We start from the raw sequence: 141,808 nt of genomic DNA on the forward strand, positions 1-141,808 counted from the left end.
CAGGGTGAACGTGGAGCTGTGTGAGGCATGCATGATATTCCCAGATGTCTTTTGAGCCGCAGGTCAGCATGGAAGTCTCCTGCAGGTGCCACAGCAGCTACCCCAAGCGATATAAGGGGTGGATGCGGGTCATAAAAAAACTGAATCGGCTGTGTGATTACAAGTACCTGCAATTCTGATAGTAAAGAAGAGGGTTATTCTTATATAAACATGGTAAATGATCAAAACAATAAAGACTTATTGTAGACAATAGTGATACCATGAAAAACAAACTAATCTTCAAGGATATAATGTTAAAGTCAAAACTGTCTTTTGCTGTTAAATTCTTCCTAAATTTTGCGCCCAAAAAAGTATATCTCTTGATTTTTATTGTTGGTTCTTATACAGAGCAAATTGCACTTAAATGAATGTACATGCTGCAAAAACTCACTTTTATACTAAAACGCCACAATCACAAGTGCCCTTAGAAATACAGCAAATGTATTTAAAGTCATTTATTTATTAGGGACTCTGAGGTTTGGGTGGACAAAAAAGTTTTGGCTCAATGCTTGCAAAGGCAATCAAGTCCCATCTAGTCCTTTCTGGTCCAATCTAGCCTCAATTCCCCTAATTACAGCCAAGGACCTATTACAGCCCAGGAAAATGCATTGATACTTATGTTTTTATGTCTATCGAGATATTTTTGAAAGGAAGGTGCAAATGCTCATTTGGGTAACTGATAGGATCTTCTGATTTTGCTCAAGGTTTGGGTGGACATCAACCCTCTTAAATGGCTTGATTTGGTTTCTGCAGGTTGACAGAAACCAAATCAACCCATTTAAGATATACATAATTCTATAAACATAAAAACATAAGTATCAATGCATTTTCCTGGGCTGTAATAGGTCCTTGGCTGTAATTAGGGGAATTGAGGCTAGATTGGACCAGAAAGGACTAGATGGGACTTGATTGCCTTTGCAAGCATTGAGCCAAAACTTTTTTTTGCAGAAACTGTGAGCTGGTTCCTTCCCCTAGATAATCTACAGTTCTTGTCGAGCAGAAATTATTTTACCGAACACACCTGCCAACTGTATCACTGCACAGAAAGAAGTTCACCTGAGCTCGCTAACATTTCAGATCAGCTGATGAGGATACGCTTTATTCTGTGCAGTGATTCGGTTGGCAGTGGTAGAAAGAAAATAGTTCCTACATAAACCTACCTTACAACAAGATCTGTGGAATATATTGAGTAACCCAATCATGATTTCTGTAAAAGAGACACTACTGTTGAGTTTTTCAAATGTGTTTTTGGTACTTTGAGCAGCACAAGCTGACTGCCATCCAGTCCCATTAAGAAGAAGAAAGAAGAAGAAGACGATTACTTTATTAATCCCACAATGGGGAAATTCAACCTCTGCATTTAACCCATCCTTTTTTACACACAAGTGAACACACCATGCAAGGAGCAGTGGGCAGCACATTTCTGTGCCCATTATATTAAAGAGAAGACAGACATCTCTACAGGTGATTTCTACAATATTTACATTTAGTCATTTAGCAGACGCTTTTATCCAAAGCGACTTACAGGAAGAAAAACAACACTCTGTTACTCACAAAACAATCTAAACTGATAAATGGCACTACAGGTAAGATAAAAAATATATTTTATGATCTTGGGACAACTGTACCTTTAAATGATCCTAAATGTCCCTTAATAAATGTCTTAAAAGCCCACACAGTGAAATACAGTAACGTCCCTAAAGGAACAGGCTATTACAGGAGCACCTGGAGGCATCATAGATGAAAGATACTAAGACAGACTTCATAGAGCCTTCCATATCTCTCCATAGGGTTGTTGAGGGATGATTATGGGAGTATTACTGTGTTTTTGCTTCACGGGTTGCGTGCGGAAGGTAAAGCCATCAGCTCTGACCCGAGGCCCTCGCCTACCACCGGGGGGAATCGATTCCCACCCTTAGATCACCGTGGCCGTGTTATCTTAAACTTGAGGCTGTTGCTCTGACATGGAGGAATGTCACCTCTGAGGCTTCGAAACACACACACACACACACACACACATACACACATATAGGTTATACACACACAGAGGCTGATTTGTCACGCCTACCAAACAGGGAAATACATTCCACAAAGAGAGAGAGATCGAGGGGGAAGAGGGCTCCTGCACCTCTGCTCCTGCCCCCTTTGATGTTTGAACATACTGGGATGACCGCTTGTTATCAGTGTGAAGGCATCTGGTTTTCTGGATATAAGTGTGCAATGATAAACTCTTTGATGACTGACACACACACTCTCTGTCGCTCATTAATCACAGTTATATCTCCTTGCTTTGGGCCTGCAGTGATCTAAAAGTCAAAGGTGCAGCCCTGTGTGTGTTTTAATAATACCAAGAGCAGTAAATCTTTATAAAATTGATTTCTCATGCTTTTAAATGGACAGTGGGACATTTTCATTTGTTTGTTTGTTTGTATGTTTGTTTAAGCTAGCAGAGGCCTTCCTGTCTTACCTCTCCGTTTACCTCTTTTAGCTAGCTGACTCCCTCATTTCCATCTCTCTCTGAAGTTTCCCATTACGGGGTAACAAGACCTGGTTTACATTAACCCTCAACACCACAAAAAGACAGGGGGGAAGAGGAAGCACACACACACACACACACACACACACTAGATTTGCGGGTCTGTTTTCCATTAGAGCTAATTATCTGTGTTTCATCTCAACCTGAAGCAGTTAGTGTGTGTGTGTAAGTGTATCTATGCATGTGTGCACTACAGGCTCTTTTTATTTGTGTCCTGCTGCTTTTAACTCATGTATCTCAAATCAAGACAATCATACCTGAGGACATTATCTGAACTGCATTATAATACTGCTTTGCATATAACTGCACCCCACGCTCCACTCCCCAGTGCTAGAATTAACTATGACAACGAATGTGGTGATAAAGAGCACAGTACTAATTTGTTTTGGGCAGAAGTTTAGAGCACATTTAAGTCCTTTTCCCACATCATTCCCAGTAAATTACTCTGATAATCTTCCAGGCACTGTATTTTAATATTCATGCATGCACTGCATTCAGGAACATTCCTGTTCTTACATATTGTTTGTCTATATTATTGTCTTGGGTCTTCTGATTCATTATGCCACCCTCGTGGAATTCATGCTATTTTGTCATACATCACATAATCTCTAACTGCTCCAGACAGCTGCCTACCAATTTCACCCTCCGTGCAGAATGAGATAAGGTCCCTTTTTTCTGACTCTGTCCTGTTCCCAGCCATTCTGAAAAAAATAGCTTCTTTGCAAAGAAAATTACTTTTGTATTGCTTATGAGTTCAAAATCTCACAAAAGCATTTTTGTAATTTTTTCCAATCTTAGTCTTGAGATTGCTTCACTTGCTCCATGTGAAATAGTCATTCACTGGACATTTGTGACTCTTTAAATGCTTGTCCTTGCAATGCTGCTGATTCTATTTCAACACTTTCATACTGGCGTTTCTCCAGTGAAAGTAAAAGTCAGTATATCTCAGCCTGTGCTGCATCAATTTTGACCATTTTTTATCTGTAAATTGTAAGCACAATACTAAATCATTTGCGTACCCCTTTATTGACAAACCTGAATAGTGTTTTTGATGACGAGCTTTTTTGTGCTTCAAACATTGTACTTCTTTCAAATACAATTTAAAAAATAGTTGTGAAGTTATGAGGTGTGATTTAAGAGAACAATGCTGTTCAGGGGCGATGTTAAAGCAAGCAGGAAGCAATAGAGTGACAGAGGAGTGACAGAAAGGAAGTCAGGGCAAAGCAATCCAGTAACATAATGAGCACTCACACACACACACACACACACATTCCCTGAGGACGGTGCCAACTTCACCCATCACTCCCAACCTTTGACCTCCCAAACTGACCCCATCCCCAGACTCCAGCGACCCCCAGCTGGACCACGAGCCACCTCATTCACCACCACAAAGCAGCTACTCAACTTCACAAATGCCTCTCAGAATAGTACAGACAGTTGGACCATAGATCATGGAGAACAGAGTGGGAAGAAAAATGTTTCAAATTGAACGTACAAGTGAGAAAAAGAGGAAGCGAAGGGGGCAGGAAGGAGGGAACAAACTTATACGAATCCTCTGAGCGCTCCTGCCCCGAGGCTGTTTATCTAGCAGATTGAGTTAAGCGCAAGCCTCTTATAACTCTCCACATACCAGACAATATCACAGTGACCCCGTTTTACGAATATAAACATACGCGCTTTATCAAAGACCAGCACGGTTCATTCAAACACATAGGCTCTGTCTCCTAACTTAATTTACCTCGCCTTATACAAAGTTCCTTTATTGGATTTGGGTTTTTCTAATACTGGCTTAAAATAGGGGGACTTTAGGAGGTCTGTTGATGGAGATTGAATAGTTTTTTTGCCATGTTTATCTTATAAAACCACAGTGCTCTCTTATCACGCATGCATCTATCGACTATCAGTATGTGGAAGCCTGAGGTCACGCACAACACACCGGGTGTTATTTCTGCAGAGAGAGGCCATTGTTTGACTGAACACAGGTCCATTCACAATGATGGGAGTGTGGCTGTCAGTGGGGAAATGTATGTTTCCTTGTTGTGTTAATAGTAGAGAGGATTGTCCTGGTTGTCCAGAGAAGCATCTCTCTCTCACACACACACACACACACACACACAGTGTTGCATCATCCAGGATTATATAAAGTTTTCAAGCTTTCTCTTTTGAAAGCAATAACCAGCTCACAGCCGTAGTTTACTGGTGTTCTGCGGCCCCTGTCATGAGCGAGTATGCACACACACACACACACACACACACACACACACACACACACACACAAGGGTAAAGTGAGGGATGACTTGGCAGTAAGAGCAACTCCAGCCTCAGTGTTGGTCTAAGGGGAGCTGTGCTGAGAGAGAAATAGACGTTGAAATCTGCAGCCTTCCCTCTGGTGTTCACTGTGGGGTGGTCTCTCTCTTTCTTTCTCCACCTTCTTTATTTCTCCGTCCTCAGTACTTCTCTCTTTACTTTAAGGTGGTCTGTCTCTGTCTTTTTTCCTCTTTCTTTCTCCTTCTTTCACATCCAAAACTTCTCTCTTTCTCCCCCTTCATTGTATTCGCTCTCCTCTCATTTCCTTCTCTTGTTTTTTCCTTTTTGTTTACCTCCACACAAATACAAACACTCTTGTCTCACTATTTACTTGAATCTGTCAGCCAAAAGTGTGTGTACAGAGCCAGAGAGTGTGAGTGTACTTAAAGAAAGGAGGAAAACCAACCCGAGACAAAGAGAAAGATACCAGGACTGTAAGAAAACAAAGTTTTGCTGATGCAGTGATTACTGTCAGTCTGCATTTTTAAACCTTTGAACCAGTGTGTTTCTTTACTTTATTTTTTTACTTGGCAAAAGGTTTTATTATTGAAATATTATATTTGCTTTTCTGACTGTTGTTTTTCCATCTGTGTCTCCCTTTCTGCTCTCTCAGAAGGTGTCGGTTGTGTGATTTTATAAGCCTGGCGTTTGGTGTCACATGAACTGTTTGCATGTTGTTTTTTCAGCTCCTGTAAAACAGGCCTAAATGCCCCATAATTCTCTTCCCCTGGCTGCTTGGTAATGGTAAGTGCCAACTTTCAACGACTCTCTCTCAAATACACACACAACACACAGACACACACTGAGTCACAGCACACAACTAACAGGAAAAGTGTAAAGTGACACCACCTATTTTAAAAAAGAGGCAAAAGGTCTTGTTGAGACCAAAAGCACTTATAAATGCAAGGAAGGACACATTAACACAGAGGCGGTGGGAGAGGGAAAAGAGTGTGTGTGTGTGTGTGTGTGTGTGTGTGTGTGTGTGTGTGTGTGTGTGTGTGTGTGTTCCTGCAAATGAGTTTTAAGAAATGATAGCATAGTAAAAAACCAGGCGCCAGGATTACAACAGGGCAGAGGAGTGTGTGTGTGTGTATGTGAGAGAGAGAGAGAGAGAGAGAGAGAGAGAGCCTATGCATGTAGGAGAGTTATAAATAGTTAGATCATCTGGAGTACATTAGAGGTAGTGTTTAAGTGAACAGGTCCGCTACCTGCAGCCACAGAAACCTCAGAACAGACACTGCCAAGCCCCAAGCTGGTCACACACACACACACACACGCACACACAGAGAAACAAAGAAACAATCATTAAAGTATTTTAGCAAAATTGGTTCTCAGAAGTGCTGAACAGACAGATAGACAGACAGACAGACAGACAGGCTGGGCATTTGACTTCTCACCATAACACAACCTGCCCATGATAAATCTCCACAGCTTTAAGATAAACAGAGGTTATTAGCGAGCGCACCACAGGGATATCAACTCTGCTATTAAATGCTGGGCCTGACGTTACTTTAAAGGGAGGGGAAACATAATGTCTGAACAAGGTTGTTTTGTTTAGAACTGGTCATACACCACTTCCCAAGGCCACACACATGAACGGCACCTGCATGCGCTAATGCACAAATCCTCACACAAATATGTGGGGAGGATTTTGTACTGAAATAATACAGGTTGCATAGCCCGGAGTGAGCAAAATGCCCACGTGTTGCTATTTAAACCTTTATTAACCAGCATTTTAAATCCTGCTTTAGGAGCTCATCCAACATGAACATGTTACATTCATTACTTGCATTACACTCACTGCTCCTAAATTTAAATATTTAAAGCTAATATTAATTGGTTTTCTTTTATGTCTGAAGAAGTCCGGCTTTCACTATGCTCTTTCCAACTTTGCCACAAATCTGAGGTCCCCAAAATCAGGAGTTGGTGCAGGAAGTGGACCCTCCCCCCATAGCACATTTACACTCACACACACTGAAACCTGAGCCACAGGAAGTGGTCCTGCGCAGCATCATGTCAGGGCAGATTAATTATTCACCATTTGAAAAATGCACCTTTTTCTCCTCTCCTATATTTTCCTCCTCCCTCCTTGTCTTCTTCTCGCCATTTATTGTTTTCATTTCAGGTCCTCCAGAGAGGAACAGTCAAGGAGACAAAAAGCTCTGCTACCTGCGTTATCTCAAAATGAGCTGCGTTCAGACTCAAAATGAGCTGCTGCTGCGGTTGCACAGGCCCCAAAATTCCGGGAAATATTCTCCTGCGGTGTTCCCTGCAGACTTGCGGTATTCCTGCCCACAGTATCCCCAAAACGATTTTGTGGAATTTCCTAAATGGATGAAAAGCAGGTTTATTTGAACTCTTTTTGAAAAGTGAAACATACATCTTCCTTATCTGCCCATGGCTGTATTATTTTACTGTATAAACCCAACTGTGAAAAGGCTGAGGGACAGAATAAAAAGAACAATGTTTTGCTGGTTTTACGAGAATAGAGTGAACAAACAATAAAACCACCCAGTTAACACATAATGTGGGCGATTAACACTGTAAAACCTCCTTCCACTGACCTCACCAGCCAGTTTACAAGTCAAAACAGGATCAAAAATAGATTCTTGTATTTTTAGAATTGTATAAAAGTATATTTGATATATGGATTAATTAATAGAGTTGTGGAAATAGTGTGGAATAGTGGAAGTGTTTACACTTCAAAAATGTGCTTGCCCGACCATAAACTGATGTGTGATGAAATTGAAGCCAGAAAAAAGCTTTTATGTTCTACCTCTTTTCCAACTTTTTACCTTTTCCACCCAAATCAAGATGCATTTTGACAGTGGAAGTAAATCACGTTAAAGCAACTATTTAAAACTTTTATTTTGTGTTCATTTTGGCGACCCCTGTGGACTAAAGTGGTAATGCTTCCATCAGCATGACCACCGCCTCATGTTAGAAAGAGCTTGATCACTGTTCCTATTATTTAAAATGTTTTCTATCAATAATAATGATAACAATAATAAAATAATAATAATAATGATAATAATATTCTATAGAGAAAAATCGACTTACTTTTAACTGGCTAAACTACTACTCACTGCCAAACTTTGTCTGGTCGGGTATTAAGAATAACTTCATAGAAAGAGCAGCGGTGGAATGTAACTAAGGACAATTACTCAAGTACTTTACTTATTTCCACTATGTAACTTTATACTTGCATTTCACTACATTTTGAGGCAAATATTGTACTTTTTACTCCACTACATTTAGCTAGCTTTAGTTTCTTTCAGGTGAATATTTAACATGAAAAACATGATCAGTTGAAAATGATAGCACTTTTATAAATTCAACCACATGAAAGTATGTTAAGTAGTTGAAATGAGCCCTACCTTGACGGCAGTAAAATGATGCTTACATAAATGCATCAATACAAATAATCTAAAAAATAAGTTTCGAATATATAAAACAATCTGAGTGGGGCCATTCTGCATAACAAGTACTTTTGATACTTTAAGTACATTTTGATGCTGATACTTTTGTACTTTTACTTCAGTAAGTTTTGAATGCAGGACTTTTACTTGTAGTGGTGTAATTTCACAGTGTGGTATTAGTACTTTTACTTAAGTAAATCTGAAAACTTCTTCCACCACTAAGACTGAGTCTATCTGTATTCCTTTGAATTAAAGAGCTGAGTGCAAATGTCATTCATAGCTAATAAATTCACTTCCAGGCTAAATATGAACCATTTTAGTAATTTGTGAAATCGTAATTTAGATATTTCAAAATTAAAGTCCCTCGACCTGTTGATACTTGCATTGTGGTCCATTCTGTACTGAGATATGTGGGCTCAGCTATCTGTACTGAAAAGTCATGTGGCTTGTTATTCTATCTTTGTGCAATGTCACACTAAATGTTATTCGCTGAAAAATATGTTCCCCACAAGGACATTAAACTATCCAGCTTATGTTGTGTATGTGTGTCAGCGGTTAGTATGGGACCACAGGGATGTGCACACAGCGCTAGGATGACACAGTGCACCAGGAAGTGTCCACTCTCCTCCTCCTGCCAGGACTTTGACTGTGTGGATTATGTGGAGGTCAGGGGGGGAGAAGGTTGTGTTAAGTGGAGTTTGGAAGAGTAGCGGGCAAACACACTTTCCCCTCAGGCGAGTGGTCAAGGGGACAATTGAGAGCATACAAACACGCACGCACCCACATACCCACAAGCAATAGATTCTGAAGTAAACATCTTGCCCCATTAATACCCACAGTGCCTTTGGCTACTTGGCCCACCCTTGTGACCCTTGTTACCGTGGTGATTAGATATTGGGAGCATTCATCTGCAAACATTTAGCCAGTGTCACCCCTAATCTACCTTCTGTCACCCGGCCACCGCGGGCTCAACAGCAACACACACAAACATACAACTGAGAACACACGTTGTGCTACAACTGACTAATGAATTCGTCTTCTCTCTGCTGCTGCAATCAAGTAAAAAAAACCTTTGAGCGCTGATCTATTTTTATGAGTTAAAATGATACTCTGATACTCTGCCTGAAATATCTTTTGAGTATCAAACTCCCACCCCAAGGTGACTGTAAAAGTTTATAGTTTCCTTCTTGAAAGAAAACAGTGGCTGTGGTCAGGCTGACGTCAGTGCATTCTACTGCAGCAGCATAATCCACCTCTCCATTGTCCATCTGTGTGTTAAAAAGTCATATTTTTAACTTTATCTCTATTTATTTAAATATTTCACACCTGGGTTTACGAAACCCTAAAATGCAATATGCCAGGCTGAAAGTAAGGCTTTTTTTTCTAAAAGGTGATATTTTGGACATGCAAGAAAAAAGATATGTACCTATAGTGCACATTTCCTTCGTCATTAAATTACCATTGGCTGTCACATTCCACCTCCGACCTCTGAACTACGACACGCAGGTCCTCCTCCTCCAGGCCAAACCACCATGGACACCGTGCCTCAGGTCACTCGTTGGCTTAGTAAGCAGAGCAAAATAATGTTTTACGTGTGGAAATGAGTCGTTGACTCCTTAAATGACAAATTTTGAGTTGTTAAGCAACTCACATGATGAATTGACTTCCAACAAATGCAAACAGGTTATTATTATTTTGTTCTTTTGTATGTTTGCACTAAATGCCATCCAAACAAAAAACATGTAACATACAAGTATTCATCCCAACAGTTTCTCTTAAAATGGCCTCATGTGCAAAGTCTTTCTCTTCAGAAGTGATGGAGCAAGTAAGGCATACACACAGGAACTCTGGCCTCCAGTGTGACCATAGCTCACACTGGTGGAAAGGGCAGTACCACAAAAAAGAGAAGAAAATATGGTGTTATAGGCATGACACATCAGAGACACATCGTCTCAGTCAAGAGACACTACCTATTAAAAACCCACTACAAACAAGAACAGACTGAATGCATATACAACCAGCTGTTTAGGGTTCTGCAGACCACAGAGGAGAACTCCCACCTCCACTTTTTTACTGTACTCGACATCCAGAGCAGTAATGTAGCAGTAAACAACTATTCACTATGTAAATATATAGCAAAGTAATGGCGTCTTGACGTGAGAATGAAAAAGGCACGCTCCCTCCCTCGGTTGATGTTTTTAGGTTTGCATGCGGTGGCACAGTTAGCTGCTAGCCACCAACTCAGTCACTGTCATGATGAGAGCCATGTGCAGGCAGTCAATATGCCCTGAATTTTGTGTGCAGCCACAATGAAGCAGGCAAAACCTGTTTTAATCGTCAAATGAGCACCTGACTGTTATTGGACAGATGTAGGAAAAGTGTGTACTTGTCCTTCAATCATTCCCATGTTCATACCAGCTAATTAAGAGACACCATCCGAATACAATGTTAATATTGGCTGTCCTTGTTCTGGGATAAAATTGCACTGAAAATGTAACCTGAATTTGAGGCTCCAGAAGTGTGAGTTACTCAAAATAAAATGTATTTATTTCAAAGTTTCAGTCCTTGTTGAATTGAAGTGGAAAGATAATCACAAAAAGAAGGAATTTTGTACAAAAATACTTTAACTTTGGAAAATAAGAGCTTAATTTCACTGATTTTTACAGACTGGCTTGTTTAAGCTTCAAATATGATTTTGATAACATTTTTGCACAATATTTTTTTTTCCTATTGCTTACATTGGAAACACTTTAGGAAGGGGTCACTTAATAGCCAGTATAAACAAGAGGAATGATTACAGCTTATCATATGGGCACCAAATCATTTCACAAATGGTGAGACTTGAAAAAAGATGAACCTGTCCTTACCTGACCTGTAAAGCAATACTCCATCCAAAATCTGTCTTTTGAGTCTTAAGTATTCTCTTTCTGTGTTTTTAAAATTCCCATATAAACTTCTTAAACCACTCAAAAGCAACTGTGCAACATACTGAACAGTAGAGTACCACTATGCTCCTCTCCTCTGTCGGCTAGTGCGCTTTTAAGGCAAATACTCATCATCATTTCGCCAAAACATGCTTAACACATTGCTTCCAGTGGCGCTTTAGAGCTTTAGTGCTAATTTCACCTTGTAATTTGTTGCCAGGCTCTCAGCCATAGAAATAAATGTTTTACTCTAAACGCCCTTACTACGGTATGTACTGTATGTGGATCCTTGCTGTGCTTTTGTTCTGTAATTTAAAGGGATTGCTGGATGTTTGTGAAACTATGATTGGCACGCACAACATGATTTATATGAGACAGTCCACTAAAGCTTCATTTGAGACCGTTTGTGATGGATTGATAGTGACATCTACTGTTAAAAATGCAACACTGCAGGTGAGGCACTGTGACTGAGGTCTGTGTGGGCGTATGAAAACAGAGCAACTCTGTCTTCAGATACCTTTGAGAAAAGTGCAATTCAGAGGTTTAAAGACATGGCTTGAAATGAATTGTCCATTTTTGTGTTTGCTATTATAGTTTTTAAAGCATGACACATGGTGATGATGCGTACACCTGCACAACAGGGTGATCAACCAGCTACTGTATTGATACCAGCATAAGATAAATTACTTAACCTCAGGCTTGTAACTCATAAAGCTTGCATGGGTATAAAGTCTACTGTTGTAATTGCTTGTGTGTTTCTGTGAGTGTGTGACAGACTGACAGAGAAAGAAGTAGAAAACAAAGGGAGATAGAGTCAAAAGAAACATAAGAGGAGAGAGATCTCCTCTGTGTGCACCTGGGTGTTAGAAGAATGGGCAGCCTGGTGAGTGCGCTCCACTCTCCTGGATGTAGAAGAGCCAAAGACTTTATTTTGCTTCATCCCTGCCGACTGTGTGACCTGACCGAGGCTCTGTCCACCTGGAGAAAGGTACCATGACCTAGAACAACACAGAGATCTTTTGTAACTTATAATCTTTGTCAGTCACTCTGGGACTCTTTGTCTTTGCCTCTTTGTTCCAGACCCCACCTTCCTGCTTTCTCTTTGCCAGGCAGTGTAAGGTATAGCTCAGGTTAATGAAGGTGCCACTGGGGCAATAAATTATGCATTATCACTAGGTTTGCAGGTAGCCACTGGTCAACCATGTGACCAGACTGCACCCTGGTCCTTCTCGTTCAGTCTTATAATAATGCGCTTTGATTAATGTCAAGAAGCTTTTTTTTTTTTGGAAAGACTAATCATCATAGATGCATAAATCTTTTTTTTTTTTAACATTATGTTAAATTTGACTGCAAGTTAGATTAGTGATCAAACCTATCTTGGTGTAAATTATTAGGTCCCTGAATTTTTCACTTTGATAAACCTGAGTAACAGATGTCAGAAAATGTGAAATATTATAATTGTAATTGGCTCATTCAGTCATGATTGTCACTGCATTTGTGCCCCCCAGCTCCCACCCTGCTTATTCTGTGCTTAATAAAGGGGTTATTAAGCACAGAATAAGCAGCACATGTAGTAATGCAGACAAGACAATACAGATGTTGTGGGCTGTGTTTCTCTTGAGCAAAATATAATTTCAGACAAAGCCGTCAATGCAGCTGCAATATATACTTTGGAAAAATGTCTTTAACCTTCATAAGCATAAAGTATTAACATCCAGGTAGAATGGATTCAAGATTTCAGTGATAAGTATGTCATGATATAATTATTTTGTGGAGGTATTCAGCCAAATTGTTCTACCAATCAACCCCTTTTATATGTTTACAGCAAAGAATGTTTCACTGTAGTAAATCTGAATAAGATATATCGTAAATTGTTAAAATGTTGCTGTATTTGGGTCACTCAGTCGTGATTATCGCTGCATTTGTGTCCGTCAATCAGTGACGGGTGTGTTTCTGCGTCATCGCCTCTCAGCCAATCGCGTGGCGACGTCCAGAAACGGGGCACCCGAGACGTAAACCTTGCAAACATGGCGACGCTCCGAAGAGAGTACGGAGATTGGAAATACGACCGTTTTTAACCGAGAAAATCACCTCCTCTTCGCATGTTACAATGTGGTGGGGTTAGCCAGGGCCACCGCACGCACAGCCTTTTAGACGATGTTTGCAGAGGTAAGTCAGTGCCGGTATTATAGACGCATGTATCATTAGCTGCCGTAGTTTGTTTTCCAGTTAATAGACTCGGCTTGTTAGCATGTAGCAGCTAGCGCCTTGGCGTTAGCCCCGCAGGTAAACACACTGAGAGGACTGCACACAGCGGCTCTGCTTCCACAAAGGTTGTCTGCTATATAAGTGGCCGTCAGCCCGGGATTACACAGTTAACGCCGAGTTAATACGATGAGCTTAGGATATCCTCACTGTCAACACCGTGCTGGAATTAGCTCGACACAGGCAATGTCGATAGTAAGTTATGCGTTTAGATTATGAGTAACGTCCCTCAACAACGAATTTCTACATCACAACATACACAGGTGAGCTGGGCGTTAGCTGTGTGGACGGATAGAGAGACTAAATCCTAAAAAGTTGGTTACCTACTTGAATGAACCTACATTTGTATACTTATGCTTGCCGAACTGTTTTCTCTGTGATTAGCTAACAGTTATGTTGGTAACAAACAAATTAATAGGTGCTAGCTAATTCCTGGCATGATAAGGGAGTTGTGGCATTGCCTCCTCATTCTGCTTTTAGTACAGGGAAGGTGTGAGACATGAAGACACAGCTGGTCCTGGGGATATGTTTCCGGTGGCATTCAGTAGTCAGACTGCCTGTCAGAATAGCTCCCTGCTCTTGTCAGACACAGACAACTGGCCTAACACAGGCTTCCCCTAAAATATTAATAATGTGTCTTTAGTCCATTGTTGCTGGTCAGTGGTTATAGAGATTGCGCCTTGTCTCTGTGATCACTCAGCCTGACAAGCCGTTTTTTGTGTGTGACTTGTGATGACATTGTAGTTTTGCTACAGTTCTCACGTGATGCAGTTTCTCAATGCTAGCTGGTTTCCAGGTTTTAGACAGATGGACTACTAACCATGGCATCAGCTGATATACCAACGGACATAACCGTCTCTACCTCACCTGAGTGGCAGGTGACCTAGCCACATCTACGCAACTCCCCAGCAGTTTAAGTCCAGGTTTAGCCTTGGTAATGAGGCTTTGGCTGCAGTATCCTGCATGTCTCACAGGGAGTACTGATTTCTGTGCAATATGCACTCAAATGTTAAGCTATAGCCTACTAGCATTTTGCAAAATGTTGCTCCACGTTACCCTCTAATCTAAAGTAAATTATGAGGTTGTATTTGAACATCCTGTGATGAGTTTTGGCTTCACAACAGCTTTATAATGTCCTCTGTAGTGTGGATTTAAGATTTTAAGTGAAGTCAGAAGTACTACACCAGATGTAGCAACTTAGTTGTAGCTATAATACAAATGTCCTTTTAGTTGTCATTGCTGTAGTCATTATCAAGGTCTTATGTAGGAGGCTGTTCCCTCTCTGCTAATAGTAAGCCACAGACTTGAGTCCATTCGATTCAAAGTTTTGTCTCAGTCTTTTCGTTGCATTGCATTTAATAAAGTGTACTTTCTGCTACGATCTTTCAGTATTGTGTAATTCTATTTCTAAATGCATGATTGCAAAGTAAGTTGTAATACAAATGTGTCTTGTGTTTTTTAGGTCTGCTGCACATTTGATAGTTTGATTTTTGAGTTTGAGTTTGGCTGTAGACATTGCCATGGGCTTTTTTCCCTGTCAGACTGTGATTTACTCCTTTGAGCTAATGCCTTGCAGACAAGCTTAATGAATACACCTTTTTACACAGTGTTAGTTTGTTTTAGGGTAATTTGAGTGTGTGCTTATCCACAGCCACACAAAGTTATCTTGGCACTTTTCACCCCTGGCTAGATCTCATTAAGGTGTCTTAATCAAAGCTTGGTAGACATTAAGGCCACGAGCATGCTGTCACATCAGGCCTGCTTGTCATCTAGTACACCTCTCCCTCCTTCCTTCAGTAAATAGAAGTCGCTGCCCTGCCAAATGAACTGACACCCAGAATTAAGCTCCGTCCAGACCTGTGTCTTGAATCCAGAAATATCCATAGCGTGTCTAGCTCATGCACAGAATGCAGTTCACATTAGGCATCACAATTAACCTTGTGCCACCAGTTATGATTGGATTTTGTTTTTTCTTACGTGTATCAGTTTCACGTTTCATTTGACTTTAAGCTGCTGCAACTGCTAAACTTAACAAAACAAATTTGGGCCAGTACAGGTGATACAGATGCCTAATTCTGCAGAGGTCGGGGTACAACACCCAGTAGGTGTACCTCCTACTTGTTGTGTGTTCTAGTCAGTTTGGATTTTGAGTGAATCACATAAACCTAAAGATACATCCTCCTGGAGAGGCTCAGTAGAAAGTGAAAAGAAGCGGCTGGGGACTGGGAGTATGTATTAGAGGAAGCATGTGGCTGAATTCACCCTCCCCAGTGTAACAGTTGAGTTAGAAGTGTCAAACTACAGCTCAAGGGAGTTGGCCATGCTAAATTGGACAGAAAACTAGGGGAGTAAAATAGTGCTCAGCCATCAGCTGGGGAGTAGATTACTAATTGGTACCTCACCTTGGCTACAGACTTTTTGCTTGATGTATATGCTCCAACTGGGTGACAAATCAAAACTAAAAACATGTAATGTTGAGGGAGGTATTGGGCCACCACAAAGTGCCAGAATAGCAAACATGCTCCTTTGCATAGACAGGAGATAAACAACCATCCTCTAAAAGATAAAAACTAAAATACTAAGATGTCCAAAACTTTCTTTAGCACACATATTGGGAATCTAGTGCATAGTGTGGGATTTTGATGCAGTTTAACATGTTTGCATTTGTTATACGTCAGATTTTGTTCCTTAATTTGTCATCAATATTACATCCATCAACATGCATGTATTACTACTTCAGAAAGTCTGTTATTTTCTTGTGTTGGCACTTTTTATAGTTCCAGTTGTCCACCTGTAATCAGGTCATCCAAGATGCATTATAACTCAATGTGTGAGCAGGGTCAAAGATTATAGTGTATTCAAGGCGTTGATCATAAACTAGCTGTCTCTGACATGTTTATCCCCATTGTACATCTACATCTATGTATTATGCACATATACTCTCACATACCCCAGTTGTTACATTTTAACCGGTACCTTAAATCTGTGGGAGGTGAAGTAATCTGCTGGTCAAACACCAGCTTTTCTGTGATTATAAAAGTAAAGCAGTTCATCCAATTATCTCAGGTTGTATTTTTTTTCAAGTGCTGAGTTCATAATGAGATTGTTGGCCTGTTGGAGAGTGGATGATTTTGTCTTGCTGCTCTCCCGCTGTACTTGTTGCTCCACCTAATGTTAATTTAGTTCAGTTATAGCTTGAGGCTTGTTAGTAAGGGATTGCACAGCACAGGTTTTGAATTAGCTTGTAGCTATTTTCCAATTATCTGCTCTTCTGGCTGTGTTGTTTGTGCAGGCATTGATTTGACAGAGGAATACTGACCACCTTCAAGTTACAGAATAGATTAGACATGCTGGTGAAATTTAAGCCAACCTGCGGTAAAAACAACATACGGGTGCAAATCCTTCAGTAACATTTTGGAGTTGTTACTGTGTTAATAAATTACTACAGCCTCACGCTTTTCATAGCCAGAAACGCATTACTATCACTTTCCTGCCACTAGAAGTGACCTAAAGCATTGGACACTGTTATCAATCCCATTTGATTGACATATTTTCAAGGAACAGACAACAACAATAACTACTAAATTTACTAAAGGTCTTCAAAAATTGCAATGTGATTCATGATATCGGAGGGAAAATAATTTCTCTTCAAACTGTCATTTATTGTTTCTTGTAGTAGAAGTAGAAGTATACCAAAATCATTCTTTGGCCTTTTATAGAGCATTTTGCCTAAGAATTTAAATGTAATGCTTTGACATAACCTTTCAAATCAGTTAGTGTATTAAATACTACTACTACTACCTACTGTATTGAATTATGTAGCCTCTGTGTTTCTTAAGTCAGTGAAAGCAATTTGGCTTTGTATTGTAATGTTATTAACAAAATTTCCCATGATTTATGGGTAATAAAATATAATGCATCCCTACCCAAAATAATCTGATTAATTGTTCAGCCCCAACACACTTATACTTGCATACTCTTTTGATTGTAGCGGTTTAATCCTATCCTTTTTGTATGATGGTGGTCCTGGTGGATTAGGCCAGCAAGATCAGTCAGCCCCACTAACTTTCTCTCCCTCTGAGGTATTAACCATGGATCTCCTACAGGAGAGCTTTAATGGGCTGAGTTAACCTCTCGCCCAGTGACCACACTCATCAGGGCTGCAGCTAAGCACTTGTGGAATTCTGCATAGATCACAAAAATAGCAATATCCACCCTTGAGCAGCTCTTCCCACACGTGTGTGTCTGGGTAAATACTGTGCAGTATGTGTGTAGTTGTGCGGTTTTCAAGTTGTGCCAGGAAAGCTGGGAAATGATAATCTCCAAGACACTGATAAGAGGCTGTGCGTGCATGCCTAAATGGGCCTGGAGTCAAGGACATCCAATAGTGGAGCGCTCCTCAAAAACCTTCCCTCTCTATGTGGCAGTGCTTTCAACATTTAAGCACTGTTAAAGTTGCTACTAATCAGCGTAAGTTTGTGTTTGAGAGACGGCAAGAAAGAGAGAAGCAGGAAGAGGAAAGTAGAGCTAGAACATGACTTAATGTAATAATTTCATAATAAAAGACTAGATTCCGGATTTTGTTCATCATAAAGTTAAAAAATAGCAAAGTAATACACATTTGTGAAGTTTTGTTGGTGTTGTGAGGTGAACAGTGAAATTTCCTCTACTCGATCCTCAGCCGTAATATTATATATAATGGCCATTATACATTTGGGTCAATCTGTAAATGCATCTGTGTCCTGTTCAGAGACTCAAAGTATGGGCACAGTCATGCTATGTCCGTTCAGTGTGGGTTGCGTAAGAAATTGTTTAGATGTGTGCATTCCCAATAGGCTTGGGTGTTAATCACTCGAGCAGATGGTTCATGTTTAAAACCCTGCGTAAGCTGTAATGACTCAAGAGTGTCAGTTATCGTCTCTCCTACAGAGCCAAGCCTCCACAGCCTCATCATCTCCTCATACAGCCCTACAGATAGCTCCACATCCACTGCTCCTCACTGGCACCATTGCCGTCAGAGCGGACTTACGTTACCCATAGAACTACCTTCAAATATTTTTTCAGGACTCTGTGGTATTTCTCTTATGCTGGAAAGTTGCCTTCACACCAAGAAAAAGGCTAGTTTTAAAATAAGAAACAGTTTGACTTTTCCCAGCAATACTGTTCAGGCAAAAGCTGCATGTAAGCTGTTTTTTTTTGTTGCTTTTTTAAACCACTGTTTCATTGTAGTGGGACAATTTCTTTTTAGCTTGAGCTCACTGTATAAAATGACCTGTTGTGACCGCTGGGATAATCACAGCCTTTTGCAAGCACAAAGAGCTGAACCACCTAGAGCATTCAGAGGATGTATGGCTTTATAGGGAGGTTCTCCGCAGTTTCCAGAATAGACGTGCTCTATCTTCCCCTAAGATCCCTTGTTCTCCCCTAGAAAAACAAAAACAAAACATACATCTAATTGGGTCTGTAAGGGTTAAACTGATACATGAGTTAGCCTGCCTAGCCTTGCTATCAGCACTAAAACTACTCCAGCCCTTCTTTTTACAAGAACACGTTGAGGAAACACTATTTGCAGTTTGTTCTGGCAAGCACAAATCCATCCAAGATACACTGCACTACTTTAACAAGCTCACTGTCTGTCTCTGACACAGCACTCTAGGTTGTTCACTAGAGGTTCATTGAGTCGTTGTTGCCAGGTACAGTTATGAGAGGTTAATATCTGTGTGTGTGTGTGTGTGTGTGTGTGTGTGTGTCTGTGTGTGTGTCTGTGTGTCTGTGTGTGATACAGTAACCTGCTAGCATGTAGCTTAGGCCTGGTGTCAGTGGTGACTGCTGAGCTACTGAACCAACAGTGGAGAAACTACCTTCTCTGTGATTACTGTGTGGGTGAAAGGTAAACAGAGTAGAAGTGTTACTACAGGTCAAGCCGTTCATTGTTTGCATGAAAGTCGCTAAACCAAGAGTTAAATTTGGTCTTCGTGTAAATGCGAGCACATTGTGGCTGATAACGGTTACTTAAGATAGTCAAAGTTTGTGGAAGGGTATAAGCTGCTCTGTGAACAGCATTCAGTCGTATCTCTACCACTCCTAGCTCAACTGTAACAATAGTTCTCTTCTTTGGCTAGCAACTGTTGTCTTCCCATCATAACCCTGCTATTAGTGACTTTGTCCCAACCAGTTATGACATGAGAAAGAGGGGGTAGTCAAGCCAGTTTGGACACATTCTGCAGCCAGGAGACCAGTGTGTTCTCGTGCACTCAGTTAGTCAGCCATAGTAACCATTACCTGATTTCTTTGACGTCATGAATGTAACAATTCCAGTTTTCTCAGTATGGTTGTAAGTGATTTTGTGATAGTTGGTTGAAACAGCTGACATTTTGCTGAAATACAATAAGTCTTGATAAGCTGGTTTCTACATAAAGGAAACACATATGCCCTCTTACTGTGTTGTCAGTCCAGATGATTTAACAAAGACAACTCTTCATTCTGTTTGCTACGTCTTACGTAACTACTACAATTAAATTACATCAGCCTTAGGACAAAATATGGTAGGTGGTAGGAGTAATTACAGCACATGATATGTTCTAATATTTCCCACCCTAACCTGAATTATCTTATAACGAAGTTTAGAAACAAGTTGACCGTTGGCTGTGCACCATATATTCCAAGGCATGCTCTGAGATACTGCTGTTCAATTAATGTAATAACACCTGTTTTTAAAACCAGTTCTACACTCTTGACAGGGCTAGCCTGTCTATTAGTTGTCTGGTTGACAACAAGTAAGTAAAGTCAGGGTCAGAGGGTCTTCGCTGACAGCCATCAGTGTCATGTTTTCATTTTTCCACTGTGCTGTGTAATCACCTGGACCTCAGCTGGTGTGGTGGCTAGGGGTTGTCACAAGCTGCTCTGCAAGATCTGAACTGGAGCCAGACTATTCATTTTTTAAATTGGATGGCATGAAGCCTGATCCGATTGATGTCCTTTGTTCAGTGTAACCCATCATGCTCTGAATACACTATGAACAATAGTGGCCAGTTTGAATGGAGATGAGAGAATGATACATTCAGATACTGTATGAATTAAACAGTCTAGCAAAAGAGATGCATCTTTTTTTTTACAGTATCTTTTATACTGAGCTGTTCTTCCTTTGCATTAAAGTATTGAAACTGGTGTCCAAACTAACATTTTTTTGTGGTACCAGCAGATACTCAATATCAAATTTGCTCGACTGGGACTGGAAACAAAATAAATGTCACCAGGACATCCTAATCATGAGGCATACATGTGCCATGTGCTTTGGCATGAGCTCAGCATTAAATCTAGATTTCATGGAATATTTACAACTCCATGAAAATCTCTGTTGTGGTGGTGTTAGTGAAATGCATGTCGTATTTGTAATCAAGTATTTATTATAAGCTTGGTTACTAAAATAGTAATTCAATTAGTAAGGGTTGGACAAAATATTAAAGGCTTGGGGGTGAAGTGTCCAGGCATCTTTGAACTGGATAAAAAATTATACTGCAAAGCCTGTACAACAAACACCACAATTACTGACATATCAAGTTCACTAGGTCAATCTAGCTCACTGTAGTACATCCTAAAATAGGAACCACATTTTCAGTTTCTGCAACCAAAAGCTGATTCCTGGTTGCCACCCTTGGCAGCGACTTTTAAAGCTAGTGTTAATCCTTGCAAGAGCTTCCAATTGTGTCATAGTCATGCTATATGTTGTAAGCTAGCTGGTCCAGTTGGCTGCATGTGTGAATGTCCATAGCTGGCTGTGGCAGAGAGAACAATGTCTCAGTGTCCTGAGGAAGCTCTGTCCGTCTCTATCTGGCTCCATCAGTAGAGCTGCTTATCTAAGGACCTCTGGTATGAATGTAGGGCAGCCCAAGATCATCACTGCTGATCATCATGGTGTCTGTCTATCTGATGGCTCCACGGTCAGAGTGTGAGCTTTATACCGAGTGTGACTCTGTGAGACTTTTTCACATTCGGTCACCATGATGTAGATAACTGCATTTTTCACATTACCTCATGACACTGTATATTTTGTGCTCTGCTAGTTTGCATGGCCTGGGTTTCTTAGTCCAGCTTTCACTTGCTGGGGCAGTCAAGTTTGTGGAGCTCCATGGCATCTTTTACATAACAACCCCCACCATGTGTACTGGACACACACAAACACTGTGTGTAGCCTGACTGATACTGAGTTAACTTAACGTTTTCTTGTGTTTTATAATTGCAATGTTTGTATCTGTTGCATTGGCATATTATGGGACCGAAGGCTACGGAGCTACTAGAGTAACTTATGTGGAGAACAGGGAAACAGAGTTGTTCGCTGGTAACAAGAACCTTGTTTCCTGCACTGACAATAACAGGAAAACCATAGGATGTGACACACAAGTATGTACACACACACACAGTCTACGCCTGATACTCTCTAACAATACAACACACCACAGTGTGTCTTTTTAAATAATCTTTTCCTGTGCCTACATCTACAGTGTAGAAATAGTGTGATTTTTTTCTATGGATGATGTCATTGTACTGTACAATTGTCTAATCATCTGATTAAACTGTATTGGAGTGCTGCAGATTTATTGTTTTTTTTTCCTTCACAATGGAGTGAGCAGTCAAGTCCAAACAGCTTTATGTGGGGAATTTATGATGAATTTAAGTGGGGGATTTCATAACAGAGGACTTTGAATCAAAACTGAAAATGTATCGGGCTGCATTTAACCATTGTTTTTTATTTATTATTTTTCGATTAATGTATTATTAATATAATAACGAATTTGCCAAAACTAAAATGTTAAGTGTCATTTATATTTCAATATTATATTCAACAATCTTCTCTTAAAACAAACAAATATGAAAAACAAAGTATGCACTGCAGGGCATTAATCCCCAACTGTCTTAACTGGTAATCTAATATAAAGTCTCTCCAAAACAAAGTTAATGTAAGAGTGTGTTCCATTTAACTAAAGGAATGTAATGCAATCTACATTTAACAATATAACAGCAAAAATAATAACGCAATGCACAAATACTCCATACTTTGGATGCTGTTTGGTGAGATTTTTTCACCTCAGCTTGCTCTTTCTCGTACTTTTTTTTACGACCCATCAACGTATGTTAACTAAGTAGTCGTTTACATCGATGGCGACGGTGCGTCTCCCCAGCCCTAAAAATAGACAGTAGGACTTTACTCTATACAGTTAATTACCAGCAGACACAAATAGTACTACTAAAAAAACTTAAACAGTGTAGAACACTTAAACACCGCATTAAAATGGCTAAAAATGACAGGACATGTTGTATTTGTTTTACAAATTTTATCAAGTTGTATACTTGCATTATCTAAAATGTTTCCAACAATTTTTAGACCTAAAATAAATTTGTAATTTGATGCCTTTCTGCCAAAAGCATGTCTATTCTTTATCCAGTCACATTTTCACAGCAACGTCACCAAACTCTTGCTTTTGCAAATTGCATATTATGTGTTTAAAAGATCAATGAACTAGATATATGTAGGACTTAAGTCTTAGTCTGAATATTAAAAGATGTGTCTGTAAGTCTGTCAGAAGATGTAAATAGTTTGATAAAGCATAACTGAGTCTTTCTTCAGACAAACTTTAACAATCTTTCAATAGGTTAAAGTAAAACCTGTATTAGTGTTTGGACAAGTGAAGTATTTAACCTGTGTTTTGTGTTTGTGTGTGTTTTTCAGGCCAGTCTGTCCATCTGGGGATGGGGGGGTCTTGGAGTCGTGCTGTTCCTCGTCACCTTTGGACCCTTTGCCATATTCTACCTGGCCTTTTATATATTCTGCTTCATTGGAGGGTGAGCAGGAAGACCACTAAATCATCCATCTTGTCTTTACATAAGCATGCCCTCACACATTAACGACAGTACCTGACAGATCCGCTTTTAGCCGTACTCTCATTCTCACTTCCCTTTTCCAGGGGCTTTGCGGTCACTCTGCTCTATGGAAAGATCAACTCAGAGAAACACCTGGAAAAGTGCGAGCAGTCTTACTTGCCACCCACACAAATTGGTATACTAAAGGTAAAAACACGCTAAGCACACACACATTTTGGCCTCGCCTACACAAACAAATTAATTAGTTGTAAATCAAGTTCCTTTCTTGGTGAAGCCTGCTTTCCAGTTGCCATGTGGTTTTCATTGTGTTTTTTTCTGTCTCCTTCAGACATTGGATGAAAAGAAGCTGGAGATAAAGCCTATAAAGATTGACAGGAGACTAACAGGCTCTAGTTTCATAGATGAACCACTACAACAGGTGTGTGTGTGCGCATCTTTGTATTATCTACGGGACTTCCTGTGCATATGCCATCTGCCAAAGCACCATGTTTGCACCTTTGACAACACATCTGCAATGCTGCACTTTTTGGTTTCATGGTCATTTCGAATAAGATCGCCACCACCAGTGTAGATATCATTGATTTATACATATTTGACAATCTACGTGTTAAATTAAGTTTATGTACATGGAGATTTACATGTCTTTTTCTCATGAGAGAAAGCAGTAAGAACTCTTGGGCGACACTCGTGTGGCGATCTTAAAAGTACATCTGTATTTTTACTGTACTGTATTTTATTGTGAAGGACAGAAGTACAGTCCAGGTGTGTTGATAATGATGTTTGATAAACTCAGCAGCCCCCACTTTTTTACAGCGTGGAGATGCAAGTGTCCGAAGTGGGATACAGTTAGCACACGGCTAACTCACCAGCGTTGGCGTCGTTTTGCCGACTCTGGTAAACCCGAGGCTAATGTACATGGTTAAAATGATATACGGTTTGAAAGATAAGAAGTTAGACTTTAGTTTTACACCACTTAATTAATTGGAAACATAACATGATCATTTATATTATATAGTAGTTAATGTGAAATTTGGATACAATGTTAGCCGATAGCTGTCCGATGTGGGATACAGTGACGTTACCAAGATTAGAGTTCTCATGAAATCAAAATAGATGTTGAGGTGTCTTTTATCACATAATGTCTTATGTGCTCAATGTCACCTACATACATGTCAGTATCTGTGCTCATGCAATAGGCTGCTATAAACAGCAAGTCCCTCCCTAGCTTACTCCTTTTACAGTTGTTTTGTTCAGTTTTTGTTGGAACGGCACATTACAAAGTATAAATTACAAATACAAATGTCATTATATGGGATTGGCTGTGAAAAAAAGTTTTTTTGTTTTGGTGTCCCCTCTGTCCACTTCACTCAGCTATGAGGAGGCGTGGCTGAGTGATTGGTCATAAAAAGAGGTGCACCAATGCTAATGTAATATCAACTAAGGAGAGGAGCCACCAGAAAATAACAGGAGGATTATGACCTGGCGACAAATACTAACACTCCAGACATTTTGGACACTGGCCCACTTTAGTCTGACTCATCAGCTGGCTCAGGTCAGCAACTTAACAGCCTCAAGCCAGAGAGTAGTCATCACCGTCAGGCTCTGCATACCTAAAGCCCTAAAGCCTGAGTGTCTCCCGTTCACAGGAAGCTTGTTCCTTGTGTTTTGTGTCATTGGATTTGATTTGAGCAGGATGTCTGTCAGCTGATTCATGCTGGCTTTTGTCCAGCATAAAATGCATTTTTCCTGCAAATGAAAATATAATCAGTCAGAAGCTCTGGAAAAAAATATGACAAATAACTGAATTAATAGATGTATTACATTATAATGCGTACTAATCCACCAACACTAAATGATTTTCTGTTTTGCTTCTATATTTTTATGAGATTGAGAGATAGGTTACTTATTACTGGCTCGTCATCTTCACACTTAAGGTGTGTTTCCATCAGGTTCTATTCCCTCTAGTGAGCCGCTATGGGTGTGACTTGGGAGAGAGGATCCACCCAAGATCTGCCCAACTTCACCAGGTAGCGGCTTAGAAAGTACTTGCCTCAGGTAGGTACTTTCTGAGCTGCTGGAGGGAGACTGCAGTGGGAGGACCGGGCCGCTTGTGAATGCTTTGAGAGGGCACTACCCATTAAGAAGAGTAGCAACGAGTCTTCAATAACAACAGAAAAAGTCGCTAGATTTGTCGCTAGTCGCTTTTTTGAAAAAGTGTCGCTAGATGGGTCTGAATAGTCGCAATAACAAAGTCGCTAAGTTGGCAACACTGCTTGCTGCGTTGGTCCGTTGTCAAATTCGGACTCTGTTGGTTAGCTGCTACAAAAGTACCTGTATGGGAACAGAGGCCAAGGGGAACTAACACGCCTTTAGATTATTTTATGTTGGTTAAGTTTTTTTTACTGTTTTACTCATTAATACATGATAAGTAGTGGACTACACTGTATTTGTATTATTTCATAGGGAATAAACTGCTTCAGTGTTTTTAATACTTAATTACTTTGTCTCCAGAACTATATATTAGATTACGTTAATCATGTGGCCAGAAAATGCTGTACTGATGTGGCCTTTTAACATCTTATCAGACATACTGTTGTAACAGAAAGTGGAACTGGAAGTTTCTGTACTGTTACACTGTCAGTGTTGCACCGAAGCTCCTTTCATCATGTGGCTCTAGTAAAAGACCATTGCAGGGCTTAACTGTAATATTTTCACTCTCTGACTTTAAGTCTGTTGGCAGTTCTTTTTTAGCTTAACACATTTGTAAATAGATCCTCTAAATGATAGTTAGGCTGTCAGTGTTGCAGCCAGGGGAGATGAGCTTTGGAGCTTCAGTCATTCTCTTCACCTTATCCTGTGGTTACAACACTTCCAGCAAAAAACATGTTTAAGCATGTTGTCCTCAGTAAAGCAGCGTGGCCGGCAAAGTTAAGTGCAGACACAGCAGTTTGTGATGGTCAGATGACAATTACTGCTCTACTGTGGCGCTTCTGTTCTCCCTTCCTTCCTGGGAATGCACACTAATCATTTCAGCAGCATGTGAACCTTGAGACCTTGCACAGCTAAACGTGACGTCATGTAAACCTGCGTAGTGCTCCCTTTAATTGACATTTATGATTTGATTTCTCTTGTGTCATCTGCATAAAAAGTTTCATGGCAATATCCTCCTTCTCTCTGAAGCTCATATATAAGCAGCCTATACAGTCAGTTACACTGATTCATGTATTCTTGATTTAATAATACTACTCAGCTGTATCCCTACGGTATGCAACAGAGCACAACTAAATGATTGATTTACAACGGCTTCTGAGAACCTAAGAGCCCAGTAATCTGTTCTCTGGGTGTTTGAACTAGACACTGACAATCAACAGATGTAATAACTAATTTCACACTCAAATCTGAAGCAGCAATTAATTAACCCGCTCCTCAATCTCTCTGTTTACTTTCCAGCACCCTTTAGTCCAGCTCATTAAGTTGCCTTTACTGAATCCCTTTAATATTATCCTCCTCCTTGTTTTTTCGTCTCTGTAGGTGATCCAGTTTGCTCTGAGGGATTATATCCAGTACTGGTACTACACTCTGAGCGAGGATGAGTCCTTTTTATTAGAGATCAGACAGACGCTGCAGAATGCCCTCGTCCAGTTCTCTACACGGTAAAAGACACAGATATTTCCTGTCCTGTACTGAATGTTTCTTGCAAACCAAATGTTTTCTATTTTTTTTTTACATCATTCTTGTGTGTTTATGTGCCAAGGTCCAAAGAGGTGGACTGGCAGCCTTACTTCACCACTCGCCTGGTGGACGACTTTGCCACCCATTTACGTGTCTTTAGAAAAGCCCAGGATCGCCTCGCGGACAGAGAGGACAAGCAAAGTAAGTGCACACGTCAGAGTTTCTGTTTGGTGCAAAGATTTCAATGGCTCGGACAAATAAATAGCCTCATAACAACTTGCAATCAAATCATTTCTGTTTGCTGTAGACCTTTTCTCAGAAAAAATAAAATAGAAAAACAACTATTGACTAAAATGACTTCTTGCTGGCTCATACCATTCTTAGCCTTTGCAGCAGTGAAGCTTGCAGCATGCAGATTTTCCTGGTCAACACTGCACAATAAGATTTGATTACAGTTTGTTTTGCAGTTTTTGATAAAGCCAGATGATGACGATTGAGACATTAGTGGTGATAATGACGATGAGTAATTTGTGAACAGGGGACATAACGGAGGAGCTGGTGGACTCCTTCTTTGAGGCCGAGGTGGAGATGGAAAGGAAGATTTGTCGGGACGTAGTGTGCACTTCACACAAAGATGAAGAAGGTAAACACAGTTCTGTAATGGGTCTAGCCTAGTTCACACAGTCATGAAGAGCTTGTCACACAAATGTGTTGCTGTTTGATGCTTGTAACTTGTAAAAAGTAAACACTATACGCCGTGTGTGTGTCAGGTTTTCTTCGGGACTTGTGTGAGCTGCTTCTGTATCTGTTACTACCTCCTGGAGATTTCCACAACAAGAACATGAGATACTTCCTAAGGGTGAGTGCACATAAACAAACACAAAATCTCACTCTCACTTACACAGACTATCTAATGATCACAGCCCATGTGACTTTGTTGGTCTGCGATGCAAATGTGAGGCGCAGAATCACTTATTCAGTCACACAATATGTCATACAACCGGTGTTGTTAATTTATCATGGTGGAGCTGCCGGCCAAGTGCTGCCTCTTTGGTTGCCTGCCAGCCATGAGTATTATTTTCCAACAACAGGCTCTGAACAGACTACACTGCCATACCAGACCATGTGACGGCACGTTTGTAGTGTTAATTGTTGCGAGTGAACCTGAAAATTCACTGTGATGTTTTTTTCAGGAGGTGCTGGCTCGCGGTGTTCTACTTCCTCTGATCAACCAGCTCAGCGACCCAGACTACATAAACCAGTTTGTCATCTGGATGGTGAGAATCACACCCATAGCTTCTGCCTGTTAGCCACTGAAACAATCAAGAAACAGCATTGTTTCAGCCATGAAGGAAATGCATGTCATGTAAATAGGTGTTATTTTGTACAGATACGGGACTCCAGCTGTAATTATGAAGCCTTCATGAACATCCTGAAGATGACAGACAAGCCTTCTGAGCTGGAGGCCGTCAAGGACAAGGTGCTAGAGGAGCTGCAGTACCTCCGCTCTCTGGACACTGCGGGAGATGGTGGGCACTCACTGTTTCTCAGACATTTTTTTCCTTTTTTCACCACACCTTTTTATACCACAGGCGTTTTTCACTTGCACATCTCACGCAGCAGTTATGGTTTCATTTTAATCTATGTAAGGCTCACGTGTCATTGATAAAAATGCATCCTGAAGCATTTACTTTTGCTTCAAGTCTGTTTTTTCAAGATTGCATGTGTAAAAGCAAAGTTGATGCCCTATAAAAATTTCTTCCTTGCATGTACCCCCTAATTTCTGTGAGAAAAGTGTATAATTCACCATGCAAGCAGGAAGACACAAAGAACAAATGTAAAGCGTGGCTAAATAAATGCACTGCTTTCATCTCCTCCCTTTATGTCTTTGTTTATCTGTCCTTTAGACATCAATGTGATCAAGAACCAGATTAACAGTCTTCTGTTTGTGAAGAAGGTGTGTGAGACCAGGATCCAGAGACTACACTCCGGCAAGGTGAGAAACAGCGCAGCCGTACAGTGCTGAGACTAGAGGGTCCAGTGAAAACATACATCACTAATTGTTAGTGTGACGGTAAAACATTGTCTGCATCTGGCAGCTGCAAACGCTCAAAGTCAGTTTGTTAGTTAAGTTTTATCTTTTGGAGCCAGCCAGACTAAGAATACACTTTTATCGTTTCTGCTTTGTGTATCAGACTTTACTTTATCCTTCTCCTGTGTTGTGTAGGAGGTGGATGCCTTGAAGCTGGCAGCCAACTTTGGCAAGCTGTGTGTTATCCCACTGGATCACATCCTCATCCACAACATAGCCCTGCAGTTCTTCATGGGTAATTCTGGAAATGCATCATCACACGACGCATGAATACCAAACGTCACTGTAGTCGTCCCACGGCTTTAATCCTGAACATTTCTGTTAATCATCTTGATAATCCATAACTTATTCCATTTCTCAACCTGTCTCATTAAGCACACGTCTTTTCAGTCCCACATGACCTCGTCAGAGGCTTTAAAAGGTCACTCCACTTCGCAGATCAGATTACGATAGAGTGTGTTTGTGTGTGTGTGCAAACCAGGAGTCAAGCCAAGTTGTGTCAGATTTGAGTAAGACCCAATAGCCTAAGCATTCTGGCTGGTTCTGTCATTTGAAATGTGTAATATGGAAAATACGTTTGGATTAACAAAACTATAGTAGCAGAACTATAGTATCATAACCTTCATATATACAAACAAGGTAATCAGAAACCACAATTAGCCCAAAATTCTAAGCACAGAATGTTAAAGGCACTAGCCCACTTATTATGCATGTGCTCTAGTGAATGATCATTTGAACTAACATGTGTGTCTGTCTGTTGATCCAGACTTCATGCAGGCAGCGGGGGCCCAGGCGGAGCTGTTCTTCTGGCTCACTGTGGAGGGCTACAGGGTGACGGCACAGCAGCAGCTGGAGGCCATGATGGGCTGGCAGAAAGATGGCAAGAAACAGCCCAGCGCCACCAAGGGGCTGCTGAAGGCCGCTGCACTGGGTGTTTTTGAACAATACCTCTCGGACAAGGTGGGAGGCGTGTTGAGATCACACGAGTCTGTCTAAAGTAATCTCAGCTATAAAGGAAAAAGACAATTTTGGTCTCGCAAGAGAGACGATTATACTTATTTTCTGCTATTTCTTGGTTACTCATACATTTTCTTGCTTTAATTACAGCACTGATTCTTTTAGCCTGTGTGGTCAAATATTTTGAGAATGTATCTTACATCGTCTGTCTTTGCTTTTTTTCTTCTCCGTCAGGCGTCCCCCAGGGTGCAGGTGGACGAAGCGTCCGTAACAGCACTAGGGGAGAAGCTACAGAAAGACGACCCCACCCCAGAGATATTTGATGACATCCAGAGAAATGTACTCATATTTTTCTACAGTTTAACGTTATCTCTATAAGACGGAATTATATGAATCATGCCCATGCTCAGAGATTTGACTTGTTTGCAAATTGTTGTCTGTATTTAAGACATTTTTTCTGCATTACACTTTTCCTGATCTTTTTTTTAAATTTTGTTTTCCCCTTTCTCTTTCTGTTTCACACATATTTATTCCAGGTGTATGACATGATGCTACGTGATGAGCGCTACTACCCCTCCTTCAAGCAGAGTCCTCTCTACGTCCGCATGCTAGCAGAGCTGGACATGTTGAAAGAGCCAAGCTACCGGGGCTCCGATGACGGTGACGGAGAATCCTTCAATGGTTCTCCCACAGGAAGCATAAACCTAGTAAGTCTTCCTTACTTCCTGTGATGTGGAGACACGCACGGCCTCACTTTGTGAGAATGAAGAATAAACAGCCATGTGTAAAAAAAAAGAAAAAAAAAAAAAAAGAAGAAGAAGCTGCACAGCATTTGAATGTTGACTTAGAATTTGAATGTCAAAATATAAAATAAAACTTGAACTGTTCGGTACAGCCCTAATTTTTTAACAAACCGCATAGTTTATTGATGACTTGTTTCTTGTGATTTCAGTCTTTGGATGACTTGTCCAACTCCTGCCATGATGATACTATGCACCTACATGCCTTCATCTCCGACACAGGTACACTCACACAAACAGTCTGAATACACGCCTTTAGTGAGTTTTTTTACTTTTTGCTGGATCTTAAGAACTGTCGTTCTTGAAGGACGGTTGTCAATAAGACTTAATGCTTGTGTAGGCAAGTCAGATTAAAAAACACTTGCTTTGGATGTTTTAAGGGTGTGATTTTGTTGTGTATAGCCCCTGTTGGTCCCTCCCTGCATGTTTTTCTTTCAACTTTTCACTTCTAGCTCCATTCATCATGTCTGCTTTGTCACTTCATGCTGTTCCAGTATTCTTTATTTCTTTCATTTTATCACCTTCACTATTTTTCTGTTCTTCCTTTTTCCTTCCTCCCATACCTTTCCTGTCATTCTGTCACATTTCCCTTCCTTTTATCACATGTCCACAACCTCTGCTCTGCATTCTTTCCTTTGCTTGCACTCCCTCCTTCCACACACATGACCTGCACATACTTTTCTTTCTTTTCCCGTCTTTCTTTTCTGCTTCCGTCCACCCTCATCCCTCATCCTCCATTCCCATTTTGGATGTATTGCCGGGCGTGGTAGCTGACGCTTGTCTCCCCGGCTTCTGGGGTGCTGCAGGGGTTTGCAACGACCACGGTAAGACGTACGCGCTGTACGCTATCACTGTGTTCAGACGCACCCATGACGGCAATGAGGACTGCTGGAAGACTTATCGCCGCTACTCGGACTTCCATGACTTCCATATGAGGATCACTGAACAGGTCTGTGTAAAAGAAAGAACATTTCTACCCTAGGACAAAGTTAATAACTATGTTAAAACATGTAGCAACATCTCATGAACTTGAGTGCTGAATATATTGTGTTTTAGTTCGAGAACCTGACGTCGATCCTCAAGCTGCCAGGGAAGAAAACCTTCAACAACATGGACAGAGACTTCTTGGAAAAGAGAAAAAAAGACCTCAATGCTTACCTACAGGTGACTGTTTTATATGTTAGTGTTGACAAGACAAATTTGAAATGCTTTTGTTGTCTTGCATCATTTTCTGGAGTTTTTATCTATAACTTTTGTGTGTGTGTTCCAGTTGCTGCTGAACCCAGAGATGGTGAAGGCCTGTCCCACTCTGATTCCTTATGTCTATGATTTCCTGGAGAACAAGGCCTACAGCAAGGGCAAGGGAGAGTTTGCACGCAAGGTATTACACTATTTTTAGGGCCTGAACAGGACGACCTGTGAGGTCCTTGTTGTTTTTCATTTTTTGATTATTCTTTTAATTATTAGGGTCCTTGCACCTCGGTGTAATTGGTCCGTTTATTATTCTTCTTCTCCGAAATGAATCGCCTTTTTGGGGGCTTTATCATATTCCCAAACTCTCCATATTTAGAATATAAGTCAATCTCCAGTGAAATTCTAGTGGTCTCAGGAATGGGCGTGGCAAAATGACTCAACAGCGCCGCCTGGAAAGTCAAGAAAATGAAGCCCCCCCACACACAAATGTCGTAGACACACAAAATATGGTACATACGTGTATCATGCGAAGATGCACCAAAAAGTCACAAGAACCCATACTTGAAAGCTTACAGGAAGTCGGCCATTTTGAATCAAATATTGCTTTTCCTGCTGTTTTTTGCCATTTCCACGTCGCATACTGTAACGAACTCCTCCTACAGATTTAACCTGATTGACTTCTAACTTGGTCAGTATCATAAGGCCTTTGGGATCAAAAGTTATCAAAAGCTTTACTGACCATCACACTATGCTATTATTACTATTACTATTGTTTTTCGAATGATTATTCTTTTTTTCGGTTGGGGGCCTAATCAGATAGGGCCATGGCCTAATCAGGGGGGGCGGAAGTGTTGCATATCTCCACATTGGTGTGTCTGAATGCCATGAAACCCAGGTTACTACTTCCCCATGAGCCCCTGAGGCTCTGTGCAAAATTTTGGGCCATGACCACTAGGTGGCGCTCTTTAAATTGAAGTATTTTATATCTCCAAATCGGTTGGTCAGATTAACACAAAACTTGGTACAGTTATTGTCAATGCCCTCCTGAGGATAACCCTTAAAGGTTTTATTGATCGGCCCCTAGGTGGCGCTCTGGTGGAAGTCTAATTGAATATGTGATACCGTGCCCACACCACAACACTTAAGGCCATGAAATTCATCGGGGTGGTATAGACTGGCCCATGTAACTCACACACCCTGACAGCAGCATGCCCCGACACACGTGGACTGTGAGGGCCCGTTCAGTGCTGCTTACAGCCCTAGTTATTCTTATTATTCGTTTTTTCAAACAAAGAATATATGTTTCAGTGTCATTTGTTGATTACCAAGTAACTAGAGAATAAAATCCTCAAAAAGACTTCAGAAATCCAAGAAATCCAATCATCTGATAGCATTTCCGCCTTATAATGTCTAAATACAACCAGACCTATTTTTATATATCTTGAGTTGTGTGCTTACATTATCCCAAATGTTTCTAACACAGAGATACAAGTTGCTGCACTGTACAGATTACTCTGTCAGGTTTTTCTAAAGTACACTTTCTCCTTTATATTTTATTCCCCCATCAGATAGACACATTTGTAAATCCTCTGAGGAGCTCCATGAGAAACGTGTCCAACGCGGTGAAGGCCTTGCCTGACAGTCTGGCTGAGGGCATGACCAAGGTCTCTGATAACATGGGCCGTATGTCAGAAAGACTGGGTCAGGACATCAAACAGTCCATACTCAAGGTAACACCATCACATAGAGCATGCGCTTTATAGTTTGTTTGTTTTTTTTCAGGTTGATATGGTGTGTTAGCTTTGAACCTAATTACTGCTTATAACGTCTTTTTAGTGGGCACCTGTGCTCATTAACCCCTGTAGCCAATAAAAAAACGGTTAAAAAAAACAACAGTTTCTTCTTCTCCTCACTGACAAACTTTTTGTTCCCAGGTGCCTCCTCTCCTCCCCAAGACCGACATCGACCCTGAACACTGTCGAGTCTCTGCTCAGCTCGATGACAATGTGAGTCAGTGGGCATCTTTCATGCTTTGTGTTTGTTTTTATTACTTCAATGTTTCCTTGTAATTTTATTTATCAAAATGGTCATTCATATGTATATTTGTATGTCCAGGTGGATGATAACATCCCGCTGAGGGTAATGCTGCTACTGATGGACGAAGTGTTCGACCTGAAGGAGAAAAACCAATGGCTGCGCAGGAACATTAAGAACCTGCTGCAGCAGCTCATCAGGGCCACTTATGGAGACACCATCAACAGGTCAGAGACACAAAATACACAGAGGAGACAAAAACACAATAGACTTAATAGAAATGTTTAATTTACGTATATAAGCGTATGCACACACCAAAGCATCGTCTGTAAATTATCCCAAAAATCAAATGGAGTTCTGCAAGATTTTTACATGGGTTTGAGATCATAATATTTCTAGCACCATAAGATGTTTTGATGACTGTAAAGCATGTGAAATACTTTATTTTTGGTTTAAATATTAAAATAAAATAAGGATCTAACGGTGTGGGGTGGGCCTACATTTTATTCTTTGCCGTTAAATAACCCTTTCACAGCCTCCTAGATCACCAGTGTACTTTTTAAAAAAATACCAACTATCTCATGAATCAGAAAAATCAGGAGTTCAGCCTTTCTTATCTACACAGCAGAACTGGAACTCCCTACATAAGGTTATAAGAAATGCAAGATAGGTGTAAGACAACTGAAAACGTATTTATTCAGCACACAACACTTTAACTTACTGTCAATTACTCTTTGTTTAATTGTTATCTTTTTCATGTTTATTGTTCTTCAGCTTTCCTTTCTTTTATTTCTACCTTCTGTTCTTGTTGGTCTTGCTATTTCAGTATTTTTACATTTTAATTAGCCTGTTTTCATTTATTCTGTTGTTTATCCTCACTTTATTGTACTACTCACTGAGCTACAACGCCTGTGTGAAAAGTTCTATATAAATAAAGTTTATTTTTATTATTATTATTGTCTGATGACCTAAGATGCATGTAAATATCTCTTTTGCAGAACCAGTTTCACTCAAGCATGCAGCATCATAACATTTTTTAAAAAGTTAATCAGATCACTGTTCTAGTACACACATCAGAGTAACAACAGAGCAGTGAACAGCTTCACACAGAGCAAAACCTGAATCATCTTTGCTTTGTCTCTGCAGGAAAATTGTGGATCATGTGGACTACTTGACCTCACCTGAGCAGGTTGCAGACTATGTCAAAAAGTTCAGGTAACCCCTCCCCTTTTTCTTTCAAACAACTCTGATTGGTCAGAAGAATTATGAAGGACCCTCAGTGACTCTGTCTCTGTTCAGGGATTCCTACTGGCCCAACGGTATTCTGGCTGAGACGCCGCCCCGTCGAGACAAAAGCATCCGGATGAGGACCAGAATAGCTGCCAAGACCAGTCTGCTGGGCATCATGCCAGGTGAAAACACACACGTATTCTTTATCGAGGTTTCACCCAGCAACATTTGGATCTGCCTCATCCACTTTATCATTTGGGCATTTTCTCTTGTACAGCAAAAAAAAGAAAAAGAAACTGTTTGAAAACACTTCAGATCACGCATACATCTACAGGAGTCTATATCTGAGCCTAACGGAACAGGAAGAGGACAATCAAAAAGCTTGTAATTTTAGCATTTTTAAGTGTTGAGCTTTATTTTCTGTATAGGGCGCCACAGGAAATATTTACTCGAGTTCTTAAACTGGGAAGTAAGTTACTATTTTAGCGCCCTAACCAAAAACTCATTCAACATCCTCATTGAGGATGCCTGAAATAGAATCTGTGGTTAACACAGGATAAGTGTTTTGTTGTACGACATAAAATATTTTTCTTAATTTAATACCCCCACTAGTGATTTTTTAAGTTTTTATGTGTCTCTTAAAAAGGCTGGTTGGCTTGTCGGAGACCATCTGAAGCATAACTGTAGTGACCGTGGTGTAGTTTGATATAGCTAAACGTTAGCTTTGTACTTTTTTCAGCTGCATTAACACTTGAAACATAATAAAAGTGGTGTATAACTGTGAAGATTATCCTTCTGAAAAAAAGCATCAGAAATGGAGCTTATTTTCTTCAGTGATCCAAAATCCAATGCAAAAATCCCATTGGGGACTTCTCAATAGACCCCATGGCATTTTTTATTGCAACCGTCTCATCTGTCAATCTGTAAGTATGTCAGATGTTCACTTACATTATTCTTGAGTTTCGAGTCTTTGTTATCTGACTAAACAGTTCCATGCTTCAGCACTGCTGCATGTACCCACATGGAAAACGTCCCTCCTTTTTTATCTCTCCTGAGAGATGGTGCACACTCCTGACCCCTATATTTCTCTCCCTACTTTAGACGAGCTGAAGCACATCATCGGAGCAGACACCACGAGGAAGGGCATACTGCGCGTCTTCGACATGTTTCAATACCAACCCATGAACCGTCGGCTAGTCTACGTTTTCCTGGAGGGCTTCTTGGAGACGATGTTTCCCCAGTACAAATTTCCCGAGCTCTTTGTCAAGCTACACTCCCGCTCGCCACGCATCCACAGATATGGCCAGAAACTCAAAACCGCCTCCCTCAAGAGGTGACAGGAGAGGACGGAGGCAGCGGGACATGGGCCGACTAGACACACACAGACTTGAGAGCTAAGAGTGAGAGTGGGGGGGCTTGAACGTCGAGGTATGTGTGTGATTTCTGCCCTTCCACTTCTCTCACACACTCTTTTCAGTGAAAACACTCCAATTGTTTCTAATTATTTCTGTCAAGACAGAACTGAAGGATGAACAACAAACACTCTGCCCTCCTCTCACTCGGTGACACACACACACACATGCGCAAACACAAATCCTGTTATTTGCACCAAGACTGGACATGACAGTCTTCTCTTTAAGTTTAGATATTTTCGTCCTCCTTTTTCTTTTTTTTTTGGGACTTTTCAGTTGTGTTTAGCTTTATCATGGGCCAGTCAATGCTGCTTTCTCCTGGTCCAGAGAGCAGACCACAAATACTGTATTGTTTTTAAACTGCAGGAGTAGATAGCATACACCCACACCTTGCCTTACCTTCCCGCTTCTGTCTTTTGGCCGGCACTTTCTACCATCTCAGTGACCCGGCCCCTCAGCTGTAGTCAAACTTTACCCTCATGCTGTAGACATTTTATCTGCAAAAGCTGCACACTTGTAAGCGCGCAAACAATATTTTGTTTTCATAGCAACCAAATATGTCAATAGCACTGGGTTAAAAAGGCGCTGTTTTTAAAATGTGACCGAACAAAAGAAAGAAAGAGATGATTTAGATTTTTATTGTCTGCATTTTTTCCAGCCTCAATGCCTCTTTTGAGACATAATGAGACTTTTCTTTTTCTTTCCAAAGTGTTACATCGTCTGTACCACCCATGATCCTCAAAGAATATTTCCACGTCCCCTTTAATGCTACTGTCAAAACCTGTGACGACCAAAGCTCATGCTGTTCCATACGTGTGTGTGCACTGGTTTGATGTCCGGATACTCTGAACATTACTGTGCTTCATGTCCTTAATCATGTGAGGAAAGAGAATGCAAAGTCGACCTTTAATGACCTAAAAGGTGAGGCTGTGAGCGGACACACTGAAGTGTGCTACAGTTGTGGGAGGTTCAGCTCTGGCTGTCCAAGCGCACTATCAAAGAATGTACTCTCTGGTCTAGTGTATTTGGCTTGTGTAGACTTACGTGTGTGTGTGTGTGTGTGTGTGTGTGTGCGTGTGCGTGTGTGTGTGTGTGTGCGTGTGCGCGTGTGTGTGCGTGTGCGTGTGTGCGTGGCACGAAGATGCAACCCTCTTCAGTCAATCTGTGCCAGTGTGAGCTAGTGAACCAGCCTTAAAACTATATACTGACCAAGAGACGCACGCTGGAGATAGCTCTCCTTCACTCGACTGAACGTTACAAGAAAATCAAGATAGAGATATGGAGATATATCCCTAATCACTTTTATTCAGAGATGTCTTTAATTTTGTGCAATATTTTTTTCTTTAATGCATGTGCATTTTGAATCATTGTATACTGAAAAAAGTAATTCATATTGTTTTAATCGTAGAAAACATGAAAGAAGTTCCCCAGAAATGTCTTCTTATCCCAACAACTTAACATTCCGTTGTTGTAAAAGTACAATGTTTATTTTACAGACTTGTTTTATAAGTCTGAGTTTGTTTTGTTGTGTGTGTGTGTGTGTGTGTGTGTGTGTGCGGGGATATTTTACACTTATCCCTCATGCATTCGTACAGAATCTGTGTTTTGGTATGGATGGGGCAGTGGTAGGGGTTTTTCTGTGTCCGATGATTAGCTCATTGGGCTATAGGTAGTTCAGAGGCGGCCTCAAACAACTGTTTCTTTTTAACTCATAAGTGGCATTTTATGCATTCAAGCTTGTTCTGTTGAGTGTGAACAAATCTTTGTTGTTATTAACTGACAGCTGGAGGGACCGCACCCCCCCCTCTCCTCCTGTCCAACGGGCTCACAGGAGAGCCCTGTCCTGTGACCAATGGAATCACTGCTAATGAGCACTTACAGTAGCAACTGTGGGAGGGCCTCTCCCATTGGCTGGACGGAGCCCCATTCTGCTGCGGTCATTGGATGGAACTCCCTCGTCTGCTTTGATTTGCTTGCACTAAGCAGCTCTGGTGGACTCTGATAGGCTGAGCAGGAAGACATGAACTGGAGCCTCGCTCACTGGGAGGTGAATACTTTGTTCCCACGGTGGAGGAGGTGTCACTTTTAACTTTCTGCACATCTCTCCATACAGGAAGGCTTGTCTTTTTTTTAACCCCAGTATTTATGAATCTATAATGAAAATTGTGCATATCTGTGTACAGTATGTGTTAATAGTGTGCCTAAATGTACTGTCAACTCTATTTTCATATTTTTCTTTAACCTAAAAAAAATCAATCAGAATGTCATGATCATTTTACGCGACTGAAAATGACTTTAGGGTGTTTTTTTGCATCATGCTTATCAAGCTCTTCCTTGTGAGCAACTGTGCTCAGATCAGTATAACACTAATAAAAGGTAACTCAGACTAACTGACCCGCAGTGTGTATGCTGTCTTCAGTATGTTTGCTTGCTGCATTTGTGGTTCGTAGAGATTTGCAGGGTCTGTGTAGGTCCTCGATTAATGAAAACACGACTGAGGTCTGAGAACATCCATCACTAGGTCGACATCATCCATCATCTGTCCGTCCTCACCCTTGAATGCTGTGGCCAAATATGGAGCTCTTTCAACAGTCCAGCACTGTGGTTCTGCAGTTGTTGTTTGCCGCCCTGGATGATTATCTTCCACCAGTATGACAGAATGCTACGTTTTATTTTTTTCAGATGGCACAAAACAGAAAGTTGTAGCTGGTGAGAGATTGATGACAGAGCTTAAAAGTAATGTATGTTGTTGGCCGTATTATTATTTTTTTCAACTTTAAATGACACTGTCTAGTTGCACTGCACATTTTACACACTATGGTCTGTATGGTTAAAGGGCCATACTGAGGGATAATCTCATGTGTAAAACAGTGTGTTTTTTATTCATACAACTATCAACCGCTATAAAAATGCTAAACCCTCAGTCAATGTACAGTGCTGGGACATTGACTGAAGGGCAGCACCTCTTGGGTTGATCTCCACCCTATTCTTCCTCACTCTTCTTCTCTACAGGTGGATATCTTGTGCTTGTAACTGCCATGGATGGACTGATTGTTTCTCCCAACCATCTGGTCAAGTAAATAGTCTTTTAGTCAACTAACAGTAATAAAGGACAGCCAGTAATCCAATTGTTTTTTTATGTGTGATTAATCTGCAAATAACTCAAATGTGAGGAAAACAATTTTGTTTCTGTTGTCATCCAAATTAGAGAATCACAAACAATTGTCAAGTAAGGGTCTGTTTTTACACTTGAGTGCTGACCTCACAAACTTCAGATAAACTTGAAATGTTAATGACCCTCAGTTGATTCCATGGAGCTGATTCCTGCTTTTCCAAATGTTGCTCAGTGTTGTTTGTAGTGGTGGAAGAATAACGGGATCAGGCAGAGCTCTTACAGTTGGTACACAGGTCTGTGTGCTCCCAGGCGGTCAGTGGATAACTCAAAATATCCACCAGGGGGCGCTCACAGCCCAACTGTTGAGCTACTTGCTGTCAGTCTCTGGTCTTTTTCTCTCGTGAGTAAAGTTTGTCTTAAAAATCTGACAATTCAATCTGATAACACTTAATATTTCTATTGCCATTAAGTGTGTGCATGTGACCATATTTCATTTGACTGTGTTCAGTGTGTCAATGCCCTATGTTGGCTTACAGAACATCCTTGGAGCAGTACACACCGGCCAGAAAATGTTAGCTTATTATAAAAAAAGAAACCATTTACTGCCCTTATCACTTGCACCCTAAAGACAAGCCATGCTGTCTTTAAGACCCATCCTCCCTTCTCCAACTATTCCTACTACTTCAATTTCTCGTTACCCATTCATGCCAGCTTTGAAGTGAAACTTCAGATTTTTAAAAAACCTTAAAATATTCCACATCTTTTCACATTATTGGCAGCATTCAACTTTTTAATGCTATTCATATGATTCCATCCATTTCCACTTTTTCCAAGTGCTCCTTCAACTTCTGACACATTCAAGCCAGGATTGCAGTGTAGCATTTCAGCATCAAATATTCAGACCACAATTTAAGAAATTGCAATCTCTAGTTATTATTTAATAGTTTGGTTTGCTTGCGTGCTTGCTTAAAATGAACTCTAATTGAGTTTGTACATAATTGTATTATGGACTGGGACAGAGTACCTTGAAATGTAGTTTGTGACTGAATACAAATTACATGATTTTTTTTAAATCATAATGTAATCCATTGGATTTCTCTAATAAAAAGTAATCTAATTTGAATACCTTTGGATTAATTTAAAATCAAACATTTAAATTATTTAACAAAAAAGGTGGACAACTTTTTTTCTCTTTAAGCATTATTCAATGCAAGTGAAAGCTATATTTTTAAAGATGTTATCAAGGAATTCTCGACAATTAACTGTAACCTAATGGCAATAGTTTTACAATGTATCCCCAACGGAGTGACTTTTTGTACTCTTATGTAATCCCAATTACGACTATTATTATCCAACCATGATTGTACTTCTGTCTCATTCCTGATAATGACACTTGAAATGGTTTCTATGTTAAAATATTAGAATTTTTGATTGTTCATGAATCTGTTATATTTATTTCAAGCAATAACAATATTGCAGGATGATCTGTCCTCTACACAGTGTCAACAAAAATCAAGTCTGAGGCTTGCGTTATGTTCGTAACTTCTCCACAGATTCAAGAGCAACTTCTTCAGCTCGGTATCATTCTGTCCATGAATATCTGCACAACACTTTGCTGTCCATGTGTGAGGAGTTTTGAGCGTTAATTCATGTGGTCATGAGCTCCGAAACAGGTTTCACGTCTTCCTCTGCTCTTTTACCGGGTCAGCGATAATGACAATCCCCCACACAGTCAAACCTGAAGGACAAAACAAAGTTGTGCATTTAGTACTTCGAAAGCCGACAAAAAAAGATGTTGCACATCGTCACACTGTTAAAATAATCGCCTAACTCATTTTTTCTTCTTCAAGTTTTGCAGGAAACACAAAAAACTTTTAAAAAGTGTAACATGACATTTATTGATCATTTCACTCAAAAAGGATGTAACAAAGGATGGCTATTGGCATAGTAATAACACTGTGTGTAAATGATGTAACTTAAGAGAAATAAATGACTTAGGCAATTTTTTGAACATGTCTTTGTGACTTAAGCAAGATTGCAGGTAACACTTTATTTTGAAGATGTCTACATAAGAGTCACACAAGCCTGTCAGAAACATGACATGACAAGCATCATGAGCATTAATGTTACTTTAAAGTGTCATTAATGTCCATGACACATCCCATGTCATGTTTATGATACGCTCATGTCACTCTAAACAAAGAATAAAGAGAATAAAGAATAAAATCTTATAAAGTGTTACCATATCTTGCTTAAGTCACAAAGGCATGTTCAAAAAATGCTTAAGTCACATTTTATTTTGACTTAGGCATAATAAATCCGCTTAAGTCACACACTTGACATAGGCCAGTATCTTAAAGGGGTAAAATCACATGATCTGATCAACTGAGGATGTAGGTGATTTTACCATAGGTGGCCGGAGTCATGAGGAGATGATTTAGGCAAAAAAACAATTTTGACGAAAAATGATTTAGGCGATTATTTTAACAGGGTGACGATATGAGAAGTCATTACTTACCAGCAGCAAATAACAGCTGTGCCACTAAGCCCATCTGGGAAGGAGAGCCTTGTTGCATCCTACTCCGGGCTGCGCTCATCACATAGAGTCCGGACAGGACCAAACCCCCTCCGGAGATTAATTTACAGCTCCAGCACTTATTCGACCCCTGGCTGGCTTTAGACACAGGGGGGTCTGCTGGTACTGACGACATTGTAATGCTAATGCTAGCTCACGTCCTCGTTAAAAACGTAGGGAAACGTTAGACAAACATGATAGATGTAAGAGTCCGCTGCTGGAAGTCGTCCTCATATGTCTGAACAATTCGTCCACACTGAGGAAAAACTTACTATCAATGTTTATCTCAGGTCCAGCCTGCTCATGCTGTTTGTAGAAAGGTGAGGTTTGTCAAGTAGTTCCGGGTTATATGCCCAATGTTTCCTGTCTCGTATTTTCAAAATAAGTTTTGTTTTTTTGTCTCGCAGCTAGTTTCTGCCGCTCCTGCAGTAAATATGCTGTATGCTGTTCCGTGATCCGTTCAGTCAGGACAGGTTTTGCCACAATGTAAGACCTGCTTCACAAATTTAGAACATATAGATCCAGATGTTTACAGTAAACAACTCTATTTCCAGGTGAAGCAAAGGCGTCTCACCTCTCAACTAGAAATGTACTGAGCGGACTCACCAGGCGAACTTTGATCCCCTCGGTGTTATTGACTCGTGCTGTCATCATTCATGTCTCTCGGGGAAGGAACCATGTTTTTTCTTGTTCTCGTTTTTCTCACTTCCTCCATAACGTCGGCCGTTGTTCAAACAGGGCCCGTGTTGGATTCCTCGTATGTTGCTGCTGTGTATGAGCACAACCTGATCCTGAACCCGGAGCCACATGTCCCCCTGTCCCGCTCAGCTGCCCTGCAGCATATGCAGAGAAACCTGGACATCTATGAGGAGCAGGCTGCCCGGGCCGCCCAGCAGGTGAGGAGACAGTTTAAAATGTTTTTCACTCCCAGATTGCGCTTTTCGTGAATAACACTTAATCCATCTGTGTCCTTCAAAATATGCTTGAATGTAGGGAAGAAAAAAGTTTTTAAAATGGGCCTTATGTGGTATCACATTAGGTATTGCATGTCACATTTTTTTTCTTGACTCTAGCCTTTTATTTATTTATTTATTTATTTATTTTTTTTGCTTTAACCAAGAAACATATCGTCACCCTGTTAAAATAATCGCCTAACTATTTTTTTCAAGTTTTGCAGGAAACACAAAAAACGTCACCAAAAGTGTAACATATGACATTTATTGATCATTTCACTCAAAAAGGATGTAACAAAGGATGGCTATTGGCATAGTAATAACACTGTGTGTACATTATGTAACTTAAGAGAAATAAATGACTTAGGCAATTTTTTGAACATGCTTTGTGACGTAAGCAACACTTTTGTTTTTGAAGGTGTCTACATAAGAGTCACACAAGCCTGTCAGAAACATGACATGACAAGTATCATGAGCATTAATGTTACTTTAAAGTGTCATTAATGCTCATGACACATCCCATGTCATGTATATGACACGCTCATGTCACTCTTATGTAGACACCTGCAAAATAAAGTGTTACCATTTCTTGCTTAAGTCACAAAGGCATGTTCAAAAATTGCCTAAGTCACATTTTATTTTGACTTAGGCATAATAAATCTGCTTAAGTCACACACTTGACATAGGCCATTATCTTAAAGGGGTAAAATCACATGATCTGATCAACTGAGGATGAAGGCGATTTTACCATAGGTGGCCGGGTTATGAGGAGATGATTTAGGCAAAAAAAACAAAACAATTTTGACAGAAAATTACTGAGGCGATTATTTTAACAGTGTGACGATATGACATACATAAGTTTGAACTCTTTACTGTATTGATCCTTGGACCTCTGAAGTAAAGTCTCAGATGTCACAGCCTTTGCTATAAATTGGAGAATATTTAACAGTTACCTGAGCTCATAACCAGAGACCACTACATTTAAGAATCTGGTAATAAACTACAGTCAGGATAATATTGAATTAAAAAAGGTCATTCTTTTAACTTGTGGCAGGGTTATTAAGGCATATATTGCTTCAAACATGTCAAGGTTTGAATTTGAAGTCATGATTGGTGGTTGCATTTTACCCAATGCTCACAAATAGAAGCACATTTAATGTAAAAGAGGTCATGACTACAGTATCGTAATGAAGCTTGTCTCAGCTCTATACTCTCCCCTCATCTTGATCAGGGTGCCCAGATCCTGGTGTTTCCAGAGGATGGTCTTCAGGGTTTCAACTTCACCCGTTCATCCATCTCTGGCTACCTAGAAACCATTCCTGACCCACAGAAGGAGAGCTGGAACCCCTGCACAGAGCCGGACAAATACAACAACACTGAGGTTAGATGTGATGTGGTGCAATCAAAAATCTGCTCAAATAAAAGTCACATTTGAGTGTGGTTGTGTTTCACAGGTTCTCCAGCGGTTGAGCTGTATGGCCCGTCGTAACAACCTCTACCTGGTGGCCAACATGGCTGACATGCAGCCTTGCCCCCTGACGACCGACCCCTCCTCCTCCTGTCCACCTGATGGACACTGGCAATTCAACACCAATGTGGTTTTCAGGTGCAGTGCAAACCTTAAAAATACTTCAGCTGAAGTCCAGCAAGTGCACCGATACATCATTTCCTGCTCTAAGTAAACTTAACACAGAATCTTGTTTCATACAGGTCAGACGGCCTGCTGGTGGCACGCTACCATAAAAACAACCTTTACTTTGAGGAGTCCTTTGACACACCACCACAACCTGAGATCATAACATTTGATACACCTTTTGCTGGAAAGTTTGGCCTCATCATCTGTTTTGATATCCTGTTTTATGAGCCCACAGTCAACCTGGTAGAGAAGGTAGGAAAAAGCCACTAAAATTCTGTACACAAAATCAAATTTCCTTTGACAAAATAAAGTAAACTAAACACTATTGGAAAACAAAAAAATGTTTCAATTGACATCATAACCAGAGAGATTTAAATATATGAAACTTGTCTTATATTGAAACCTGTCAATTACCCAATATCAGAAACCCAGGTATGGTCTTCTCTTTTCTTAACGATGGCTGCTCCTTTCAGGGTGTGCGTCAGCTGATTTTTCCCACAGCCTGGATGAACCAGCTCCCCCTGTTGGACACGATTCAGTTCCAGCGGGCGTTCAGTTTGGGGGCCAATGTCACCCTTCTAGCAGCCAACCTACGTAATGATCGAATGATCATGACAGGAAGTGGCATCTACACCCCTTTTTCTGCAACCTACCACCACGCCCTGCAAGGAGACCCAGAGGCAGGCAGGCTGCTGGTGGCCAGGGTGCCAGTCTTAGACCCACTGTGGGTGAGGCAGGGCGAGGCCAAAGAGGAGGGGGGAGTTAGGAGTGAGTCCACATCATCTACAGCTACAGACTCTGGATACTGTCTCAAAGACAGCTGTGATCCTCCTCCTGCTGAAACTGCTTCTTCAGTCCCTCCTTCCCCTGACACCTTCATCTCATCCATGATGTATGACCCGTTCACATTTGTTCTCCTAAAAGAGACAGAGGGTGAAGTGAACGTATGTAATGGCACCTTCTGCTGTCACCTGCAGTACCAGAGGTCACCACAGGGTGACAGTAAAGAGCTCTATGCATTGGGAGCATTTTCTGGAACTCACACTGTAAATGGCCGCTATGCCCTGCAGGTAAGAATAATAAAGAATCTTCAATAATTTAAAACTGTTTCATGAGACTTTTGTCACATTTATCATATCCCTGTTGCAGGTGTGTGCTCTTGTGCGCTGTGCAGGGTTGGACGCCAGTTCCTGTGGACAGCAAGTGGAAGAGGCTGAGTCTAAGATGGACTTTCTGTTGGAGGGGAACTTTGGGACCAAATATGTGTACCCATCAATTTTGGCCAACAAACTGGCCCTGGAACAGCCTGAACATCTGGACACATCTGCAGATGGCAGAGTGACCATGAAACACTCTAACATGACTGCTGGGCTGGTCACTGCCTGTCTGTACGGACGACTGTATCACCTGGACAATGAATGAACTGCTGTAGTGTGTCAGGAGAAAATATCAAATAGAGCTCAAAGAAGAACTCTGAATAAAAATTAAATCCATCTAGAAAGCCCAGTAGTGCTGTTTCACTCCTTCCGGACTGTCATTTGTGAAATTATATCTGCCAGAGGTTTCAGTTTGCATCTTGAGGTGTTGTCACAGTTTTTGCTCAGGTTTCCTCTCCTGACCTCCGATCTAATTAAGCAGTAAGCCACTAGAAGCTGTCCCCATCGTGTCTAACAAGGTCCCTTCACTGTTCTAAAAACACTAAACCACGGCCCCAAGTGGCCTCAAACATACAATTATTTATTGATATCAAATAATTATTATTCTACCAAGCAGTGTCGCTCTCCTCCAGCGACATTTAGCAGAATGGTTGCCAAGCAACAATCGGATGCAGCGGAAAGCTTGTTTGCATATTCTCCCCATGTCAGCGTGGGTTTTCTCCAGTTTCCACCCACAGCCCAAAGCAAGGCCATAATTATACAATATATAAATATATAGGGGGTGACACATTTTCCCAATATTAAATATGCTGGAAAAAGTGCTAAATCCAAATGTCAGGGGCCACATTATTTGTTAAAGGTAAAGCATGTATCAAATAGGGTTCTGAATTAGTTGTTGCGGTGCTACATGTCGTCACACTGTTAAAATAATGGCCTTAGTCATTTTTTGTCAAAATTGTTTTGTTTTTTTGCTTAAATCATCTCCTCATGATCATCTATGGTAAAATCGCCTACATGTCAAGTGTGTGACTTAAGCGGATTTATTATGCCTAAGTCAAAATAAAATGAGACTTAGGCAATTTTTTGAACATGCCTTTGTGACTTAAACAAGATATGGTAACACTTTATTTTGAAGGTGTCTACATAAGAGTGACATGAGCATGTCATAAACATGACATGGGATGTGTCATGAACATTATTGACACTTTGAAGTAACATTAATGCTCATGATACTTGTCATGTCATGTTTCTGACAGGCTTGTGTGACTCTTATGTAGACACCTTCAAAATAAAATGTTACCATATCTTGCTTAAGTCACAAAGGCATGTTAAAAAAAATGCCTAAGTCATTTATTTCTCTTAAGTTACATAATTTACACACAGTGTTATTACTATGCCAATAGTTTTAGATTTTAAACTTGATAAGCAAATCGGCTATGTGGTCAAAAGTGCCAAATTTTTCCAGCTGCGACTTCTGGCCAAGGTAAAAACCGTACCTCTCTCCTAGGGACCTGGAGAAGGTTATTCATGCTTTTATTTCAACAAAACTGAATTTCTGCAACTCGCTGTACGTAGGTTTAGACCAGCGCTCATTGCGACGCCTACAACTCGTACAGGATGCTGCAGCGCGTCTTTTAACAGGCAAAAAGAAACGTGAACACATAACCCCAGTTCTGGCCTCTCTACACTGGCTTTCTGTCCGTTTCAGAATAGATTTTAAGATCCTGATGTTTGTTTTTAAAATTTTAAACGGATTGGCTCCAGTTTATTTGACGGAACTCATACAGGTTCACAGACCGACTAGAGCTCTGAGGTCTGCAAATGAGTCAAACCTGGATGTGCCTAAATGCAGCTAAAAACAAAAGGCGATCGCTCTTTTGCAGTGGCTGCCCCGAAGCTGTGGAACAGTTTACTGCTGCATATCCGGTCCTCAAAGACTTTGGACAATTTTAAATCTTCTCTTAAGACTATTTTTTTCTCCCAGGCTTTCGAACCTGTGTGAGAAGACAGTTGTTTTCTGTATGTTGTATTGCACATCTCATGTAATATATATTATTAGATCAAATTGTCTTTTATTTTTATTTGTGAGTTTATTGTTATTCAATTATGTACTGTAAGGTGCTCGGTGTTATCAATGTTTGGGAATCATTTTCGGGAACTGTTTTCCATAACTTTTTTATTAATGAATAGACATCATTTTAAAAAATTCTGACACTGGTCTTTGAGTTAAATAATATGATTTTACAGGACAGAGCTTGCTAGAAAAATAAATGGGTGTATATCATGCAAATTTTCTTTTCTCACACTGTCTGCCTGAATGTACCTGTATTCACCATCTGTCTCCAACACTCTTTTTGACACCTGTCTCTTTCTCAGTCTCTCATCCAAGTCTGTTTTATAACATGATTTCATTAAATCAGATTGCTGCTTGAATTAAGTGAATCGTGAAAAGTCTGCACATTATCCTCTGCAAGATAGTGAGCAGAGTTCTAACATCTTTGTTTTACCAATGCAATTGATTGTTTGATATTTTTCTTACACTACAGTGATACAACAGGTTTGATGAGGAGGGGGCTCATGTCAGTATTTACTTTTTTTTGGTCAATATTTACTCAAGCCAGCCGCTCCAACATTTCGAGTGCGACCTTATTACCGACTTTATGGCAAATTCTTTGAGACAACTGGGAAAGTCAGCGCCAGCTTACTGCAGTGTGTGGAAACTTCCGGTTTTCAAAATAAAACGTGGGAACTAAATGTAATTTTTTTTTTTTTAAATATGAGGAGTGTTAATGTTTGAAAGAAAGACAGAGGTGTGTCTCATAAAACAAGTATGATCCTGCACTGATTTTGAGCCAAAAGGTCACATGACCTGGAACTATTATACTCATATTTACATTATGAAGTGTGTTAAAAATTAATATAAAATATGAGAAGTGTTAAAAATGCTATAAAAAGAGGTGTGTCGTCTAGAGTTACTGTCCTACATTGCTTCTGAACCAATAGGTCACATGACCTGGAAGTTATTGAGCTTTAATCCTCATATTTACATTATGAAATGTATTAAAAATTAATTAAAAAATGTAAGGGGAAGAAAAATGCTGTAAAAAGAGCTGTGTCTCATACATCAAGTGCAGCTCTACTGTCCTACATTGATTTTGAGCCAATAGGTCACATGACCTGGAAGCTATTGAGCTTTAATGCTCAAAGAGAATAGAATTAGGCTTAAAGGTCTATTGCTTCATAGCGTATTCAGGTTGTGCATCATGTTTTTGAAAAGTAAGTAAGTAAGTAAAGTAACTAATTACTTTTGAAAATAAGTAATCAGTAAAGTAACTGGATTGCTTTCTTGGAGAAGTAATCAGTAATTAATTACTATTTCTAAGTAACTTGACCAACACTGTTACTGATATAAATCCATAAAAACCATTGGCATAAATGGCAAAGAACATAGTAATTTTTGAGACAATGCTAAGGTCTGATATTTAACTGTTCCCTTTCATTTCGATAATTGGTGCTCGTAAAAACTGTAGTCTGCAAGAAGTGTAATGCAGATGACATACATTTCTTAATACAAATCTGAATTGAAAATGCTTGTGGCAAAGACATTTCTTCCCTTTAACTAGAAATGTTTCTCCATAGAACATTTTATACCTGACAGGAGATTTTGTCTTTGCTTATTTTATTTTAGAGATACAGTGTGAAAAATGTGACAGATGGTACCATGAGCAGTGTCTTCACATGGATGAAAAACAACTTCAAAAAGCCAGGGCAAGAAACTGGGAATGTGCCCAGTTAGGACAGAAACATACTTGTAAAAATGTGACTGAATAATTGTCTTTTTCGAAAACTGAGAAATGTTGAGATTACAAGTATTATTCATATATTTTTAATATAGTAGTATTTCAACTTTTATTTGTATTATTTGTCTTTATTTTTTTATTTTTGAATATTTGTATAGTAAGTTATGTCAATGAGTATGAGTGAAAAAGATAAATAAAGAAAAAACTTCTACCTCTGTTCACAGTCTAGACACATTGCCTTTCAGCAACCAAGGTTTGGCTTCAGTTTTTTTTTTTTTTTTTCAGAACTAAAAGACCCCTTACAAAAAGCATGGCCTTCCACCAGCCATCAGCCATTCTAAGTGGTAACTATGATCACTACCAACAGCCTAACCTCAGGGGGATGGAGAGCTGGCTCAGCAATGGACAGAATAATATGGGCAACTGTTGCTGCGGTCCTAAGTTTTTTCCCCTGCATGCAATGCTAGACAGACGGTCACCATGACTGCTGCTGTGCCTTGCTGCTTCTGTACAGCTGCTGTAATGTGTGCTGCCTTCCACGCAGCTGCATCCATGGTTTGTACTGTAAGGACTTCTATCACTTACACCTCCTTACATTTGAATGGTCCTCATAATTGATAAAATTATTATGAATAATGCAACATTTTAGCTCAAAATTGCCCAAGTCATGTGACCTAATGACTCCGAATCAGGGGTGGATCACATGACTACACAGGCTGATTAAGACACATGTCAGACACATTTTGTAGATTGCACTAAATTGATGAGCTGGCCAAACACCAGGCACACAATACTCTGTTCAGCAGGTTTTATTAGCACGTCCGAATTCCATACACAGCACAATCCCGAATGGCTCTTTTACAATACAACAAAGCCCCATACACCGCTTGGCTAATAACTGTTGTATTTCTCAGCATTATCTCGTCAGCAAGGCTCAAAGCGGCCCTATCTTCCTACCTTCATACATGACCTAAGGTCAGAGGTCACTCATTTACACGTATCCCCCTCTCATGGTGTTATCAAAGTTAAGTTCACAGTTCCAAGTTCCCACAAGGCCTTGCATCTTGAATATTAAGTACTTCTTGTCCCACCATGACAGGTACGTTTAATGCCCACGTTTTATTTTGAAAAGTTTCCACAGACTGCAGTAAGCTGGTGCTGACTTTCCCGATTGTCTCAGTCTATGGGTTGTCTCAAAGTATTTGCCATAAAGTCGGCAGTAAGGGCGCACTCAAAATATTAGAGCAACTGGCTTCACCAGTCAAGTCATGTCGGGGAAGATCTGTAAGGGAGGATGGACACAATGTTTTGCTTCAGCGTCCTCAGTCTTTATTTAATGTCGGCATTAGTTGGAACAAATCCCATCATGGATTCGTCGTACATTGCTGCTGTGTATGAGCACAACCTGATCATCAACCCGGAGCCTGCTGTCCGCCTGTCCCGCTCCGCTGCCCTGAAGTACATACAGAAAAACCTGGATATCTACGAGCAGCAGGCTGCCTTGGCTGCTCAGGAGGTACGATCCGCTCAGGAGATATATATAAGGGTCATTCTTCAATTAAGGGAGTTTTTCTGTCCCCAGGGTAGATTTTCAAGAAAAAAATGTTTTTTAGGAAAAACAATTATTGTATTTGTTAAGGTTAGGTTGTAGTAGCTATGAAAAAAATAACTGTGTCTCAATGATGACATTTTAATACTTTTTCAGTGTGTTGAAAATTGAAATGGGCAAGAATTTCACTGTTTTGGGCTTGTCCCCAACCCAGACTTTTTGACATCCCCTCTTCAATAAATCAATAAAAAGTGCTAAATTCATTAAATCTTTACTTTGCATTTCCTCATAACAACTTAAAAAGACATTTTTTAAATTCATATAATTTATATTTATTGCCACCGGGAACTAAAGCATGTATATTAACTAAAATAATTTAACACATATTGGTCCCTCACCATCCGACCACTGTCGTCATCAGGGAAGATTGCAGGATTGTCCCAGTCCATGGCTGGGGGCCCTCTGGGGGCCCTCTGGGGGCCCTCTGGCAGGCCACATTGTGGAGGACAGTGAAGACACTGAAAGCGTGCCTTCAGGAGGCCAAAGGTCATTTCAACTCTGGGCCTGGAAAAACAATTATTGTATTTGTTAAGGTTAGGTTGTAGTAGCTATGAAAAAAATAACTGTGTCTCAATGATGACATTTTAATACTTTTTCAGTGTGTTGAAAATTGAAATGGGCAAGAATTTCACTGTTTTGGGCTTGTCCCCAACCCAGACTTTTTGACATCCCCTCTTCAATAAAGCAATAAAAAGTGCTAAATTCATTAAAACTTTACTTTGCATTTCCTCATAACAACTTTAAAAGACATTTTTTAAATTCATATTTATTCAATTTACAATTTATTTATAGTTAAATATCACTGTCCCTCATACATCTGTCATTACCATCACACTCAACATTTTAGAGAGAAATAAAGTTTTTACAAAAAGTTACTTACATTGTTGCATGCAAATTAGATGCTCCAGAGGACCAATCCCAGACATGAGGCAGTAGCCTGATTTTTTGATGCCCACATATGTAAGTAATTTGATGTTTTATACATCCTGATCTGAGAGTATGTTTATTAGGCGTCATTACCAAACAAGTTACTATTTGAGTATTTTAATTAATTAATAGGAAATTTCACTTTATTTACGTATATTTAGTGTAAATTGTATGCTAGCTAACCAGTCAGCTTAGCTTAGCGAAAACCAAGCCAACATTTTGTGCGGCAAGTGAAAATTGTCATTACCATCAGGTGTCATTACCATCGCACAAGTGACTGTGATGGTAATGACAATCAGTGATGGTAATGACAATTTATCTGTTTATTACCTTATAACTAGAATATATTAGCTTAATTTACTATTTACTACTTTACTATGATACATAATTGAACAGTGACCAAAATGTATTTCAATACTTACAAATATTTAGAATATGATTCTTAAAGAGCATGTTTTGTACTTACTGGAATGATTGTGAAAACTTTGCTTTTCAAATCATTTTGTATTAAAATCAGTGTTTTGTTTTTGTGATGGTAATGACATTTTGCTCTAACAACTTTGAAAAAAATATCAAAATATCAAAATCATCATGAAATACAATCAAAGCTATGCTAAGATCTTTGTTCCAGACCAATTGATAAACTTTTTGAAATAGAAAAAACAGAGATTAAAGAACATTATTTTTTCAAAATTTGGGGACAGAAAAACTCCCTTAATTGAAGAATCACCTATAAATGACTTTGTCATTGATGTGTTTCTCTGTACACTCACCTTGGGTAGGCACACCTGGTCAACACAGGTATAATTACCTCAGCACTGAAAGGTCCCCGGTTCCAGACCGGCCAGTAAAACCACTTCCACAGGAAAAAGTAACATCACAATAATGCCTGTTGCACAAAACTAGGATAAGGGATTAAGCCGGGATATGTTGGTTATCCTGGCTCAACTTATCCGTGATCCGGTTGCACAAAAGCAGGATAGGGGGCAGTAGGATATGTTATGGTATAAATTACCATGGAGATTTATTCTGTGGAGCAAGCCTGCCCCAGAGCAGGCTAAATTCCAGGATCTATTTAATCTCATCTTTTATCTCAGTCAGCAGTCACCACAAACGGACGCCAATAGTTATTCCACTGCCCTTTACACATTGTTATCACATAGAACTAGACCCACTGTCATTATTTAAACCTTTGTGATAATTCATTTCAATCATTTTGGATAACTGATTATTTTAGATGATGTTGCAATCATTAGATAATTTACAGTTTCCCATAGACTATAAGGCTATATATAAAATGACATCTTACTAATTTAACTTGTTTTAGAGGAGGAGAGTTGTTAAAATTAGGGTTTTTTATGGAATTGTACTTCACTATAGGTTTCACCAACAAGGAGATACTTAATCTTTGGCACATCAGCCAGCATCACATTGACAGAAGTATCAGGACTTTAAAAAGATGCGAAGATGCAAGACAATACATATTTTCCGCAGAAAGAATCAGTCTCATAAATGTATGACTTTTGTTGTCTTCCTCAGTGTGGCCCTAAAACTCGGTCATATAAAATACACATCCCATATAAATATATATATCTATATACACAAAGTGTAACATTATGTTCCATTATTGAATAAGGATAAATCAAAACAGGTATACCATCAGCTCCTTTCAAAACTGAAGACACAGTGACTCTACAAGATAGAAATAATAATAATAATAATAATAATAGATTTTATTTGTAAAGCACTTTTCATTGTTAAAAGCAATCTCAAGGTGCTACAGAGTACAACAAGATTAAAAACAGGTTAAAAGGCCAAAGCACAATGTTACATTTAATAAAAGGCTTTTCTAAAAAGAAAGGTTTTTAGGCCTTTTTTAAAAGAGTCTGTTGTTTGCGGAGCCCTCAGGTGGTCTGGGAGGGAGTTCCACAGGTGGGGAGCAGCTGAGCAGAAGGCCCGATCGCCCATTGTATGGAGCTTAGTCCTGGGGGGCTGTAGGGTGTGTTTGTTTGTGGAGCGGAGGTTACGTGAGGAGGTTTGTGGTGTGAGGAGTTCTTTGAGGTAGGGTGGGGCATTTCCGTGGATGCATTGATGGGTGAGTAGAGAGATTTTGTAGTCGATCCTGGATGAAACAGGAAGCCAGTGGAGTGAGTGAAGGATGGGTGTGATATGGTCATATTTACGCACCCTCATCAGGACCCTAGCAGCGCTGTTCTGGATATATTGCAGTTTTTGGAGGCTCTTGCTAGGAGTCCCGATGAGGAGTGCGTTACAGTAGTCCAACCTTGAGGAGATAAAGGCGTGGACCAGTTTTTCTGCATCTGACAGACTGAGTGTGGGGCGGAGTTTGGAGATGTTCCGGAGGTGGTAGAAGGAGGTCTTGCAGATATGTTTAATGTGGGTGTCAAAGGTGAGGTGAGTGTCAAATGTTACACCCAGGTTGGTGACTGTAGATGACAGGGGGATGTTCTGACCAGAGAAGGTGATGTGCGTTATGGGAGATGACCGGACCTGGTGTGGTGTGCCAACTAGGATGGCTTCTGTTTTGGAGCTGTTTAGTTGTAGAAAGTTGTTTGCCATCCACGCCTTTATCTCCTCAAGGCAGGTGCTGAGTGTTGGTGAAGATGATGACGGTGATGATGTTGATGATGATAGTGATGGACCAGTTTTTATATATAGTTGTGTGTCGTCAGCGTAGCAGTGGAATGATATTCCATGCTGGTTTATGATGTGGCCAAGGGGAAGAGTGTAGAGGGTGAACAGGGTGGGGCCGAGAACCGACCCTTGAGGGACACCACAGGTGACAGTCTGTGTCTCTGACTTTGCCCCTCCCAGGGAGACATATTCTGTTCTTCCAGCCAGGTAGGACTGGAACCAGCTCAGGGCGGAGTCAGAGAGTCCGATGGTGTGATGGAGGCGCTGAAGGAGGATGTTGTGGTCGACTGTGTCAAAAGCTGCAGACAGATCGAGGAGGATGAGGAGTGATGGTGAGCCAGTGTCAGCTGCCATCAGCAGGTCATTGGTGACTCTGACCAGAGCTGTTTCAGTGCTGTGGGCTTGACGGAAACCAGACTGGAATTTTTCGAAGAGGGAGTGTGAGTTGAGATGGTCATGAAGATGGGCAGCAACAACTTTTTCCAGGACTTTTGACAGGAATGGGAGGTTGGAAATGGGTCTGTAGTTGGAGAAGATTTCTGGGTCCAAGGTGGGTTTCTTAAGAAGCGGTGTGATGACAGCAGATTTCAGAGCAGTTGGAACATAGCCAGCCTGGAGTGAGTGATTGATGACTTGGGTAATCAGGGGACTTAGAATGCAGATGTTTGATTTGACCAGGGCTGTAGGAAAAGGGTCCAGGGCACAGGTGGAGGGTTTCATCCTGCGGACGATTTCCTCAACCTCCTGCTTAGAGATGTCGGGGAAGTAGCAGAGAGGTTGGAGAGTCCCAGGCTGTGGGTCGGCAGTAGGGACAGACAGAGCAGGGGAGCTGGAGAGAAGAGAGCGGATGGTGTTGACTTTAGTCCTGAAGAAGGTGATGAAGCTGTTGCACTGTTCTTCTGTGTTATCGGTGTGTGAAAGGGTCTGTGGCTTGAGGAGATGATTTATGGTGGAGAAAAGCTGTTTTGAGTTTCCAGGACTTTTGTTTATGATGTTAGAGTAGAACTGTGAACGTGCTTTTGTGAGTGACTTTGAATAGGCCTTTAGGTGTTCCTGATAGGCCTCTTTGTGAACAGTGAGTCCGGATTTTGCAGCACGCCGCTCAAGTACACGCCCAGCTGTTTTCATGGTCCGTAACTGTGAAGTAAACCAGGGGGCTGTCCGTGTGAAGGTGACTGTTCGTGTTTTAATAGGGGCGTGGAGGTCCAGGATACGGCTTAGTGTGTGATTGTAGAAATCAACTGATTCATCTGCTGATGTGAATTTGGCGGAGGGGATGTGATGGAGGTCTGAAATCATGGTGTCTGGGTTGATGCTTTTCAGGTTCCTGAAATGAATTTGGCGTTTTGGTTTGATGTGGTGAGACAGTTTTAACTCCAGTGAAATGGTTTTGTGATCTGACACTCCCATATCGTACACCGACAGATTTGTGATGGGGGCAGTGTCAGTGATGACCAGGTCCAGTGTGTGACCTCTGTTGTGTGTGGGAACATCAACATGCTGTGTGAGGTTAAGACAGTCCAGTAGTTGTAAAAATCCAGCTGCAGGGTTACAGGAGGGGGTGTCAACATGAATGTTCAAATCTCCGAGTATGATGGTATGTGCAGAGGTGGTACATAGTGTGGTGAGAAGTTCATTGATCTCTGGGATGAAGGCTGGGTTTGGTTTGGGTGGCCGGTAGATGAGTAGAACAGTCACGGGGAAAGGGGGTTTGGATTTGAATGCAAGGCATTCAAAAGTGGATGTTTCGGGCAGAGATAGGGGGGACAGTCTCAGGTCACTGCGGTAAATGACAGCTAGGCCGCCACCCCGACCAGTGCGTCGGGCTCTCTCAAAATATTTGTATCCAGGGGGACAGGCTTCATTCAATGTAAAATATGCCTCTGGCTGATGCCAGGTCTCTGTCAGGCACATTACATTAATGTTCTTGTCCAAGATGTGGTTATGTATGAAGCAGGATTTATTTGTGAGAGATTGTGTATTTAACAGTTCTATTTTGAGGTTTGATGGGGTGGTGGACTGTAGTGGCCGAAGTAGACTGAAGTCCACTCCACGTTTTCTGTCCAGTTTGAGGTGTAGAGGTGTCGTGGTGTTTCCATTTGATCCAGGTGCGGCGGCTCTCTGATGACGCGGCAGTAGTGCGACAGTGCGCTCGGCAGACCAGACGGATGGGATGGAGTGACCAGACTGGGAATAAACAAACTTTCTGCGGCAGCTTCTATGGATGTAGCGGGGTCTGCGTAGAAGTCCAAGTTGTTTAATGGCAGGGATACAGGCTGGAGTGCTGTAGTTTTGTAGATTGAGCAGTTGGGGGATGGAGTATTTCAACGTCATGCCGATGAGGTGCCGGGTCAGGACGGGTGCGGAGTTGATAGCCGTTTGCCACGGACTTGCTGACCAGAGGTGGGAAACAGTCAGACACAGCGGGATGATCCACAGCATGGCAGGTGATCCGAGCGAGACAGTTGAGAGGCTGTCCGGGCGGTATCCAGCGGTATCAGCGGCCCGCAAATTGTCCGACCGGCTAACGAGTGGCTGCTCGCTAAGCCGGGTGATGCTACCGCGTCTAGCCGGCGATGGCTACCCGGGCAGTAGATTGTTTGCCCAGGAAGGAGCCGGTTTTGGTGCTGGTATCGGTGGACAGTGACTAAGGCGGCAGGATCCACCAGGCAGCGGCAGAAAGTTCGGAGGAACGGCTCGAGTCCAAGCCGGTGTGCCAGCAGCAACAGGTAGCCAGCAACAACAGGTAGCCAAAACACAGGTAAAAAAAGCAAACGTACAATCCAGCAAAAGAAGGAGGAGAAGCTACAAAATATATCGTGTACACAATATAAATATGAAGCAAAATACCTTGCTAGAATTTAGCTCAGAGGGAGAAGCGGCAACAGACAGTGCCAGCGTCCTCTCCCAGTCAGAAAGCACAGAATCAAAGTATATTATACAACACAAGGATAAATACACATTCAAAGGTCTGTATATAATACACCCTGCATGTCTGCACACTGAAATAAATGCAGGACAAATCCATACACATGGAATGAACAGACGAATGACGCAGTAGCCTCCCTGCAAGCTTGTGTACACACAGTATACAGCACAATCATCATAAGAGGCCAAATCAATATAAATTAAAAAACACACAAATTCCTCTGCCACTGCAGGACATATTTAACTTAAATTTAAAGCATGTATATATATATATATATTTTTTTTTTTTTCGGGCTTTATTGATAGGACAGAGTGAAGGGGGAGACAGAAGGGAAGACATGCGAAAAAGGGCTCCGAGTCGGATTCGAACCCGGGCCGCCCGCTTACGAGGACAATGCCTCTATGGTACGCGCTCTACCAGGTGTGCCACCGGGAACTAAAGCATGTATATTAACTAAAATAATTTAACACATATTGGTCCCTCACCATCCGACCACTGTCGTCATCAGGGAAGATTGCAGGATTGTCCCAGTCCATGGCTGGGGGCCCTCTGGGGGCCCTCTCCTTCTTCAGACAGGCCACATTGTGGAGGACAGTGAAGACTCTGAAAGCGTGCCTTCAGGAGGCCAATGGTAATTTCAACTCTGGGCCTGGTCCTGGCATGGGCATGGTTGTAGGCCTGCTGTGCTTCCTGGGACCAGCGGCTGTAAAGATGGCGCCCGCGAAAGAACTTCCGGTTCAAGCGAGGATAGAAGATAGAGGAGGCGAAAATGAAGAGCCTTGGAACGCAGCCCAGGATAGGTTTCACCTGGCTTGATGAATCCGTGTCTGCTCATCCTGGCTTGGTCTTTGTGCAACCAACTAAGCCTGGACGGTCTTGTTTTGAATTCATTGAGCCCAGCTCAGTCACTTATCCTGGATGTCTTAATCCTACTTTTGTGCAACAGGCCACTGGTTGCTAATACAGATGCTTTAGTTTAGACGTGCGCCCAGTGCGCTCGAAACATATCAAAACGGAAAGTTCAGTAATGTTTCCAAAATATCTCGCTGATTTATTTACTTTCCATATATCATACAGCGGCAATGACTTTAACTCATATTACATACATGTAACGAAAACAACAAATCGTATTGCTCCTTATATCAAAAACCAAATATACTAAGCACTGGTTTACCCAGGTTAAATGGCCCAACCCAGCTGACCCGAGGTCAGCTGAGCCACACAGCTCCCCCCAGTGGCATGGAGCAAAATTACATGAAATAATACAAAAATGAATATGGCTCATACAGCTCGTAAGCTCCGTCCTAAATAAAAATATAGTGATGTCATATATTTAGATTTTTGGGGACGCTCTTTCTTAGAAAAGAGAACAATAAGGAGACCGAGTTAAAATGTATAAATAAATGTTCTACATTTTTCTCAATAAATAGACTTAATAAAACATTACAACAAATGTCAACTGTAGTGCAGAAACATCAGGGATTGTCATGCAAAAAAACACAACAGGCAGCAGTGAAGTCTGCAATAATTACTTTTTTCTGTAGCTGGGAACGGTTCATGTGTTTCAGGCCAGCATAACTGCTTTTATTTGTAAGATAGGTTGACATGTCACAGGATTCACTGATTGGCTGCGGGTATTCTCTCTCAACTTTTAGTTTTGGACACAATTCGCTGCAGGATCAAACAGCTGTTGCTTTGACAGGCTGCCATGTCGTTCAATACAGGTCACCACTTCTCTGTGTGATTTCAGTGTAGCATACGGTTGTACTCTTCAATCACACATAAAGAAGCACATCAACTGTCACAGAGGTCATGACTACAGTAGAGTAATGAAGCTTGTCTCGTCTCTGTACTCATCTTCCCTTGAATAGGGTGTTCAGATCCTGGTGTTTCCAGAGGATGGTCTTCAGGGTTTCGACTTCACCCGTTCATCCATCTCTGGCTACCTAGAAACCATTCCTGACCCACAGAAGGAGAGCTGGAACCCCTGCACAGAGCCGGACAAATACAACAACACTGAGGTTAGATGTGATGTGGTTATTAACAGGGCATTGTGATGATGCAATCAAAAATCTGCTCAAATAAAAGTCACATTTGAGTGTGGTTGTGTTTCACAGGTTCTCCAGCGGTTGAGCTGTATGGCCCGTCGTAACAACCTCTACCTGGTGGCCAACATGGCTGACATGCAGCCTTGCCCCCTGACGACCGACCCCTCCTCCTCCTGTCCACCTGATGGACACTGGCAATTCAACACCAATGTGGTTTTCAGGTGCAGTGCAAACCTTAAAAATACTTCAGCTGAATTCCAGCAAGTGCACCAATACATCATTTCCTGCTCTAAGTTAACTTAACACAGAATCTTGTTTCATACAGGTCAGACGGCCTGCTGGTGGCACGCTACCATAAAAACAACCTTTACTTTGAGGAGTCCTTTGACACACCACCACAACCTGAGATCATAACGTTTGATACACCTTTTGCTGGAAAGTTTGGCCTCATCATCTGTTTTGACATTCTGTTCTATAAGCCCACAGTCAACCTGGTAGAGAAGGTAGGAAAAAGCCACTAAAATTCAGTACCTAATTCTACTTTCAGTGTTTGGTCTTCTCTTTTCCTAACATCCTTCTATCTTTGGACCGTTTTCAGGGTTTGCGTCAGCTGATCTATCCCACAGCCTGGCCTAACAAATTCCCTTTTTTTTTTGGGCACCAGATACAGCGGGCGTTCAGCTTTGCAAACAATATCACTCTTTTAGCGGCCAACATTCGTCACGACCCACTGAAAATGACAGGAAGTGGCATCTACACCCCTTTTTCTGCAACCTACCACCACGCCCTGCAAGGAGACCCAGAGGCAGGCAGGCTGCTGGTGGCCAGGGTGCCAGTCTTAGACCCACTGTGGGTGAGGCAGGGCGAGGCCAAAGAGGAGGGGGGAGTTAGGAGTGAGTCCACATCATCTACAGCTACAGACTCTGGATACTGTCTCAAAGACAGCTGTGATCCTCCTCCTGCTGAAACTGCTTCTTCAGCCCCTCCTTCCCCTGACACCTTCATCTCATCCATGATGTATGACCCGTTCACATTTGTTCTCCTAAAAGAGACAGAGGGTGAAGTGAAAGTATGTAATGGCACCTTCTGCTGTCACCTGCAGTACCAGAGGTCACCACAGGGTGACAGTAAAGAGCTCTATGCATTGGGAGCATTTTCTGGAACTCACACTGTAAATGGCCGCTTTGGCCTGCAGGTAAGAATAATAAAGACTCTTCAATAATTTGAAACTGTTTCACGAGACTTTTGTCCCATTTATCATATCCCTGTTGCAGGTGTGTGCTCTTGTGCGCTGTGCAGGGTTGGACGCCAGTTCCTGTGGACAGCAAGTGGAAGAGGCTGAGTCTAAGATGGACTTTCTGTTGGAGGGGAACTTTGGGACCAGATGTGTGTACCCATCAATTTTGGCCAACAAACTGGCCCTGGAACAGCCTGAACATCTGGACACATCTGCAGATGGCAGAGTGACCATGAAACACTCTAACATGACTGCTGGGCTGGTCACTGCCTGTCTGTACGAACGACTGTATCACCTGGACAATGAAGGAAAAATCTCACCAACATGTAAAAACTAATTTGAAAAAAAGATCCCCATTCGGTTGTTACCCATTTGCTATCTGTCATGTAGATCATCCGTCAATGTTTGTTGATTGTTGTTAGTAGTGTGGTGATCTTTGTATTCTTATTAACAAAGATCCCTTTTGGTTTATTGTGCAGTCCTGGTAGGAAGGGGTGGGTAGCCTTTTTGTTTAATTACTTTTCTCCTGTTTTTGTATAGGGAGCTCAGGTTAAAAAAAAAAACCTGTATTTTATTTTACATATCTTTGTTTTCAGGTTAGTTTTCAAATGAGATGTTTTGTTTGTTATTTTGGCTATGCTCACCCTGAAGCAAAATGTTTATTGTTGTGGACAATACATTTCATTGGACTGCTTCACTGTTTACACTCATCTCTGGGAGTTGGGAACGTGGCGGAGCAACTTTCATGTTGCGCACCGGTCACCCTAGGCCAGGGCGTAACACTATTTAACAAACTTATTAGCTCCATACAAGCTGACCTGCGTCCATAGGTCCTCGGGGCCTTCTCACTGTTCCAAAGTCAAAACTGATAACCAAAGGTGGCCGGGCTTTCTCCGCCAGAGCTTGTTTCTGGAATAAACGCCTTTTGAGTATTGGAACCTGATGTCTGTCATTGCATTTGGGTCCTGCCTTCTGAGCTCAACCCTTGACACTAATATGTATCAACAGACTATAATTGGGCTTTTTCTAGCATTCTTAGGCATTTTAAAATTTGATCTTTTTGACAAATAATCGCCATACTATAATATGACTTTTCCCCCTTTTATTGGACATCACATAATCTGGTTTCTGTCATTTCTGGACATATTATGCTCTAATATATATCAACAGCCTATAATTGACCCATTTTAAGCATTTTCCAGATATTTCAAATTTGACAGTTTTTGACAAACATTGTATGACTTTTTTTTGAGGGGGTCATTTTTGGACATCCCATAATATGGTGTTTTTTCCCTATTTTGACAAAATATACTACCACATGTATTAAGAGGCTAAAATAAACCAATTTACTGCATTTTTAGGCTTTTAAAATACGACCTTTTTTGACAAAAAACGACACGCCATAATATGACTTTTTTCAGTTTTTGGACAACGCAACGTTTTCTGTCATTTCGTACAATATTACGCTCTCATATATATATCAACAGACCATAGTTGACACATTTTAAGCATTTTTAGGAATTTTCAAATTTTACAATCGACATACTATAGTTTTTTTTGAGGCGGTCATTTTTGGACATCCTATAATATGGTGTTTTTTCCCTATTTTTTGGGACAAATATACTACCACATGTATCAAGAGACTAAAATAGTCAAAGTTTTTAGTTTTTAGTTTTAGGCATTTTAAAATTTGACCATTTGACAACAGCATATTTAGTGATGGCCAATAAAAATTGAAAAAAGTCATACTATAGTATGACTTTTTTCCCTTTTTTTGCCATCACATAATATGGTGTTTTTCTGTCATGTCTGACCATATTGTGCTCTAAATATGTATCAACAAACTATAATTTATCCATTTAAAGCATTTTCAAATTTGACAAAAATGAAACTGCTATGTAGTTCCTTTCTTTGAGGGGGTAATTTCTGGACATCTCATAATATGGTGTTGTATCACCTGGACAATGAATGAACTGCTTTGGAATAGAGCTGTGTGTTTTGAAAAAAAACCCAAACCAATGTTCTGAACAAGACTGATAATCCCCATTCGGTCAAAAAAAATCAAAAACAAATCTCTTTATTTGTTCATTAGTTAATCTTTAAAAACATTGCACCAGTAGCGTTCATTCTCTGCCTGACAGTTACTTTTTCCTAAAAAGGCAATACTTAATTCTCTCTCTCTCCCACACACAAACTATCTCTCTCACTCTCTCACTCACTCACTCTATCACTCACTCACTCTCTCATTCACACACACACACACACACCTATATACACAGTGTCATCCACTTTGCCCTGTCTCCAGTACAGTACACAGACATTGAGTAGTTACAGCACTGCAAGTTTAAAGTTCTAGAGCCAGTCTTTTAGGTCATCAATCAACTGACTCCGCGACAAATGATACAGTAAATGGGTCTTACATCCACCTGCCATCATAATCAGCACCCAAGGATTCCGTCTCGAATTGGGATAAATTCATAGGATTCAATAATGACTTCCTCTCCTAGGACTGAAAAGTGGTTCAATAATAACAACGTAGCATTACCAATTTGCGTGAGTAACAGCCATCAGTTCCTGCCATAAAAACTCAAAGAACTCTGAATAAAAACTCAAAAGTACAGTAGGGAAAACAGTAATTAATCTCCTGGTCCCATCCGATTTTCCCTCTATTTTTTCTTTAGACAATTGTGCCAGAAAAGCAGTCTTCTGAGCTTTTCACCAGTAGATGCTCTTCTAGTTGAAGGAAAAGTGTGAAAAGGCTTAAAATCACTCCATAAAGTATCAGCAAAGAGTGGGAGCTTAATTTAAAAAGACACCGGCAATGTTACTGACCGTACAGTGATGCTGTCTCAGAGAAATGTAGTGTGTATTCACCTTAGTCTATATTTTTTCGTACATTGTCTTCCACCCTATGGGTATGGACCTTAAGGAAACAAATGTGGTTTTCAATAAGGGTTGTTTTTTAGATTCGAAGAAGCTTACCTACAAATAATCTGCATACCCACTCTATTTTTCCCTCTTATAGTTCCTAGTCATTGATCTATTAAGGCTCCTGAGTTGCTGGCCAGCCTGCCAGCCTGCCAGTATTGTAGGGCTCAGTCCAATAGCAGCTATGTCCTCAGTAGGTCTCTGAATCAGAGTCATTCAGTTCATCTTCCCCAGTGATAGAGGACAGTGGACGCTCCGGTCTGCAGTAGGAGGCATGGTCAGGCCTCAGAGGGGGAGGGGTGTCAAAGGCCACACCTTTGGAGATGTGGTTGTTGGTGGGGTGATGGTTGATGACTGTCTGAGGAACAGAATGTGCAGGCAAAGCTGCTATTGTGACCATAGGGGAGGTGGGCATCATGGAGTTGAGGATGAGTGCCAAGCAGTCTGCCACATCACGGTTGGGAGCGCAGGCCAGAGCTGGAGTGTAACCTAAGGTTAGGAGAAGAGCTCGGGAGTAAAAACCAGGTGACATTTCACTCTAAAAGTATGTGTGAACAGTGCGGTGTGTGCTCCAGCTGACCGTTCTCGTCCACTGCTAACACACTGGCTCCTTTCCCCAGCAGTTCCTGGACCACCACTGTTAATCCCTTCCTGGCTGCTACATGCAGAGGCCTAAAAGAAGGTGGAAGGACAAGTTAAAATAAGTCCAGTCTGAACTTAGTAGACTGATCAGCTGAGTGTGTCAGCACCCTGGGAATACTACATACGTCTGGAGAGAAGTATTGGTGCAGTTGATGAGGTTCTTGTCGCTGATTTTCTCCAGAATCAACAAGGCACTCGTCTCATGACCCTGTCAGGGACAGAGAGAAACAAAATGATCAAATAAATGAAAATAATAAAGGTTTAGCGCAACATGAAAAAACCCTTTGACTTTATCAAATTTGTAACAAGTCCCTAATTTATTACCTCCTTTGTATATTTTTCACATGTGAACCGGAGTACCATCTTTTTTATTCCAACATGTAGAAAAAAATATGCCATAAAAAAAGTCATACTATAGTATACCTTTAAATGTCATAAATGGCCATAGTATAATATGCAGGCACATAAAAGGGTCGCAACTTTTTATGACAATTTAAATGGCATGCTATACTGTGACAGAGCCACAAAAACGTCATAGTATAGTATGTTTTGGGGAAAGCCTGGATTCCTACAGACTCCCTAATTTACCATAGCCAGTGAATAAAAATGCATTTTGTTGCTGTGAATTGTTGATACCTTGCTGCAAGCCAGATGTAATGCTGTATTCCTGTTTGTATCCTGTAGTGTGAAGTCTGCTTTAGCACTGCTCACCAACATCTCTGCATCACAAGAACAGAGACAGTTACATATCAAAGGTTTATAAACTCAAAGGTCAATAGTGTATCTTTGTGTCTGTGTGTGTACTGACCCACAGTATTGGTCTGTCCATTTAGAGCCGCCATCATCAGCGGTGTCATGCGTGTGTGTGTGTCAACTACATTTGCCTGAGCTCCGTGGCTCAGCAGAAGGGAGACACACTCCACGTGGTCAGAAAAAGCTGCTGCATGAAGTGGGGTCCTGCGTTGACATAAACACAGTTAATAAAATACCAGCACCTAAAAAACTTTCATTAGAATGCTGCAGTCTGTTTGCATCTCTCACCTGCCCTTGGAGTCAGTGGTGTTGATGATAGTTGCGCCAAGGGAGTCAATCAACATCTCAGCCACTCCCTCGTTATCACTCATACTGAAATAGACAACACACTCTGTCATATACCATCAAACCAGTGTCTGTCTATGTGAACGCATTTACTGGTACAAACAGAAACAGTCTTACACAGCACAGTGTAGTGGACTGAAGGAGTTGCCCATAATTTTCTTGAACACCTCCTGGTCTAACAGCACCTCCACACAAGCATCATAACCTAAGAAAATAAAGGGGAGATAGATGTACAAAGGGAGGAACAGACATGAGTGCTGTGGTTTTCACACACAACACACAAGTTTCTCAAGCGAGTCATGCTGTGTCCAGTACCATTGTAGCAGGCCCAATGCAGAGGTGTATAGCCCTGGTTGTCAGTGAGGTGCGTGCTAGTGTGTGAGGTGGTGGTAGTGGTGGCCTGCAGCAGGGCACCCAGGACACCCACACGACCGCAAGCGGATGCCAGGTGAACAGGGGAGCGGCCCCGGATGTCCCTGACACATACACTGGCGCCCCGCTGGAGGAGCGCCTCCACACTCTCCTCCTGGCCCGTCACTGCCTGTGTAAAAAATTAGAAAGTGGAAAATAATATTTTTTTAAAAAATAAATAAAAAATCTATCTATCTATCTATATATATATATAAGAAATAAAACTGTAATGTTTGTGGGTGTGAGTGAATGTCTCACCCCTCGGTGTAGTGCTGTCCTCCCCCAGCGATCCTGAATCTCTACGCTGGCTCCTTGACTGAGTAGAGAATACACACACTCTGTGTGTCCATTCAGCACTGCCAACATCAGAGGAGTCCTGCACACAGCGAGGAAACATGATTTATTAATTTATGAAACTACTTAAAGTTATGTCCTCAAACAAAGAATAACATGAGAATCCCAGTAAAAAACATATCAAGCATATGTCATTTTGTCTATGCACAGACATACACACTCACTGTCCGTTGGTGTCTTGTATGTCCACATTTATGTGTTGGTCATTGTTGCCCATGAGCAGGCGCAGGCACTCTGGGTGGCCATTCATAGCTACGACACACAGACATTATTTTAACATTTTAAAAGCCAGAAAATAAACATAGTTTATCTGTTGTTGTATTTGTCTGTGTGTGTATACCTGCAGCATGTATGGCTGTCTTTTTGTGTGTGTAGTCCCTGGTCATGGGTGAGGAGCCATGGTGCAGCAGCAGGGAGACACACTCCTGGTGACCCCTGGAGCAGGCTAGGCTGAGGGGGGTCCGGCCCTCTGGGCTGCAAACATCCACTTCCAGCAGGGACGATAAGAGAACCTCTAAAGCGCCGCAGTGTCCATGGTAAGCCTAAACCAATGGAAGACACGGACCAACAGACACTACTTTTACGTCTCATGGTTACAGACAGGGCTGAGACAGTTAGATCCTGTGAGTGTGAGAGACAAACCATTTAGACACAATAACAAATCCTTGAACTCACCGCCAGGTGGAGTGGACTGACGGGGGCCTGGCTCTCTGCGTCACTCAGGATGTCTGTCCCTGATGTCTCCATTAACTGAAATAGAAAGATGGCTCCCATATTACTAATTTCTGATCCAGGTTTGCAAAGATATGAAGTCCCTTTTGCATTAAAAATACACAGTAGTTAGGTAAGGATGCCCTATATAATGGAAAAAAAATCTATTATTATGCATTATTCGTAAAAATAGATTATAGCTGATAAATGATCTGCCAGTAACACAAAGCAAAATTGCTTTCATTGACTGAACAAGTGCTGCCTCTACACACTACGAATACAGTAGGTGGCAGTATGCACCTTTACAGTAAGTGCGTGATCTTCCAATCAACATGTATTAAGTATACATTGATATGTCTGTCTAAGTATTTCAATTGAATTCTTAGGCAAAATGCTCTTTAAAAGCCTAAGTATGTTTTTCAATGTACTTTACTGCAAAAAATAAATAAACATGGGAAAAGACAGAACTGTTGTTTGTTATTGTTTGTTAACAATAGTAATGTCAGATAGATTTGGTCAAAGTTGTGGAATATTAAATCATCCATCTTAGTTCACTACATCTAAACCTTTCGTACCCTCAGGTGTGCATAAACTACAGGTTTGAAGTTATTTTTAAAATACAAAACTGTGAACTTAACGATTATCTTATCCATATCGTCCATGAGAAACAGGTAATTATCAGTTATCGTTATCTTTTGGAAAAGAAAATCAATATTGTGCATTCCTAAAACAGGTCATGGTCATGCTGCTCAATGTGCTCCACATTTATTGAAAGAGAGGTTAGGAGCACCATGGTACATTTTGCGAAATGCAGAAAACATCAACCTGCCAATTGTTATCTAACCAATATGAATGAAAAAAGGGTTTAATAGCTTCATCTGCCCACCAGATGGTCCGACCACTATGTTCCCCATCTCTCCAACAGAGGGAGCTTTGTACAAAGAATCAATCAATGTAAGGTTCATTGTGTTACAGTGGGTTTTTTAATTTCCTTCTTACCACATCAAGAGGTGTCTCACTTGCCATCTGAAAGAAACAGACAAATACTGTTTATTATACCATGAGATAAGCACTTGTGCTGTGTTTTCTCTATAGTTCTGAAACAATTTAGCACATAAATCAGAATGTCTGACGATCCGTGGGACATGCTGTGCAATATATTTTTACTATGTGTGGAAGCTGTACACACCAGTTCCAAGCAGAGTGTGCGTCCGTAAGCTGAGGCATAGTGCACGGCACTGTAACCCTGTTTGTCTCTCACTCCTGGATCAGCATCGTTCCTCAGCAGGTACTCCACACTCCTTAAAAAAAGCAAAAGAGAGGATTTTTTAATGCATTAGGCTGTCAGTTGAGATAATTTCATTAACTATAATCCATATTAACTAAATAAAGAGTAGATCTTACTTTCCATCAATGTCAGCTGCAGCAGCGTAGTGCAGGGGGCTGCAGCCTCTATGGTCCAGCTCATTGATGCTTGCCCCGGAGCCCACCAGAGCAAACACACACTGATAGTTACAGTTGGCTGATGCATAGTGTAGTGGAGTCCTAGAATGATCAGAGTCGTCAGCTATTATTTATACCAGAGGACTTCATAGTCTACCTCTTCTCCCCAAAATGTGGTCAAAAGTCTTCCTGTCTTCAGACCTATTATTCCTAGAATAAAACTATATGCTTGGCTCACCTTCCAAAGTTGTCTTTTCTGTTAAAGTCTGCTCCTATGTTTAACAGCAGGTTCAGACACTCCAGGTTCCTGTTTGGAGACACAGCATTCATTTTGTTGACATACCAATCTTTTGTAATCAAGTGCATGGATAATATTTCAGTGCATATGCGATATAAAGAAAAAGAAAGGGTTGGATGGTGTTGAATAAGGAACAAAGAAAAGCATGAAAAGAGGCTCTGAAGTGAAACAATAGTAAGGCAGTGAGAAGTAATGATGACTCACCCTCCAGCTGCAGCAGCATGTAGACAGGTCCTTCCAAAGTCATCAGGGGTGTCAATGTCAAACCCTGCAAAAATATGCGATCAGCATCAATTAGGATGTCAACTAGGTGATTCCAGTGACAAGAATTGTGTCAGCATGAATGTACCTGAGGACAGCAGCTTCCTGCAGCAATCTGAGAAGCCGCTGAGAGCTGCCAGGTGTAACGGGAACATCCCATGAATGCCTCTCCTGAAAACATTAAAGGCAGAGAAGGCAAGTCATCACATGAGGTGTGGGACCACAGGCACAGTTCTGAGTGCAGAAAGAAAGAAAACAAGAAAGAGGCTGAAAGAATGGTTTATCCTGAGTTTTACCATCTCCAGTCATCAAGTTTGTCCTTTGTATTTGTGCTTTTTATTACTAAAGCACAGATTATATTCAGTGGGAAGATAGTTAAAACAGATGGTTAAATGTCAATTGCTACCAACTTGGCGGTGTTGGCTCCGTGTTTGATGAGTGCTGTGATGATGAGCTCATGGCCATGGCGGGCAGAGATGTGAAGGGCAGTGTTTCTGCTCTTGTCCTCACAATCAATCTCAGCGCCTACACACACACACACACACACACACAAATAAAGCCTATATGTATGTATTTTCATTAAAACACACAAAACAGGCATGGCAGCACACTGTATGAGGCTCACCATTTTGAATGAGGGCCTGAGAGCAGGAGAACCTTCCATGGGTAGCTGCCATGTGGAGGGGAGTCTTACCATCCTTACTCTGGACAGATGGAGGGACAGACAGTGGAGACAAGCAGAGGGGGGACAAAGGCGATTATTAAAATTTCCTGTGGAGATTTAAGTTTATACAGTATATCAGTGTTACATGCAAGTGCTAGTGTGGAAAGCTGACTCATCTGAGTCTAACTGTGTAGTTTTAGAAAGCTTAGCATGAACAGAAGCTATCTTGGACCCCCTTGTGGACCACACACACACCCACACACATATTCCCAGAGCAGCTTGCAGCCTCAGGGAGCCACCCCCTCCCCCATTATCTTCCATATGGCCTTGCATCTTGAGGCATTGGGGATCTAATATCAGTTTCCATCACTGCTACCAAAGTGTTAACAACACTGTCATTTCAACTTTCTACTAGATACTGAGCAGAATACACTGTAAAGATCTGAGGACTCCTTGTCTTCGTTGTTTTGATAATATGTACAGTTGATGCATAAACTCAATTCAACTGTATTCATTTAAAAACAAATACCATTTCTCAACTAAATTTGTGTGTTGTATGAAAGTGTATCTGCATATGGACACACCCGCATGTTTATGTGAGCCCCATGGGCCAACAGGAGCTCCTGGCACAGCGCCCCCTGGCGTGAGGAAGAGGCAAAGTGGAGCGCAGAAAAACCTCTCTCATTCACCTGAAGCAAGGAACCAAACAACACAATTAAATATTAACAATCACGACGCACAAACTATCTCATAGGGATGCAAAATGATATCGGGAACATTGGTATCGGCAGATAATGGCTTGAATCAAATACCAGAATTGGCCTGAAATTCATATTTTCACAGATATGATGGGCTGGTAAAGATGATCCATAACCTTAGAGATCATTTTGGAAAAAAGCACTGTATTTAATTTTTTTCGAGACTTGATAAAACTAATAAATCCACCAAATAATGTCTTTTGTGATGATTTAGCCATTTATCTGTGTTGAAAGGGGTTGCTGCTGCTGTTAGCTGTTATCTAAAGGAGAGAAAGATGTACCCCATGAGGCACTGGGTCAAGTCAGTTGACCAATCAGAGGCTATTTTCCTGACTGACCGCATGTGCTTATGCGCATTAGTCCATGCGCAATAGATTAACAGGACATTATCACATTTTAATTCAGTATTTCTGTGCTGTTTGGGCAGCAACCGAAATAATTAGAATACAGTGAGTGTAATTAGTAAATTTGTCCTTAAAAATAGGATGGCTGTGCATCACAATGTTGAGGTTATACATGCATTATTAGAAAAAGGAAGAACTGGTTGAGGAAGTATATCTGCATATAACAGTATTGGCATCGGCAATCGGGCCAAATGAGTAGGAAAATATTGGCATCTTGGACAACTGCAAAATATCCACTTTCATTCCTCTCTTCAATCTCGCACAGGGAGACGCACACACCTGGTTGACGTTGGCTCCTGCCTCGATGAGCTCACTGACCACCACATCCTGTCCGTTGTAGCAGGCTAAATGGAGTGGAGTGTTGCCATAGCCGTTCACCTCGTTTACCTATGCAAGGTGAGTTTTTGCATTTTATTGATAACATTTAAAATGTCTTGTATGTCTATAGTTAAAGATTAAGCTGGGTCATAGGATTATGGCACATTATATACACATTAAGGACATTGCTAGTGCATGCCTGCATGTATGTGTCTATACTGACATGGACTCCCAGGCTCAGCAGGTAGTGCACTGTGCTGCTCATGCCACTGGAGGCGGCTGCATGGAGCGGGGTGTAAGCTTTCTTATCCTTACAGTCAACCTCTGCTCCGCTGGCCACCAATAACTTCACCACCTCCAGGTGACCTGAACCAGAGGAGGGAGGGGAGGGAATGACATGAGTCAAATACAACTAAGTAAAGTCACATGACTAAGAAGAGATTCAAGATTCTTTATTGCCACTGTAAAATGTACAACAAAATTCCTTTTGGTATTGCTCGGTAAAAGGTAAAAAAAAAAACAGGCTTAAACATACAGACAATAAATAAGACCAAAGAAAAATAGTGTTTTAGTATTTTAGCATGATTAAAATAAGTGTGTTTGCATCATAAAAGCATGCATTATAATGATCTCACCCATGTAAGCTGCCCAGTGGATTGCTCTCCTGTCCTTCTTGTCAAATGCATTAATGTTGGCTCCTCTGGACAACAGCAACTTCACCATCTCTACATGTCCACTGAAGGCAGCGTGGTGCAGGGCAGTGCGTCCTGCCCGGTCAGACACATTGACGTTGCTAAGCAGCGGGACCAAAGCCTCGGCACAACGAACTGCTTTGTTGCTAGCTGCAACATGGAGCGGCGTCTGCCAGTTCTTGTCGCGGGCGTTAACATCTGCACTGTGCTTCAGTAACACTGCCACTGCATCCTGGGTGGAAAGTGAGCATGGGTCAGAGTGTGCAGACAGAGGGTCTATTTTCTAATATGCCTCTGTGTACTTATAAAGTACATGCCAATGTGCGCAGGTGGCTATGTGTGGGTGGTTATAAAAGACTTCTATTCTTAGGGGGCTTTCATGCCGACAATAGCACAGAGAAGGAGAGCAAACGCAAGGGGTTGTGTTAGTATGGGCATGGTGCCCAGGACAAAGAAGAATAGGTAAAGAGATTTTGAAGAATTATCAAAAACCAACACACTGCACAGTATTTTACCCCTTTAAGGCCAAATTGTACCGATCTGTAAACATCTCCAAAGCAATAACTTTTTCCATCTCGTGCCAGTAATGTAGCTACAAGATAATCTATCTGGTATGCATGTGGCTGCACTAACCTTTGTTTTTTCTGCTCCCACAGTGAAATCAAAGAAGAAGTCCGCATTTTTGCTGCACTGCTATTGTCAGTGAGAAAGCCCCGTTAGTTTGGTTGAGTATGTTTTATCAAAGAGGGGATTCTTAAAGCTATGTGAGTGCATTTAATAAGAGACAAGCACAGTCAAATAATTACAGTGGAGTCATTAGTATGTGTGTTTGTGTAATGTGTTACCTCACTACAAGAGGCGACAGCTCGGTGAAGAGGAGTCAACCACTTGTTATCTTTGGCATTAACTCTGGCTCCTTGGATGAGAGCAGGAGAGAGAGGGCCAGAGAGTGAGTGATGTCAACAACGGCAGACACGGGAAAGGCAAACATGGTGGAAACCTGTAAAACGCTTGATCACTGAAAGATACATTAAAGGCCAACTACCTACAGATATGTGAGAGAAAGAGTGTGAAGGGAAAAAGCTAATAGACAATTTAATAGTTTGAAAGGCTTTTCACATTTCACATATGAAAAGGGGGTGTTATTAGTCAACAGTGCCTGGAAGATATAAAACGCCCATGATCCTCTTTGGCACAGCTTGGGGTTAAAATAGCCCTGAAGCTGCACCTGTTGCTTGCCCCTCACATTATTGAGAAACAGTGAACACACACACACACACACGCACACACGCTCACTCGTGTTGGGGTTGGCCTCACCTCATGACGCCCTCAGCTTACTTCACAGAAAGTCAGGCAGACATAAACCATATCGGATGATTAATAAATCACCAAGAGGGTGACAGCCACAGAGCAGTGAGCAAACACGCAGACATAGAAACTATAGAGGGGACAGTGAGCAACATGACGGGAAAGGATAAATGAGGAATCAGCAGTGGTGTTGAAGAGCTTTTAGGATTTTTAGTGTTATGCCGCAAATCTTGTGTTGAAAAAGTTGAAAAGTTAAGAAACACATGTCAAATTTGCTCCCAATTCAATTTGGTTCCAATCTTAAAAGGGACAGTTCACCCCAAAAGTCAAAAATATATTTTTTTCTTCTGTTGCCTGCAGTGCTATTATTAATCTACATTGTTTTGGTGTGAGTTAATGAGTGTTGAAGATGTCCGCCTTCTCTCATATATTATGAAATTGAGATTGTGGTGCTCAAAGCACCAAAAAAGTACATTTAATAAACTCAAAAGCAATGCCTCTTTGCAGAAATCCTGACCCAGCTACTCAAGATAATCGGTGATTCTCACCAAAACAGCTTAAAAATTAAATAGAGCATTTAAACAATACTTTAATAGCTGTTTCCAGTATTTGTGCGACAATGAAAGGCAAAGGAAACAGGTGAACAATGAAATATGATCAGGATTTAATTTTTCCAATTAATCCGACAGCACCTGAATGCAGCACAAATGTCCTATCTTGCAATGTTAATGTAGGTGAAAAAAAGTTGTTTCGGCCCCAGTGATTCAGATCATCTCTAAAATCCAATGGGTTCTTCGTCGGCCCATGCTACACCCATCCGACAAGTTTCAAGAAAATCTGGCCAGTAGTTTTTCCATAACCCTGCTAACAAACATACAGACGTGACTGAAAACATGACCTCCTTTACGGATGTAATTATACAGGCTATAGGAAAAAATATAAAAACTGTATGGCCCCAGTAAGATTTCCTCTGTACAAAATGCAAGAGATCTTATTTGAGAATAAACGACTTGCCAACTTTGCTGTACAAGTACGATTATTTAATAAATGTTTGAATATGAAAATAAATTAATAAACATAAGACAAATTTAGGAGAACTTATATTGATACACAGATTTTAAAAAATGGACCTGAGGGATGCACACAGGGATGGTTGCTAACAGCCAGTGTGGATGGATGACATAGATGAAGATTTCAAGTAGAATTGATTCTAGGGGGGGGGGGGGGGGGGGGGTGAATATTATGTGGAAAAATTGTAGGACAGTTGTGTGGATTGATAGATTGTAGTGGACAAAGCTGGGTGTTTACCTGAGAGGATGAGCAGTTCAATGATCTCAGCGTCTCCCAGATAGGCTGCAGCATGCAGAGGTGTCCTCTTCTCGTTGTCCTGACAGGAGATACAAAAATACAACAAAAAAACACAAATTTAAGAATGTGTATTATTTCTCGCTCATGAGACACATGCTCACCCACATAAACACACACCATGATGAAGTGAAGGCACACATGACACGCTCCAAACTAAATCTATAGACCTCTCACTGTTGCAGACCACAAGAAACATGAGATCAGAGCCACAAGGAGAAAAATATCAACCATGCGTTCACTTGTTTCTTCACTACGCTCCATCACTTCAATACACCCTGTTGCCACACCCCCACCTCTCTCTCTTTCAATGCAGTGGAGAGCAATCAACAGAGTGGGGCTATAAACAAATGTCATGTGACTGCAATAGGCCTGAGCCAGTGTTGCTGACTCCAAAGGACTCAGTGTGATGACCCCAGCAGTTTAGACCCACACGGACACAGAGGAAAACAACTGTGAAACCGAATGTGGTGTAAACTGAGGTAATACAGTCAGAAAGACTAGAGCCAAAGTGAGGAGTACAAATGGGAAAGATGTTATTTCCTTAAACCATAGGAGGGGTTAGTGTTATGAACAGTTCATGTGTCCTGCCCTGATTGACAGCTATATAAGATGGGGAAACTGCCAGCAGGCACTCTGAGTCAGTCAAATCGATCAATTGTAGCCCACTGGCTGACTGCTGCTCTCCTTAGTGCTTTTGTATATGTTGTAGAGTTTGTGTGAAGCAACAGTGTGAAACACAAATTCACAGATGTGAGATCTGAACAAAAACATTTATATACAGTCATGGAAAGAATTATTAGACCACCCTTGTTTTCTTCATTTTCTTTTCATTTTAATGCCTGGTACAACTAAAGGTACATTAGGTTGAACAAATATAATGATAACAACAAAATAGCTCATAAGACTTTAAGAGCTGATATCTAGCCATTTTCCATGTTTTTCTTGAAAAATATTTTGATTATCGTCAAGAAAACCATGTAAATTGGTTGGATATCAGCTATTAATTAAACTCTTGTGAGCTGTTTTTTTTTGTTATCATTATATTTGTCCAAACAAATGTACCTTTAATTGTACCAGGCGTTAAAATTAAAATTAAATTGAAGAAAAGAGGTGGTCTAATAATTTTTTCCATGACTGTAGTGAGGGGAAATAGGAAGAAGGGTGTGACTTACCTGAATGTTGACATCTTCTTTCTTGAATATGAGGGAGCGAACTTCATCTGGGTCCACGTTAAAGATGGCTCTTAACAGAGACGGCTACAGAGAGAAGGAAAGGACAAAGAAATGCTGATGTACACCACTACATGTTCAATTTGCAAGGCAGTCATTTTCTATGCTGACAACTGTGTTATCAGTGAGAGTTATGAGAGTTACAAATGGAACAGTCCCACACACAGACACTATAATCCTGAGCGAGGAAAGAGCCACAGGTCACAAATGGCTGTGTGTTTGTTTATGACAACAGCTGCTGCAGCATACATTGCGTGACAACATGCACACAATATTAAGTAAGCTCCAGTCTGTGAGGGGTTAAAGATGTGCCCTCTTACCCTCTTTCAGTGTGGTGCAAGGCCAGCTGATAAGAATGTAAATAGCAGTGGAAAAGTCAAGTGGAAACATGCTATAAAAATGCTATAAAATTCTTAAGAAGAGGTGACAACTTCTCCCAGAAGGAGGAAGCTGCAAATAATTGGCAGATACATAAACACACTGGGAATATCTCTTCATTGCTACCATCACTGCAGTTTGATTATTGTACGTCTGTGTACAATGTAAACAGTTGGCACGAGCATGACAGCATGGTGCCTGATACGGAGTGGGATTTGTAAACAGCGTTGCTCAGCAGTCATCATAAACGTTCAAGAGGTAATAGTGGGCAACTATTCAAATTAAAAGGTTAAGGGAAGTAACATTATTTTCAGCTAACATTATTTTTCAATTCTGGTTGCTGGATTCAAAATACAGTCATGGAAAAAATTATTAGACCACCCTTTTTCTTCAATTTCTTGTTGATTTTAATGCCTGGTACAACTAAAGGTACAATCCATTTTCCATGGTTTTCTTGATAATAGCCAAAATCATTATCAAGAAAACCATGGAAAATGGCTAGATATCAGCTCTTAAATTAACCTCTTATAAGCTACTTTTGTTGTTATCATTATATTTGTCCAAGCAAATGTACCTTTAGTTGTACCAGGCATTAAAATTAACAATAAACCGAAGAACACAAGGGTGGTCTAATAATTTTTTCCATGACTGTCCTGTGCTGTTGTTTTTATATTTATGGTGAATTTATTATCTTTGTGACGTTAATGCTATCTTGGACAAAATAATGGAACCATGAACCTTGATGTTCAAAATAAAAGTGAAACTTATTCATCTACAACAGAAAAACTTTGGCCTACATTTTTTATTTTTTAAATTACATAATCTTAAACATTTGAGCTTCGTGCTTAATGCCCCATAAAAGTTTGCAAATTACAACCCAGATTCCAAAGAAGTTGGGACGTTTATAATGTCTGACATATATTGAATTTAAAACTGTGCAAAGTACATTTTATGATCAAACTGATAAATATATATACTCTGTACACTCTACGACTGAAGTCTAATCGGATGCATTCTGTTGTTATTTACATTTTGCACACTCGTCCAAACATTTTTGGAATCAGGGTTGTATGTAAACATTTTGTTAAAGACTAAAGCCTGAGTTACTGACAAAGTGACTTTATTATATTTATAATAATAACAACAGTTCCTATTTACTCCTATTATCTGATAATAATGCAACAGAAATGTCCTTTTTTTCAATATGTTTGGCTAAGTAATTAGTCCAAGGATTTTAATTTGGAAATAAGATTAGCAATACACAATGTACTGTACAAGGCAATGCACACAGAATAAACACACATAAGAACATTGGCATGGTGATGTTGATTTATGCTGTGTGTACAGGGGCTTTAAATTTCAATGCTCTTCGAAATGACAAATACTTATGTAAGTCTGTGGAAGTAGTTCAAATCTCATTGGTGACATTTTGTCAGCACACCTTTTAACCCAGAAAGGACTTTCAAGTTGTACAGTGCTACACATACATACGTACGTACTATGATATGGCTCTGCTCAGCTCCCCATCCCTCTCTCATTTCGTCCAAACTAAAAATAAGTAGGGCTGTCAGGCATGCCGGCATCTGTCTCATGCCTATTACACTGATGACCACTGAAACTATGTAAGAGATCGGAGAAGGTAGACACGGACTTAGAGCACAAACCCTGCCATGAGAGCCGGCACATCCTCTCTGGCTTTCCCCTTTCTCATTGTGAACTTCAAAGAGCAGCTTTCATAGGATGAAAAGGTTACTACTTTAATGTTTCAACTGTAGGCCTGCACTAGACAGCCATCACTGGATACTACAAAGGCCCAGGCTTTGCTGATAATCTATACAAACCAGCAGTCATCTCACATGGAAGGCTATATCGGTGATTGTATTTGGTGCTATATTTAGCACAGGATGACAAGTGTTGGCAGTGCATTGTATTTTTTGCCATGGGACACGTAACTACAGCACAGGTTTAAACTTCAAGCCAGGTATGAGAAGTGCACTCTTTGTTTAAACCATGAATGCTGTCACTTGCACAAACGAACCACTACCGAATGAGCAAACCAACCAATAAGCGAATCAATGAAGAACCAAATAGAAGGACCCTTCTCACCTTGTCCTCCTGAGCGGCAGCCCTTCGAGAGGCATGATGGGATCTGCGGTCTGGGGATGATTTGGGCCGGGGAGGTGGGGGTGAAGAGGAGGGCTCATCCTCCTCCACCTCCTCCAGCACCACGATACATACACGACTAGCCCGCTCAGACCGCATCAGGAACAAACACTCACACACACCAACGCAATCACTCACACACTCCCTCTCTGACACACATTTAAATACACGGTGTTCCCTCTCACATACGTGTGTAATTCAGGAACACAAAGGTCAGAAATAAATCCCATAAACAGAGTCATTTCCTTGTAAACAAACGCTGCACATCTTCATGTAAAATCCAATGTGAAATCCAGCTCTGTCCTCTATCTGTCAGTGTTGCTTTGCTGCATGTCTCCTCTCCTCCTCCTCTCCTCTCTCTAGCCAACACTTGCACTCTCTGTGAGCAGCAGTAGCGGAGACAGCAGGGAATTCCTCTGCGTAATGGTGGCAGTAAGCAGCATGCGGCAGAATGAGCTTGGGCTGCCTAGCAGCGCACAGGAAGCTACATATCCTCACTGCTGTGCTGCAGCCAGGAACACACACATACACACGTCAGATGAAAACACACACACACACACACACACAGACCCTGTGATTAGCGTGGACGGGGGCCGCAGCAGTCAATGCATGTGTGGCTGCGGGCATGCGTCGCTTGTTTCAGGCAGACTGCTGAAGCCAGCTCTTTCAAAAGAAGAGACAGGGAGAGGGAGAGGGAGAGGGAGAGGGAGAGGGAGGGGGAGGGGAGCGAGAGAGAGAGAGAGAAAAGAGAGAAAGAGAGAGAGAGAGTCAATGGCAAAGGGAGGGGAGTAGGTATAGAAGAGCACAGACAAGCAGGTACCTAGAGCAGTACAAAGCACAAAGAAATCTGAAGATGAATGGAGTGAAGGATAAAGAGGGGGATAGGGACATCAATAGGTGCAAACTGGTCACAGAAAGTTAATATGAGAAACAAAATGACTCAAAGTGCAGAATGTAAAGAGCCAGAGAATAAGAGTGAGTAATATCAAAGAGAACAACAGCGCAAAATGAATGGCAAGAGAAGCATGGTATACTGTACTGAAAGACAGTTCAGGCTTCACTTTGATTGCTGATTGTTGTAAAAGGTCAGGACAGTGCTGTTTCCACCAGTTCCCTGAATTTATTTTAGTGTAATAACAAAAGTGTAAGTGGAGTGATGATGCTACAGTAGAGAATGATGATGCAGCACTATTGATTCTTTTTTGAAAGCCTTGCAACCAATCAGCAGCCATGTTGTTTGTTGAGAGCTTTAATACTATCTGGATATCTGAATGTTTCAACTGCATTATGTTATTATGGATGAAGGGCTTAGCCACCCAAAACATCTCTCAATGCCAGCCCTGTACATTAAAGTAAGAGTGAGAAGTCCTGATGGTCTCCTTATATTCCAATTCCACCGAATGGCAGACGTAGAATGGAAAAAAAAAAACTATGTGCACTACAATGTTGTGTTGTTTTTAGATTTTGCTAAATACGGTTTCAGTGGTCTGCATCTTCATAAAGTTTGCTGCCAAAATAGAAGTGGCCCTTCTTTCTAAATGTGAAAAAATAAGGGAAAATGGATACCAGATTGGTGTGTGTACGTGTGTGTTCCAGTATCCTCTTTGGTGTATTGGTGGCATCGCTTCAAAAGTCCCCATCTCCTCATTATAAAACTGGAACAAACTGGCTTTGCCAGAGAATGTGAGGGTAGCTAACAAGACCAGTCTGTACGTGCGTGTCTGTGTGTGTGTCTCGGTCTCCTTCATATTCAACACAGATCCTAAAAAGAGCAATCTTGCCAAGCCACACAACCCCATTAACTCAGAGGGAGGGACGGTACGAGGGAGGGCGAATGAGAGAGAGCGATTCAGTTGGATGGAGCCTTACTGCGGGGCCTAAATTTTGAGTATAATGGACTTACCATTTATAAACTTAATATGAAACACAGCCTAACAATCTTTCTGCTCTTAGAGCAACTACGTTGACATTACAGAACTGCCTCAAAGGCACAAACAAAGAATGAGGTTTGAGAAGCAAAGTATGTAAACAAACAACCCATGTTTTGCCGATCCTACTTGCTAGCACTGGGTATACTCTGAGGAACGTAGCCCAAAGATGTTTACGGAGCACATTTGTTGCCATTTCAAACAGAACAGAAAACATTTTTTGTTTGTATTTATGTGTGTTTCAAGTTTTAATGAGGACTCAAGAAGAGCACGGTCAAGCATGGCAGCAAGCATGTGGAATAGGCAAAGAAACTACATATAGTTTAGAGTGATTAACACCAACTGAGCATTCCAAAACATAAACAGCATGACAGACTGACAACAAAAACTGAAAAATTAATTTTGTGATGTGCTTTCATGAAGCTGGTGGAGCTCAAATGTCTGCTCCATTAATGCTGGGCCGGTATTCCTACAGCAGTGGGACAATAGGAAACATATAGAAGGAGAACCTGATCCCACCCCAACAACAACAAGAGGAAGCAGGCCCAGTATTATCTCACATAAAACCCCAACACTACCCCTGAGCTTCACTTCGTCTGAGAGAACCAACGTGACACGAGTGCATGTGTAAGTGAAAGTATGCAGCTAACACTGACCTCTGCTCTGACCCTGCGACAGGATGCACTGTCTGTAATATAATCCCAGTACAGAAGGCTGCAGTGTGTGTGTGTGTGTGTGTGTGTGTGTGTGTGTGTGTGATGGGACACATACTCGCACAGACAGCAGCAGTGATGATGCTCACATCGAGAGATTTCAAAGCTTTTGAAATCGAAAGACGGGGATCTGTACTTAAGCTTTGTTTTCCTGACATGTATGGTAGGCCCACAACATGGTATACATTAAATGCTCCAACTGAATGGTGAACAGAGGATAACTCATCGACATTACATGGTTTTAAACTAATATAAGTAAAGTCTGAATGCACCAATAAATACTGATATGAAATGGACAGTGATATTACTGTCAGACTGTGAAAAAGAAGCTCATCTTGACGCTTTTGAAGTTGCTACTTTTCCTTTTAATAATATCAAAATAATGTATACTGTATTCTATTTGTCTTGCTATTGTATGGAACTTGTTCTTAACTTTAATTTCAATTTAAATTAATTTTGGTCTTATGACTAATGTTAGCTTTGCAGGTTGTATTTTAAAGATGAAAGAGACACAACCAAATGCTCTGTGGCTACCAGACGTAAACAGCATATTGCTGATGTATGCATAGGGGACACATCTGAAAAGCCCTGGCCAAGTTAACATAAACAAAAACAGGACTATGCTCTCTTGTATGCTTGACCTTCTGCTTTCACTGAAAGTGCCTCCACCATCTCTCTTTTCAAGCAGGACCAAAGCCTGGTTAGGGCACTCTGCATGCTCCAAAGCTACAGGATGCCCTCTAGAGGAGGAAAAGTAAACTTTGCCAAAAGTGACACTTACTCCTGTCCCTCTAAGTGTGACTATTTTTGTCCCTTTGTCCAATTCTCAGTCAGCAAGCACTACAGAGAACAATGGAGAATAGAGAGGGGGATCTAATCACACACTCTTCCGTTTGTTGCATGCCTGTCCGGAAGACTGGTCAGACCGGGACAGGCCACAGTGATGCATCATCATTGACCCACTTTGACTGGACTTCATATTCATACCAAACTCGAGAGTTACAGGAATGACATCTTAATATAACCACATAGGCCAATTCTGAAGCAGCGCATTATAAGATTTCTATTTTTTATTACTTGTTTGCATAACTACTTCAATAAGTGAGATTAAGAGTTCATTCAATTATTACACAGTTATTATTATATTTATTAATTAATTAATTAATAATTTAGTCTAAGATGTAAAAAGGTTGAGTAGAATGTAATAAATACTTACAAATGCCTTGAGTTCCCAGAGCCAAAAGCGGCTTTGAATTTTAAGTGTTGTCTGACTAACGGCCACAAAACAACCACAATCAATTTATATTATATGAAAAGGAGAGGGGAAAACAAAATATCCCTTTTAAATAGTATATATAGGTTAAATGATTAATAATCAAAATTTCTGTACTTTGGCTAACTGACATGTTTTCCTAATTAAATAAGTCCATTTACAAGCACATACATACAAAATCAAACTATCTGTTCCACTAATAACACAGCAATGTTACAACTTTAAATCCTCTGTTTTGTTACTGGTCCATGTGCCCACTACAATGCCCAGTGTATCACTACCATTAAGTCCCAGCAGTGTTCATAACAACTGATTTAAGCTTGTGGAAAGTGTCTAACTCATGGTCACAGCTGGAGACCTTAGAAGCAACACCACCTGCTATTTTAGTTTGACAGCCTCTCTTATCTCCAGCAACAGGTGACTGCCCACAGCTGCCCCGGAGAGAATGTGGACGGAGCTGAAATAGACAGCTGACAAAGCAAACTCCCTGAGTAAAAAAAAATCGGCCTGCAGGCAGCTATTTCGGATTCATGCAATCTAATTCAAGATACCGAGTTTCACCACGTTTACAGAAATAACTTTCATATTGTCACACTGTTAAAATAATCGCCTAAGTCATTTTTTGTAAAAAAAAAATTTCTTTTGCCTAAATCATCTCCTCAGGACGCCGGCCACCTATGGTAAAATCGCCTACATCCTCAGTTGATCAGATCATGTGATTTTACCCCTTTAAGATAATGGCCTATGTCAAGTGTGTGACACAAGTGGATTTATTATACCCAAGTCAAAATAAAATGTGACTTAGGCAATTTTTTGAACATGCCTTTGTGACTTAAGCAAGGTGTAGTAACACTTTATTTGAAGGTGTCTAGAGTGACATGAGCGTGTCATAAACATGACATGGGATGTGTCATGAACATTAATTACACTTTAAAGTAACATTAATGCTCATGATACGTCATGTCATGTTTCTGACAGGCTTGTGTTACCATATCTTGCTTAAGTCACAAAGGCATGTTCAAAAAATAGCCTAAGTCATTAATTTCTCTTAAGTTACATAATGTACACACAGTGTTATTACTATGCCAATAGCCATCCTTTGTTACATCCTTTTTGAGTGAAATTATCAATAAATGTCATATGTTACACTTTTGGTGAAGTTTTTTGTGTTTCCTGCAAAACTTGAAAAAAATAGTTAGGCGATTATTTTAACAGGGTGACGATATGATCATGGGGTGGCATACTTGTATGAAGTTGCTAACTAGCATTAGCAGAGCAGAGGAGTTAGCCCCCCAGTTAACCAGCTGTGTTCACCAATCCATCACCACTAGAAACAGCAACTAGCAGCAAGTCAAAAACACCAAAAAAAAACCGACAAACAGCCACGTTACCATCGGTTTCACATAAAAGTGACCATTACAACCGAACTAAGTTAGCGTAAGGCAACAAGTGACAGTACGTAAAGGGTTTTTTTACGTTAACGCCGTTGGTTTTCTGTTAACTGGTCAACGCTAGCTGTTTAGCTAACTTAACGTTAACATCTCAAATGTCAGTTGATGATAGCAGATGGAGGCAACATTAGCTTAGCCGTTTAGAATGTATCTATCAGACTGGCTGACGTCACCGTGAATAGACTTAAGGCTGTTTAACGTGAAGCTAAAACGGAGAGTGAATGTGACGTGGTGTTGACTAACGTTAGCTACAAACACACACTAACAAACAAACAAACAAGCGTAACCATATCAGTCTTTACACAAACTGACACCGACGACTTAGCGTAACTTCATGATAAATGCCAGGCAGTAAGAGGACATTACCTGGTCTTGTATCTTCAACACAGCCATATTCCCAGTGTGTAACCAACAGGAGCCACTAACGTGAACTCGCCCGGGAGTTAGTTACCGTAAATTAACCGGGGAAACTGAATGAGGACAGACTCTCCGGAGCGGAGTCAGACGGAGCAGCGTCCCCCCTCTTCCTTCCTGCTATGGACAGACTCACCACATCATAGGACAGACATGTCAAAACGGGAAAGTTGGGACACAACAGTCAAACTACATGCAACATAATTCCAGTAATTACCACAGACAGCTCATGCCCACTGAGTGACTGGAGGGACAGTCCACTCAAGAGTAATAACGATATGGACAGGTCCCACATTTCCATTGATATTTCACCATTTCAAACCTCTGAAGTCCAGGAGATTTTGGTTCAAATTTGTCAACTTCCTATGCATTCATTTCTGTCTCTGTTTAGCATATTTCAGTCTGTCCTTACATCACATGCATGGCTCCTTTTTCTCCACACAAACAGTCAGTCAGATTTTCATTTTATTTTAATGAACAAAGTATAAAGATGCCAGGAACCCTAAATACAAACAAAAGACACAGGTTTCTATGGAAATGTACACATTTTTTATACCATTAATACACCCAAAAACAGCAGAAAAAAATAATAAATAATAAAGCTACAAAACAGTCTATTTGCATGTAAATTAAAAATAGTAATAGTTTTCATTGTAGAAAGAAAATTCACATTGTAAAAATGGTCTAGAAACATAAATGGCACACTGTGAAAGCTCCTATGATTGCACTTTCAACTGGCTTTCTCAGCTTGTCTACATATCATATAAAATAAAGTTATTACTGTAAATAAAACATGTATTTTCAATAAATAGATGGACTCCTGAGGGTTAAAGGCGCCTTCAGAAATGTCTGTTGTGGGCTAATTTACTGTTATCACATGGTCATAATATTATTTTTATAGTTTTTCCAGAAAACTGATTTACTTGAAAAAACAACAAATATTTCAACTGTCTTTCATAAAGCCACAATATTTCATCACTTAAAAAAAAAAAAGTTTTTCAGAGTGACTGAAATTCATGTTCTTTTATTTAAATTATTATCATTATTTTTATTTAAAAAATGATAAAAAAAAAAAAAAAAAGGTTTTGTCATAAAATAACACTAACAAAAAATACATGAGAAGTCAAATTTAAACATTTTCTTTATTTAAGTCTACAAAATGAAAACAATGATAGACAGTAGACATCAACATACTTACCAGAGTAGGACTGAATTTTTCCTTCCATAAAGACTGGACTGAACTCACTTAGTAGATCAGAAAACAATCAACACATTTTCAGCTGCGACCAGCAGCTCTATTGCTTGCTCTGTTGATCAGTCCAAAAAGCATTTCACATTTCGCCACCCTTTGGTGTCCACAGTTTTCCCTCAAGGAGGCTGACATTTTGCATGGAGTTTTAGTGTGTGTGTGTGTGTGTGTGTGTGTGTGTGTGTGCATTGTTGCAGCAAGTGGTTTCCTACTCATAAGTCATCCCAATCCATCTTACCCCAGCCCAGCAGGGTACAACTGAACACAACTGACTAAAATGAAAATAATGGCCATCAAAGCACTTTTTGATGCATTTATAACACCTTTAGGATTTTGCACATTTGGGGTTTTTAGGCTGACAACATGGCATTTAGACCTTTTGGTCTGTGAAATCTCCTATGCTGTTTCAGACGGACTTTATTGGAAAATTGTTTGTTTCTCTTTGTGTGGCTTTGAAGATGCTGGACTAAACCCCCTGTAGACTCTAAATGTTTCCCACAGATTCCACAAATGTGAATTTTATCAACTGTGTGTTTGCGCATGTGTCCTCAGTGTGTACATGTAAGGGAAAGTCTTTCCACATGCTTTACAACAATGATGACAAATGGGATTCTGACTGACTACCGGGTGGTTGTGTTGATTTCTTTATATTTAAAGTCAAGGGGGATAAAGATCTTTTCACACACTTTTTGCCTTTTTAAATTGAATGCCTTTAAGCTAGAGCCAGATGTGTTGTGCTGAGAATTTCAAGCTTTTATGTATTCCGCTAAGCCCACTATCAGGCTGTGTTTACAGAGGTTGATTTGAAGAACGAAGAAGAGGAATTTCCTTTCCGCTTTCCACACTGCTGATTTCGCTGGGGTCGTGAATATCACTTTGCGATGCAAAATTTAGTTTCTTGAAAATGATCGGCCTCCAGACTATTTTGACTGTTACCTTTTTGTATTTGCTCACCTTGGCTCTGCAGTTGCACTGAGTTATGCTGCGCAGGATGACTCACTGATGATAAAAGGAAACAACATTCAGATGATTGTATGACAAGTTTGTACATGCAGTAAAATGGTAGTTATGCATGCCAATCAGACCATGTCTCCACATTTCCTTTTCTTCTTGTTGTTTAACTTGAAGCAGCAGTGTAGCCTGCTGGGCCTTGCAGTCCAGAGAGCTAAACTGTTGCTGACTCCAGTGTTCAGGATCCAGGGGAGATAGTGGGCTGATCGACCTCTAAGGGGAAGGACAGAGCAATGCATTGTATTATATTGAAAGACTACCAAATAACTGCTTTTTACAGTCAATACTATTTATAAAATAATAAATAACTATTTATACCCTTCAGTAAATGCAGTTCTGTGACTGTACCATACTTACCTCCCATGAACACAGAATTTAGGATTTTATTTTTGTTTTTTACACATTTTCACTGGAAAATACAAATTTAAAAAGGTGCTGATTATCTGATTTGAATTTATTGTGTGCTTCCAATAACACTGAATGCACTCTGTATGATATCAAGTCATGTATTTTAAATCAGAGAAGTAATTGAGTAGAATATAAAAGCATAAATAAATGACACTGAAATAAAGGAATATTAACTAATATTAAATAATTAAATATTAATTAAATTAAATAATATTAATATATAATTAATAGGATATGAAAGAGAGAAAAGAAGGGAATCTCATTAAGCCTAAATAAATGCAATCATTACATGAAAATGTGCATTTTCCCATAATTAATTTGGGGCTGGCTAACACCAGACTAATCACAAATGAGATTAGTCTGGAAACCAGCCGTTCATTTCTCCGTAGAGGAGGTGTGGTTTACGATCCTCCGGAGCCGTTTATTGGGCGCTTAGAATGTCTATCATAGCGTCTGTAGGTAGCTCTTAGCCAATCAGATCAGTTATACCAGATGACGTAGTAGACCGACAGAAATTGATGTTTGTTGTGTGTGTGAGAGAGAGTGTTGCTTGCTGCTTTGCTTCTCCAGTTCTCGCTTATTTCTCGATTATTAGTTCTCGATTATTTATTTTCACGCTTTATTCCCCCTCATGTCATTCAACCACACACATCCACTGATTTTATGGGCAATAAACAAGCTGCTGCGGGTATCTCGGCGGCTCCGCTGTCCCCCGGCTCGTAGCGAGATCACCGGCGTTACGGTAGCGGGGCTAATAGCTAACAGCCCCGCTACCGTAACGGTAGCGTAACGCTAACGATATTAGCCCCGCTACCGTAACGCCGGTGATCTCGCTACGAGCCAGGGGACAGCGGAGCTGCCGAGAGACCTTTCGCCTTTCAACTTTCGCTCTAAACTATTTAAAACACCATCTACAGCTAAAGAGAGTTTTCGCGTCTGCAGCAGCCATGTTGGATCCGTAAGAAAACTACATAACTACAAGCTTCCGTCTGCCGAGTAGTACGCGTCATCGTCTTGCCGTCCCTCCCCGTTCTGTGATTGGATCCCTAAAACAGGGCTAAGAAACCTCTCTGGTTGCCAGACTGCCTGGAGGTTCGAAATGAAATTCAAGGCAGTATGGGTATACCCAGGCTAATAATTAATTATAATTATTTATGATTCCTTTGTAATATGTTTTTTTTTAATTATTGATCAATTAATTGATTAGTCAGTTAATTGTTGCAGCTCTATTTGTGAACAACTGAGGGGCAGACATACTGTAAACTAACCTGTGTTTTGCCTTTCTTGCAATAATCCATAACCTGTAAAGTAAAAAGACATTTAAGTCTGTGAAAATAACAATAATATTAACATTATTAGTAGTAACGGTGGGACTTTTATACAGCAGTCATCTAAAAAAAGATCTGAAAAACATGCTTTTAGTACAAAGGAGTCGCGAGAATGAAAGAAAATTGTTCGATTAATGATCTTCATGCAATATGGGCAGTGCCAGTGACTTCTGTCCTGGATCAAGTTTTTGCATCTACATGGTACAATACATTTTTCTGACAAGAAGAAGAAGAAGAAGAAGAAGAAGAAGAAGAAGATAGCCTTGTTATATTACTAAAAGCAAACACCTAAATGACTGGATCATGTCAGTAAGGGTTATTGCTGGAGGAGGTATCCATTATCAGAATGCCTGAGAATGGCCAATACTGTCCTCCAATACACATCGTTTGGCTCTGGCCCTCTTGTTGTCCATTAAATTCTAATTTGGGACACCTCAAATGGCATTAACCTGCTTATATCATGGTCACTTGGTAAAGAGGGTGCAGTGTAGTTCTTGCAGCATTGCAAAAAAAAAGTGTAAACTGAGGCTTTGACTGCATCCTTGTTCATATGGTTACCAAAGTATGAGTTGAGTATTTACCCAAACCCTGGTATAATCATTATTAATGAACAAAGTATCATCATAATTTGATTTGGATGTTAATACAACTTACCAGTACCATCCTCATTAAAATGGACAGCAGGATGATAATGTTTTTTCAGCAAATGTGTCTCAGTGGCTTCAAAGCTCTTCAAGGATAAGGGACAGTCACCATTGGTTGCAAACTTTAGAAAGTTGGTGCGTGAGGTGAAGACACACTGCAAGTCTAGAAAAATAAATGAAGATCAAACTTAACTTTAAAGATGGTATGGTATTTCATAGAAGCGTTACCAGACAAGTACAGAAAGACTGAAAACTGCTTATTTCCCTTCCAAGGGAGATTAACACAGTTTACAGTTTGAACAAATCGTCATTATGTCATTACTGGAAATGCAAGGTGCATTTAACAGTAATACCATGTTTTAACAACGTAATCATGTAGGTTTATCACACAGGGAGATAATGGTAGTTACCGTTGTCCACATTGGAGACACAACTCATTCCTGACTCCTCTGTTTTTTAAGTTTCACACAGGATCATAACAAACTAATTTTACTGAAGAGGAGTATTTATTGTTATTGTTGTAAGTCCTACCACTGGTAGGTGATTTGTGGATGGCTCCTCTGGCCTTGCAGATAGTACTTGGATCTGATTCACCTGCAGTGTACTGACTAATTCCTAAAAGAAGTCTAGTACTGGTTGCTAATAAAGATGATTTAGTTTAGACGTGTGCCCAGTGCGCTCCGAATATATAAAAACAGAAAGTGCAATAATGTTTACAAATATCTTGCTGATTTATTTTTCCATCATACAGCGGCAATGACTTTAACTCATAATATACACATGTAACGAAAACAACAAACCGAATTGTTCCTTATATCAAAGACCAAAATACTAATACATATTAGGCACAAACTGGCCATAAACTGGGCATAAACTGGGCACAAATTGGGCACAGTCGAAAACTGTTTGCTTCCCAAAACAGCATCACCGGTGTCTGGGTTTCCCCAGGTTAAATGGCCCAACCCAGCTGACCCGAGGTCAGCTGAGCCACACAGCAAACACAGCTCCCCCCAGTGGCATGGAGCAAAATTACATGAAATACAAAAATGAATATGGCTCATACATGCAGAAACAAGGGTACTTAAATGTACTATTTACAGTGCCTTGCAAAAGTATTCATCCCCCTTGGAATTTTCACCCTTTTGTTGCTTTTACACATTAAATCATGGTCGATATAATTTGGCCTTTTTAAAAAGAATTTACAAAAAAACCCTCTTTAATATCAAAGTGAAAACAGATTTTTACAAAATAATGTAAATTAATTAAAAATCTATAAGGTAAAATAAATGAGTGCATAAGTATTCATCCCCTTTAAAGTAACTGAACTTATTCAACAAAGTTCCAGCTAGTTGATGCAGCAGAGTCTCAGTTAGTGAAATGGAGATCAGCTGAGTACAGTTGATGTGTGTCAAGTCAGGGCCGGTTCTAGCCCATTGGCTGCCCTAGGCGATATTGAGATTTTGCGCGCCCCCCCCCCCCGACAAATGTTAACTGATAAAACAAAAAAACGATTTTGTTGCCTGTGAAAGACAGCTTGTGGATTAAGCTAGCAGGCTAAACGATAGCCCACAAGCATTCTAGAAATAGCTAATGCTAGCGGAGTAACGTTATGCAGTGATAGCTAGCTTCTAATGAAACGTCAACCATGAACAGTGAAAGAAAACACAATTTTAATTAAACTTTAGAACTAATGTCTGAGATGAAAATACATACCTCTATACTGTGCTTTCTTCTCCTCCTCCTCTTTTCTTCGTTTTCGCCCCTGTGCACCAGACAGTTTGGTCCTTTTCATTTTGCTAGTTGACCTTCTACGACCGTTAGCGTGCTCTAGTTCTAGTGTTTTGTGACTTGCAACTGCATCGTCATGACGAGTGACGACACCCATGCACGTATCATATTTTATATAATATAATATTACATTTTCATTCGAAATATGGGTTGGGGCATGTTCATTTAATTCAATGAGGGTTTTATTGCCCATGCTTTTTAAAAAATGTTTCGTTAATCAATGTTGTTAAAACAAAGATGTATGCTTAAGGGCGCCACAAGGGGGCGCCCCCTGCCAATTTGGCGCCCTAGGCAGCCGCCTTGGTGGCCTGTAGGAATAACCGGCCCTGTGTCAAGTGATTATAGTATAAAAAAAACATGTGTCTGGGAGGTCCAGTCTCTGGTTCATCACTATTCCTGCTACAATAGTACCATGAAGACAAAAGAACACTCCTAGTAACTCAGAGAAAAGATCATTGAACAGTGGAAGTCAGGAGATGGCTACAAAAAAAAAAAAACTTACTGGACATCCCACAGAGTTCAGTTAAACCATCATTAAGAAATGGAAGCAGTATGTCACTTGTTTAAATCTGCCTAGAGCTGGCCGTCCTCACAATCTGAGTGACCTGACAAGAAGAAGACTGGTCCTGCAGCCTTCCAGGACCTGCTGCTGAGGAGCATCCCCAGAGCATGATGCTGCCACCACCATGCTTCAGGCTGGAGATGGTGCGTTTGTGGTGATGTGCAATGTTTGGTGTTCGCCAAACATAGTGTCTAGTCTGATAGCCAGAAAGGTCAGTTTTTGTCTCATCAGACCATAGAACCTTCTTCCAGTTGACCCTGGAGTCTCCAACATGCATTTGGGTGAATTCCAGGTGAGATTTGATGAGCTTTTTTTCTCTCCCGTACAGCTCTGACTGGTGAAGAACCCGGGCAACAGTTGTTGTATGTACAGTCTCTCCTATCTGAGCCACCGAAGATTATACCTCCTGCAGAGTGGTCCTAGGTGTCTTGGTGACCAACCTCTCCAGTCTTCTTCTTGTCAGGTCACTCAGATTGTGAGGACGGCCAGCTCTAGGCAGATTTAAACAAGGTCCATACTGCTTCCATTTCTTAATGATGGTTTAACTGAACTCTGTGGGATGTCCAGTAAGTTTTTTGTTTTTTTTTGTAGTCATCTCCTGACTTCCACTGTTCAATGATCTTTTCTCTGAGTTACTAGGAGTGTTCTTTTGTATTCATGGTACTATTGTAGCAGGAATAGTGATGAATCAGAGACTGGACCTCCCAGATACATGTTTTTTATACTATAATCACTTGACACACATCAACTGTACTCAGCTGATCTCCATTTCACTAACTGTGACTCTGCTGCATCAACTAGCTGGAACTCTAGTCTACTAGTTCAGTTACTTTAAACGGGATGAATACTTATGCAATCATGTATTTTACCTTATAGATTTTTAATTCATTTATACTATTTTGTAAAAATCTGTTTTCACTTTGATATGAAAGAGGGTTTTTTTTGCAAATTCTTTTTAAAAAGGCCAAATTATATCCACCATGATTTCATGTGTAAAAGCAACAAAAGGGTGAAACATCCAAGGGGTATGAATACTTTTGCAAGGCACTGTATATTACAAAAATGTTGCAGTTTTCTTTCGACATTGGAATAATTCAAAATGAGTGATGAGTGATGTTGTAGCTAATTTTGGCAAAACCAATGCTGGCTCTGACGTTGTACAGTGATTTGGATATAAAGTCGTAGTCATGGGATGTTAATATCAGTTGTTATTGAGAAAAGCTGCCTCCATTGTGGCAGAGAAACCATAACTACGTTTTTAAAGTCTGACAAAATGAAAAACTGAACTTTTAAGAGGACAAAAGTGGATACAGACGTGGGACATCAGCAGTAAAATGGGAAAAACTGTGAGACCCATTATATTTAACATTAACTTATGTATACATTGCATTTTGTCACTATGTCATGTATCCAAAATCAGCTTTATGTTGACTACATTTCTGTACGTTAAGCTAAAGCATTTGACACAATGTAACTTGTGCTGTAGTATGTGGGTAATTTTGAAAGCTTGTGCCATAGCTTGCTAATATTAGCTTACCAACTTGTCATTTCTGCTAGATTGCTAGATTGCTAAAATAATCATATGATATGCTCAAATATAATAGTTTTAGCCAGAAACGGGTATTTTGTTTGCGTTTCAGCTCTAGTGTCCCCTCCGGTGGGCGTGTTCTTCAGAGTATCACGCATGCCGATATGTTGCTATGGTAATGTGTTGTTTACAAAGAATAGAGTAAAATACATTTGAATACATATTTAGTTTCCACGTCCAGCTGTGTTGCCAAAACTCCTAGTTATCTCATCGTTGTCCAGATGAAGGGAGCAATGTATCACTCTAGTTCGCCGTCTGCTTAAATCCATGGCAATAGTAGCTGTTTGGCTAAGCTAGCTAACTGTTAGCCTCCACATGGTTTGATAGAATATGAATACGAATACGAAAACTTTATTGTCCACTGAGTGGAAATTCTTCTTTGGTTTCACCGTAGACATGCCTCAAAACAAACAGAATAAATAGTAAAACAATAAAGAAAAACATTTCAAGAATAGAAAAATATAAAATAGCCTACAGCAATAACTGTACTTCACACATCATCCATTCAAGTACAAAATTTCATAAAAGCACACCACAGTACAAATCAAGTTTACAAATGTAGGTCTAAGACCTGCCTTATTCAGAGAACCTACTGTGCAGGGAACCCCTCAGCAAAGGAAACAACAGGAATAAACAGGGTAAATATCTACCGCATTCTCGTCTTATTTATAGCGTTGACAGCTTCTGGGACAAAGGACTTTTTGTACAGGTTCTTCCTTGCCATCGGTAGCCGGAAGTAGAATGAGAGTAGAACTAACATTAAAGGTCCGGTCCGGGTGCCATAGTATAATTCCTTTTTCTGTCACCAAGAGACAGAGGTTGACCTTTGACCCGTTTGTTGTACTGGTCACACTGATGTTTCTGCTCAGCGGTGCAGTTCTTCTGAGCCAGTGCCATGGCACAGTGCAGGTCGTCCAAAAGGGAGGTCACATAAGCATTATAGTCACAGACAGTCCCATCATGCAGCACATTCTGAAAGAGAAGATCAACCGCTAGCCTGGGGACCCTCCCAAACATCAAATAGAAAGGCGCAAACCCGGTGGTCTCATGAACGGTACAGTTGTAAACAAAGGTCATAGTCTGGATCATTTGCGGCCATTTCTGTTTTGAACGTGGGGGCAGAGATCTCAACATGTTACCCAGGGTGCGATTAAACCTTTCTGTGCCACCATTACCCATTGGATGGTAAGGTGAGGTACGGGACTTGTTGACCCCCGACAACTCCAGCAGCTCAGCTACCAGCTCACTTTCAAATGTGGCTCCTTGGTCAGAATGGAGGCGCTGAGGGAAGCCATAAACACAGAAAAAGTTTTCCCACAGTTTCTTAGCCACTCTCTTGGCAGTCTGATCCTGACAGGGAAAAGCATGTGCCAGCTTAGTGAAGTGTTCAGTGATGACGAGAACATCCACAGACTTGTTGTTACTGTCTTCAGCAGACCAAAAGTCAACACTCACAAGCTCCAGAGGGGCAGATGTCTTAATGCTCTCCATTGGGGCTCTTGCCGAAGGCTCAGGGGTCTTGCTAAGAATACATCTGTGGCAGTTCCTCACATGATCACGAACATCTCCTTCCAAACCACAACAGAAGAACCGCTGGCGAGCCAGGGAAAGCGTGTGGGGCTGACCGTGATGACCAGCATGGTCATGAACACCAGATAATGCCTCTTCCTTCAGGGTCTCGGGTACAATGAACTGGAATCTGTTCTGCTTCGTCAGGGGGTCCTTTGTGACCCTATAGAAGATGCCATTCATGAGTGTCAGTTTATCCCACTGCTTAAGGACTCTCAGAGTTTGATGACTTTCATTGCAGCGTTCACGCCTGGAGGGCCTATGTTTCCTGTCCACGAAGTGAGCAGCCCTTGAGATGGGTCTTGTTGTTGGTGAGACTGCAGGTCTGCAAGAGACAAAGATGGCAATGCATCCTGGCCAGGGGGTTCCAAGGAGGTGAGATGGTCGGCAAGAGAGGCTGCACGCTTCCTGGGGACAGAATCCCACTCGTCAAAAGAGGACAGGATGGAGGAGACTTCATCCTCGGACATTGAGACATCAAGTGTAGTGGAAGGAGGTGGAGACCCCAGTGACTGAGGCTGGCAAGTGAGGCGGAAGGAGTCCTGCACACATCCATCACTGACATTACAGACCTGGTCCAGCAGCTTAGAGTAAGGCTCATGCAGCAACCGCTGCCTCAGAGGCTTCACAAATGGTTCCCTGCTGAAAGCATCCGCAACCATATTCAACCTGCCGGGAATATGTTTGATCTCAAAGGAATATGGAGCCAGGCATCGAGCTTGGGCTTGGTCAGGATAAAGGGTCACGGCACCAAGTGTAACCGGTGGAGGCTACTCTGCGTTGTGTAAATTGACGCTCAGACCACATTTCCTGTTGGAGGCGATCTTTGTTTATTCTGACAGCCTGACAGATATAATTAACAAAAACAATCTCCAGTTAGTCCTGTCCTCAATTTAAGCTCCTCTCCCATTAATAGTGACAAAAAAGGGGTAAAATCTTAAATGAACAAAACATACCTGACAGGTACAATTAACAAAAACAATCTCCAGTTAGTCCTGCCCTCAACTTCAGCTCCTACGCAAATGTACAAAAGTATATTACAGAACATTTAAGCATAACGATCAATTTAAGATTAACGGACATACACAGGGAAAAAATGCAGCTTACATCTCCCATTAATAGTGACAAAAGGGGAGAGGTAAGCGTGAGGACCCAATATATATACAGTAGAAGGACACACAAAAATGACGTGGATTACAGGAGCTTAATGAAAACACTAGCACAAGCAGACTAAAGAGGATAACATGTCAGGTAAGAACTATATATACAGATTTTGGGAAATTATAATACAAGAAATCAAAACTAAATATTAACTATCATATTTGCAATATTTCTGTACAATTAGCCTTGTTACATAATAATACAATATTTTGCAGACAAAGTCTAGAAGCACAATAACTACTTAAACTGTACGAGCAGAGGAAAAGACCCAACGTTTTAATTCAGACCTGAGAAGCTTCACTGACAACTGTGAGGATGATCAATTCATTCTTTAAAATTAATTGATGACATAGTCAAATCATTTTTTTGTAAATGCTTTCTTCATTTCCTCCACCAGTGATAAACGTGGGAGCAGCTACACATCTGCATCTCAAAAAGACTTCTTTAATCTAGATTTAAACAGAGAACTTAGGTTTCTTAATGATTTTTTTTGGTGGCTTTAAAGAGTGTTTCTGAATATTTGGAAAGAAAAGATAATAAAATAGCAACACAAAATGTTGCCCACAGGAGACTTTTAACCTTCATATGCCAGTGGGTCAACAGTGGAGGCTCCTCAACACCATTATCACTAACTGTCCTGGTCACTTGCTCGCAATATCAAGTGAAGGCATATAGTCGAGGCATAAAGAGGCTTAAAGGTTACTGTCAGCTACACTGTTACTGTCAGTTACTGTTAGTAACATCTGACCTCCCACAAAATTAACATTTTTACAAGATGTGAGCAGCAGAAAGTATAAAACTCCTTTCATATGCGAACAAAGTTGAGAAATAAAAACAAAGCCCCGCATGTTTCCCCTTCCTCTTACACAGGCTGAAGTAACATCGCACAGCCCTACGCACTTTTCTTTCGTTCATAACCTGTCTCAGTCCGTTTTACCGAGATACAAGTGACGTCATGCCCGGACTAAATTCCGATTGGCTCAGATGTGAGCGCCACCTCATGTTTTGCCCTCAGTTCAACTCTGGCTCTCGAGGTGGAAGGACGATGTCTGTTTCTCTTTTCAGACAAACACACAAAGCTTCACTCTGCTGAATGTTCAGACGGTCACAATAAAGATGTTGGCTGCTCTGGTTGTCCTGGTAACAGTCCTGCATGGCGCTGCGGCAAGTGAGTTAACATTGTTTTGTTGGTTTATTGTAAAAGAAAAACGACAAAAAAGTAAAAAGCTTAATGTCTTTTTATACTGTATTAATGCGTTTCAGGGTTTTGCGATTGTCTGTCATGTTTATTTCCTGGAAAACTCCCTTTTCTGTTTATATTATAGAAATATTAATAACTAAAAAAAACATAATGTTAAATTTGACGTTGTTAAATCCTGTCTGTTCACCTCATTGAATAACCCTATAAAAAGAGTTTTCTTTTGCCAGTGTTGAAATTTTGGATAGTCATTACTCTAATCCTGAAAAGGGCAGAAGTGTGTTTTCCTTAACTTTTATATCTTTTATTCGGCTCATTATTTTATACTATCAGGAGCATTAAGACCGACACGGTCTGATCCATGTTAATGTTAAAATGGCAGCATGACTTTGAAGTGCAACAGTCCAGCCCACATTTAGAAACATAAATAAAACAACATTATAAAAAGGCTTTTCAACTAAACGGTTCTTGTCCATAACCATATTTAGTGCTGTTATTCAATATAAGTTGTTCAAGATCGCTTTATCGTCTTATATAAAGTGTGTCGCTATTATTCCGTCTGTAATGTTTAATTTCCTGTTAGAGTCTTCTCGGGACTTCCTGAACACAAATGTGACGCCATGTTGGGTCAACCTGTTTTGCTGAACAGTTTTTTTTCTCATCACTCTATATAGTCTTTTTGGTACATGAACTGATATTTTTTCTCTAGAGTCCATTATAATTCAGGGAAAAACAGTAGTCCCATGTGTCCAAATACCTAATACTGTATGATAAGAAAAATGCTCTCAGAAACTACAAGGAGCAAAATTAAGTGTTTGGTATCTTTATGAACTCAGGACAAGTTGAATATAAAATTATATGCACACATATGCAGTGAAAACAATCATAAGGAAAATATTTAATAAACACTAAGTTACCACATTTCTCTAAAATTCTGATCCTGATCATCCTAAATATAAAAACACAAATGAGTTAATCTTAACGGTTTTAATCAAACACAATATTATATTTAATTCTAACACCTCTACAGGCTGCTGTTTAGGTTTGAGATTTTCATTTTTATCCAACATGTCAGTTGATATTGTTGTTTTCCTGCTGAAGCCAAACAACTTCCTGCTTTGTTGTTACAATATTTAATATCGTTCTTTAATGTGTGTAAAGAGAATTACCTGGATTATAACATGATATATTTATACTGATTATATATACATAACTTGAATGTACACTTCCAACTAAATAATACATATGTCATGATTAAAGGGCATCAAGAAGAAAGTAACATTATATAACCTGGGCCCCTCTCATAATAAAAAAGTAATAATCATTGATTATTTGTGAGTTTTCCAGTGTGTGCATTTAGTCATTTATTCTCACACATCTAGAACAACCTACAAAATGTAATTATAAAGTTCATATCGTGCCAGCCATGAATATTATTTTCTGATATTAGCTTATTGCAGATAAATCACAGTTCTATCTTTAAACTATGACTCACCCTACTCTGTATGTATCTTGGTCACAAAAACATTTGTTTAATCTTAAGTGTCTATTTAAACATATTTTTTAATGTTGCTATTGATTTTAATATCAGGTTTAAAATAATTACATTAAATTTATGGACAGTGAAATTTGTTCTTGAACAGATCTGCAAAACATTCTTTGGTGTAACCAGTGCTGATTTTTTAAAGTTCATCTAAACACAGAAATATGATCTACATGCATTCAGACAACAGAGGACAGTGGAGGATTCTTAAATAGATGATCAGCAAAACTCATAGAAAACTGTAGAAAGTTTACTCTGTTCAAACTATAAAATAATCTGTAAAGACTTCTAGTATCAGGACTAAGAGCAAATAATGATCACTTCATGATAGAGGGAATTTTGAACAACCTGTTTATAACTGATACAAATCTAAAAGTGTACATAATGACGATATGACAGATACAAAACTTATTTATTAAAGCTTTATTAAATATAGAGATTTCAGGGATTGTCATAAAACACAGTTTTGGTTTTACACAACATTTTAGAGATTAAATTAGATTAGATTATACTTTATTGTTCCCTCAAATTCACTTGTCACAGCAGCAAAAACAGAAGCAAAAGGTGAGAATATAAATTACAGAAGAAAATAAAAATAAACGAAAGGTCAAACACAACCAAAGTCCTTAAACATATGCAATAAACATGGACAAACAACAAACAAGTGCAAAGACTAGTAAAACAAGTACTACAACAAAGTGTCCATAGTATAAATAATATTGCACATGGTAAGTAGTTTGAATAAAAAATATAACTATAGATCAAAGATAAATAATATAAAAGCTATGGTGAGTCGTGTTGGTGATTGAATCAGCGGCGGGGATAAAAGACCTGTGGAACCTCTCATACACTGTGGGTGTAACAGTCTGCTGCTGAAGAAACTACTCAGGGACCCCACAGTGTCATGTAGGGGGTGAGAGGTGCTGTCCATGATGGATGCTTAACTAACATCCTCCTCTCACCCGCTTCCTCTATGGAGTCCAGGGGACAGTCCAGGACAGAGCACGGTCTCCTAACCAGTTTATTTAGTCTCTTTCTGTCCCTGAGTTCAAATTAGTTTTTTCAAAACCTCAGGAGAAGAAACATGAGTTGTCATTGGTCACAATTTATAATATGAAATAGAGCTTGTAAGGCGTTTTTATATAATAAAATATAGAAAAAAATATAATTTGTCAAATATAGAAAAGGAAATTGCAGCATATGTATTTTGGGTCAGAGGTTTGTGATTTCAGATTTCAAACTAATTCAATAATGACGAGCGTAAACTTCTAATGATGCATCCTGAAGAATAAATGATCCACTGACTGGAAACTTAACTTTTTACTGCATTAAATTAATAAATGATCCTTGTTTTTACAAAAGAAATCAGTCAGTGAGAGTCATGTACCAAAATATAACCTAAATATGTGACTCGTTTAATATTTTATTTCACTATTAATTGAGTTTTCAAGATAAAATAATCAGAAATATTAAAATATGAAAAATCTACGAATGTATTTTTGTTTTTATTAGATTGTAAAACAGATTGTTAGGATGTCTCAAATGTATTGTCATTGTTTTTTATTCTGTGTACAGGAAAATAAGATTGTTAAGTGATTTATAAAACTGTGATATAAAAACTGAAATGATGACTTCTTTTCTCTTCCAGTGACTCACTCTCTGCAGTATTTCTTCACTGCATCGTCTCAAGTCCCAAACTTCCCAGAGTTTGTGGTTGTTGGTTATGTTGATGAGATTGAGATGGTTCACTATGACAGTAACAGCAGGAAAGCAGAACCCAAACAGGACTGGATGATCGAAGCCACAGCAGGAGATCATCAGTACTGGCAGAGGAACACTGGGAACTTTATGGGTTCCCAGCAGGTCTTCAAAGCCAACATTGAAGTTGCAAAGCAGCGCTTCAACCAAACTGGAGGTTTGTTTATGTTTCACTTTCTACTGATAAAATGTTGTTTATTGTGTTGTATGTTTTTATTTTTCATCCTGTATTTTAGTACACAGATGTTAACACACACACGCACACGCGCGCGCGCGCGCACACACACACACACACACACACACACACACACACACACCATCGTCAGATTAAAGTGTCAGACACTGAGACTAGTGAATCCTGCTATACTACATGGATCCATCCCATAATAACCATTATGAACACTTTATCTCCACTAGATTAGATCAGAATAACTCGACTGAACTGCCCACAGTGAGTCGCTCCATAATAACTCTACTGCAGGAACCTGTTGATCACAATTTACAAACATTCAGACCAGAGTTTTAACAAGTTTAACAGCTGGACTCTACCGTACTGATACACACTGTGTCCATCCCATAATAAACATATATAACATATATAGTAGAACTACAGATCAAATCAGATTAACTCTACTGTACTGACCATAGTGTGTTGATCCAGTGTGTCTCTGTGGTTAAAGAAAAGAGGATATGAAGTGTGTTAGGATGTCCCTCTGTTTCCCAGCAGTCTCTGCCTCTCTGTCTCTCTCTGAGACGTCCACACTGTCCACATGATGACTGGCTGTAAGTGGTTGTCATGGAGACAATAACAGCAGGAGGTGTAGATTCTGTGTCTTAGTGTCTGTGGATCAGTGTGTCTCTGTGGTAAAGATGTGATATCAGCTGGTAATAGATGACTGGGCTGTGATCTCACTCTGGTTTACTGCAGTGTCTCTGTCTCTCTGTCTCTCAGGGGTCCACATATTACAGAGGATGTATGGCTGTGAATGGGATGATGAGACTGGTGAGGTCAAAGGTTATGATCAAGAAGCTTTTGATGGAGAAGACTTCTTATCATTTGACCTGAAGACGGAGACATGGGTCGCTCCAAAACAACAGGCATTCATCACCAAACAGAAGTGGGATCATAACGAAGCTCAAGTTTCATATTACAAGAACTACCTCACCCAGATTTGTCCTGAGTGGCTGAAGAAGTATGTGAACTTCGGGAGGAGCTCTCTGCTGAGAAAAGGTAGAGTCACATGACCTGATTTGCTTCATAAACACTTTTGCTAAAAGCAGTATTGTTTTCTCAAACTACACATATCTGTTGATGTCTGTCACAATTGTTTTTGTCCTTCTCGCTCTCTTTCTGCCTTTCCTCCCTCCACTTTAACTCAGGGTCTATTTTTGAAAGAGCTGCTCCCATTTCTGAAGCACAAAATTATGTATTCATATATATAGACACTTGAATTAATTAATGAATGTACATTTACGATAAAGAAAAGAAAACAGGGTATGCCCTTTGTACTATAAACTTTGTGATCGTTAGTTAATTGATATAATGGAAACGTGAGCTTCTGGTTTTGATGACTCACATTGTTTGTTACCTGTGTAGCGTTTTCTTTGCTTCATATTTTTTAAATGGATTAAATCTGCTTGTGGACAATACAATGCTATTTATATTTATTTAACTTGCAACTTGTTTAGTAATAGCTCCATATTCTGACTATTGGACTCTTATTTAAATACTTAATTTCTGGTCAATAGCTACTTTTGTAGTTTGTTGTAAAGAAAGGCCAAACATGATTATTTAGAAAGATTTTTATTTTAATTCTATTTATATTTTCTCATCTTATCTTGATTAATAATATTCAGATTCTCATTTGCGTGACTCTATTTTGCTACAAGGCCTTTTTTTTAATTGCCAGTGCTATAGACTGAATGTCTCGCAGTTCAATCCAGTTTTTGTTCAAAGGACATTAATGGCATCAAAGTTTTGAAATCAATGTTGCTAAAGTATCAAAATCTAATTTATCTATGTAATTTGTAAGTCCTCTCTCTCTCTCTCTCTCTCTCTCCCTCTCTCTGTCCCTCTCTGCAGACCTTCCCTCAGTGTCTCTCCTCCAGAAGACTCCCTCCTCTCCAGTCAGCTGCCACGCTACAGGTTTCTACCCTGACGGAGCCATGATGTTCTGGAGGAAAGATGGAGAGGAGCTTCATGAGGACGTGGAGCTCGGAGAGATCCTCCCCAACCACGATGGATCCTTCCAGATGAGTGTTGACCTGGACCTCTCATCAGTCAAACCTGAAGACTGGACCAGGTACGAGTGTGTGTTTCAGCTCGTTGATGTGAAGGAGCACATCTTCACCAGACTGGAAGAAGTAAAGATCAGGACCAACAGAGGTGAGACTTCTATCTGTCTTTTAACTGTTTCCTCATATTGTTTTGTTTCCAGTTTCTTGAATCAAGTTTTTTTAAAATAATTTTAAGAGTTAGATCAGAAATCGTTCTGCTGTTCACTTGTCCTGTGAATAGTATGAATGACAGTAAAGTTAACATTGAATCTCTCTTCTGCTTTAAGTATTAAAACCAACACATTTACCCACTTTTGGACCCAGAATTATTACCACAGTTTGTTTTGTGTATATATATATATATATATATATATATGTGTGTGTGTGTGTGTAAATATCAAAAATAATTATTAAAAAAGTAAATGTTTTTAGCACCTTTGTAAGTTAATTTTAGTTTTTAAATCATAATAAAAAACAATAAAAATAAAAGATTGTAACCATTTTTATTTGTGTCCACAGTTCAGAGAGAATAATATATAATCACTGTATTACTGGCCATATTTAGAGGCTGAATAATGGAATAATTTAATTAATTGATGAAATAGGAGTTTGAATATGATTGTCAGAATCAAGGATAAACAAACAACACATAGATACAGTACTTATGTTCAGATAAGAAGGGATAAAAAATAACAACATCAGAACAAACAATGTCTACAGGATTGTGTTCTGGTGGACAAACTGACGTTCTTCTCTTCTGACCTGCTTCATCTGTTCACGTTGTGACTATTTCTTGTTGTTTTCTGCTCCACAGAGAAGCCCACTGACATGACCGCCATCATCATCGCTGCAGTCGTTGCTCTTGCTCTCACCCTCATCCTCATCGCTGTGATTGGATTCATCATTTATAAAAAGAAGAAAGGTAAGAGACCCAGAAAGAACGATTTTCTCTGTTTTTTAAGTATTAGATTTCAGGCTTTGAATTTGAGTTGAGGCTTTTATTCAGATTGCAAAAAAGCATCTCAGATGTTGACTTATTTTCAAAATGTGTCTTTTCATTAAATGCTGAAGTTGATCAAAGTTTAATTTCTAATTCACCAAAAAGTGAAGCAGCCAGCAGTGTAACGCCACAGTGCCCTCTGCTGTTGTAGTCACTAACTAGTCATGTCTTCTGATCATACAGGTAGTTTACCTGCAACATTGAAAGAATTGTTGGTTTAATGCACAACAAAGTCTAGCAGCCAGCAGTAAACAGTGTAAGACTATTTCATGATAATATGAGCATAGCTTTATGATGTTCAAGAGAAGTATGAGAAAGAAATAAAGACCTAAACAGAATCGGTATTTCTAACTAATGTGAGGGTGTCAGAGACTGTTCTTCTCTCCACTGTTTAGTGGAGAGAAGAGAAAATATTCTGACATTTGCAACTGTAGAGTCTGAAATCATGTCTTTTCTTTTTATTCCAGATACATTCCCTGAAGAAAGTAAGTGGTTTGTTTTTATTGTATTTAAATTGTTTTACAATTAAGTTTTAATTCAAAATTAAAATAACAAGATAATGAATAATAATAATTTGACCAGCAGTTGCTTCCTATATTTTAAATTTTCACTCCAAAGCATGAAACGTCATTGCTTTAACAGCTAGCAATATTACAAATTATGTCTGAAAATAGTTTATATCTGGGAAGAAAAGAACGTTCTCTCAAAAATGGACTTCTGTGTGAGGTCAGAGTACTTCAGTCAATATACCAAACAACATATTATGACGTTACACCAGCTGTATTAGCATTCATAACGTGGCCAAAAAAATGTTGTCATATTTTCTAACTGATACTTAACTCCCTACTAAATATTGTCTGTAGTTATGCGAGTAGTAACATTAAGTACAAGTGTAGAGAAAGTCATGACCCAGAAGTTTCTGCCAGTCACCCCAGAGGAGTTCAGCTGGTGGAGCTCAACTGCTGTTGAGTCCTTGTGTTGATTTATTTTGTTCTGTTTTTGTAGAAAAGACGCCTCCATCTGACACTTCATCTATCGGCACTTTGACAAGCCAATCAGGTTAATATCTTTACTAACTGTCTGTCTTATGTCTGTACATAACTATCTCCGTTTTTGTCATTTACTTGATTGTTGTCTGAATTTGTCTTGTTTTCTGTTCTTGTTTTTCTGTTCTCCTCAGACTCAGACAGAGAGCGTACTACAAGTGTTTATTCCACAGAAACTGTCAACAGCCGATCAGCACTGATAAATGAAGACTAATGGCTAAAAGGTGAAATATCACCTGTGTTTTTACAGACATTATGAGAAATTATTCACTTTGAATTATTTCGTATTTGCTTTTTTCTCTGAGTGGTTTCACACCTTTCAATGTTGATACACTTTATTGACATATCGTTACTTCCTACAGTTTTTATACAGGATTTAAGAATGCTTAATTATTGTGCTGGACAGATGTGAGTCAGTGTGAAGAGGAGGGAGAGAGAGCTCTGTGACATAAGATATTGACATAATATCATATTTCAACATAATCTGTAATCTAAAGTGAAAAGAAGGGTCACCTCACCACCAAAAGTAAAAAGATTATCAAATGAGCATGTGTATTGTGTTGTGAAGTAGAAGATGTTCATCTATTGGGGAAAAATATGTTTTTTTTTTGTTTTTTTACAAATATCACAAACATGAAGCTATTTTCAGAATTTAGTTTTTAATTAAAAAAGTGTATTTATTAGATAGCATATTTGTTTAGATATAAGGATTATTCTTTCTGGAAAGAAGTAAATCCGATATTTAAAACAATAAACACATCACAGCACTCTTTATACATACATGATAACGATTTGTGTGTTGATCTAAAACAAATCCTGTAGTATTAGTAGTTACACAAACCCTCTGACACGACACTGGACAACATCAGTTCCTCTTTAAGTTTTTCTGCGTTACTGGTGTCTCTGTGTCCTGTCATGTCATGTACAGCACTCCTAAACCGGTGGAGAGGTGATCTTTAATTTGTTCTCCAAGTCTTTTTTTTTTTACTAAGTGAAATGGATTTTGTTCCTAAAAAGAAGAACAGAATCCAGGGTGTAAATATATATCATGTGAATATTATAAAGCTGAAAATATATGTTGAATCTCAACTTGTAAAGTTTTTTAATTCAATTTATTTCAAATAACTTTTCTTCGTTCATTGCTCTCAAAACGTATTTTTACGGCTCACTTTTAATTATCAGCTTTTATCATGTGTCAATATAATATAAATAAGAAAATAATTGTTTAATCTCGATTTGTAAACTTTATTTCTTTCAGATAACCTTTTTCTTTAAATTTAAGCATCTTTTCATATCACTTTTTTTGTCAGTTTTTTAAATTTTCTTTCAAAGCTTCTTTTTATGGCTCCTATTTATTAGTTTGAATCCAACTCAGAGTCTTTTCCTGCAAGTCTCCCGCTTTCACTCTGTATCTTTCTCACTATCAAATAAAGCTGAAAAAATGCCCAAAAGATAGCGTTTGTGTGTTTGTGTTACTGAGGACATTACTGTTGGAGTGTAACATTTAACTCCACCTCCATTTAACTACAACTTATAATGATCAGGGTTTATATAATGAGAATTGTGCTTTTGAAAAAGACAACAGTTAAAAGTTATTTATTTTGTGTTTGTTGGAGGTTCACAGTTTGTTTGTTTTCCTGGATTCAGCTTTGTTGAAGGTATTTTTAGGTTTAATCTAAAACGGCAGTGAGGCTCTTCATTGACACTTAATACATTCATATTTGATTTTAATTAATTCTATTTTTCTTACTTTGATAAATACATATAACCAGAGTCATAGATCATCACAATGTTTTGTCAAACTGACACCAACAGAGTCAGGTGACTCCTCAGGTGGTTTCCCCTGAGCAGTTCAAAGGCAGATATATTATTGGTCCACAGGGGGCGCTGTCACACTGCTGACTTCTCTGTAAAGGTCAATAAGCAGTGATCAACTCAGGTATTGATCAGCAGAGAGCAGAAAGAGGTTTGGTCAACCAGAGCTATAATAATAATATAAACACTACAATGTCTGGATAAAAGATGTGACATAGATTGATTTGTTTGTTTAATAATCATGAATATTACTGTCTCAGTTGGAATAGTTAGAACAAAAGATCTAAGCTTCTTATTAAACCCAGTTCTATAACTTTTTATAAAGTGCTTCAACGGCAATAAGAGAAGTCAGAAACAGAGTAGCTATATGAAGTGCCAAAGCAAAATGAAAAGTAGGATCATGTTTTCAATCAACATCAACAGAGGTGTTCAATTTCTGTTGTTTGAGCAGTTTTCAGCGTCCACAGCTTCAAATCAGCTCAGCAGCATTTATTCTGTAGGACAGAGCTGACCTGATCTGATGCTTGTGTTTAAGAAGCTCTCTGACTCACTTTCTGCTTCAGTTTTATTGATTTTAATTTCAAACTCCAACAATGAGGTGAAATATTGTTTCATGGAGACCATCTTGTGTTTTATTATGTTGTTTGTCCTGATAGTTGAGCTAATGTGTGCCAACAGCAGTGTGCAGGCCTGTAGTGGAGCTAAACTAAACACTTTAACATAGTGACATATTTCATAGAGCAGCTCATTAGATAAGAACTTCAGAGGGGATTTAATATGTTCCCCTCCATCTCCTTTAATAATCAGATGGTTTGACTGCTCACATATCTGTTTAAAATAACAGATAACGACAGTCTGTACTGCTGCACATCAACTGCAGCTTTGAACCACTGGGGGCAGCACCTCACCACATTTACTCACTATAACATCCATGAAACCAAACTTGGATTTGTTGTTTGTTGTGGATATTTTGATCAGGACTGTTTTAAATCCCAGGGCAGCCATACAGAACAAAAGAACAACAAGACACTACTGAATCCCCACAAACTGCAGAGTGTCTGATCTGTAGCTGACAGTGACCTCTGACCTGCCACAACATTTCTGCACATTTCATTAGTCTGCAAAACATTTTTACAAGATGTGAGCAGCAGAAAATATAAAACTCCTTTCATATGTGGACAAAGTTGAGAAATAAAAGCCAAGCCCCGCATGTCTCCCCTTCCTCTTACAGGCTGAAGTAACATCATATACTTTCACTTGTTCATAACCTGTCTCAGTCTGTTTTATCGAGATACAAGTGACGTCATGCTCAGAATAAATTCCCATTGGCTCAGATGAAGGTTTGTGTCAGCGCCACCTCATGTTTTATTTATACAGTCTCATGTTTGATCCTCATTTGGACTCTGATTCTCCAGCTGGAAGGACGATATCTGTTTCTCTCAGACACACAAACCGTCAAATCTTCAGACGGTCACAGTGAAGATGTTGGCTGCTCTGGTTGTCCTGGTAACAGCCCTGCATGGCGCTGCGGCAAGTGAGTTAACATTGTTTTGTTGGTTTATTGTAAAAAATAATAAAATAAAAAAAATCCTTAATTTCTGTCTTTACTGTAATTATGAGTCTCCGCGTTTTACGAGTGTCTTTGATGTTTATTTCCTGGGCTTCTGTGTATATTATAGAAATATTAATAAGTAACAAACCATCATGTTAAAGTTGACGTTAGTAAATCCTGTTTGTTCACCTCATTGAATTATCCTATAAAAACATTTCTCGGTTCCCCCTGATGAACTTTTGTAAAGAGGGATAGTCAATACTGAAATCCTGAAAATGGCAAAAGTGTGTTTTCCTTAACTTTTATATCTTTTATTCGGCTCATTATATTATACCATCAGGACCATTAAGACCGATACGGTCTGATCCATGTTAATGTTAAAATGGCAGCATGACTTTGAAGCGCAACAGTCCAGCCCACATTTAGACAAATAAATAAAACAACAACATGAAGAAAGACTTTTTAAATAAAAACTCTTCAAGATTCAAGATATAAGTTGTTCACGATCGTTTCTTATATAAAGTGTGTCGCTATTATTGTCTGAGAGAAACGTCTGAAATGTTTAATTTCCTGTTGGAGTCTTCTCGGGACTTCCCTCAACATAAATGTGACGTCATGTTGGGTCAAACCGTTCAGCTGAACACTTAGTTTTCTTTTTACTCTATATCTAGTCTTTTTGGTACATGGACTGTTGTTTTAGCACTAGAGTCCATTATAATTCAGGGAAAAACAGGAGTCCCATGTGTCCAAAGACCTGATGCTGTATGATAAGAAAAATGCTCTCAGAAACTACAAGGAGCATCATTAAGTGTTTGGTATCTTAATGAACTCAGAACAAGCTGAATATAAAACGATATGCACACATATAAAATGGAAAAAAATCATGAGGAAAATATTTAATAAACACAAAGTTACCACATTTCTCTAAAATTCCTGACTAATAGAAATGGGATTTTTTTTATGTGATCTAAACATTTCATAGTTGTACTGTTGGATATTTGCCAAAAATAACGTCTGTACCAGATTTTAAGACTTTAGAGTAATCAGAACAAATGTGGCATTTTTCCTTATCGTCCGAAATATAACACACACATTTGTTCATCATAACTTTTATTTTAATAAACACATCATTATATTTCATTCTAACACCTCTACAGGCTGCTGTGTGGGTTTGAAACTTTTATTTTTTTCCAGCATGTCAGTCGATATCTTCATTTACCTGCTGAAACCAAACAACTTCCTGCTCTGTTGGTACAATATTTAATTTTGTTCACTAATGTGTGTAAACAGAATGACTGAGATTGTGACAAGATATATTTATAATGATAATTTATATATTTTTCACTTCATTGTACACTCCCAATACAAAATCTTTTTGTACCTAAATAATACATATTTCATGATTATTTAGGAGCAAGAAAAAACATTAAATAACCTGGCTCCCTTTCATAATAAATAAATAAATAAATAACAAACATAGATGTGTGACAATAATTTGACAAAGAAAAATGTACACATAATAACAACCTTCTAAACAACATTATGAAGTTCATATTGTGGTATTATTTGCCCTTAATATATTTTCTCAGTGTGCATTATAATTAGAAAAAAACATTGAATTGAATATTATTTTCTGATATTTGCTTATTGCAGATAAATATATGTCAAATATAGAGATAAATTAACTTAGTTTGAGGCTCTGAAACAGTTTCACCTTTACATCGTTTGTCCACCAGAGAAACAGTTTTATCTTTAAACTGGGATTTTCTCTACTCTCTATGGATCTTGGTCACAAAAACATTTTTTTATGTTACCTGTCAATATTTTTAAGTTTGTATGAACTTTATATCAGATTTTAAAATAAATTCATTTGTTGTATTAACAGCCATATTTATTCTTGGACAGATCTGCAAAACCTTCTCTGGTGTGACCAGTGCAGATTTTTTTAAAGTTCATCTAAACACAGAAATCTGATCTACATGCATCCAGACAACAGAGGACAATACATACAGTACATACATACATACATACATACATACATACAAATATTCAAAAACAACAATACAGTGGATAGGAAAGAGATAAGAAGACAGAGGGTGGAAAATGATTTATCAGGTGTTGTAAGTGATGTTGAAGAGGTGGGTTTTTAGTTGACTTTTGAAAGTTGGCAGTGAGTCGGAGTTTCGGATGGCCAGGGGGATGGAGTTCCAGAGGGTAGGGGCGGCAATGGCAAAAGCTCTGTCCCCTATGGTGCGGTATTTGGTCCTGGTGATGATGGTGAGGGTGTTGGCGTTAGTGGAGCGTGTTCGGTGGGGGTGAATGGGGCGATGGAGGAGATCTGTCAGGTATGAAGGGGCAAGGTTGTTTAGGGCTTTGTAGGTGGTGAGGAGGATCTTGAAATGAATGCGTTGTTTTACGGGAAGCCAGTGAAGTTGACGGAGGATGGGCGTGATGTGTTCTCTGGAGGGGGTGTGGGTGAGCAGTCGGGCAGCGGAGTTTTGTATATATTGCAGTTTTTGAAGGACAGTGGAGGGGAGGCCATACAGGATGCTATTGCAGTAGTCGAGTCTGGAGGTGATGAAGGCATGAATGAGTGTTTCAGCGGCTGAGAAGGAGAGAGTGGAGCGAAGGCGTGCTATGTTGCGGAGGTGGAAGAAGGATGTTTTGGTGACGTTGTTTATGTGTGACTTGAAGGAGAGTGCGGGGTCCATGTAGATGCCAAGGTTTCTGACCAGGAGGGAGGGAGTGACAGAGTGACCATCGATACAGAGTGTGAAGTTCTCGGAGGTGGGGAGGGTGGATTTTGGGCCGAAGATTATGATTTCAGTTTTACTGCTGTTGAGTTTGAGGAAGTTGTGGTCCATCCAGGTTTTTATGTCGGTGAGGCAGTTGGTGAGGGTGGAGAGAACAGTTGGAGTGATGGTTTTGGTGGTGATGTAGAGTTGAGTGTCGTCGGCATAGCAGTGAAAGTGAAGTCCATGGCGGCGGATGATGTGACCAAGTGGGAGCATGTAGAGGATGAAGAGGATGGGGCCAAGCACTGAGCCTTGGGGGACTCCGTGTGAGACAGGGGTGGTGTGGGATGTGTGATTGTTTATTGCGATGTAGTGAAATCTTTCAGACAGGTATGAGTTGAACCAGGAGAGGGCGGAGTCGGTGATGCCTATGGATGTCAGGCGGCTGAGGAGGATGGAGTGGTTGACGGTATCGAAGGCAGCACTGAGGTCCAGGAGGAGAAGAATGGTGAGAGAGCCGGAATCAGATGAGAGTAGGAGGTCGTTTGTGACTTTGATTAGAGCTGTTTCAGTGCTGTGGTGGGTTCGAAAGCCAGATTGGAATGTTTCATATAGGTTATTGGAGAGGAGGTAGGTCTTGAGTTGAATTGCGATGGCTCTTTCCAGTAATTTTGAGATGAATGTGAGGTTGGAGATGGGTCTGAAATTGCTGGGGTCGTCGGAGTCAAGACCAGGTTTTTTAAGGAGAGGCGTGATAGCAGCAAGCTTGAGAGGTGGGGGGACAGTGCCAGAGGAAAGAGAGGAGTTGATGATGTCAGTGATTAGTGGGGCGACAGAGGTGAAACAGGCTTTGACGAGTTCAGAGGGCATGGGGTCCAGGGGGGAGGTGGATGATTTCATGGTGGAGAGTATTTTAGAGAGGTCTGCTGTGGTTATTGGTGAGAAGGTAGAGAGCCGGTGGTCTGAGGATGAAGGAGGTGTGGGTTCAGGGACCGGGGTGGAGGCAGAGGAGGTTGCAAGCTGGTTGTGGATGTTCTCTATTTTGGAGTTGAAAAATGAAATGAGGTTGTTGCATTTCTCCGGGGTGAATGAGGATGAAGTGTTGTCGTGGGGCTTGAGGAGTTTATTTATGGTGGAAAACAGAGTGCGTGGGTTGGAGGATCCAGAGTGAATGATGCCAGAGTAGTAGACAGAACGGGCTTTGTTTAGTGCTGATTTGTAGAGGTTTGTGTGCTCTTTGTATGTGAGGGCATGTACTGTGAGACCGGTTTTCCTGTGAAGTCGTTCTAATTGTCGCAGTTGTTTTTTGAGTTTGTGAAGTTCCGGGGTGAACCAGGGAGCCGAGTGAGTAAAAGTGACGGTTTTGGTTTTCAGGGGGGCCAGATTGTTTAGGCATGAAGACAGTGTGTTGTTGTAGATGTTGACGAGGTCCATGGGGGTTGGATTTGCAGGGAAGGTGAGACTGGAAAGTGTGTTTGCTATGCAAGTGGAGAGAGAGACTGGGCAGATGGATTTAAGGTTGCGAAAAGTGATTTTGCGGTCCTGTTTGGGTTGGAGGGCGGGAGTGTCAGCGACAAGTGTGATGGCCAGGTGGTCGGATATGGAGAGGTCGGTGCTGGAGATATTGTGGATGTGGAGGCCAGTGGAGCAAACCAGGTCTAAGATGTGGCCACGGTTGTGGGTGGGAAAGTTGATGTGTTGTGTGAAGCTGAGGCAGTTGATTAGGTCCAGAAAGTCCATGGCATTTTTACAGTCCGGGGAGTCAATGTGGAGGTTGAAGTCGCCGAGGAGTAAAACAGATGGTGAGATTGAGGAGAGTGCGGTGATGAATTCAGAGAGTTCTGATAGAAATGATGGGTTGGGTTTGGGTGGACGGTAGATGACTGCAATGATGAGAGGTTTAGGGCCGGGTAGTTTAAAAGCCAGGTGTTCAAATGATGGAGCAGCAGGGATGGAGAGAGGGCGAGGTTGGAGGTCTTGTTTGTAGATGGCAGCAATGCCCCCTCCTCTGCCCTCAGGACGTGGGTTGTCCAGGTAGGAATATCCAGTGGGGGTGGTTTGATTTAGTGAGAAATAATCCAGGGGTTTTTGCCATGTTTCATTGAGGCACAGAAGGTCAATTTGTTGGTCGATGATGAATTCATTGAGGATAAGACTTTTATTGTTGAGTGATCTTGTGTTGAAGAGGGCGATTTTTAGGTGCTTTTGTTTTGAAATTGATGGGACGGAAGTAGGAATTTGACGGAGGCTGAAGGTGTTCACTCTGGACGCATTCTGATGACGTGAGCTGTTGTGATGACGCAGAGAGCAGGTGCGGGAGCCGGTGGGTGAGCTGCGGTCAGACCAGAGCGCTGGGATGAAGTTTTCTGCGGTGGAACTGTAAATAAACTTGCGGCGGGACCCTCGATGAATGTAGCGGGGACGGAGGAGAAGTCGAGAGTTTTTTAAAGTGGTGATGAGTTCGGTTGAAGGAGGAATTTGGGGAATGAGCTGACGGAGCTGCAAGGATGAGTAGCGAAGTGCCATGTCCGAGGCTGTGAAGAGGCAAACGCTGGAGATGGATGGTGACCGGTGAAGAGGCAGAAGGTGGAACAGGATCAACAACCACAGCGTGGCGGATGGAGGGACCAGCCCGCTTGGGCCCATCAGGGCTGGAGGCCGGAGAAAGCCAACGTAGCCGTGCAGCTAGCTCAGGGAGCCGCCACCACTGGCTAGTTAGCCGGCTCGAGTCGAAGGGTAGCGGTCCCAGCCAGCAAGGGGCTAGACCGCACCGAGACAGGTGGAAACCTGCCCGGATCTCTACCCTCAACTTAGCGGCGATGGAAGCCGTCCACTGAATGGGAGCAGGGTTGGTTCGGGAAGAAGGCAGCGGGCCGAAGCAGCCGCACCGGTACAGGTGGAGATCCGTCCGGGTTTACCTTCGACCAGGTTGCGGGGATGGATCCTTCGACACCGTGTGGTGAGTGTCCAGGCTAACACACTGCACAGAACACTGAGAGGGGCTCTGAAACAGTAGCCTAGCACCACCGTCGATGTTGCTTTGAAAAAAAATCCAGGTAGATTTAGCCGAGAATGTAGTTTTTAGAGTTTTTAGAGCGAGAAGCGGCAGCCAAGCGCGCCAGCGTCCTCTCAGAACATTTGGTTTTACACAACAATTTGGTTTCATCTTGATGCTGAGAGTGAAACCTAAATATTATTCTTTATTTTACATAAATAAAGAAAAAGTCAGGGGCGCAACGGGTCAGATTTGTTTTTCTTGTTGGTTTTATGAAAAAACAACAACTTTATACTCAAACATTATAAAATCCACGAACCCTCTGACAACACCACAAACATGAAATCTGAAACATGAAAGTTATAACTTGAATATAAAAAAAATAAAACAATAATAGAGAAAAGAAAAACAAAACTCTTGTAAACTTTATAAGGAGAAGTGTTGTGACTTTTTAGCTTCAGAGTTCAAATTAGTATTTCAAAACCTCAGAAGAAGAAAGACAAGTTGTAATTGGTCATCATTTATAGTATTAAATAGAGCCTGTAAGGCATTTTATATCATAAAATATAGAAAAAAATATAATTTATCAAATATAGAAAAGGAAATTGCTGCCTTTATATTTTGGGTCAGAGGTTTGTGATTTCAAATTTCAAACTAATCCAATAATGAGGAGCGTAAACTTCTAATGATGCATCCTGAAGAATAAATGATCCACTGACTGGAAACTAAACTGTTTTTTCCTGCATTAAATTAATAATTTATCAATTTTTTCAGTCAATGAAAGTCAAGTACACAACTGCATGACCTAAATGTGACTCATTTAATATTTTATTTCAGAATAAATACAGTTTTCAAAATAAAATATTCAGAAATATTAAAATATGAAAAATCTATAAATGTATTTTTGTATTTATTATGGTGTAAACAGATTATTATGATGTCTCAAATGTATTGTCATTCTTTTTTATTCTGTGTCCCGGAAAACAAGATTGTTAAGTTATTCATAAAACTGTGATATAAAAACTGAAATGATGATTTCTTTTCTCTTCCAGTGACTCACTCTCTGCAGTATTTCTACACTGCATCGTCTCAAGTCCCAAACTTCCCAGAGTTTGTGGTTGTTGGTTATGTTGATGAGATTGAGATGGTTCACTATGACAGTAACAGCAGGAAAGCAGAACCCAAACAGGACTGGATGATCGAAGCCACAGCAGGAGATCATCAGTACTGGCAGAGGGAGACTGGGGGACTGATGGGTTCCCAGCAGTGGTTCAAAGTCAACATTGAAATTGCAAAGCAGCGCTTCAACCAAACTGGAGGTTTGTTTATGTTTCACTTTCTACTTTTACAATTGTTGTTTATTGTGTTGTATATTTTTATTCTTCATCCTGTATTTTAGTACACAGACGTTTACACACACACACACACACACACTCACACACCATTCTCAGATTAAAGTGTTTGAGAGCTTTTCTTGACTGAAACCCAGTCAGACAGTGAGACTAGTGAATGCTGCTGTACTACATGGATACAGTGTTTGTGTCCATCCCATAATAACCAGCAGAGATTATTAACACTTTATCTCCACTAGATTAGATCAGAATAACTCGACTGAACTGCCCACAGTGAGTCGCTCCATAATAACTCTACTGCAGGAACCTGTTGATCACAACACTTTAACAACACACAGCTGATAGAGGAACATTACTGCCTGGTTTCTCAAAGTGTGGAGCCGGGACTGTAAAGGGGACACAGGCTGCTTCTGATGGGTCCTCATATGAGAGGAGGAGCGGTTTGTTTTAATAAAGCTGCTGACAGGACGACATAGTGAACGTCTCATTCAGATCAGAGGTTTAAAGAGTTTAACAGCTCCACTCTACCTACTGATACACAGTGTGTCCATCCCATAATATACCTTTATATACTGTAGAAGTACACATTATATTTGTTTAATTTACTTCACCACAGTGTGTGTAGGCCATAATATATGTATATAGTGCTGAAACAATTAGTCTATAAATCGCTTGGATGATGAACAGAAACTTAATTGACATACATTTTGACAAACAAATAATCATTAAAGTCTTTAATTAAATAAAAATGTCAAACATTTTCTAGTTCCAGTTCCTCAAATATGCAATTTTTTCTCTGTTGTATATCATTTTATATTAAATACTGTTCAGTGTTGGTCAGATAAAAAAGAGCAATTTGAAGATTTCTCCTTTTGTTCTGGGGACTTCTGATTGCCCTTTTTTCATAATTTTCTGACATTTTACAGTGTAAATAATTATGATTAATTGAAAAATGTAAGAGTTGCGTAATCAATGACAACAGTAATGATTTAAGACACAAATATCTAGTAGAACTACAGATGAGATTAGATTAGATTAACTTTACTTGACCATGGTGGGTCTGTTCCATAAATAACATCTATAGTGCTGAAACAATTACTCAATTAATTAATTAATTGATTGAAAGAAAATGAATCGACACAAATTTTGATAACGAAATAATCATTTAAGTCTTTATTAAACAAGAATGTCAAATATTTTCAATTCAATTAATATGAGAAGTTTCTATTTTTCTCTGTTTTACATCATTTTATATTAAATACTGTTCAGTGTTGGTCAGACAAAAGAATCAGTCTGAAGATTTCACCTGAGGCTCGTGGAAGCTGTGAGAGACATTTTTCTTTATTTCTTGACATTTAACAGTGAAAACAATTTATTGATTAATTTAATAATAGTCATGACATAATCAATAAAGACCTGATTAATTAGTTTGAGCCCTAAACATGCAGTAAAACAACAGATCAGATCACATTAACTCTACTGTACTGACCACAGTGTGTTGGTGCATCTCATCATTCAGCATCAAGCCAACATCTGCAGGTGGAAACAGCTGTTGGTTGTGTTGAATGATTGACTGATGGATGGACCAATCAGGACACACAGACCATCCCCCAGTCTCCATAATGGTCCTGATGGTGTTTGGCCCATTCTGACCAGTTGTAGTAACACACTGCTGAACAGGACACACTGTCCTGGCTGAGCAGGTGGAGTCTAGTGACTAATCCTGCACTGAAACTCTCCTTCAGTGGAAGCTTCTAGAAGATCAGCCTCAGGACGGTCTAGTGTGTAGTCTCTCTCAGGAAGAGGACTTTGTTGGACTGATCCACTGGCTGCAGGGTTTCAGTGGCTGTAACGTTCAGTCCAGGTTCAGGTTTAATCTGAGTCTGATAATCAGGACTCCACCTCAGTGTGTGTGTCTGTTCCTGCAGCTCACATGAAGCCACACCACCTTCAACAGTGGAGACAAACTGCTGGTCTCCGTGGAGACAGTGTGTCTCTGTGGTTAAAGAAAAGAGGATATGAAGTGTGTTAGGATGTCCCTCTGTTTCCCAGCAGTCTCTGCCTCTCTGTCTCTCTCTGAGACGTCCACACTGTCCACATGATGACTGGCTGTAAGTGGTTGTCATGGAGACAGTAACAGCAGGAGGTGTAGATTCTGTGTCTTAGTGTCTGTGGATCAGTGTGTCTCTGTGGTAAAGATGTGATATCAGCTGGTGATAGATGACTGGGCTGTGATCTCACTCTGGTTTACTGCAGTGTCTCTGTCTCTCTGTCTCTCAGGTGCCCACATATTACAGTGGATGTATGGCTGTGAATGGGATGATGAGACTGGTCAGGTCAAAGGTTTATTTCAGTATGCCTTTGATGGAGAAGACTTCTTATCATTTGACTTGAAGACGGAGACATGGGTCGCTGCTAAACAACAGGCATTCATCACCAAACATAAGTGGGATAATATCCCAGCTGAGATAGCACGGTACAAGCACTACATCACCCAGATTTGTCCTGAGTGGCTGAAGAAGTACGTGAACTTCGGGAGGAGCTCTCTGCTGAGAAAAGGTAGAGTCACATGACCTGATGTAGTTTAATAAACACGACAATGTTAATATGCCTTCTGTGTTTCCAACCATAAGTAACATTACAATAAATATAAACCATATAGAGGCTGAATCTGTCTCAGTTTAAACACATTTCTTTTTCTCTCTGGTCTCTTTATTTCTCTGACTCATCACATTTATCCCCACTCGTCTTTCTCACACTCACTGTCCACTGCACTTTTTAATCTGTCTCACCTCTCTTCATCTGTCTTTTTCCTTCTGTCTCTCTTCTTTTATCAATTTATGAGATGTATTCACATTGTATAGATACTGTATCTATAGTGTATTAAGGTAGTGATAGTAATAAAGAACCTATAAACTGTGTCTCTCTCCTCTCTGCAGACCTTCCCTCAGTGTCTCTCCTCCAGAAGACTCCCTCCTCTCCAGTCAGCTGCCACGCTACAGGTTTCTACCCTGACGGAGCCATGATGTTCTGGAGGAAAGATGGAGAGGAGCTTCATGAGGACGTGGAGCTCGGAGAGATCCTCCCCAACCACGATGGATCCTTCCAGATGAGTGTTGACCTGGACCTCTCATCAGTCAAACCTGAAGACTGGACCAGGTACGAGTGTGTGTTTCAGCTGGTTGGTGTGAAGGAGCACATCTTCACCAGACTGGAAGAAGTAAAGATCAGGACCAACAGAGGTGAGACTTCTATCTGTCTTTTAACTGTTTCCTAATATTGTTTTGTTTCCCGTTTTTATAATCTTGTTTTGTGTATATAATTTTAAGACTTAGATCAGAAATCATTCTGCTGTCCTGTGAATAGTATAAACAACAGTAAAGTCCATCTTGAATCTCTTTTCTGCTTTAAATATTAAACCAACACATTTACCCACTTCTGGACCCAGAATTATTACCACAGTTTGTTTTTTGTTTAAAAAATTTAAAAATAATAATACACAATTTTTAAATGTTGTTTTATCACCTTTGTAAGTTAATTTTAGTTTTAAATCATAATAAAAACAATTTAATAAAATTATAATAAATGTTGTTGTATCCACAGTTCAGAGAGAATAATAAATGATAATCACTGTATTGACTGAACTACTGGCCAGTTTTAGAGGCTGAATAATGGAATAATTTAATAAATTGATGGAAGAACGTATTTATCAGTAAATCAGTCAGTATCAAATTCATTGGCCGAGGATGTTAACATTCAAAACAGAGTTTGTGTCAAAAACCCACATATGGGACAGAAACCAACACAGACATGCAGCTAAACAAAGACAACAAAGCTATAGACAAGAATAAACAAACAACACATAAATACAGTAATTATGTTCAGATAAGAAGGGATAAAAATAACAACAGCAGAACAAACAATGTCTACAGGATTGTGTTCTGGTGGACAAACTGACGTTCTTCTCTTCTGACCTGCTTCATCTGTTCACGTTGTGACTATTTCATGTTGTTTTCTGCTCCACAGAGAAGCCACCGGCCACTGATATGACCGTCCCGATTATTGCTGCAGTCGTTGTTCTTGCTCTCGTCCTCATCGCTGTGATTGGATTTGTCATTTATAAAAAGAAGAATGGTGAGACATCAAGAAAGAAGCATTGTCTCTTCTTTTCACATTTTGAGTTTAGACTTTATGTTGATGGTTTTATTCATATTGGAAAAGTGCAGCAAACTACACTTTCCAGCACATCAACTGTAGCATGATGTTATAAGGCAGGGGACATTGGGAAAGAGATAATGTAAAACAAAAGGTAAACAGGATTCTTTTAATTAGTTTAAGTGAAAGGGGGATTATCAGTGGAAAGAATGTGACAAAGTATCTTTTTCAACTAACAACATAAATACTTTGTCTTTTTGTTGCAGACAAACGCCCTCCATCTCGTAAGTAAAAAATGTTTTTATTCTAACTAGTGCAGTGCCTGTAGGAAGTATGTATTCGTATAGTGGGAGATGCAACATAAGAAGTGAATAAAGCTAAATATCCGCTTAGCATGCTAATCGTGAAGAACAGAATTTGCACATTACATGCAGATCACTACAACGTCTGCAACTCTATAAAACACTTACTTTTCATAAGGTACCACACCATCCAGCACATACACATTGAACATTGATATTGGCTGGAAACTATTTGAACATTATTTGAAAATCGAACCTTGTAGCCACTTTAAAACTCAGAACGATAGGTAGGCTAAATAGACTTACAGATGAGATGAGTCAGGGTGGAAATCCAGAGTGAATTGTGTTACTGACCTGGTGTGGGCCTATCACACAATGGGGCAAACAGTGCAATGCTGCAACACGTTCTACGTAAATAATGATATTTTGAAAAATGAATTCAAAAATCTTCAAAATCGAGGATGCACACCTTCTTGCCATGCGCAAGCCACAACGAAATATTAGGTCAGTCTGACTAATGGTCAGCAAGATATGCCCTAGACACACACACACACACACACACACACACACACACACACACAAACACGCACACACACACACACACACACACAGACGCTTCTTGCTTTTATAAATAGATAGATATCTCTGACCTTACATTCACTCTGCAGATTAAAAAATGGTTTCTGGATTTTGTGCTGAAGAACTTTTTCATGTCTTTTTCCTGCAGTGTTTGTTGGCCCACTGCTCTGAACTGATTCCGTGTTTAACAATGTGTTTCTGACCTTACAGCTGTCAGCAACAAGGAGGTCTTGGAGGAACTCAATCCAAGAACATAAATGACAAACACACCACCCTGCACACAGTGAGTTGCTGCTGGGACGTGAACTTTTCACACCAGTTGTTAAACAAAGCTGCCTTAAACTAAGATAATCACCATATGTGATTTAACTTCTGTAACCAACAAAAATGAAACATTTGAATTGAAGTGATATAACTAGGAGAAAAGCACACAGAGGCTTTCAGAAACCTTCTGAAAGAAGGTAAGAAATTATTGTACTTGAAAAGCTTAGTTGGTAAATTGTTAAATATAATATAAAATGTTAACACTTAAATGGATATTTTATATTTTATTAATAATCTTCTTATCTTTTTGTCTCTTTAGGTTTATGGATAAACATTACACTGGATCAAGGAGCGCTGCCTCCACATTCTGCTCCACAAACTGGGAATTGATTTGTTTGTCATATTATATCATAAACTGATAATCAGGGTTGGGAATCTAGGTGTAGATTTTTATTGATTGGAATACAAAGAAAACAAACTGTAATAATGACAAATATTTTACATATAATATCAAACATGGATGGTGAGTTTTACTTATTTGGATCATTACGTTTAAAAATCGTGGCATTTATTCTGATATCATTTTTGCTTAAATTATTGTAAATCAAATTGAGGATGTTTATTTTTGGAGAGAAGTAAAACATGATGTGTAAAACAATGAAAGCATCACAACACTCTTCATACATACGTAGTAAAGGTTTGTGTGCTCATCTAAAAAAAACAACACATTAATAGTATGATTCTTCTGCTAATTTATGTGCATTCTCATATTATCATACTCACTTCTTGGTTCTGGCAATAAGATAATATAAACCTTGAGATAAAGAGAGATTTATTAACCAGTTGAAATATTTCTTTACTGTTTATATTGATTCAGCCACTCTTTGGTTCTTTGGTTGTATTTGATCATGGGGGACAATGCTGCAAATGAATCAGAAACATCCCAAAATATTCTCTGCTCATTAGACTCCTGAAACTTCCCGTAGCTGTCAGTGTGAATGTCTGTGTGTTTCTTCTGGTGATAAACTGGACTCCACCTCGCCCAGTGTGTGCTCTCAGCACCATCAACCGCTGAGGAAATGGATGGATCTTTACATTACTGTGGCAAATAATATATATCACAACATGAAATTACATACAATGACAGGTTTTATCACTCGCCCCGATGCAAACATACACAAAATATAAACAGCAGACAGCACTTTCATTTTCCAGTTGTGTATATAGTTTGTGTATATATTTTTGAAATATTTCTTCTTTAAACTGGTTGGATTTAAAGATTTCGCTTGATTCAAGTCAGGCCAAAGGAAAAGATAATTTATGTTGTGGTGGTTTTTCTGAATGAATCATGAGAAGCTTATGTTGCATTTTTGTTGTTGTTTTGATGCATTTTGAAACATTTTAATTTTTGCTGAAAATCTAAAATGGTTGTGGGATTTTCAAAGATCCTCAGCAGAGTTATAAAAATCTTGAAAATATTTTCTGGTTAGGGACAAGGGACATTTAATCTCTTAGATATTTTAACTGAAGAAATTTACAGCCAAGCTCTTCTTGTGTTGTGATGAAAATGAAGTTTCCCTGCTATTTCATTTCTTTTGTACTTTTGCTTTTCAATAAAGTCTCCAATATTACAAATGTCCTTGTCTTTGTGATTACACATACATGCTTAAACATCTACTGTAACTATAATTATATGAGTACTGCTTGAGTTTGTACTACTATCACTGTTGCTCTGACCTGTCCATTTTAAACTACAGAGCAGGAAGAACAAAATTATTTGGAAAAACCTGTAATTCTTCAACAATTACTGAGGAGTGAATTGGATTTTTCAGATGGCACAAAAACATTACTGATTCCTGCTTTCTCTAATAAGAAAGGCCTTAGCATGATTAATGTAATTTTTTTCTCATAGAAGGCATCAAAGCTTATTATCAAAAATAGAAGAAAAAAAACAATACTAATGTTTAAAAAACGAACTCATGTCATTTTCAACCTCATTGTGTGTGCATGTTTTATTTTATTTAAGATTTGTCAGACCAACTCAACTATTCTTCAGGCTGCAGGTGATGCAAAACCTGTTGCACTGAGATCTGCCCGGCAACTGATGACACTACAAATGGAAATTCCCCAGTTCTGTGGCACCTCCAAGTCAACTCTACTTTTCTAACTAGACGTAAATTGTTATCGCTAATACCTACAGTGTCATTCATATGTCTGTGATAGGATTTTGTATGAATAAAAATATCCTTTGGTCTTTAATTACTTTTTTATACGTCATATTTAACTGCTCACCTGCTGTGAACTTCAAACGTTAACACAAGTGTGAGAAAACAAACTTCACAAAGTTTTCCTGTTTTTTTCATGAATACCTATACACCTCTATGGGCAAAACCTATGAGACTGAGTTCTGCATGGATACAGATGACATCAGAGCTGCGCAAACATTTTATTTTTTTGTTGATTACCCACCTATATCATACTTTATATTATAATAAATCATACATAAAAAACAAAAGTACTACTTCCATTAAGTGATATAACAAGTTCTGCAGTATTTATATGAATCCATTGGAAGGATAATGTGACTTTAATTATCAGGAATACAATAACTTAAGAAATCTCACCAAACCGGTTTTAGTAACAAGATCTGAAAGTCAGTTCGGCACATCCTGTATGTTTATGGTCACATTTCACCCATAATAAAAACAAATCCTTAACGATCAGATGATGTTTCCTCCTCAGGTCTGCATAGAAATAAGATATATTTACTTAATTGAAAATGTGACGACACAATCATAGTGAATCAACTGTGGCTGACAGTAAAACAAGACACATAAAGAACAGGAATATTATTTATATTTTACACATCAATGTCATGCCAACATATTTCACTAGAGGCAGAAAATGTCTTGCTTTGTTTTTTTGTTTTTTTAAATGACATTCTGCTTCGCTCTTATTAATTTTAAACCTGACACTTATATATCATAAAGCAACATAAAGTATCAGTTCAGGTTAATGATTACAGGACAGAGCAGAGAGTTGAACAACGGTCTTTATTTCTGTGTGTTGTATTGGTAATATTATTTCAACATGATGTAAAACAAACAACAAAATACTACACTGAACCATGTAGGTATAAACATACACAGTGCCTGCATTACATAATATAGAGAACAATAACCAACCAAAGATCTTTAAATTTATCCTGCAAAGTTTAGGTCCATATGTATGGAAAGAAAGGGTTCTAAGTCTTATATTTCATTGATCCAAAGTCAGAAATTAACACACACTTCATCCAATCTGCTGTGAGATAAAGTTGGGTCATTCATTTCCAAAATTAGATGTCAATTATTTCAATATATTTTCAAGAAAATACATTCACATAATTGACAAAAAAGTTGCATTATTATGGGAAGACAAGCATTGCTGAAGGTAATCAGGGAACAGCTGAGGTTGATTTGGGTTTAGTGGTCAAACTCAGAACATTCCCTTCCTGTAGCGATGGATCAGCTCCGACACGTCTTCCTTACACACCTTTATCCAGCCATCCTCCCGCATGTGGTACACTAGACAAACACACACACACACACACAGGTGAGCATACATACAGACATATTACCACAATGTACATGTGAAGACAAAAACAAGAATTTATCCTTTTCAAGATGTCACAGACCGCCGATTGTTGTGTTACTGATGTTATTTGTTAGGTAATGGTGGAGACGTGACAGGAAATTTGTCAGTTTAATTTAGACTCAATACTTTGACATAATGTTGTTTTTTTTTGGCAGTGTCCTTTAATTTTATTTCTCTTTATTTTTGTGCTGATGACATATATAACAGAATTGTTGTGTGTAAACTTTGGGATTTTTGAAGAGCCCTTGTGTGTATGTTCTTGTTGATTTGTTCTACTTTATTACATTGTTCACCTATATTTATGTTTATTTACATGTTTTTGTGTTTGACCCCTTTAAAAAGTACAGATGCATCTAAGGAGATTTATCAAATTAAAAATGTAAATAAATAAATAATCAGCACTAAATGCAGCTGAGGATGATGTGAATGCCCTTTTTGAAGGTTTGATGATGTTGATAGATGAAAAGTTTGAGGTTTCCTAGATTCATCCTGAGGGAGATATGAATGTTTGTTAGAAAATTTAATGTTAATCCATCCAAAAGATTTTGAGGTACATCACTAAAAAACAAAATGTTGGCACTCAAGATGAAGTCAGGTAATCAACGAAACCTGAAGGACTCATTGAATGTTTAAAATTAAATGGCAATCAATCCAATAGTTGTATAGATTTTATTTTGGACCCAAGAGGACGGACTGATCTGCTGTCCTAGTATGGCCAAAAAAATGTCTCAAATAGAGACTTAAAGTATACTTTAATGTTAAATCAAAATATAAAAGGAACATTAGCAGAGTATACTCACTATTGACCGACCCTCCAGAGTAGGCGTCCCTGTGTGTGGCGTGAGCAATACCCCGACGGCCCAGTTCACACGCCTCCTCCACCGTCATGTCTTCCCGGTAACCGCTGTCCACCACACCGTAAGCGTAACTGTTGCCACAGCCCGTAGAGAACATGCGGCCGGACAGACGTGTCCCATTATCATCCACATAGTAAAGACCAGGGCCCTGCAGAGAATAAAGTCTTTATGTGGACTGCAGCACAATTATTTTATATACAGACCACAGTTTCCTATACAACAGTAAAGTAGAGATGTTGCAGAAATAACATTACTACTGTCTTTTGGGTTATGTTATCAGATTTAATGAGCTTCGCCATCAAAGTGTCTGCAGTGTACACTTCTATAGTCCATTTTTTTCAGGATTGTGGCCTGACTTTTAAAGAACTATGAACTACTATAAATATGAAATACTATAAATAGGCCAGCTGGTGGTTTCAGAACCATATGGTACATTTTATGTGTCATAATGAGATGGACTCAATGTTTGAATGTGTTTTGGTTTTATGTGTTTGTAAATCGTGCAAACATTTTTGCAGTATTTGTTGATTTTTTTTATGTTGTAAATGTCTGTATGCAGCAGTGCAGCCTCCTATTTTAAACACATATATTTTTATATGGTATCTATAGTGGTTTATATTTGAAAGTTTTTTACACACAGCTTACCTCTTTGTCCCATCCACAGATCATGCTGCCCATAGAGAGGCCCATGCCTCTGTAGCCCAGCATCATGTTACACAGCAGCTTGGAGGCAGCAGCCACAGAGATCCTTTGGTTGTTCCTGAGCCTGTACAGCCTGGTTGAAATAATCAGTTCATAAGCAAATCAGCTGACAAATCAATCACTCATACAGGTGATCCAGGGTGAGGTGAACACGGAATATATGTATATAAATATATATATATATATATATATATATAATGTAGTCATTTTCATTTCTGTTTTGATAAGTTATAAAACACCAAATATAACATGCATGTCTTCCCATGAGCCTCACACAGTGAGACCTCAGTTGGCACATAAGAGCTTCAAAACCAGGACCTAAAGTCCAGGACCTACACCTTGTGATGTCACAATCCTGACCCCTGAACCTCATTGTTTCACTCATAAAGGACAACCCTAAAAAGTAAGTTTCCTGCAGTGTCTTTACTTGTGATTGATCAGATATTTACTTGACTTTGTAAAACAAGTGCTACTCATCATTTATTCTGTCACAAAGCTCTAAAGTGGAATCTAGATCAGATGTATGAGCATTTTACAAAGCACACAAGCAGAATGCAATACACCACCAAACCCACTGATATATACATAGAACACTAAATGACAAAAGGGATTGACATGTCTGACCTGCACTCTTTGGCCAAGAGTCTCTCCCAGTACTGGCAGTCTGCAGCGCTGCCCGACATGGTGCCCAGCAGGTAGGGGTTAATCTCTATGACCTTGTTAACATCGTTGGATGCTGCAGAAAAGGAGACATTTAGTGACCAAAATTACAAGTTAAAGAATGAAGTAACCCAGTGTAGCAGCACCTTGGTAACACTTACTGCTGTATTTACATTTGTCATTCATGATCCTTAAATGCCACACTTCATGGATCCACTCTTTGATGCCTTTGTTTCTTGAGTTTAGTATGTTTTATATGCTATACTACAAAATGTGAATGGTGGCTTGGCTATATGACTATCTGGGGTCTCTATAACTCCTTCATTTTCTTTATAGAAGGTAAGAGGTCGTCAGACTATTACATATAACAAGCTATGTATTGCAATATTAACTTTTCCCATATTTGCCCCACGTTTTGTGCAGTTCCAGCATTTCTAGATTTTTTTGGGAGGATGAATAATACCTGTTTCCATACTTTTCTAGGCATGCGCATTTACCTAAGTACCGGCCAGCTGAGGCTCTGGAGTCCACAGCCACGATGACTCCATGTCTGAACTTGAAGGCGAGGGTGGTCGTGCCGTGGTTCAGGTCAATGCACACACCGTCACGGTTGCAGGATTTGAGAAACCCTGAGGGCTAAAAATGAAGTCAAAGAGGGGATTTTAGTGGGACGCATGATGTGTAATGGCACAGTGTGTGTGCGTGTGTGTGTGTGTGTGTGTGTGTGTGTGTATGTGTATGTGTGTGTGAGTGAGAGAACAAGAAAATGGAATATCAATTATAAACCCAATATTCCAGTAACTGGTTATAGTCGAGATACATGCATGGTATAACATTTCATCAGACACCTGCGCCACTCATTGAAAACCACAGACGCGTAAAATAACTTGATCCAAACAGCGTCTGACGCTTCATATTTGTGTCAAGTTTACCGGATAAAAGTCCGCATATTCATTTCTTGCCAAAACTCGGTGAAATGATACTCACGTCTACACCCTGAGGAACAGCAAATTCTTGAGTTTTGGTCCCGAAATTGTAGTGGTTGGTTCGGTCGACGAGGTGCGTCTGTCCTGCTGGAAGAATCTGCCCACGGAGTTCAGCATAAGGCTTAAAACCAGTTACCTCGAAAAGAGCCATTATTTATTAAGGTGGACAAACTATATACTGATTATCTTCGACAATTTAGGTGTTAAGTTCTCCAAAATGACGAAGACGACAGACAAAGCGTCAGGGATGGTTTCCTTGTACGTGACGAAGAATTCGAAAGTGAAAGGGTTTAAATTTTTATTTTATTGTACTCCTTGCCTCTGAAAATAACATGTAAAAGTAGTCAGCAACTCAATATCTATGCGTATTTACGCTTATTTTTGCGAATCCTGACCGTGTTTCATAAATTAAAAAGTTCATTGAGAAAATAAAAATCCAAGGACTCATTAAAAAAAAATCCGTGAAAGTAAAGAAATAAACCAATACGAAAGCATTGTATTTTTCGCGTCATCAGTCTCTAAGCGGAACTGCAGAACTCAGGTTTGCAGGTTTGAGATAAATTACATTAATGACGCATGTTTGCACATTTTAGAATGATTAAAAAAACTCCAGCGACGTGTTAATGATGTAATATTACATATACATTAAAATAACATGCAGACACCATTAAACTTTCCATTGGAACTGTTAACATACATACAGGGCTGTTGTTTGAGGTATAAAAAGTTACAATGAGTGAGTAAAAAATATATAATACATAAAAAAAAGAAGTGTCAAACAGAATTTTGTTCAATGATTCTTTTTATTATTTATTCATATCGTAAAAAACGTGTTACAGTTTTCTCATTTTGGCCTTGCAGTAGTCTCTCTGCTTTAATGTTGCACTGCAATAATCCCTGCAGTAACTATCAACAATGCCACATCACAGTGAAGTATAGCAGCAGAGCAGAAAGTATGATGACAATATTAAATATCTGAGATGTTTCACTACTTCAAACTAAAATGTAATGAATAACAATGTAATGAAATAATTTTCCTGCTAAATGGTGTATGATTGTGATGTGATGGTTGGCTCAGGCTGTATCCATCTGCTGCACGGCCTCCTGCACGACCTCCAGCTTGAAGGGGACAACTTTCTCTGTCAGAACTGATGTAGTGCCAGGACGATATTTGTAATTCATTTTCCTATGAGGAGAGGTAGAGATAGGTAGATAGATAGATTTAAATTTCATGGTTCAAAATAAAAATCTCTCAGAAGCAGATCTTGAATGAAGTCATAGGCTACCTGTTTTCTTTGTACTCTGACTCCTGGTAGGGTCTGATGTAGTCCACTCCTTGTCTGGTGATGACACAGATGTCGATGTTGTTGCCTGAACCGAGGTCGTTCATGATGCCTGCCTTTATGGCAGCACGAACCAGGTCCTTTGCCTGCTCCAGCTGAGAGAGTTACAAAAAGTCAGGGAAATGATGAAGAGGGGGGCAAACAGAAACATGCAGAACATGAAGGAGAAGACGGAAACATTCATCAGTTTAAAAAATTCCACCTGCAATATTTTAAAAATGTCTGCACCCTCTTTAAGGTTTTCTCTTTAGTAAAAAGCACAAAGCTCAAATGGTACGTGACATTATTCTGTGATCATGTTGAAACAATCATTAACAATCTAAAGATCATTGTCATGATATGTAACAGCAGCTGTGCAGGTGCCGTACCTCCAGGTCAACTTTGAACCCGTCTTCTAGTATCCCAAGAGCAGCCAGATCACCAGATCCTGCAGGGACATGAAGTAAAGTCAGATGAAACACATTTAGTCTATGATTTAATAAAATAGCTATAAGATTATTAAAATGTATAATGTATTTATAATGGTAAAATATACAATGCAAAAAACATAATGTGACACTTTCATAGCATATATAATAGAGCATATTTTCATAATATCCGGCATTGAGTTATTACTACTATAAGATTATATTTCAAATATTCTGTGTCTGTTTGTGTATACACTAAATGGTATATTTGAAACATAACGGACAAGACCAGGTGGTTAGGCTGAGCGGTTATAGCCAGCATAACTAAACAGAGAAAAGAGCATGACAATAATTCACCAGCAAATAATAATAAAAAAATGTCAGACGCCTAATGCTTATAGAACAGTATATCACATACCCATTGCGAGGTAAGGCATCTCATTTACGCTCCCATATGGCCCAACTGTGTACAGGTGGTTCCCAGTGCAATCCACTCCTCCCAGTATAAGACTAGCACCAATTTGACCACGATACCTGAAGGCCATATAATAGAAACATTGGAAGCCTGATGAACACCACGTCATTTTTGAAAAACTGTGGGTTTAACACATGTTCAACTTATTGTAACAACCTGTACAACATATCCTGCAGTATGCTGACGGCCATGATGACACGAGGGTTTCGCCCGCTGTTTAGAGAGAAGATTGCGAGGTTCGAGGAGAGAAGATCTGTGGTCTTCTCTGTATCTGCTGCTGTGCCTGCTCCACAACAACTGAGTTGAGAAAGAGAGAGAGGAATTAGAGAGATTGTTAAAAGAAAATATGATGGAAATGAAGAAAGAATGATAACTGGGAAGTCAGAGAGAGAAAGCTTACAGATTGAAGGAGAGAAAAGTGTTGTGATGGCTTCAAGCCACAATTTTGCTTCTATAATCACAGAAATCCATCAGACAAAAGTCACAGTGGCTAACTTCTTCTCTCGCAGTGGCCTCAATAGCCCAGAATGCAATGCAATCTCTACTTGCAATCTGGGCAGTCTGTCATCAGTAGTGTGTGACTGTATTTGCAAGTCTCTCTTTAGTAGATTTTGAACATGAAATCACCACAGGACTGTTTACTGTTCCTGTTCTCTTAAATCAAGAACATTGTATTGCATTCTGGGATATGTAGATATATGTATATCACTTAAATGTTAGTGAAGGATGCAGTTTTGTATAAAATGTACAGTGCACCAAAAAAGGAAACAACTGAAAATGCATCAGATATCATAGACTGATAAAAGTGAGGTAGTTTTCTGGACACATTGTTTCAGTGTACTGTGTATGAGACTTACTATATATTTGGAGCAATGTAATGGATCTTGGCACACATTTTGTCAGCCACCACTTCACTGGAGGTTGCTCTTGTGTCTGCTCCCAGCACCACGCCATCCTACACACACAAATTGTAATACGATTAACAAAGTTGATTCAGCTCCTTGACCAGCTCCATACAGTAAGTGCTTCATTCTCAGTCAGCTTCCCTTTGGGTGTCATTGGGTAAGGCACTAAAATCTCATGTTGGACCAGTGGAGCTGCCCAGTCACCAGCACCACCAGTAACTGTGGATGAACTGGGCAGCTCCATCACAGTGGCTCAATCACCATACCAGTGTGTTTTAGCGAATTAAGCAAAAAAATACCAAATTTACAATGATGTGTTTGTAATGTCCTTGTTGTTGTTCTTATATGTATATATATATATGTATATATATATATATATATATATATATATATATATATATATATATATATATATATATATATATATATGTATGTATTTAAGTCGGTTATTTTTGACAACATAACTCAGTGACATTTGCAGGTCGTATAGGCCTTAAATGCAGTACCATGAAGAATCAGTTCACTCTACAGCAACATACAAGCTAAGAAACTTTGACTTTAAAAACCTAAATGAAGACATTCCATACTGTTTTTCTGCATGTTTCTATTTATATTATACTAGAATGGAAAACAGTAGCTACCTGAAAGGCAAGAAAAGAAATCTGGTATACAACTGGAAAATCACAGTAAAGAATCCAGTTCAGAGTTCATGGACTAAATCATAGAGAGTTTTGGTCCATTTATGTTTTTTTTTTTTTTTTAATCAGTGGTGCAGTTAATTCAGCTCTATACTCACTTTAAACACCACTCCTGCTATAGTAGTGCCTGTTTTCATAGGTTTGGGTGTCTGTCCTCCATGAAATAGACCCTCTAATGCAGCATTCCTGGAGGGAGGGAGAGAGAGAGAGAGGGAGAGACAGGGATGAGGGGGTGACTGGGGGTCAGTTGATGAATAAACGTTATAGATAGATAACAAAAACCGTGAACACATCATCGCTATTGTTTCATTGCTGATAAACAAGCACGAAAAAGTTACTTTCACTTTTGATCCCGAGGAGAAAGCTCACTGTACCCGATGATTATTTTATTATTATCATTGGTCTGCTGTTTAGAAGACATAAAAAATAAACTCATACCTTGCTGCGTTGTCGAAATTAAACCCAGCTGCAGGAGTTTCGAAGACATTTGATAGCGCCATACTGGACGTGACCACGGCTTCTCTGCGCGTCTCTATGCGCCTGAGGTCGCTGTTCTGAGCGTCACCGCTCCCTCTTCTCTTTCGATTTTGGAGTGAAAATGGAGAAACACTGCACGGACTCACAGGTCAAAGGAGTCAGCACAGGGGTGAGTAAATCCGGACCGGTTCACTCGAATCTTTACCTACTGAAGCTGCAGCAAAGCCTATTACGCGTATAATAATCTACAACCGCGGATGAACAGGTGATGCTTTACCTGAATAGAAACCTCACAAAGTGAATCGACTGGACGTCTCCCGTGTTTTATTATCAATTAAATGTTAACTTGTTAGCTCTGAAGGAGTTTAATCTTTTATATTTCTATAATACATCGCCTGGCTACACTTTCTTTTTCAGTTAATATCCCGTTTCAAACCACTCATGCACAAAACTCCAAATCCCAGAATTCATAGCATCGTTCATGCTGCAGGAATGGCAGGAAGCCATGCGAAATAAGACGTGTCTGTGATGCTGTTAAACCAGGTGTTATATTTCTCTGCTGTCATGTTTGGCACCATACAACAATCACACTCTCTCTCTCTCTCTCTCTCTTACCCCCTCAGACCACCATCCTGGCCGCCACGTTTGATGGAGGGGTCGTGATTGGGTCAGATTCCAGGGCTTCCATTGGAGGGTGAGGATGTTATCACATTACACTAAAGCTTCCTTTATTGTTTAACACATTTATACAGAAGAGGGGCTGCTTAATAACAGTCATTTCAAGTGGAATACAGGGACAAAACTCTCCAAACAAATAGTTGTGTACACACCTGCAATTTTACAGATGTCAAAATAATATAATGTGTTTTAAACAATAAGCAACTTCCCAAGGCCACAGCTCCAGTAGCCACCTGCATGTCATCCAGTAAAAACTTCAAATCTTCTTAAGCTACATTTAAATGTATTGCTTTATTAAGCTAAGTGGTGAAATGTACTTACTCAATCAATCAATCAATCAAACTTTATTTATATAGCACTTTTCATACATATAAATGCAACCCAAAGTGCTTTACAAAAGCCATCAGCCCGTCCAAACATATAAAACACCAACAAACAGTATGACAGAGGTAAACAGGACAGGAAGACAGAGTATGAAGAGAGAGAAATACAGCACAACATGAGGGGAGGAAAGGAGGAAAAAAAAATAACCTCGCAACATAAGCAAAATACATTTCACAAACATGAACAGACTACTCAAGAAAAGCACAGATATGTTTATCTTGTACTCTACTTCTTTTTCATTTCACTTTTACCTCATTGATTTGACAGCTATTTACGAGTAAGGCCTACTTTACAAATAAAGTTTTTACATACAGATACTATGAGCTTATAAAATATAATGCATTGGTATACATTTAGCAACCCAATATATAAAGCAATTAGTATTACAGTAACTCAACCTCAGCTTAAACCTATAATAAAATAATACAACAGTCATAGTTCTGCATGGAATACTTTTACATTCAAATACACATATTTGTATTTATATGTGTATTTGTATTATACACATATACACATAGATATATATATATTTGCTTACATAACATTTAATTTAATTTAATAAAGTTTCTTACTTTTAATGTCTTTTTACAGCATGGCATACCTACTTTTTCCTTAAATGTAGGCCTATTGTAACCCACCACAAAATAAAAGTTGCTTCTAGCTGCTATATGTAAAGGGCTTGAATACTTCTTTCACCACTGATTAAGTCTGAAGTAAATTGAAAATTGCACACGCACAAAGTGTATATATACATATATATTGTGCTTACTTGGCTGAATGGTAAATAGCCAGAAACTACATTATTGATTTGTAAGCATGTATGGGATCTTATCCCTGATGGTGATCTCCTTGGCTAACAGTAATATTAAACAGCTTCTCCTCCCTGCAGCACATGTCTGCATGTCTGTGTAGTCTTTCTGAGAGGTTTCTCTACATTGTAGATTTTTTCATCCATTCTTTGCCTCTCTCTTCAGGGAATATGTATCATCAAAGACCATCAACAAGGTGATTCAAGTTCATGACCAGATCTTCTGCTGCATGGCTGGCTCGCTAGCAGATGCTCAGGCCGTCACCAAGGCTGCAAAGTTCCACTTGTCCTTCCACAGGTGCCCCACACACACTCATTAATTCACTGACACATATAATACAAGTATGCACACAGAAAAAACATGCTCATCACATTGAAACAATATTTTATTTGTCCAACTTGGTTTTATTTATTCTTTCATGACTCCTCTGCAAAAAAAGTCATACACAGTTGTGTGCATGCAAAATAACACATATCCTGTATGTGCACCTTTAAGTTTAACACACAAACAGTAAACACACTTGTAATACTTGATTCTTCACCTATGTAAAATAATTTAAGAACACCTAATAGATTCAAAGTCTCTTCGGCAGCACAAACTTTTAACTTTGACCTTCCCTGATCTCTCCTGACCCCCCTGATCCACAGTGTCCAGATGGAGACCCCTCCACTGGTGATAGCAGCAGCATCAGTGCTGAAAGAACTGTGTTACAAAAACAAAGATGAGCTGCAGGCTGGATTCATCACAGCAGGCTGGGACAGGAAGAAAGGACCACAGGTAGGTGGTTGAGAAGACAGTCAGAGCAGCCATGATTATACACAGTAAGCCCCCCTCGCAGCATTTAGCTGCATTACTGATACTCTCTTTCCTTCTCCAGGTGTACGTCGTGTCTCTAGGTGGAATGTTAGTTGGCCAGCCGGTTACCATCGGCGGCTCAGGCAGCACTTACATCTACGGCTACGTTGATGCCAAATACCAACCCAACATGACCAGAGAGGAATGCTTACAGTTTGCCACTAATGGTAGTGTTTTTATTATTTTAATTCTGTACACAAACTTAAATTAGTTTGTAGTTGTGTTGTCAGGACGTTTCAGTCAAGTCTAAAAAAAATGTGGTGGGGGAAATTGGGTTGTGATTCCATGAAAATGTAAAAGAATTTTAGCAGAAAACAATATGTTTTCAGTATATGTTTTGCTTTGTTTGTAATGGTTAAACATGTAAAATGTGAGATTGACCTAATGAGATACAGCCATATTCTTCAACAGCATACAGATATGGCTCAGTTGCCATGAATATGACTCAATTTTTATCACAAAGTATGGACATTTTAACTGAAAGAGGTTGGCTTTATATTCAGTGGAACCAGTTTAATTTCAGTTCAGAGGAAGTTTATGCTCTTACACATTAAATGTTTAATGATCTGCAGAGTTGCATATAGCAACTTTTTAGTTATGTATGTATGTATGTTTGTGTATGTACTTAAGGTTAAAAAACTAAAATGGATATTCAAGTTCAATTAAATGTTGTTTGGTGACTTGGTAGTTGTTAGGAGGTGTATAAACTGCATATCGGTGGCTGTTAAATTTGATTTGCTTGTTTTTCCGGTCTGTCCTCCTTCCTCCTCTGCACTCCCTTTGCTTTATCTCTCTGTCTCTGTGCTCGCAGCTCTTGCTCTAGCCATGGGCAGAGACAACGTCAGTGGAGGCGTGGCTCACCTGGTGGTGATCACGGAAACTGGGGTGGAGCATGTGGTTGTCCCTGGCAACAAGCTGCCCAAGTTCCATGATGAGTGACAGCTTTTGAACTGCCATTGAAGTTTTGATCTGAAATCTCTACACAATTGTTTCACTAATCTGCTCTGTATAAGTCTGGGATGTAACTAATTACACACACACACTCACCTCAGTAACAAGTCAGACATTAAAAAGGGGTTAATTGCTTGCTAAGAAAAAACCTGTAAATGGTGTAAAAAATATTTTGTCTCTGTAGTGGTATGATGTAGACAAGTCTATAAAAGTGTGAATGTTGCAGGAATGAGTCCTAAAACCTGGAAATTAGTTTGCATTTTATTTCTTGGTCTCAAAGTCAAAGGACAAGACTCTGTGAAAAAGATCTGTGGTTAATAAAAATGTAAGATATTTTCATGTTTTTTCCTCCAACATCAAATATGTCAGTTAATACCCCACTTTTGAAGCCTTAATGTGTCTTGAAAAAGGTACCAACGAATGGTTAAATGGGACTGCGGAGGTGGTACATTACCATCTTCTGTTTAGTTGTGGTGACATTTAAGTCTTGCGACCACCGTATAGTTCACCTGTAGCCTAAAGTAAGCTTTTTGCTCATGGCGATTACATTTACACTTCAAAAATCATAAAAGTGGGGTTGATTTGTAATGATTATCTTGACTCAACAACACCTTTAAGTATCACACACTTTTGTGTGCCACAGGTCTTATATTCTACTATAATCCAAAATCCAATAGGTTTTTGTTGAGGACACCAGCTCAATGTTAACTTTTTTTTGTCAGCAGACCAAACTACAAAATTCCACTCTCAACTCCAAAAAACATCAATGCTATTTTAAACAATTCCATTATAAATAAGGTTATTCTGTTCTTTGTTTTATCCAGCATGTTTTGTATTTTTTTTTTAATGTGTGGAAATATGTGAAATGAAAATAAATAAAAATGCAATTTTGGAAAACCTCATTGTTCTTTCTCTCTCTGTCTTTGAGCTCTGCTTTAAAATATACTCTTGGATTTGTGATGTGTTCTGTAATTTTTCTGTTCTTGAACTGTTTCCCTATAATATTTAATGTTCTTAGAATGTTCTCGTGCAAACTGTATGGATTTAGTGTTTTCTCTGGAAATGCAATTTCTGTGTGGCATAAAACCATCTATCACAGAGGCTAATACACACTTAGGGAGAACACAATGCACAGTGAATTAAAATGTGCGCACATTTCAGTGAGACGCAGCTTGTAGTACAGCTCCCTGCAGAGGAGGAACAACTTAACTTTCAATTTCGATTTAATTCAGAAAAAAACATGGAGTCGGTCTGATATGTGATTGTTGAATTGGTTTGGTAATATCAAACAAGTCGAAGACAGTTTTAGATCTTTAAAAACGTTTTGCGACAAGAGAAGTTTATAAAACCGGGACTGTTCGACTGAACGTTGTGGTTTACGTCTTTACTTCCTTGGCAGACAGATTCGGTCGTTGTTGTCGGTCTCAGCATGTTGGCAGAAACTGGGCCAGAGTGGTTGTCCGAGGAGGTGAAAACCGGAGTAAGTATATGATTTTTAATGCCTTTGAGTAACTTGGTGGTCTTTTAATGTGTGCGGCGGAAATCTGTGGCATATTCCTCCTGGGCCGCATGCATGACAGTTACAGGAGCGTGAAATGAACACTGCTTTAACTTCTGTTTGTAGACGACCATCATCGCCATAGAGTTTGATGGAGGGGTCGTGCTGGGGTCTGATTCCCGAGTGTCTGCAGGGTAAGTTCATGTGTGCGTATGTGCGCGTGATTGCATGCAACCTTTTCTGCAGAATAATTTATTTACCAAGACACGCATAACGATGCCACATCCCTCTCACCTTTCCTGAATATACTACCTCCTCCTCTTTTGGATTTGGGTTTGGATTTCGCGTTGAATTTCAACAACGACTGAGACAATGAAATGCATCCCAAAATCTGCCCATAAGAGCCCAGACCAGAAAAGCAGTAGCCTGCAGATTTGCAGACAAATGTCCATATGCATTGAATATGAATAAACATTAGGGGGTAATAAATACGAATACACGAGACATAAGACATAAACTGTATGAGCAACCCACAATCACACATTCTCCCCCTTCATCCCTCTTTTCAGGGAAACAGTGGTGAACAGGGTGATGAACAAGCTGTCTCCCCTCCATGACAAGATCTACTGTGCTCTGTCAGGCTCAGCAGCAGACGCTCAGACCATCGCTGAGATGGTCAACTACCAGCTAGATGTCCACAGGTAAATATAAACTAAAAGTAGACTAACAGACTTGTAACCCTTTTAACACAATTCACACAATGTTTAAAGTATAACAATGGTTTGAGGTGCCTGATCCCAACTACTTTAAAAAGAGCAAGGGCTTATATTTTTCATATTTAATGCATTCATATGATTGCTCAGAAGGTGTTCTTTAATGGTGAAAATGCTTCCTCGTCTTGCCAGACAAGAAATTCTAAATATGACACACAAAACGCCACTGAGTGAAAAGTTTAAGATGTTAAACATTGATTTCCAAGTTCCAGCTTCTGGCAGCCTAAAGTTGTATGAGGCTTGAACATGTCCTTAACTCCAAACCACAATGCACACAGTGTTTGCCTTTGCTTTATTTATGTGAGACCCTGTTACAATATTTTTTTTATGCCGTCTTCTGCTAGTGTTGAGATAGGTGATGACCCCCAGGTTCGCTCAGCTGCCACTCTGGTGAAGAACATCTCATACAAGTACAAGGAGGAGCTGTCAGCACATCTCATCGTGGCTGGCTGGGACAGAAGAGATAAAGGACAGGTCAGTGACACATGTAGCTGACTGCAGTCTGAAGATTACTGCTAGAAAAATATTGTTAAAAACATAAATAATAAAAATAAAAATAGTGTCTGAAACTTTTGCTTAAGTGACCTTGAGGTTATTTGTGCCTAAGACTGGACTTTGAAACGTTCAACATCGGTTTAATAATTTGGCTGAAAAGTGAGGGTTTATTTTATACTATATTTAGTATTAAGCAACATGGGAATATTTTTTTTATATTTATTCATAATATGTAATTCATTAAAAAACAGGTATTCCATGTGCTCAAAGACTTAATAGAGTATGATAAGAAAATTTCTGCATCTCAGATATTGCAAGAAGCAAAATACCAGAGTGTCTGGTCTCTATGAACTCATGAAAAGTTTAATATCAAAGATATGCAGACAAATGCACTGTTAAAAAAATATGGAAGATGTTTTTATATACACAATGTAAGTGTTTTTTTCCTATTTTTTCAAAATTCTGAACTTTGACTTTTGATAAAAGTGTGTCTGTGTCTGTATCATTATTTAAAGACTTTAGACCAATCAGAACAAGCAAACACACTTGATTGTATACAGTAGTTGTCCATACAGAATGACATGGTAACCTGTCTTGCTCCCCTCTGTTCCCGTGACCTTTGACCTCTCCCAGGTGTTTGCGACCCTGAACGGTCTCCTGACAAGGCAGCCTTTTGCAGTGGGTGGCTCTGGCAGCTCTTATGTTTATGGCTATGTTGATGCTGAGTATCGCAGAGGCATGAGCAAGGACGAATGCCAGCAGTTTGTTATCAAAAGTAAGTTGTTTTCTTTGGATGGTGAAAGACAAATTCTACATTTGCAGCCTCTTGTACTAACTACTGAGAAGAGCTACAGTATTTTCTATTATTTCAGTTCATATTAAATATTTGTCTTGTAATTACAGGTGATGATATATGTTAATAATTATTATATTTTCTCGATTAATCAATTTATTGTTAGAAAACAGTGAGAAAAGCCTGCTACAGTATCACATGCTTTGTTTTGTCCAACCAGCATTTACAAAACTAAAAATATTGAAATTTACTGTAATGTAAGGCCAAGGAAAGCCAATATCCTCACATTTGAGAACCAGGAAATATCAAATTTGGGAGATTTTTGACAGAAAATTGATAAAAGATTAATTGATTTCTTGACTATTTGTTGCAGCTCCAGTTCGATTGCCTTCCCATTCCTACTCTTCTCTTATTGTCTTTCTCTTTCTTGTAGCTCTCTCTTTGGCGATGAGCCGTGATGGCTCCAGTGGCGGTGTGGCCTATATCGTCTCCATTGATGAGCACGGCACAGAAGAGAAAGTCATTCTCGGAAATGACTTGCCCACCTTCTTTGATCAGTGATCAATATGTTTTGTGCATCTTTGGTTTGTCAAGTCACTGTTTAGGTATTTCCTTTGCTCACAAAAGCCATGACACACACTTTTTGGATCAGCTGTCTGAACTCAACTTGTAAAGTATTGAACAAGAATACTTTAACTAGTAATTTTAATTTGGAAAATGCATTGCTCTATGATTCCAGAAGCTATTTTAAGTTTAATATCAGATAGCCTTTGTGTTTGTCTGTTAGTTAAAAGCTGCTTGGACCCTCAGATAATCAGAAACAGAGAATATATTCAATAGTTCATTATTAAGACATTTTAAAATGTAATTAAAAAGAAGGCTAATTCACCAGATGGGTTGTAGTAAACACAATCCATCCCCTGAGCACGTTCAGGACAGGTTCACAGAGTTAGACAAAGAAATTGTGTCTATCAAATGTTTTTACTCTGGCCATCGGGTCATCCGAGCCTACTTCCCTTTATTTACTTTTATTTAAAAAAATATAGACTCATTATTCAGGCCACAAGGTTGCAGCATGACAAAAACACACTAACATTAACACCACCAACACTACCAATGAGTGTTTTATTGGTCCTGAGTGGCAGAGTAAATACTATTAAATTAGACAAAACCTGCAGAATCCCTAACATTCCTTTAACATTGGCAGGGCCTGTTGTTTGTGAAGTATTCAGTCAGTCAAACACATCACAAAAAGTATAAGACATAATTTTTGAATGATAACACCCCTCTTTCTGCACTTGAAAGTATTTTTTTCATCTAAGTAATAAGACTGTTAAAGATGACTGATTAATGGTTTTAAATGTACATGCATTTTGAACATACATTATCAAACCATATAAAAAACTTGCTATAATGGGAATTATGTAACATTTAAAATAAAGTAAGACCCCTTTGTTGAATGATTTACTTTGGACTCTTATAAAAATGAACTGTTGATCTGTTTATAAACTGTCTCAGACACTGACACTGGTTGTTAAAACTACAGTTTTCATCCAGATAGTTAGTTTGGAGGATGATTATTACCATAGTCCACATGTGTAACCCTTGGTTTAAGAATCCTGAATTGTCTTACTTCAAAGCTTAGCTATGCTCTGCAGTTGGGGTTTCAGGGAAACCCCTGTTCCTGCCAGAAAATGAAACTGAAAGTGGATGAAAACTAAAACGCTGGTCCCGCAGTAGAGCAGGTCATTTGAGGACAACTCTTAGTGCGAAATGGCAGGTAATAGAGCAACAGCAATACGTACAGTCGTTACTTTGATTTTAGCGGTTTGCGTCGACCTTTCTTTGTTTTACGCATCGGGATGTGTAGCGACTCACAGCGTGTTTGGACATCTTGCGCGTCTCTGGGTTTCTGCGGCTCTCCGGTGTGTGGCACTAACTGCTGTAACTCTGCTCAGCCTCGGACACATAAACCCGTTGCTGATTCGTCTTATAGCGGCACACAGTTTGCTGCCCGCGGTGTTTGAGACCGGGGCCAAAGCGTTTAACGATGAGGACACACAATGTGGCTTGTTGGCGGATTTGCGCTGCTGGCTGATGTGTACCGGCGCGTCGCTGGCCGGTGCACTGTTCTGGGAAATCACCATCCCGGACACCGACGATGCGGCCGCCGGTAAAGAGAAGAAGCAGAAAGCCAGAGTGCTGTTTGTGAGAGTGCTTCACCTGTACAAACCCGACTGTCTGCTGCTGCTTGGAGGGCTTGTGTTCCTGACGCTGGCTGTTTTGTGTAAGTACAGCAGATGATGATGATTATTATCATGGTGGTGCTATAAGTCAATGGCATGCTATGCTAATGACATTAAGTAGATGCATAAAGTATTGTTGAAAACCATCTTTTTTAATTTTAGTGTTATTTGCTTGTTATTTGCATCTATTTTTAACATGTGAGTCTCAATGTGGGAATAAAAACATTGCAGTAGTCCTGGAAGAGTTGACACATGGTGATGATGATGATGATGAAATATGATGATTATGCTGCTGCTGATGATGATCTAACATTGGTTTACCTGGCTGATGCATCTTCATATATCTGTGTGTCTGAGTATATGTACCTGTGCCTCTTCTCAGGTGAGATGTTCATCCCATTCTACACTGGGAGAGTCATTGACATCCTTGGCAGTCAGTATCAGCCAAATGAATTCATATCTGCCGTCCTCTTCATGGGCCTGTACTCCCTGGGAAGGTATGGGACAATGTTTCCCTCCACATTAACCCACCAACATGTGTCTCAAAGGTAAATCTTAACTGACTTTTTCTTTTATCTATGTTTCAGCTCTGTGAGTGCAGGCTGCAGAGGGGGTGTCTTACTTTGTGCCATCAGTGCCTTCACATGCAGAATTAAAGTCAAACTGTTTGGGGCTTTGACCAAACAGGAAATT

At 39.8% G+C, this 141,808-nt stretch overlaps 11 protein-coding genes across 13 annotated transcripts in view; 8 read left to right on the plus strand and 3 right to left on the minus strand.

Annotated features, from left to right (window-relative positions):
• The first annotated feature begins 13,257 nt into the window (after nucleotides 1–13,257).
• Nucleotides 13,258–39,146, plus strand: snx13 (sorting nexin 13). Its single transcript, XM_059349463.1, has 25 exons — nucleotides 13,258–13,394; nucleotides 23,218–23,330; nucleotides 23,453–23,555; nucleotides 23,698–23,787; nucleotides 26,901–27,022; nucleotides 27,124–27,242; nucleotides 27,580–27,684; nucleotides 27,812–27,900; nucleotides 28,235–28,318; nucleotides 28,432–28,570; nucleotides 28,949–29,037; nucleotides 29,269–29,368; nucleotides 29,900–30,093; nucleotides 30,325–30,429; nucleotides 30,627–30,797; nucleotides 31,043–31,112; nucleotides 31,697–31,839; nucleotides 31,947–32,054; nucleotides 32,161–32,271; nucleotides 33,653–33,814; nucleotides 34,019–34,090; nucleotides 34,200–34,345; nucleotides 35,265–35,333; nucleotides 35,418–35,530; nucleotides 36,450–39,146. Exons 1-25 carry the CDS (start codon nucleotides 13,383–13,385, stop codon nucleotides 36,683–36,685), a joined length of 2,865 nt encoding a protein of 954 aa, XP_059205446.1. The 5' UTR covers nucleotides 13,258–13,382; the 3' UTR covers nucleotides 36,686–39,146.
• Nucleotides 39,147–42,847: 3,701 nt separating this feature from the next.
• On the plus strand, nucleotides 42,848–46,543 carry LOC131984597 (biotinidase-like). The gene is made up of 6 exons (XM_059349464.1): nucleotides 42,848–43,346; nucleotides 44,635–44,784; nucleotides 44,858–45,009; nucleotides 45,114–45,291; nucleotides 45,513–46,109; nucleotides 46,189–46,543. The coding sequence occupies exons 1-6, from the start codon at nucleotides 43,107–43,109 to the stop codon at nucleotides 46,459–46,461; spliced, it is 1,590 nt and encodes a 529-aa protein (XP_059205447.1). The 5' UTR covers nucleotides 42,848–43,106; the 3' UTR covers nucleotides 46,462–46,543.
• Nucleotides 46,544–51,299: 4,756 nt separating this feature from the next.
• LOC131985544 (biotinidase-like) lies at nucleotides 51,300–62,289 on the plus strand. Of its 2 annotated transcripts, none has more exons than XM_059350708.1 (6): nucleotides 51,300–51,512; nucleotides 59,988–60,137; nucleotides 60,234–60,385; nucleotides 60,490–60,667; nucleotides 60,763–61,359; nucleotides 61,439–62,289. In XM_059350708.1, the coding sequence occupies exons 1-6, from the start codon at nucleotides 51,300–51,302 to the stop codon at nucleotides 61,736–61,738; spliced, it is 1,590 nt and encodes a 529-aa protein (XP_059206691.1). In that variant the 3' UTR covers nucleotides 61,739–62,289. The 2 variants fall into 2 exon arrangements, with proteins under 2 accessions (XP_059206691.1, XP_059206692.1); XM_059350709.1 differs by lacking the exon at nucleotides 51,300–51,512 and adding an exon at nucleotides 52,453–52,565 and having other exon boundaries at nucleotides 61,439–62,288.
• Nucleotides 62,290–63,647: 1,358 nt separating this feature from the next.
• Nucleotides 63,648–84,690, minus strand: LOC131984985 (serine/threonine-protein phosphatase 6 regulatory ankyrin repeat subunit A). 2 transcript variants are annotated; one of them, XM_059349984.1, is made up of 28 exons: nucleotides 84,561–84,690; nucleotides 76,232–76,315; nucleotides 75,000–75,078; nucleotides 73,229–73,299; nucleotides 72,327–72,615; nucleotides 71,915–72,057; nucleotides 71,653–71,760; nucleotides 70,796–70,900; nucleotides 70,173–70,251; nucleotides 69,958–70,072; nucleotides 69,636–69,718; nucleotides 69,491–69,554; nucleotides 69,227–69,295; nucleotides 68,950–69,090; nucleotides 68,735–68,846; nucleotides 68,545–68,571; nucleotides 67,510–67,584; nucleotides 67,175–67,376; nucleotides 66,999–67,086; nucleotides 66,739–66,856; nucleotides 66,385–66,610; nucleotides 66,187–66,274; nucleotides 66,013–66,096; nucleotides 65,780–65,928; nucleotides 65,608–65,690; nucleotides 65,097–65,179; nucleotides 64,910–65,001; nucleotides 63,648–64,818 (listed from the first exon to the last, which is right to left on the minus strand). In XM_059349984.1, the coding sequence occupies exons 1-28, from the start codon at nucleotides 84,585–84,587 to the stop codon at nucleotides 64,520–64,522; spliced, it is 3,183 nt and encodes a 1,060-aa protein (XP_059205967.1). In that variant the 5' UTR covers nucleotides 84,588–84,690; the 3' UTR covers nucleotides 63,648–64,519. The 2 variants fall into 2 exon arrangements, with proteins under 2 accessions (XP_059205967.1, XP_059205966.1); XM_059349983.1 differs by lacking the exon at nucleotides 84,561–84,690 and adding an exon at nucleotides 78,773–79,480.
• A 12,253-nt stretch (nucleotides 84,691–96,943) lies between these two features.
• LOC131984287 (class I histocompatibility antigen, F10 alpha chain-like) lies at nucleotides 96,944–105,344 on the plus strand. The gene is made up of 8 exons (XM_059349145.1): nucleotides 96,944–97,084; nucleotides 100,306–100,572; nucleotides 101,368–101,646; nucleotides 102,499–102,801; nucleotides 103,507–103,614; nucleotides 104,160–104,177; nucleotides 104,698–104,751; nucleotides 104,873–105,344. The coding sequence occupies exons 1-8, from the start codon at nucleotides 97,033–97,035 to the stop codon at nucleotides 104,950–104,952; spliced, it is 1,161 nt and encodes a 386-aa protein (XP_059205128.1). The 5' UTR covers nucleotides 96,944–97,032; the 3' UTR covers nucleotides 104,953–105,344.
• Nucleotides 105,345–107,929: 2,585 nt separating this feature from the next.
• LOC131985377 (H-2 class I histocompatibility antigen, Q9 alpha chain-like) lies at nucleotides 107,930–121,163 on the plus strand. Its single transcript, XM_059350445.1, has 8 exons — nucleotides 107,930–108,087; nucleotides 114,888–115,154; nucleotides 117,468–117,746; nucleotides 118,127–118,429; nucleotides 119,214–119,321; nucleotides 119,609–119,626; nucleotides 120,434–120,506; nucleotides 120,807–121,163. The coding sequence occupies exons 1-7, from the start codon at nucleotides 108,036–108,038 to the stop codon at nucleotides 120,478–120,480; spliced, it is 1,074 nt and encodes a 357-aa protein (XP_059206428.1). The 5' UTR covers nucleotides 107,930–108,035; the 3' UTR covers nucleotides 120,481–120,506; nucleotides 120,807–121,163.
• Nucleotides 121,164–123,437: 2,274 nt separating this feature from the next.
• psmb8a (proteasome 20S subunit beta 8A) lies at nucleotides 123,438–127,761 on the minus strand. Its single transcript, XM_059350443.1, has 6 exons — nucleotides 127,330–127,761; nucleotides 126,840–126,978; nucleotides 126,307–126,418; nucleotides 125,626–125,755; nucleotides 124,924–125,128; nucleotides 123,438–124,053 (listed from the first exon to the last, which is right to left on the minus strand). Exons 1-6 carry the CDS (start codon nucleotides 127,477–127,479, stop codon nucleotides 123,965–123,967), a joined length of 825 nt encoding a protein of 274 aa, XP_059206426.1. The 5' UTR covers nucleotides 127,480–127,761; the 3' UTR covers nucleotides 123,438–123,964.
• A 360-nt stretch (nucleotides 127,762–128,121) lies between these two features.
• Nucleotides 128,122–132,044, minus strand: psmb13a (proteasome 20S subunit beta 13a). The gene is made up of 8 exons (XM_059350442.1): nucleotides 131,595–132,044; nucleotides 131,255–131,342; nucleotides 130,411–130,508; nucleotides 129,710–129,850; nucleotides 129,497–129,612; nucleotides 129,040–129,098; nucleotides 128,615–128,766; nucleotides 128,122–128,514 (listed from the first exon to the last, which is right to left on the minus strand). The coding sequence occupies exons 1-8, from the start codon at nucleotides 131,654–131,656 to the stop codon at nucleotides 128,403–128,405; spliced, it is 828 nt and encodes a 275-aa protein (XP_059206425.1). The 5' UTR covers nucleotides 131,657–132,044; the 3' UTR covers nucleotides 128,122–128,402.
• Nucleotides 131,571–136,201, plus strand: psmb12 (proteasome 20S subunit beta 12). Its single transcript, XM_059350444.1, has 6 exons — nucleotides 131,571–131,802; nucleotides 132,257–132,327; nucleotides 133,670–133,801; nucleotides 134,152–134,281; nucleotides 134,382–134,526; nucleotides 135,171–136,201. Exons 1-6 carry the CDS (start codon nucleotides 131,755–131,757, stop codon nucleotides 135,296–135,298), a joined length of 654 nt encoding a protein of 217 aa, XP_059206427.1. The 5' UTR covers nucleotides 131,571–131,754; the 3' UTR covers nucleotides 135,299–136,201.
• Nucleotides 136,202–136,481: 280 nt separating this feature from the next.
• On the plus strand, nucleotides 136,482–140,336 carry psmb9a (proteasome 20S subunit beta 9a). Its single transcript, XM_059350244.1, has 6 exons — nucleotides 136,482–136,790; nucleotides 136,935–137,002; nucleotides 137,378–137,509; nucleotides 137,926–138,055; nucleotides 138,710–138,851; nucleotides 139,303–140,336. Exons 1-6 carry the CDS (start codon nucleotides 136,740–136,742, stop codon nucleotides 139,428–139,430), a joined length of 651 nt encoding a protein of 216 aa, XP_059206227.1. The 5' UTR covers nucleotides 136,482–136,739; the 3' UTR covers nucleotides 139,431–140,336.
• A 243-nt stretch (nucleotides 140,337–140,579) lies between these two features.
• The window catches only part of tap2a (transporter associated with antigen processing, subunit type a), a 5,363-nt gene continuing 4,134 nt past the window's right edge, over nucleotides 140,580–141,808 (plus strand). The window contains 3 exon segments of the mRNA XM_059350243.1: nucleotides 140,580–141,156; nucleotides 141,498–141,612; nucleotides 141,703–141,808. The exon segment at nucleotides 141,703–141,808 is cut by the window's right edge and continues 25 nt beyond it. Of these exon segments, the coding sequence (XP_059206226.1) occupies nucleotides 140,580–141,156; nucleotides 141,498–141,612; nucleotides 141,703–141,808 (798 nt within the window).

The sequence above is a fragment of the Centropristis striata genome, chromosome 14, assembly GCF_030273125.1.
Source record: "Centropristis striata isolate RG_2023a ecotype Rhode Island chromosome 14, C.striata_1.0, whole genome shotgun sequence".
In the NCBI taxonomy this organism is placed as follows: Eukaryota; Metazoa; Chordata; class Actinopteri; order Perciformes; family Serranidae; genus Centropristis; species Centropristis striata.

Excerpts from the sequence above, each read along its gene's own strand:
- psmb9a (XM_059350244.1), top strand. The coding sequence starts at position 136,740 with ATGTTGGCAGAAACTGGGCCAGAGTGGTTGTCCGAGGAGGTGAAAACC. Across the intron at positions 136,791-136,934 it reads CCGAGGAGGTGAAAACCGGA|ACGACCATCATCGCCATAGA; the intron begins GTAAGTATATGA and ends TTCTGTTTGTAG. Across the intron at positions 137,003-137,377 it reads GATTCCCGAGTGTCTGCAGG|GGAAACAGTGGTGAACAGGG; the intron begins GTAAGTTCATGT and ends CCCTCTTTTCAG.
- LOC131985377 (XM_059350445.1), top strand. The coding sequence starts at position 108,036 with ATGTTGGCTGCTCTGGTTGTCCTGGTAACAGCCCTGCATGGCGCTGCG. Across the intron at positions 117,747-118,126 it reads GAGCTCTCTGCTGAGAAAAG|ACCTTCCCTCAGTGTCTCTC; the intron begins GTAGAGTCACAT and ends TCCTCTCTGCAG. Across the intron at positions 118,430-119,213 it reads AAAGATCAGGACCAACAGAG|AGAAGCCACCGGCCACTGAT; the intron begins GTGAGACTTCTA and ends TCTGCTCCACAG.
- psmb13a (XM_059350442.1), bottom strand. The coding sequence starts at position 131,656 with ATGGCGCTATCAAATGTCTTCGAAACTCCTGCAGCTGGGTTTAATTTC. Across the intron at positions 129,613-129,709 it reads CTGCAGGATATGTTGTACAG|GTATCGTGGTCAAATTGGTG; the intron begins GTTGTTACAATA and ends TATGGCCTTCAG. Across the intron at positions 129,099-129,496 it reads GATGCCTTACCTCGCAATGG|GATCTGGTGATCTGGCTGCT; the intron begins GTATGTGATATA and ends ATGTCCCTGCAG.
- LOC131984597 (XM_059349464.1), top strand. The coding sequence starts at position 43,107 with ATGTCTCTCGGGGAAGGAACCATGTTTTTTCTTGTTCTCGTTTTTCTC. Across the intron at positions 45,292-45,512 it reads CAGTCAACCTGGTAGAGAAG|GGTGTGCGTCAGCTGATTTT; the intron begins GTAGGAAAAAGC and ends TGCTCCTTTCAG. Across the intron at positions 46,110-46,188 it reads ATGGCCGCTATGCCCTGCAG|GTGTGTGCTCTTGTGCGCTG; the intron begins GTAAGAATAATA and ends TCCCTGTTGCAG.
- LOC131984985 (XM_059349983.1), bottom strand. The coding sequence starts at position 78,928 with ATGCGGTCTGAGCGGGCTAGTCGTGTATGTATCGTGGTGCTGGAGGAG. Across the intron at positions 72,058-72,326 it reads CCACTGGGCAGCTTACATGG|GTCACCTGGAGGTGGTGAAG; the intron begins GTGAGATCATTA and ends CCTCTGGTTCAG. Across the intron at positions 66,611-66,738 it reads GGACAGCACTACACCGAGGG|GCAGTGACGGGCCAGGAGGA; the intron begins GTGAGACATTCA and ends TTTTTTACACAG.
- psmb12 (XM_059350444.1), top strand. The coding sequence starts at position 131,755 with ATGGAGAAACACTGCACGGACTCACAGGTCAAAGGAGTCAGCACAGGG. Across the intron at positions 133,802-134,151 it reads TTCCACTTGTCCTTCCACAG|TGTCCAGATGGAGACCCCTC; the intron begins GTGCCCCACACA and ends CCTGATCCACAG. Across the intron at positions 134,282-134,381 it reads ACAGGAAGAAAGGACCACAG|GTGTACGTCGTGTCTCTAGG; the intron begins GTAGGTGGTTGA and ends TTCCTTCTCCAG.
- LOC131984287 (XM_059349145.1), top strand. The coding sequence starts at position 97,033 with ATGTTGGCTGCTCTGGTTGTCCTGGTAACAGTCCTGCATGGCGCTGCG. Across the intron at positions 100,573-101,367 it reads GCGCTTCAACCAAACTGGAG|GGGTCCACATATTACAGAGG; the intron begins GTTTGTTTATGT and ends TCTGTCTCTCAG. Across the intron at positions 102,802-103,506 it reads AAAGATCAGGACCAACAGAG|AGAAGCCCACTGACATGACC; the intron begins GTGAGACTTCTA and ends TCTGCTCCACAG.
- LOC131985544 (XM_059350708.1), top strand. The coding sequence starts at position 51,300 with ATGTTTTGCTTCAGCGTCCTCAGTCTTTATTTAATGTCGGCATTAGTT. Across the intron at positions 60,138-60,233 it reads ACAAATACAACAACACTGAG|GTTCTCCAGCGGTTGAGCTG; the intron begins GTTAGATGTGAT and ends TGTGTTTCACAG. Across the intron at positions 60,386-60,489 it reads AACACCAATGTGGTTTTCAG|GTCAGACGGCCTGCTGGTGG; the intron begins GTGCAGTGCAAA and ends TGTTTCATACAG.
- snx13 (XM_059349463.1), top strand. Across the intron at positions 30,798-31,042 it reads CCACAGGAAGCATAAACCTA|TCTTTGGATGACTTGTCCAA; the intron begins GTAAGTCTTCCT and ends TTGTGATTTCAG. Across the intron at positions 33,815-34,018 it reads TCAAACAGTCCATACTCAAG|GTGCCTCCTCTCCTCCCCAA; the intron begins GTAACACCATCA and ends TTTTGTTCCCAG.
- psmb8a (XM_059350443.1), bottom strand. The coding sequence starts at position 127,479 with ATGGCTCTTTTCGAGGTAACTGGTTTTAAGCCTTATGCTGAACTCCGT. Across the intron at positions 125,129-125,625 it reads TCTGTGGATGGGACAAAGAG|GGCCCTGGTCTTTACTATGT; the intron begins GTAAGCTGTGTG and ends TATTCTCTGCAG. Across the intron at positions 124,054-124,923 it reads CTCTGGAGGGTCGGTCAATA|TGTACCACATGCGGGAGGAT; the intron begins GTGAGTATACTC and ends GTGTTTGTCTAG.